Genomic DNA, 144179 nt, shown 5'->3' on the forward strand with positions numbered 1-144179 from the left:
AGACAAATCCGATCCAGAATGACGAAAAAGAAAACAGAGAAAATTGAATGGATTTTCTCGAGAAAGTGAAGAGAGAAAAAAAATTCTAGAATAGGAAAGAAAAAGAAAATAGAGAAAATTTGATTTTCTCAAGAAAATGCAGCGGAAAATATCCTTCAAGGCGGATACCAAATATGCTCTGATACCATGTTATGAAACATGGCATCCATTGATGAAGGAGAGAAAAGCTTGTGAATTCTTTCTAATGATGGAAAATGAAATGTTACAATATGAGAGAGTTAACCCACTTATGGGGAGGTTACACCTATATATACTAATAGGACTAGTACTCCTTGTAACTAAACTATGTATCTCTAATAACTAGAATTGATTATAAGTTATAGCTTGAAGATATGATTTATAACTCTTGATTCCAAATGTGTGACTTTTGCATTCAAAGTTGTTTTTTAACTCTCTTCTACATATATGTATCAAACATAAAAAAAAAAAAAATTGTTGGTGAATTGTATCCAAGCATAAATTATTTTACATTTTAATTGACTTTTAACTAAAATCAATTTTGTTACTGCATAATCAACCATACAACTAAACTAAATCAAATCATATTTCCTATTCTCTCTCTATTGAAGTATAATTCAAATTTAGACTTAGTAGTATTTTAGCTGGTTAGTTTCTAAAGTAGTTACTTGCAATGCAAGTAACTAAGAGAAGTTACTTGCTATAAAAGTAACTAACCATATGAGTTTGTTAGATAGTATTGGACCTATTTGTGATATAGAAAACCATCACCATGTTGTATAAATCTATTGAGTTCCAGGAATAAACCAAACACATTAGCAGTTGGCAAGCTTTACTAATCCTTTGCATTGCTGAGAAATATATAGGCCATTTCATATTGAAGCCTATAAGAAACAGTTTTGAGTCAGTTTACAGCCAAAGATTCATATCAAGCATGACACCTATAAGCTCTGCAAAGCACTGCTAATACCAATATTTTCTTGCCAAATTAGAAATTATTTTTGTAACTTCTTTAAATCTTTAAAATTTTCTTTTTCCTTTGTTTTCTAATTGCTTTCGATAAAATAATCACTACTACTTGCTTGAAATAATTTTTGTTTTAACATCTACTCCCTCCGTTTCAGATTAACCGAGTCATTTGCTCATTTCACACATATTAAGAAAAATGTATAAGTGAAGAAGAGAGAAAAATGGTTTTAAGTGCTTTTATTAACTATTGGTGCATTCTCCACTATCATAAATGCAAAGTGGAATATATTGAATTGGGAGTGATGAAAGTAGTATTAATTAGAGTTATATTTGGAAAAAAGTAATTAATGTTGTATTGAAAAGTGAAATTGGTCAATTTTTTGGGACAATATTTTTTTGCAAATGACTCACTTATTATGGGATAGAGGGAGTAGAAAATTAAATTTTTATTCTTGTTTATGTGTGGATAAAGAGAAATTAGATAATCATGTGGCGGATCAAATTTAAGTTTGATAAATTAACATGTTCCTAGTTACATATTCTCAACTATAAAACCCTTTAAATGTGATATTTTGGGACAATATAAGGAATTGCACACACACACACAAAAAAAAAAATATCAAAGATTTTGGCCCTTTTTCCTTTTATTTTGAGTGATATTTCTCATAGAATCATGATTTCCCTACAACTTGACTTGCAACCTTAATGAAATTATTCTCTTCTTTGTGAAGTTTGTATGATGAAAATATACTTTAAATTTTTCTTTGTCCTTGATGAAAATCAAGTTTAATATATTTGGAGTATAGTTCTAGGCAACCTAAATATAAAAACTCTTCTTGAGCCTAAACATCAAATTGAAGCGAAGTAAAAGGAAACTGCACCTGCTAAAAATGTGACCACATATAGGTCATTTTTTGTAAAGGTGGTTGATCCCCATATGTTAAAACAGTGAAAGACAATTGCACCTGCTAAGAAAGGTGGCCTGACCCGTAGGCTTTTTTTTCCTTTCTAAAGGTGGTTGATCATAATATACCGCAAAAATTGAAAATGGAAATGCTCAATTTGGTATTTTAATTTGTTGAAAAAGAAATATAATTTTTTTACTATGGTATTGTTTTTAGCTTTGAAGAGTATTCTGGATTTATGTTCGCTCTCATGCTTAAATATCTACGAATTGTTCTTTGAGAAACAATTAGTGGAACTAAATAGTGATTTTGTGAGGTGAGTTCTCATTTTCTTGAGGATTTGTGATTTAGAGAGCCTAAGATTCTAACTTAGAACTTAGGTCGAAATTTTCTTCTCATTGTTCTTAATGTTTGCTTGTTCAATAATTTCTACCTAAGCAAATTGCTTGAGGACAAAGGAAGTTTGATAATATGTTATTTTACCTATTTTAATGTAAAATTTTATTAAATAAATTAGTATTTTTATTTATGTTTTTAGAAGTATTTTAGAATTTTTGCTTTATTTCCAATAGATAGGATAAATCAAGAGAATGCAAGGAAATGGTGGAATCTTGATGGAAAAGTTGCATTTGTTGAAGTCTCCTTGACCAGGAATGAAGTTATTGTAGACTTCTTCAATGCAATAATAGTGGTCAAACACTTCTGATGCATGGCTTGAAGTCTCGTGTCTTTCTTTTTCTCTTTTTATTGCGTTAATGCGTATAAATTACGATCAATAGTTTTTATAAAATTTTCATTAAAATTTATTTTGATTTTTATTGAAATTATAGGTATAGATATTATGCAGTTTAATATTGTAAAATCTTTTTCAATGACACCATTAGTATAGTAAATATGATATATATTTTTTTGAATTACACCAATAATATAGGATTCTTATCGGCAAATTTGTTTAAGGCTATAATTGAAAGTGAAAAAGTCATCCAAAAACCACGTGGTCTCTTTATATATATTATATAGAACTAGCATTTAGATAGGCATTTTGTGTCTGTTTGTCCACTTGTTTTATTGCACTAACATGTAAATATGAGGAATACTTTTTATGAAATTTTAATTTTGATTAAAATTCTAGTAATAAAATAGATGTTTGTGACTACCAAATCGTAGCAAATTATATTTATCTTTTAGCAATATAATATAAATTCATATCTTTTTCAATAACATCAATAACGTGGCATTGTTATAGACACATTTGATTAGGGTATGATTGAAATTGTGAAAAATTCAGCCCAAAATCTTCTATCCTTTATGTATTGTTGCATATATTGATGCAATCTCATTAACTTTTTATGTTTTGTTTATTTCTCTTTTTAAAGAGAACCGGTTACACTTTTATCCATTATCTTTTTGTATTATGTTTTTTTAAGAGAACCATAATAGTAAGTGGAGGGTAAAATCGACCGATAAACCTCCAGTCTAGGAAAAAAAAAAAGGTGTATCCTCTTTATATATTGGTATAGATTTTTTTCCGGTCAAGTATATTGGTATAGATTAAAATTATAGGTATAAAATAGATGTTAGCGACAATCAAATTGTAACCAGTTATGTTTATCTTTTAGCAATAATATGACAAATACGATAAAATCTTATCGTTTTCAATAACATCAAACAATGTAACATTGTTATATAATTGGAATAATAAAAAATCTAGCCAAAGTCATTTATCCCTTTATGCATTTTTCCATATATTGATGCAATCTCATATGTTTTGTTTCTTCTGTTTTTTAAGAGAACCGGTTACACTTTTATCCATTATTTTTTTTACTTTGTTTTTTTTTCTTCCTTTTTTAAGAGAATCCAATTAATTTTTATTATGTAAATCTGTTATTTTAACACTAAGTGCACTGAAGGATAAAATTGATCAATAAACGTATTTTCCAAAAAAAAAATGTGTATCCCCTTTATATATTTGTATAAATGTGTACTGAAGGATAAAGCAATATTTTTTAATAAAATTTTAATTTTGATTAAAATTATATGTATAGATGTTTGTGACTTAATAAATATAATAAAAATTTTATCTTTTTCAATAACATATATGTTTTTTAAAGCAAATTTGATTAAGGATATAACTAGAGTAATAAGAAATTCAACCCTCTTTCAAAAAAAAAAAAAAAATCAGCCCAAAAATTTTCAAAAAAAAAAAAAAGATACAGCCAGAAAATATTATTTAGTGTTGGAACTTGTGTTGGGGGTCTGCTGCAATAACTTGAGCAAGAAGATGATGAAGATGAATATGATGAAGTGTGCACATAAATTTCAAAGATTGTTGTATATCTTGATTGTTGGGAAGATGCTGCTGCACTTGAAATCTGAAAAGTTTAATGATTATGCATGTAAAACTCAAAGCGCATGGGGTTGTCATACTAACCTTTAGGTTCGATTCGCCCCCACCAATAACTGTATATTGGATGCAATAAGGAATGACCGGCGAATCCCCTTCAGGATACTATGAGTTCATTGATGTGTATTGCACAACCACACCAACCGTATCTCCTAACAGTATTTTACAGATTTATGGTTCCAGCAATTCACTCATGCATTAAAGTATTGATGGATGATTTAGAGTAAGAGAATGATGGAGAATTATGTTGTTAATCTAACAAAATTCTGTCTAAAATTGTGTTGTTTCTGCTGTGTCAAACTAACGCCCAAATGCTAAGCATTTATAGTGCATTATATGACCCTTCACATGAGAGAAAGCACCCCTTTGACTTGAATCAATGTTATGGTTCATTAAGCACCCCTTTGTCAAAGGTTATGATCATATACACTTGAATCAATGATATGGTTCATTAAGCACCCTTTTGCCAAAGGTTATAACCATATACACTTGAATCAATGCAAATGTTCATTAAACACCTCTTTGCGAAAATTTCCAATGTATATGAATGATTCCCATGAAGAGTTACAACTTTTGATCTAAAGTGATTCCATTATTTTGGAAATCACCAACATTTAGTTAACTTAGATATTTCTCAATTAATTTTTTCTATTTTATATTTTTTAAACTAAATAATTTAAATTAAAAAAAAGTATCTAAGAATTTAAACTTTACCAAACACGTTTATTCCTATACGAAGAAAAGAAAGAAAAAAAAAATGTTTGAACTAAACCAGATATCCTTTAAGTTTTAAAGGTTTGTAACAGATCGGTCATTTAAGTTATTTTGGTCACACATAAGTCCTTTAAGTTTGTAAAAGTTTTCAATTTAGTGTTTCTGCCACATCATCGTTTTGGTTAACCGAAGGATTAAGGCCGCGTTTGGATAAACTTATATAGATGCTTATAGCATTAGGGCTTATAACATTAGAGCTTACATCATAAGCTCTTATACTTGATAAGTTATTTATGTTTGGATATGTACACTAAAAAGTACTTACATAAATTGAAGTGTTTGGATGTGACATTACATAAGCAATTATCGAAATTTTAAATATTTTTAATTTAACAAAAAAATCAAAGAATCGAGCCACAATTATCAAGATTTTTTTTTATAAAATTAATCAAGATGTAAAAAACAATATTATAATATATTAATTATAATTATATAATCAATATTCATATAAGACAAAATTAACATTAGAGGTGTAAATAAACTTACCATATATATAGATATTAGTGTACAGTTTGTTACAAAAAAAAAAAAGACAAGTTAAGTTTGTTTTTTTATTCAGTTTCATTTTGTTATGTAACAAAAAAATAATAAAAATCTTCCTTAAAAAAAATAATAATAAAAATCTTAGTTACGTGTGTTACTTAAGATAAGTATATAGCAATTTTGTTACTCATGCACCGCCAAAGATAACTAACATTATAATTAAAATATATGTTTCGAAAAAGTGGATCCAGAGAGAATCGAAGGAGGTTACATAAATTCATAAGCTCCTTGTTAAGCTGGAGGGTAATCTTAAAATTTAAGCTTATTAAAATATGGTATAAGCAGCTTATGAAACTATGATAAGCTATTTTTATTTATTTACCCAAACACCTTTAAAAAGGCTTATGGGAGTAGATAAGCCCACATAAGCTCAAAACAAGTCAATCCAAACGGGGCCTAAATTGAAAACTTTTACAAACTTAAAGGGCTTATGTGTGACCGAAATAACTCAAATGATCAATCTGTTACAAACCTCAAAAACTTAAAGGACTCTTGTGTAATTTAGCCAAAAAAACTAAACTCGGAGGTAGGTCCCATAGAGTCAGAAGTTAATCGCAGAAATAAAATTTGGAAGCATGAAACAAAGTCACCTGAAAAAGAGGCGCTTAGTTATCAAAAACAATTTCTTCGAACATAAAAGAACGGTTTTGCTTTGGAAGAAACCCTAAGCAGACCTTTTCTTCTTACTCACGCTTCAGTTTGTAATTAAGGTAAAGTTAACTTTGTTTTGTTTTTTTACTTTACTGTACTTTTGACTTGATCGTGGTTTTTAACCTTATTCGTTTTTATTGTAAGATTATGGCAAACAATAATGAAGAGTGTGCCGTTGGAATAGACCTTGGGACGACATACTCTTGTGTTGCTGTATGGCATGAAGAACATGGTAGAGTTGAGATTATTCACAATGATCAAGGCAACAAAATTACTCCTTCTTTTGTTGCTTTTGCTAAAGATGAAAGGTTGATCGGTGATGCCGCTAAGAATCAAGCTGCCATGAACCCAGAAAACACCGTCTTTGGTAATGTTTTATTCTCTACTCATCATTTATATATGAGTAATTGTTATGATACAAATTATTCCTTGAGAACAAAATAAGAAAAATCAACTTGGTCTATCTAAGCATACAATCTATTATATACTACCGAGGCCTCCTTGTCTTTTTATAAATGTTAAATCTTTAGCGATGTCGGTAGGTTAAATTTTCAAGATAAATTTTAGACAGTGCCGATCCTGGGTACGACTACTAAAACCCTAGCTTTAGGCCATCCAACCAAAAAATAATTTATATTAGATTTTATAGGCTAAAAAGCCTTCATGATGTGCTGGCAAAAAATACCACATATATTTAAAACTTGTTTTAGGCTTCCCTTACTATTGAAAATTATTGGTTGGCCGGTATGTTTTGGTCTCTGGTTTTTTGGGATATTTTGTCATGATTAATTTTTTATTGATATTTGAGATTTTTAAAGACTATAAGTTCTTATTTTTCATTATTAAAAAAATATTCTTATTTTTATTTATCAAAAACAAAACAAAACTTTGTATTTACTCATATATTTGCAGTTATATATGCTTGCATCCCAATGTTATCTTGACAAATGAGTGATAGTATATATTTATTAATGTTATATTTTGACAGATGCTAAGAGACTAATTGGTAGGAAGTTTAGTGATCCTGTGGTCCAAAAAGATATAATTTCGTGGCCATTCAAGGTCAATGCGGGTGTGAATGACAAACCAATGATTTCCCTCAAATACAAGGGACGGGAGAAACACTTTTGTGCTGAGGAAATCTCTTCTATGGTACTCACAAAGATGCGGGAGATTGCTGAGGAATATCTAGAATCATCGGTAATGAATGCTGTCATTACTGTGCCGGCTTACTTCAATGATTCTCAGCGAAAAGCCACCATAGATGCCGGTGCCATTGCTGGCCTTAATGTTTTGAAGATAATGAATGAACCGATTGCTGCAGCTATAGCATACGGCCTTCACAAGAGAACTAAATGTGTGGAAGCACGGAATATTTTTGTCTTTGACCTTGGTGGTGGAACTTTTGATGTGTCTCTCCTTACAATTAAGGATCAGGTCTTTGAAGTTAAGGCCACTGGTGGAAACACTCACCTTGGGGGAGAGGACTTTGATAATAGAATGGTGAACTATTTTGTAGAGGAGATTAAAAGGAAGACAAAATTGGACATTATTGGGAACCCAAAAGCATTGACGAGGTTGAGAACTGCATGTGAGAAAGCAAAGAGGACGCTTTCATTTGCTTCAGTAACCAATGTTGAGGTAGACGCTTTATTTAAGGGTGTTGATTTTTCTTCATCAATCACCCGTGCCAAGTTTGAAGAAATTAATACGGACCTTTTTGATGAGTGCATGGAGACAGTTGAGAGGTGTCTTACTGACGCTAAGATTGACAAGAATAGTATTGATGATGTTGTCCTTGTTGGTGGGTCATCTAGGATTCCTAAAGTGCAGCAACTATTGCAGGATTTCTTCAAGGGGAAGAAGTTATGCAAGAGTATCAACCCTGATGAGGCTGTTGCTTATGGTGCTGCTGTCCAGGCTGCTTTGTTGAGTGGAAGCGTCAAGAATGTTCCAAACTTGGTGTTGATCGATGTCGCACCACTATCTCTTGGTACGAATTCAATACATGATTCCTAGGAACACTTCAATTCCTGTCAAGATGACAGAACAATATACTACAGTTAAAGATAACCAAAAAAGGGTCATAATTGACGTGTATGAGGGTGAGAGACCAAGAGCAAGTGACAATCATCTTCTTGGTTCTTTCACTCTTTCTGGCTTACCCCCTGCAGCTGCTCGTGGCCATCCTTTTGATGTATGCTTTGATGTCGATCAAAATGGTATTTTGACAGTTTCTGCTATGGACAAATCCACTGGCAGTAAGAATGAGATTACAATAACCAAAGACAAAGGAAGGTTGTCGACTGAAGAAAATAAAAGATTGATTAAAGAAGCTGAGGTTTACCGTATCGATGATGAGAAATTCTTAAGAAAGGCAAAAGTAAAGAATGCACTGGACGATTGTGTTTACAAAATGCGAAATGTGTTAAAGAAGAAGGAAATTAGTTTGATGCTCTCTTCAAAAGAAAATATTAAGATCTATGCTGCAATTACAAAGGCCACAAAATTGCTTAATGAGAAATACCGTCAAAATGAAATTGATGTTCTTCAGGATCACTTGAATGAGCTTGAGAGTATGTATGAGCACGTTATAGGAAAGTCCTGGTACTGCTAGGTATTTTAAGTGTATTTTGGTCTTAGCTATATTTTACTAAGCAAATGCAAACATCTATGAATGATTAGTTAAAATTTGTGGTTTGATATAGTTTGCAATGCACATGTTATTTGACTTGTTTACAGTATTTTGTTTCATAAGGTTTGATATGGTTGATACTTGAGGCTTGGTCTATGACTGCATTGCAAATCTTCAAATATGTTTAAGCATTTTAAAGGAATGGGCAAATTTATCCATTTGTTCATACATTGAATTAAAATGTTAATCTGAAGCATTTGCTTCTTCAGTGATTTTGATTACAAAAATTGGTTGAAAAGTGCAAGGCAGTTAAGGTATGTTAAGATATTGTTGGAAATTTTTCTCTTTTCCTAACTTGCATGGCATTTCCTAAAATGGAGATTTATGATGTCAACTTGTTGTTTGTCTAGTTCTGTGTTTTGATGTTGGCTCAAGCTACATGTACCATGTGATTTCTGTGTTATATTTGTAGTCAATGGCGGTTCTAATGCCCGGCAAGCCCGGGCTCCGGTCCATATTTTTTGCAATTTCTTATGTAAATCCCCCTGAATTTCTTATATAAACCCCTATAAAATGAGCAATTTCTTTAGATTTTTGATTATTTGCTTGCAATTTCTTATGTAAACCCCTATAAACATGTTGTAAATTTTTTTTGCCCAACCTTTATAATAATCCTGGCTCTGCCACTGTTTGTAGTTGCCTTGAGATGTCAACCCTGAGTTTGTAATTCTTCAATACTGAATTCTTTTTTGGGTTTATTTGAGCTTTCTTGTACACCTTAGTTCACACCAATGTACATAATTAACAGGTATAACTGAGGATTAAGGTTTGAAGTCTTTCAATGACCTGATCTATGTTATTAATTACATTACCTCCATCCTTAAATATAGACAGACCATGTTGAATAAATTGCAGGAATTAAGAAAGTTGTTAGCAATACTAAATTTGTTGAAAATTACTCATGTTTTTAAGTTTACTTTTTAAGAAAGAAAATTAGTTTTTTCATTCATGGGTTAATTACAGGCTATGAAGCACCGACTTAGACACGGACACCAAACACGATACAGACACGTCGGCGTCGATAATAATTTAAAACAACGACATAATTCAATGTAAACATAAGTGTCGGTGTCACGTTGGACACGATACGTATCCGACACAGTATAGTTTTTACAAAATTGCGGTGTGATTTTGTCAAACTCACCAAAACATCAAACAAACAATAATTGCAAACCATATTACAAATGCAAAGTTCATAGTTATCTCTATTCTCTCTCAATTGAATCTCCATTATCACTACTCATCACATAGCTTGAGTTTGTATTTGGTATTTCGGTAGGTTTGTCAAAATCATAGTGACATCATTATTTTTCTTGAAACTACAAAGTGTAATTTTTGCAAAAATATAGTGTGATTTTGTCAAACTCACCTTGATATCAAACACACACTCATTTCAACTCATAGTACAGACACAAAGCTCATAGTTATATCTTTTGCCTTTGAACTCTTTCACTACTCATCCTAGCCACAAAAGGCAAAGTGGGTTCAAACTTGGTGCCTCAAATTTCAACTCAAGTGACTAACAGTGACCTAACACCACAAACCTTATCAGGTTTGTTCCTTGCATTCTGTAGCAAAGTGCAGCTCATTACTTATTGAGCTAACAAAAGCACTCTTGCACTAAAAAAAAAATCAACACCAACTTTGTGGAGATTCTTCAACTCAAAATGAACACGAAACCAAAATGATTCAATGATAATCAAATGATAAAAAAAAGAAGGGACCAAAAAGGAAAGGGGAGAAGAGGTGGGGCAATATTGTGAGAATGTGCAGATGTTTTTATTTTTATTTTTAATAAAGTTGAACTGTTAATTAAATCCAACATCGTTTTGTTTGGGTTCTAGGGATGAGACCTGAAAAACAATAAGTTTTATTAGTTTCGATCTTTTTTATAAGAAACATAAGTCAACAAAAGTTGATGTTTTGATATAATGTAGATCAAATATATATATCCACTTTTGTTGTTTCATATATCTTCTAAAAATGATTAGAGAAACTAATACACTGAATTAGTTACATTGAACTTATTCTTAATAGAAAAATGGTTGGTGTATTTAAGGTAAGTTTGGCCCGATTTTTCAACATATAAGTTGCTCTAAGGGTGAAGTTGAAAATAAAAACTTTAAACGTAAAGTAAAAGTTGTTTGGTAAACTCAAAAAAATATAGCTTAAAAAATATTTTTTGTAAAGATCATTTTATATTCAAATAAATGCAATTGAGTAAATGTATCAAATTATACAAAAGTAAATAAAAAAATGTTATTGAATACAATTTTTTTACTATAAAATGATGTAAGAATTGAACCATACTTCTGCATCACTCGCCAATCCAGTCTTGTAACTTCAATTAGTTACTTGAATTTGAACTCACTTTGGAAAAACATTTCCTCTATGATCGAAGTAATTAAAAATATGTAGAGGAAGACTATTAAGAGTACAATAAATATACCTGAAATTAGCTGCCTAAATTTTTCAATCACTTAAAGAAACAGTTTATTTGAAATCAAAATCAAAACTTTCTTTCAAGGCGGTCTTCTCATCATTTCTATTTTTGAATGGGTGTCCTTGTTATTCCATCCATTTTCAAATACATATCGCAGTATTACACCATTAACTATTCACATAACTAACTTCAATAATATTTTTTAACTAAAATATTAATACAAGTTAGCACGTAAAATGATTGATTTGTCTCGATGAATATTTTAAAATTATTAAATTTTAAGAATTTTTATCATACATGATTCTGTAACATGTATTTTGGAAGGGAAGGTGTAATGTGCAGAAAATGCCACTGATTGATTTCACAAACTAACTAACACGGGGAATTATCTTAAGTTCATATTACAGGAAACTAAGTAAATACAAACACAATCAGCAGCTAACATAATTTAAAATCATTACCATATACTTGCCTAAATGCCCATTCATCACACATATTTTGACTAAACTACAGAAACTTTTTGTATACACGTTGATCTTGTTGCAGATCAATACAACATTATATTTTCATAGGCAGATGATTGAATGATACAATACTAATTTAAAAAAATTAAACTCCTCATGACAAACGTTATATATCTGAGCCTAAAATGTCTTGATGTAACTGTACCTTTCATAATTGTAGTAAAGATATTATTTAGACAGAAATCCGAGAATAAAATCATCTCCACCATCAAACATTTTTGCAAATTGGAGTATTCTAAAAAGCACCGAGACATAAATAATCTTTCACCATTTTTATCCCCTAAATGAATTTCTCTAGCTTTCGGGATTTAATAGGTTCAGGCGGCCGGAATCTCTGCAACTGTAGGCTCGAGTTTGTCTGGATCTCATGCAAGAAGGCATCACCCTTCACTGTTTGTATCACTTCCAAGGTGCTTCCAAGAATTTCAGCTGCAAGTCCAATCTGTATGAGGCTTCCTGGTTTCTCTCCTCCGTCGTGTATTAACCGCCCAATATCCTTCAAAGAGACTACATGCTCTGTTATAGATTTGGCGAAAATGCGGCCCAGAAACTCTGGTGCTTTTGGGGCATCCGTAACCACATCTTCCAAAGTACTTAGAACAGATTCAAACCTAGCAAAGATGCACAGGGATATAAGCAACAATTTTAATTTTTTTTAAACCATAACGACAGATTCATACAACTAATCAGTCATGTTATCAAATAAATTGTACCCTTTGATGAGCTGGGCTTGACTTAAGGTACCACCATGAGATTTCACAAGGTCGATCAGCAGTTTGGCCAAAAGATCTCTCTCTGTATCCTTTCTCTCAAATGAGTCTGTGACCCAGACAGAAACCATGGAAGGATGAAAGCTTGTAGAGTTCAGATCTTTGATGCACAAAACAACTTCGTTCACATCTCTAGCACTGAATTGCATAACTTACAGTCAGATTGTTATGTGAAAAGACAAGACAACTGGAAAATAAACCAGCACAGTAACAGTGCACAAATTAGAAAACAAGTTTGTGTGAAATGCATAGCAAGTTTAATAGTAACAGTGCACATATTAGAAAACAAGTTTGAGATGATACTCTCTCCAGCCAACCTATAAAGGTCCTGAATTCTTGATAGAAAATATATTGAATGAAGTTCTCTTACTTTTTCCCTTTGTTATAATAGGAGCCCTATTATGATATTGCCTGTGATGTGCCCAGTCCACTAATTGCCATATTAGCAATTATTTTCCAGCCATACTAATACAAATTTCCTTCAGAGAACAGAGATGAGATTTTGTGGTTTCTGATGAGATTTTTTTGTTGACCCGCTTTTTGGCCGCGTTGACCCGCTTTTTGGCCGCCTTGCTCCATGAAAAGCGGCCGCGAAACCCGGTTTTGTTCTGCTTTTGCCTAACGCGCGACTCGGTCGCGTTCTGACGCGCTAGGCTGTTTTCAGCCGCGATCGCGCCGCGTTTGACCGCTATTGACAACCCCCCTATCTTTTGCTAATTGTAAGATTTTGCACCCCCTCTTTTTTTTGAGCGATTTTGCACCCCATCTTTTGTCAATTGTGTTTTGTTCAAAATCATCATTAAAAGAGGGGAAATGGGGCAAAAGATGGGGTACAAAATCGCTCATAAAAAAAACAAGAAGAGGGGATGCAAAATCGCACAATTGGCAAAAAGATAGGGGGCAAAAGTGCAATTAAATACAAGAAGGTCCATCTAACCAGAAAGGGGGAAAAAAGATAGGGTGCAAAATCGCTCAAAAAAACGGGGGTGCAAAATCGCACAATTAGCAAAAGATAGGGGGAAAGTGCAATTAAGCCTAAAATATTTCAACACTAGCCAGTAAATTATGTTTAAGCACATCATTTTCATTATTTATAAATAATTTAAATATTACAACTACAACCCTTCCAAGACAAGTATTATGTTATGCTTTAAAGCAATATATTCATGGAAAAAAAAAAAAACAAGACACAAAATACAGTATGAACTTGAACTAAAAAATCCTGTCTCATGGGAATAATATGCATTACTAACAAAAGCATAAACAAAAGATTTTCCATGAAAAATAAGGCCATGTTCAGCATACTGAGACGGAGTATTATACTCCCAAGAAAAATGATGAATACCCAACTAATAATCATGCTTCTCAGAAAGAATATAATTGGCACAAGCTTAAACAAAGGGAATAGAAAACACATGAAGAGTATGCAGTACCTATAGTATTCTCTAATTGCTGCCATGGACATGTTCTGCAGTTGCTCTTCTGACCTACCCTTTTCTGAAGAGGTATTCTGGGAGACTGCCGTCTCTTGTGCTCGAGCAGGAGGTGAAATTACAACAGGTCTATCAAGTAACCTATCTGCATTTCTCGAATCCCTGTTACCATAATTCATATTATGCTCATGAGCAATTGTTTGATCGTAAGCAGATGGACTAGAAAATCTATTCGGAACATATCTTGGTGTGATGTCCTCTCTAGAGTTGAATGAAGTGCGATCTGATGAAGTACTATAACCGTTAGGACCAGCAAAGCTTGAAACTGCAGGTGGACCTCTAATGGACATTCCTCTGGCAAGACCACCTTGGGGTACCAAGGTTATTGACTCATCACCTAAAGGCCTATGAGGCAAGGGAATTGACGGTGTCCTAGCCTCATAAGATTGCCTTTCATACCCACGGGCATCCTGAGAGCCATATCCACGAACTTGAGTAGGCAATCCACCCATCTGAGCATTAGGAGAGGATAACATAGATGAACCTCTTGAACCAAAATCCATAGGGACCCTTCTTGCCGCATTAATGCCCATACCACGACCTGTCCTACCTGCTTGGGATTGCCTCTCTTGGGAAGCATCCCGGTGCACCTCTTCAATCTTCTTTGGACCTTCAACTTTTCTCCTCTGTTGCCATCTATTCTTTCTCAAATCAATGGTATCCTTCAACATGAACCTCAACCTAGAAGATAAATTCATGTTGTTTGATAATAATTTAATTCTTTCAAAATATACATCCATATGTTCCTTGGCTTTAGGGTGGTCAATCATCTCCCCAATAGTACTCATCAGTTTGCACAAAGCTTCAATATCTTCTTCATCAGGATTCTGGCACTGACCCAGTAACTTTTTGATGCACTCGTGCATTATCCTCTCTGTCAGCATTTTCTTCTTATATAGTTCTCCAATTAATCTGATATTACCCAACATTCGTCTTCTAGCCTTGGATCGTTTCTCTTCTCTTTCCTCATCAGACTGTTTCACCTCACCCTCATCAGCTTTATTAGCTTCTTCTTGCTCTCTTTCACCCCTCTCAAATTCTTCCTGGCACTTGTTTAACAATAATCTCTTGAATGTTATCTTTTCATTGTCTTGACTGAGATCAGGCAACGCAGCTGCCAGATGAAAACAGAAATTTGCATACATTTCACAGAAGGTAGGTTCCATCAAGGCCTTCTCAAAGATTTGTGAGATGACACCAGTGAGAGTGACTGCATTGTCAATATTAACTGCTTTTACCTGCTCAAAAAGCTTCTCAAAATTCTGGGGAGTTAACTTGTTCAATATGCCTTTTAACCGCCTCTGCTTCGCCTGTTCCTCATCTGTCACATTGCCCACCTCATACTTCTTTTCAGCTTTGTGCATCGTCACCAAAGGAGACTGAGAAGGAGATGGAATTAAACCCCTCTGCTGGAAGTTAGCAGCACGCTGCCACCTTTCACTATCAGGGCTATTTCTTTGCACTCCACCCTGATTTACCATGGATTGCATAGGCCCAGAAAGAATCGCTCCACCATACGGCAAAGCTGTCGGTGTGTGTGGATTCCCTAAAACACCAGAATTACCTCCTTGGCCAGGTCGGAATCCTGAATTACCTCCAAGTCCATCCAAACGCAAATCAGAACGAAAAGCACCAGAAACTTTATTCCATTTGTCGTCCTTAATAACACCACTTCCACGACGATCCATCCGAGACACCCCACCTGACCTATCTGTATTTCTTCCAGTAGAAGAATTTGTGCGTTCAATAACATGAGAACCAATATTGGAACTCATCAATGCTTCAGCTATGTCTGCCGTGATTTCAAACCCTACAGGAAGATCAGAGCATTGCTCTGCAAATTTCAAAAGGAAATCTCGAGAGTACTTTTTGTCAGTAACTGCACTTCCATTGCTATCCAGTTGAGGTTTATCTGATACTTCTAGCTTTGGTGTGGATATGTCAGCGGCATCCTCCCAGTCCTCAAGCTCAGCCTTACTCTGTCTAGACTGTTCATTTGCAACTGTAGCTGGCTCAGCAGTGTCCATCGGCAGCTGCTTCAAATTTTCAGAAGTAGATACATTTGCAGTACTCTCTGAAGTTGGAACAGCTTCTTTATTTTCCTCAGGTCCCTTGTAAGCGTTATAAAGGTCAGATGTTGACCCAGAAGCGTCTGCCTTCTGAAGAATTTCCTTTCGTTTATTTTTCTTCTTTGATGTACCTTTCACCTTACTTGGCTCCAAAATTGGTCTGTCTACAGTAACAGATGCTGCGGGAAGAGACTCTGTGCCAGTACCAGAATCCTCTGAACTATCCTTGCACTGTTTTGATGTTGTTTCGAGATAGCCAGAAGATTGATGATCTGATGTGCCAGAATTTGTAGATGTAGCTTCATTACTAACTACACTGTCGATTCTGCTTAAGGAGACATTTTTAGAATCCAATACAGAAGTCGACATGCCTAAATTATCAGCCATCTGGTCACAATCTGTGTTGCAACTTGCAGATTCAATTTCGTCCTGTCCTTGCAGTCCAGTCCTCAAAGGTATAACCCCAGTGCTTAACTCTGAAGCACCTTTTTTGAGGTGGTTGAAGTCTGCTCTATCGTCACTGACATTTTTACCTGTCTGCAGAGTTGAAATTTCAGTTTTATCGCCCACTAATTCGTTCTGCCTCAATAGTTTATTCTCCCGGGATGATTCATCTAGCTCATCACTTTTATGATTGTTCAAACTATCCACAGCTTGAGTAACAGGTCCTTCAGCTGAAGCACAGGCAGAAATCTGTGTAGAACCATTGGTCTTTTCTTCAACAGAAGACATGCTCTCACCGCTAGCAACTGTTAATAGATCTTCATTAGCAATTGCTGCAGAATAGGTTGTTTTATTTCCTACAACTTCAGGAACTACACAATCAGAGATACCACCATCAACAGGTAGGGAAGGTTCATTAACCACGGCAGAAGATTGTACAGCCACCTGTTATGAAAAAAATAAATAGAAGGATATTCACAAGACTTGAAACATACTGAGATAATATTAGGAAAAGGGTTTTTGAATCACTACCACTTTTGTACCTGATGTTGCAATTGGCCTTTTTTCTGTGGTTTCTTCTGATTACCCTTCAAAGAATTTGACCTACTAAGAGCTTCCTTGTTTTGGCCTTCATTATTGGATACTACTGAAACAGAATGTTCACTAAAAGCAGTTGAAGAAGGCAGCAAGGAAGCTGATGTGATCTTTTCAGTAGGAGCAGATGCAGCGCTAGATTGTTGCGAAGAGATTTCAGAACAAGCTCCAGGCCCTTTTGGTGGCACCAAAGGGTGAGCACCACTAGATGTTACTGAGGAACTAGGAGATCCACCCTTTTGAGCACCAGAAATAATGGAATTGGAAAATGACGAGTCCACTTTATCAGACCCACCACTTGGCTTTATAGATACAGAAGATGCTCCTATAAGAGTTGGCGAGATTGCTTTGGGCGCATCACGGGAAAATTCTAGATTACGTGGTACAACATTGCCAGGAATAGAAGTAACAGTTTTATTGTCAGGCTGGGAAGTATGAGATGATGAATTAGTAAAACCAACATTTTGTGGACCGTGGCTCGCGGAATAATTAATTCTTGGTGGCTGAATGTTAGGTGTTATATGAGCATGCGAAGCAGCAAATGGCTGGACAGATGGAGATTGAGAGGGCATGCCAGAATGAGACCTAGCACCTGATGACCCACCATCATTGGCCCTTTTATCAAGTCTAAGCTCTTCATGGGTATCAGGGTGAGTTATTTTCACAGGAGTAGTTTTACGAGGTACAGCAAATTTTCCTCCTTGCTGTGGCGAATATTGTTGGTTGATGCCCATACCCATGTTTCCAAACTGATGGGGCAATTGATGACCAATTTGAGGACCGTAACCTATATTTTGGCCTTGATGCATCATTCCTTGTGGATGCATGGGATGAACAAATACCTGTTGTTGCACTTGTGCAGCGTTTCCAATTGGAAAAGGCATTGGTAAAGGCATCTGATTAGGTGCTGTTGAAATACCATGAGATTGAATTTGTGGATTAGCAGCACCAAAATGTACAGGTGCCTGTGACTGGTGATATGGCATTGACATTGACATTCCAGGAAGAGGAATAACAGAAGGCTTCTGCATCAGGCTTCCTGGGGGTAAAGATGACACTTGAGTATCCTGTTTTGCCCTTGTACCAGTATGAGTCTCCCCACCCTTAGACTGGCCAGTCACACCTGCACCCTTATTCACTGGCAGCTGCTTTGGAACAGGAGGTATTGGCACAGAAAGAACTGGCCTTGAAGAATCATGACGAGCCTGAAAGTTATGAAATTAAACACTATAAATACTCGCCTTGCCATGAAAACAAGCAGACTACATCAACTTCAACAACACTAAGTAAAAATATTTAGATGTTACTCCTTTGTCAGCTTCTATTACAGAAAAGGGATATCGTAAGCGGTGTCAGAATCAGTGACCGCCAACTACATCCTCTTTCCTTCTAAAGGATTTGGCAGTGATGGGAGATCTATATTTTAGACTGTTGTATAAATAAATAACAAGGAGATAAAAGGGGAAAAGAGATAAAAAGCAAACCTGATCACGCTTCTGCTCATCTATATTAGGAGGAGCGGAGCTTGTGCGAGCAGGAATCTGCATACATTATAATAGAACATGATCAACTCCCCCCTAAATACAGAGGCAGGATTATGTAATACAAAACTTCAGTTGTATGCTAAGTAACTTGCAGGTGAGAAACTTACTGTCATCACATTCATAGTGCCAGGACTAATAGATCCAAATTGGAAAGGGAATGCTTTAGATGCATCTCCTGGTGAAGATAGCAATAATCAGATCATTCTCACAGATAATAAGTACGATAAAAGTTATATTTCAAGTACAATAAAAGTTATATTTCAACAATGACCCCCTATACAAGAATTAAGGAACCAAAAAACTTATTCCATATCTTATGTGCTACATAAAAACCTACATGAGTAGTAATAACATACCCTTAACAGGAGTTGTAGGTGCTACCGAATCAGAACTCACGGAGGGAGATTGAGAAATAGGAGCTTTAGGAACAACGGTGCCTCTCTGTGCAGCTGCTGATTCAGATGGCTTGGCAGTTGCATTTGTAACTGATGCACCAGACCCTCCTATGATATAACATATATGAGTATGTCAACAAAGACAATCACATCTTACCAAACACTACATTTCCATATATAAAATGGAATGCAAGTAATTCTTACACAACCAATCACTGAAAAAATAAACTATTCAGAATTCCATGCTTACCGTGAAACTGCGGCTGTACATGGGAACCATTTGGTGTTGCTCGGACTGCAGAAGCATAATTAGACTCGGCTGAATTCGCCTGGGTAGGGTTTACCCTAGATGGTCCACCTTGTGCATGATTATTAGGTTTCTTGTTAAAGCTAACAAAAGCAACAATCAATATCAATAAAAATGGAGGAAAAATGTAGAATTTTCTTCAACAGAAAAAAAAAATGGACGAAAAATGAAAATGCATAAACTATACATATATATAGAGATACCGAGTTTTGGTGTAGCTTTTTTAATCCAAATTCACCCTTTATTTACAATTTTATCCCTCATCACTCAATCAAATAACTTAACTTTTTTAAACATACGCACACACACACACACCACAGAGTTTAAATTTAATGCATTGTCAGTGTAAAAGTTTTTCACTTAAGAAACGAGACAACTAATCATGTGTGTGACTTCAAAAGTGGTTATTGATAAAAGTCAAAACACTTCTAATGATCTAACAATTATGATTGACTGACAGTGTAAAATCTTTTTATATTGACCATGCATATTCATTAAATCCTACCTATATATATCAAAGGGATGCCCAAATTTGGTGTAACATTTTTTTCTTCCAATTTTACTCTTCATTTAAACAATTTTAAGCCAGTTTGGATTGGCTTATTTGAGCTTACCTACCAGCATTAGCTTTGTGGGGTTTAACTTGGGTGACTTTGCAGTGTGGTGACTTTGGTGCCTTTGTTCTTGTCTCTCTCTTAACCAATCATTTTCTCCAATCTAAATAATTTAATTTAATCATTCATCCATTCCCAAAATACACTAAAGTCACCAAACTCCAAAGTCACCAAGTGAAATCCAAGCTTTGTAAAACTGTTTGGGAGAACTTATAAAAACAGCTTATTACATTGTTCATAAGCTGATTTACCTTATTTTCATAAGTTCTCTAAGATCTTATGAAAAAAGCTTATAGCTTATACGAAAACAATTGAACTTTATTATATCTTTTGATATAGAAATAGCTTACGCACAAGCGTTTGTGCTTATCATGATAAGCACTTGTGCTATAAGTTGTAAATAAGGTGTTTATCTATAATTTGATCTTTTTGTACCCACCAAAAGAATTAAAAAAAATTCTTTGACAAATAAGTAACTTTTTAATTTATATACACTGTCCGTGCAAACAAGTTTTACACATGCAGTTAATAATGTGTGCTGCATCATTAAATGAGTTAAGAACACATGATTGTCACCTGGCAGCACATCATTGGATGCATGCGTAAACCCAGATTAACTAAAGAGTTTAATTTATATACACCGTCAGTGTAAACAAGTTTTACACATGCATTTAATGAGTTAAAAACACATGACTTGTCATACTCTTTAATTGCTGTGGCAGCAAAACGTTGGATGCAAGTGTAAAACTTGTTTACACTGACGGTGTATATTACATCGGAAAAACTGTCAAGACATACGGAAGCTTGTAAGAATCATCATATAATGTTTTCACATAAACAAACAACACTATAAAATCATATATCAAAATCTACAACAACAAAAAAAAAAAAAAAAACATGAATTTATCAAAAATCCTAATTAACTAACTAACTAACCTCCGAGAAGAGGAGAGTGAAGGCGCGGCGGCGCCGGTGCCGGCCTTAACGTAAGAAGCACCGCCGGTGTTACCTCGGTGTTGATTGAAGCTGGCGGATCGGACGGTGGTCCGTCGATACGTGGCGTCGCTCTTATCGGACTTTGATTGATTATAGGACATAAATTCAAACCCTTAATTCTTCAATAAATTCAAAATTGGAGTAACCAAAAAAAGAAAAAAGAAAAGGAAAAAAAAAAGGGGTTTTTCCCCCTCAAATTTTCCTGCAATAAAACAAGTAGATCGAAATCATGATCATCGTTAAGAGAGTAAAGCGAAATAGTGAAGAAGAGTGTGTGAAATTAGGGTTTAGAGAAAGAGTATAGTTACCTTAGACGACAATAGAGAGAGAATCTTCGAAGGATAGAATGGGAAAGAGAGAGAAAAGTGAGAAATGGTGTTTGGTGAGAGAAGAAGAGGCTGTTTTAACTAAAAAATTAAAGTGTAATTAAAATAATTAAAACCATTTTTTTTTACTGAAAAATTAATATGAATTTAATTAGCTGTGTAATTATGGTGTTTTATGAGTGTCAAATGTTTAATGTTTGTTTTTTTTTCCTTGTTGACGTTATATTGGGGAGTGTACAATTGACTTTTATTTTTGGTGATTTTTTTTTTTAGAGAAAAATGGTTTATAATATTTCATTAGCAATCAATCGGGTCACATATGACGGTACATCACTAAAAATGCGAAGTGAATTAAAGATGGATTACATTCATTAAAGCATGAATTGCCTTATTTTTATTTTTACTTTACAAAAATAAATGATATACACTTATTCAAATTGATAGAGTACATGGATGTAATATAAATCCAAAGACGCTAAAAATAAAAAGGATGAATCTGCAATCAAACTTGTAGCATCCATGTTAATAGCATAAAACGGCAAAATATGTATGCATATAAATATGACTATATTCAAGTCTCTGAAATACTCACGTATCCGAATCTGCAACGTTGATGACGTGAAAGTCATTGATCGGATCTACATTTAGTCAAAGCTAGTCTTTCTACCTGAATCAAATAACCATCGCAGTATGACGTAAAATCAAAAGCACATCGCACAAAGACGGGAAATCAAAACAAACAGAGTCGTACAAAGGCAACAAAATCACAAAAACAAACGAAAGAAACCTGAAAATATGTGAAAATCGCATATTCAATTAGAATATAATGAAAACAATTCATAAGGGTATTTTGGGTCAAAATTGACTTTAAATCACCCATATTCGATAGACAAGAAGAAGAAAAGAGTAATGGTTAGGGTTTGAGAAGAAGAGAAAGAGAGAGGTAAAACAAATGTTTTTTACTCTATAAATTATTATTCTAATTATAAGTACCTTATTTGTTTGTCTCCTAATAAACTCTATACGAGATGTTGTTAAATATAAATTACAAAATTGAATACAATTGGCCATAATGGGTCTAAACTTTGTGTTATCACCCTCTTCGAATCAATTTTGAAGTTCACATTTGCTAATTGTAAATCGTGAATCCATATGATTGCATGTATAACCGAAAAGCTTCCCCTACACCCACTAAGCACAATGAGATAAAGCACATAGTTTTGGCGAGCACATAACAACCTTTTCATCTCGAATACACATGCCTATACTGTTGAAGCAACGATATTATTGATGAATATTTTAATGATAACAAACATCATGGAATAAATGATAAGTTTTATAAATGGTGATCTACTAATGTTTGCACTTGAGTTTTTGTTAAAAGAACAAAAATCACATTATTGGATAAGCTAGAAGCCACTCACATCAACAAGTACATTATATTTACTCAGCAATGAAAGAATGATGGATATCATCAGTTGCACCAACAGTATCTAATCTCAATATAGATTCATTTTCTGACTGTCTTTTCTGTCCTTAAAGTTGGATGTCTTGGAGTCACTGCTTCTGTAACAACCCGTTTTTTGCTAGAATTATTTTATTTGTTTATTATATGTGTTTATATATGTTTACTTGCTTGTCTGTGTATTTGAGGCGAGAAGGGCATTTTAGTCATTTGTTAGGTTAATGGTATTTTGGTCATTTAAGAAGTAAGGGTAAATTAGTAATTTTAGAATGTATAATATTTTAGTGTTTTAGTGTGAATAGTTATTTTTACCAAGTTAGAAATAACTAGTGATAATTATTTTGATATGGTAAATAATGAGATGTTTTAGTGAGTTATGAGTGTAGTAACTTTCTAGAATTAAGTGGTAAGAGTTTTAAGGTCCATTATGAATTGTAGTAACCAAGTCTATTATTGTGGTGTATATACATAACCGATGAGAGGAAATTAGGGTTGACTCATTTCACACTTTTACAATAGTAAGGCTAGAGAGATTTGAGAGAGAAGAGAAGAATAGAAGAGAAAGAGGAAGAACCCATTTGAAGGAAAGTGAAGAGAAATCTAGGATTCATTGGAGAGAGTGAAGATTCTTGGAGATTAGCTTAACTTTTGAGGAAACAAGGTAAGGGGGGTATGTTTGGTCTACTTAATATATAAGCTGTAATCTTCTTTTTCACTTATGGGTCATAATTGTTATGAATGAATTATGATTTTGATGATTTTTTATGTTAATTTTCGTGCTCATAATTATGTGGTAAATTTAGGTATATGAAAATTGTTGAAAACTTGTTGATGTTTAATCTTCACTATTGATATGTGTTGAAGTAATTACTTTGAAGTTTTGACTTAAATTGATGAAAATGATGGGTATATGCTCGTGATGATAATTCATGAATTGGGTGATGATAAATGTGTTGTTGTGGTTAAGTTGTTGTGTTTTTATGACTTTTGTGAAAATGGGTTAAAAATGGATAAGTTTGATTTTGATGAATTGGAATGGATTGATGATGTTGTTGTGTTGAGTTAGGACGATTATAATTTCTATTTGAATTATAAGTTTTGGGTGTGGGATCGTTTGTGTAACGCCCACTTTGATATTTAATTATTTTTATTAAGTTAGAGTCTATTTATGTGATTTATTTTAAATATGTGAGGTGTTGGTATTTTATTAAGTGGTTTTATTCTATTATTTATTAGAATATGAGAATTATTAGAGTAAGTAGATTTAGGGGTTAGAATAGAAAGAAGAAAGAGTTATTGGGCCTAAACAGAGTTAGGAAGAGTATTTAGTATTATAAATAAGGAAGCTTAGGTTAGAAAGAGTTTTTACGTTAAACCGCTATTTGGAAAAGAGGAGAACAAGGAGAGAAGAGAAGAGAAGACAAAGAGAAGAGAGAAGAGGATGCATCGATTGTTAAGGTAAGGGTGGGACTAGCATTCAATACTATTATGTGTATGATTATAATGATTAGATTTAACGAGTTGTAGGAAGAGTTTGTGAGGATTGAGGAATTAGGGTTTTAAGTGAAGAATTGAGGATTAACCGATGAAAAGTTGTTAGATTGATGTAGAAACTGTGTACAGACCTTAGATAATCCATAGAATGATTATTGGATGTAGTTTTGAGGTTAGAACCATGGAATTGGATGAGATGTCAGTGAGTTTAAGAATTAGGGTTTAAGAATTGTAATAGGTTGTTAATAGATTTGAGAACCCTTTGAATTTGCATACAGTAGGTTGATGAATAATTAGTGTTCTAATGATAGGGTAATCACAGGATAAATTATTATTTATTCCATTTATGATTTTTAAGAAGTGTAGCATTCCGTTTAAATTGTTAAACTCTGATTTTTATCAAGAAATTTTTATGTTGGAAAAACGGGGTGTTACAGTTTGGAAGAAAAATTTGTATTTTAGTAAAAAAGTCGTTTTAAGTCTTTTTGAGAAATAAGTGATTTTGGAAGAATTGAATTAAGTTGTTTTGAGATAGGAAAACATGGTTTTATAGTAGAACGTGAATGGTTTAAGTGATTGGGATGCGTAGGCGAAAACGAAATGGTGAAAAACGAAAAATCAGAAAATCTAAGTTGTCAGGGCTGCACGACTGTGCATGTCCTTGGACGGACGATGCGTCTGGTTCACACTTGGTCTGCACAACCGTGCGGCCAGTAGGCACGACCGTGCCACCTGTGCAGGTGCCCGAAAACTTTAATTTTTGCATTTTTATGGATCCAAATGTATCCCTACTAGTGTTCAACCCTTTGCGCGGACACATGGATAAATATAGATTCACACAAGACATGTCAACACAACAAAAATTTAACCCTCAACGCTCAAATATGTGTGTATCAACAACAATGCGTGTATTTATAAAACACATGTCCCGTACACAACAAACATTACATACGACCACTCATCAACGTTGATTTTTTATGTCAAATGACATATTAAGCAAAGCATGCCACAAAGACGAACACATACATAATACGCAGAACAAAATCAACAACAAATCTTCAAACAAAAATCATTGAGACAACCACCCTTTTCCAAGCATGCAAATCCATCAGAGAGATAACAATTACTGCCTGCATATGTTCCCTAGGTGGCCAACAACTATGAGAATTAAAGGGAAAAAAAGCTGCTGGAATATTACAGCCAAAGACGACAAAAGATGTTGACCATTTGACCAACGACCATAAGCATCCTAAGACAATAACATTACCAAACATAGCAGGAGCAACATAAGCAGACCTTGCCCAATACCTCCTATAAATACATCACCTTCTTCAACAATTCTCACACCAACCAAACTTAATTTACGAAAACTACCAGATGGTCAGGTGTTTTCTAATCTGCATCACCATACTTGCAATCATTTTACTCCTCATCAACAACACCGATGAGGAAGAAATGGGGGAAAATGACTTAGAATTTATTATAGTTATCGTCCTACTACTTTTAGTATTTGCATGGATCATTACCATTTGTCTTGACAGAGACATGTAATAGAGTTATTAGTAATCTCCACCTCGAGACATCTTCATGCCTATAATTCACTACAAATTGTTCCGTCAAAGAGCAATACAAATACTATTTTCCTCATCGATATTGCAACACAGAATGTTTCAAAAGAACCTTTACATTTCAGCCATCTATTGAAAGGAAAGGCGGAAGTTATGCTTAGTAATATTTATATTTAACCATTTTATTTAGACTCAAACAATGTCTTCCATTGAATGGCAATCAATGCCGCATTCGACTGTACGTTGATCGTAGTTCGTAATATTTATGTGATGTAATCCAATATGTACGACAACATATATATATATATATATAGAGAGAGAGAGAGAACATATCTAGTGAGAATGACTTATTTATGTGAGAATATGAGAATACAATATCAGCCATTTAGATTAAAATGAAAGGCTTAGATTTAAAGTTCCAAAATAAACATCAGGTGAACCATCGCCTTCTTCTTTTCTTCTCCACGTTTGAGAAAAACATCCCTCTCTTCTATCTGTTCATCTTCAGGATTGAGAAGAAAAAAAACAATGGATTTCCCCATCGATACATTAAGAACAAAGTCCTCTTTTCCTCCAGAACAAAGTCATCTTCATCAAATAAAGTACAGGAGAAATAAAAAACAATTAAATACACATATAATTTTTGGGTAAGAAATTAAAAGCGAAAAAAAAAACAATGCTTGCACTGGATCTAGCGCCCCACTGTCCTGTCGATTTATCTCTAATTATGGTTTATCTATGTATGAGACACTACTTCCATTTCTATCTATGTGATGTAGTTCCTTCATTTCCCCCATTTTCAATTTCTTTCTCTCTCTAATTGAAAGCGTGAATATAGAAAGTTGAATTGCAGATATCCCTTTTCTTCAATTGGATATTTGTGGAGAAGCTTCTTGGCACCATTGTTACAATTTCTTCGGTTGCATATTTGACCCCTTTTCTCAAACGTGAGAAGAAGAAGAGGAAACGTAGTGGCAGTTGTGTTGGAACGTGGAGAAGAAAACAAGAAGGCGATGGTCCACCGGATGTTTATTTTGGAACTTTAAATCTAAACCTTTCATTTTAATCTAAAGGGCTGATATTGTATTCTCATATTCTCACATAATGAAGTCATTCTCACTAGATATGTTCTCATATATATATATATATATATATATATATATATATATCTTTATATAAGTTAAATCAAGTTTCGCAATTTAATTAACCATATTATTTTCATTTTTAAGAGATCAACCCAACAACACATTTAATTTATTAATATTTCATCCAACACAAAAACTAACAAAGCATTAAAAAATAAAAAAATTATAACAAATGACAATTTCACCCATAAATCATGCAATGTGTCAAGCAAAGAATAAGGGGTAACAAAGAAATTTCTCGTGCATATGAATTTATTATACATATATTAATTCATTAAGAAATGAGAATTAGTCTATCCACATTTTGAATTCTTAAATAACAAATACGGACTCAAATGATCATCAACAACACAAATACGAAAATGACTAATGAAACAAATACAAAATAAAGTTAAACTACTACAAATAATATAGACCAATAAATACAAAGAACAATGCAAAATAACTAACAACTACAACAAAATTATTAAACCGAAACGATAATAATAAAACACACTTGCAGTCGGGGCTAATACCAATTAACTTAACTTGAACACTTGACAGCTTTTATAAGGATTGGTTACAGAAAACTTGAAGCGAATGTAGTCCCAAGCATTAAATTCATTGGATAAACAAAATTCCTTCCATTGAAATCCCAGTTTAACCTTAGATGGATTATCTTTCAAAAACACCTCAAAAAAACAATGGACTCCACTATCGGTGCATAGAATAAGATAGATATACTCATTCTTCCTAAGGTAATCAGCGAAAGTTTCAGGCAGCAACTGTAGAGGACATAAAAAATAAATAAAAATTAGCATTTTCAAGAAATAACACAGCTTTATATAAACACATAAATATACTTAAGACACAAAATTCACTTAACCAATTTTGACTTTGCAACATCATTATCAGTAAGACGAATATCGAAGCCGAAAGTTTCTTGTGGATCTCCACTCCTACTATGGAAAGAAGGGGTTGCACTTGGAAAATCAGCAAGACTGAAGGATTGAATGCTCAAGACATTATCCCGATAGTAACGAAACTCAACTAAAACATCCTCGGGAAATCCATGTAAGTTCTCAAGATCATCCGACCCTTTCACTATATGTGGATGAATAACAGATTTGTTAAATTTAATCTAATGACCACCTCTTTCTCTGTTTACAACAAAGAATCGGGAACCCAAATGATCGTTAAACGTATCGACGAACGCTAGATCAATTTCTACATGTGCCTTAACAATGGGTAATAAAAAAAGGCGAGTCATCCAAACCAATATCCAGACACATGCAAAAAATATACACGGACAAAATCTTTAACAACAAAATAAATGAATCTAAAACCTGAAATGACAAATGAACGGCAATAAAACTCGCGAGAGGCCAATTTTGCTTGAATCTCTTAATACCCTCCATCGGTCAAACAAACTTGTGGCAAATTATATGATAAAAAGTAACAGCTTAGAAACAGATGAGTGACCTGCACAAAACCCCTATGAAATATTTATAGATATATTAATCATTGAGCACTCGTGGCCAAGAAAAAAATTACTATTGAGCACAGGACTGTGAGTATCACATTATATTCTCCAACAACTGCAAGCAGACAAATAAATCTTGTTTACAGATGGAGGCCAGCACATCCACATCCTCTCAATTCCTGTACTGCAAAATTTGAATGGACACTATACTCTATGAGGCAATACAACACTATTTACTCACATGTTTGATTCAAAATCAGTGATATTAAATATTTATAAACAAAAGTGAATAAATAGGCTAAATATTTGTTACAAAAAACCGAATAAAAACGTGCATAGAACTTCATAGAATTTCATAATACTTACTTAAACCAAAGTAAAAATCACATAGAAACATAAAACCATACGTGTTGTGCAAATTCACAACAACATTAGCAACAACTAAAACATCCATTGTAATAACAATTACACCACCAAACCACACAACTATATAATAAAACATACAACAATCACATAAGATGGCGACACTGAACATGAACACAAACTTTCACAACCGAATCCAGCACGGTAAGATAGATGTTATCAGAAGGCTTCAAATCCAAACTCCTGACAAAATCATTCCATCCATCGGTTAAGAACTTCTCATCCAACCCATCAAGCTTTGTAACAGTCCTCACACTACATTTCACCAAATCACCAGAATAAACCTCAAAGACATAAACATGATAAGGGTTCAAAAATGAAAATCTCTGAACAACAGCCTGCAGAAAATGCTACAGAAAAAATCAAACAAATAAAAATAAATACCACTCTTCAGCATTACACAAAAAATAAGAATAAGTGCAAACTTTACTAACCATTACACTCTCCCCCTTTGCAATAGAATCAGTGACTTTCACTGACCAATTATAGAAATACCCATCATAATACTCATCAGATTCATCATCAGAATCACTATGGAATGAAGAATCACCATCATTATCACCATCGAGACAAAGTCTCTAGAAAACTCGATAGGAAGACATGTGATATCCTCCTTCAACTCTTCATGAGCAATTTCCATGTGAAAGTGATTGTCAACAGGTTGATATGACAACATCAACATTCGAGGATTCTGGAATCCACATTTCTGAGAAATCATGATTCCTCCCAAGATGATATAGGTAATGCAAGAGGTGTCAACACAAATGGAATTTCCAACCAAGTCCTTAATCCAACCACAAATCTGCTTGATCAAATTATGCTTCCAATCATTTACAAAATGAATTGGCACCTCAATACGATCTACCAAATTTCATTAAAAATGATAAACCATACTTGAATACTCAAATATGAACAAACAAATTACAGATAAAAAACAGACGTTAAATACCTCATCAGGATATACGATAGTTTGAAAACAATTCAAAGGTTTAGAACCGCCACCAGCATGGTTACTAATGAATCACACAAAATAAGATAAAAAACACTAAGTTAAGTCCTGAGCCGACAACAACAATATGACAATAAAATACTTCAGAGAATAAAAAATGGATATCATTACTACAAATTTTGGCCGATATATTACTTGATACGAAAAACATGAACATTCCTTCCTTTTTTTTAAACAAACAAAATCAAACCCTCAAAACAGTTAAAAATCCCACGATATATAATATCCTACAAACATCTCTCACCTGATTCAAGCCATACTCAATGACTAAGTATTATGACCTTAAAAGACCCTTTGTTATGTTTTTTCTATAAAAATTATATAACAGCCAACAAAATGCCGTAAATTTGATAAATATATTAAACTTTCTACTATATCGAGACAAAAAAAATCACAAACTACAGATCAAAGATGATAATATGCATGTTAAGTAATAAACCATGGCAAATCCACAACAACGGTACAAACTTCTTCCAACCAAAAGACAAAATAAAAATGATCAACCCACTACAGACAAAAAAAAAAAAACAAAAAATCACGAACGCTGCTTCAAAACAAATAAATCGTGATAAACTACTAATAAAAAAAAAATCATGTCTGTTTTGTCTTTAACCACTTACGGATTGCTGAGAAATGCCATTGTTGGAGATGAAAGCGAATGCGGTGGGTGTTATTTCAAAGGCGACAAGAAGAAAGAGAAGCCAGAAACCCTAATCATGTATCATGCTCCAACCCATCTAGATCAAGCGACCCGACCAATAGATATGGCTGACTTACGGGCCTAATTGAACTATGCCCAGCTGCAGATTTTTATTCAATGTATTTGACTCACTTATGCTAATTGAACATGAGCCACAAAATCCTACACCCTCTAAGCACATAAACAAATGAAATATAAAAATACAAATAAAATACACATACAAGAACTCGTAATTTGACAAATACATGTATAATTTTCGTATTAGGAAATATAAAAATCAAATATTATCATTGATAAAAAATTTGGCACATACCTGACCAATTAATACTCCATGGTAGACCAACACCAGTAAACTTAACAACAACAAATGAAAAAAACATATAATTTACATATAATTAAACGAGTTCATAAAACTTGATCTACGGATCAGGATCGATCAAACCCTTTTTCTGAAAAATTTATGGGTAAACAATATTAATGGTGGAGTTCGAAGATTCCCCATGCTCATCAACAATCAATATTTTCAAGCCTGATCTAGATTTCACCCGAGACATAGCAACATAAAACTGACCATGTGAAAGACAGGCCTTGGCAAATATAAACCAACGTGAGACAATGTTTGACCCTGACTCTTATTAATAGTCATGGCAAAACAAAGACACGACGAAAATTGACGTCTCTGAAAAACAATCGGAGCATTTGAGTCTGAAGGTATCAAGTTCATGCGTGGGATATAAGCCATCTTCGAGGAATGAGATCCATTCACAACTCATACAGTAATCACATTTTGTCCTAAACTAACCACAGTCAATCAGGTTCCATTGCAAAGCCCAGATGCAACATCAATATTCTTTAATAGCATGACAGGAACACCTACCTTAAAATGAAATCTATGATTTGGCATCCCAGAACATTTGATATCATTCAAAAATTCAGGAGTAATCCATCGACGATCTATTCCAACTTCTTCATCACACTTCAAAACAGTATCACAATTCAAATATTCTTTCTCTTCACCAGGAACCAACGAAAGGACGTAATCATTAACCTTCTCAACCAATTCCAACGTAGGAGCAAGAAAAGCACGATCTTGGAGAAATCAGGACTCCTTCATATTTGATAGTAAATTAGGATAAGGTGATTCAACAATATCCCCAACATGATTCCATGAATTTTTTAGACAAATATCATCTGGAATCTCAATCACTGACTCCTTATCATTGTCAATGCCCAACTTTCCATCACCAACATCCAAAATCCATCTAGCAAATAATCTCAAAGACCCATCCTTATGACCATTTGCGGGCAATTGCAACCTCATATTCTTGGCCAACTTCAACACCCTACAACGCCGCCACAACAAAGAAGAATTTATGCATGCATGAACACTATCAGCACGACCTCCTTTTGGAACGATAGGTAGAATCTATCTAAAGTCTCCACCTAAAACAATTGTCTTACCACCAAACGGTAAATCTGAAGCACGATCAACAACATTACTTATTATGTCACGCATTGTTCTATCAAAAGCCTCAAAAGCCAATCGACTTATCATTGGTGCTTCATCCAAAATTATCAAACTTGCCATTGTCAACAACTGAGCCTTATTGCCTTCCTTTTCAATGGTGCAACCAGATTCCTCTCTCAACATCAAAGGTATACCAAATTGAGAATGAGCAGTACGACCCCCATGAAGAAGCAATGATGCAATACCGCTTGACGTAACATTAAGTACAATCTTTTCTTCTGAGCGAAAGAGATAAGAAAGCGCATTCTAAAGAAATGTTTTCCCAGTTCCACCATAACCATCGACAAAAAACATTTGGCCTAGCTCATTATCAACAACATTTACAATTTCTTTCATATGCAGACAACTGATCACCGTTTAGCAGCTTGAAATGTTCCTCATGTTTTGCAAACATCTCATCATGATCATACGATAATTCATTGGCCAACAAAACATTATTAAAAATGACAGGAGACGGGTTCAAAATCTTTGGCATGCAATCATACTCACCCAACTCCTTACCATTCAATCTCAAAAACTTGTCAATGTCAATCAAACAAAACTGCTTAAGGTCATCATCTGAAATAACTAAATCTGTGAACACATGATGAAAAACGATAGCAATTGATGTTAAATAAATCAACAAAACGATATATATATATATATATATGCATATAATAAAACAAAACTGAAAAACCGCTAACCTGGTGAATTTAAAGACCTCCGCTGTTCATTAAGAATACCTTCGGAAAGAATATGCCATGTTTGATTCCAAACATTTAACGGGTCGCTCATACATGACGTAAGCAGTAAGCTAGCGAACACCTTCAGAATGCTAGATCCAGAACCAAGCACAACAATCTCACCAATAAGATCAATAAATTATCGATCATCAGCAAGCAATCCTCATGCAGCACAGGCCTCACGATAAGAATCATAAACATGACTGTCAATCGTTCGAATATCTTCAAAGGAGGTACATCCAACCTGAAGATTCAATAATAAACGCATGTAATACAATTCTCTGGTACTTGGCGGAACAAAAGTCAATCTTCCAACCGACTGTCCACTCTTCCGCAAATGCCAAGATCGATTTTCCATGTCATAAGTAAACTTACTGGGAAACTGAATATAAGTGAGATGCCGGCCCTGAGAATAAATTTGATTAGCATCCATCCAAGCAAGAAACATGGTTCTTTTGTGGCTATTTCGAGTTAAAACATTATCAGGTCTTGAAGAATCTCTAAACATAATCCTCTGTTCACCACGTAAATGAAAAGTCAACCTCTTAACTGCAGGATATCGATAATGAACATCAAACCCAAAAATCCTCTATATGGATTCAGAGGGAGACAAATTTCGACAATCGTAGTACTGTTGTATCTCATCAACAGATGCTTCCTTAGAGGTCTCTAACGTGGAAGTAACTCTGTCAACACCCTTAGTGATATACTTAAATAAATACTTGATAGAGTTTGATTTGTTACAAAACTCAATGTTGATGTGGGCCTGATACTTCATGATCAACTTTGGATTATAAGGAACAACACTACGATTATCAAGTTTAATACCATTCTTTAACATTGTAACACTAGTATCCTTGCGTTGATATACCAGATATCCACTCTCATCGAAGGTGGTCCTAGGAACAAATTTCTTTGGATAAAACGTCGAACAACGCCGATCCTTCATGCAAGGAGAGCTTGGTCTAGAAAAACCACATGGGCCATGGATCATGAACTTTGCCACAGTCGAAAATAACCCCGGATACAATTGTTGATTTGGAAGCTCAGCACATATGACTGAATTTATTGCCTCAGGGGAATCAAGCTTATCACGTGAATCGAGCCATAGTAAAATATGAGCATATGGCAAGCCATGTTTCTGAAACTCAATGGTGTACACATCTACAAAGAGTACATAAACTAATAGTCAAAAAACACACCGAGAAAAAAAGCACAAAAAAAAACTTTGAGTAAAAAATCCACAATATTCACTTACGTGCTATAACTCTTCCAAAAAAACATCCTTTCTTAAAATCATTCATGGAGCTTAATTTGGCAAACTCTACAACATATATCTGGCCTATACGGAGAGTAATTACCACTTCACATCAAATGGCGACGAATTTCCCCCCAATTGGGATTGCAAGTGAACGTCAGAAACAAATCAGGGTATCCATGTCTTTTGCATATAGCCATCGCGTCCTGACAATTGTTAAACGTGTATCTTCTACCGCCTGTGAAAGAAGTAATACAACCCTAGAACCAACATTAGATGCATCAATATCACCACGTCCAACAGCCTCCTTTATACCACTCAGAAAACCTCACCGAATTTGACTTTGATTCTCACATAAGACAATCTCTGGTTCTCAACCATAGAGTACAAATCAACGATAAATTGTTGAAAAAGTCTCCTTCCCTGAAAGATAACTGAGTTTTCATTATCACGTTCTTGTAAGCGATAAGCCACAAATTCACGAAGTGAGACACGCGCACGTTTCTTATAGAGCCAGTGGCAGTACGATGATTGAGTTTGATCTTCTCTTCATACTGATCCTCCCCCAAGGGAAAAAGAATAGGGTACTGGAGTGGAATATACTTTGAATGGGTTTCATGTATGCGACGCAATCCTCCATCCTTCTCCCTCACAATAATATCTCTACCATCTTCATAACTTTCGAAATCTCCAACAGTTAAAGCAGCAACCTCACTAATCTCTGGAACATTGTACACTCGCGAGTCAAAATTTCTATTTCGAAACAAACGCAATTTCACTGGAACGTCGACATTAGCCTCACGGAAATCACGAACCATCCTAAAACTTTTAACTAATAAGTTACATTCATCCATAAGTTTCATCAAATCTTGGACCAAAGAACAATCAAGACCATTTCCATCCGAAAGTTCACTGTGGTAATGCAGGCACCAAAATTTATAAATTTGCTATGGATCAGATAAAATATATACACGGATACATCTATAGCTAACAATATTACTTTAATAGTTATCTATGGAAATAAACAGTAAAAAATTAAAAGTAATTCTACCACAAAATAAACAAATTCAAATATGAAAAACGCACTTGAAATGCGACATACGATTAGAAACTTCATTTTCAGTGTCATAGATGTACGAATGTGCGAACTTAGGGGCTTGCCCTTGTTCTGAAGAAAGAAAGAGAGCAATGGCGTTAATGAGGTTTTGGTATTAGTAAAAGTAGTCTTAGGTTTATGAAATGGCTTTCAATCCCTTATATTCTAACCTATTTCATTATATGGCCTGACGTGATTTCATGGGCATGGCATCCATAAGCAATAATATGTGGAAATTATCATGGTAGAAACAATCAATTATGATTAAAATAAGGCCTAGCTACCCGTCAGCAAGTAAAGAACATTTAGAATGAGAGAAGAAAAGTAGGTAGACTAGGAACTTGATTTTGATAAGCATTAGAATTAAATTATTGTTATTATGAGAGAAACCATCAAATGAATTAATTCTAAGGTAACTCTCGAGGATGTATGTTTGAGGTGAGGGAGAAGAGTTCGAGTATGAGTGTCAAATAATTGTGATGAATGGGAAGCTGTATTTCCCACAATTCAATCGAGGCTTATTGCGACAATTGTAGCTTCTGAGAGGATAATTAAATTAACGTGCAAATCTAGAAGTCCGAGGTAAAAAAAAGAATTTATAAACTTTATTAAGGTGTTAGTTGATGAGATAATTATTATTACACGATGTGTTGTTGATTGGTGAGGTAATTAATATTATACAGTATGATGCAATTGGTGAGTTGAATATTATTTGTGATGATGCTATTAGTGAAGTTTAATAATATCCGGTGATGTAAACGGTGATGGTATTTATGGCGATGTCCTTGTTTTGTTGTGATATTGTACATGATAACACGTAAAATGCACTACTATTTTGACTCGACTTACACATGTTTTGATCTTGATTTTATAGATTTTTACAATGTTATCCTGATATTGTGTGTCTATGTCAGGTATCTATCGATTAAAAGTCCTTGCGCGTCAAAATGATGAAAAAACGGTGAAAAAAGCTAAAAAAGTCAACAAGCCATATGAAAAGTCAACGAATGGAGTCAAGTTGAAGAATTCCTCCCCACTTTCAGAAGTCGTTACCTCCACTTCCTGCATTTTCTCCACTATTGGGGCATGATCTGAGAGCACTTCAGAGCAGATTTTTGCCTATAAATAGGGGTTAAAATCCTCTCCATTATCATCCTATCCATTTCTATCATTTGGACACAAAAAAGTAAAAAGTAATTAATGGTGGAACCCATTTAATGGTAGATCCACTACCTATTTTATGTCTCGATCTCTCTCCAAATTGCATCTTCCATTTATTTTTATAAATTAATGGAGAAGATCTTTCGTGACTGTTTCGTTTCAATTATATTGGGATGGCTTTCAATTGTAGCACTGGAATTGTACTCAATTAAAGTTTCCATAAAATTGCAGGTTTCATTCTATTTGTTTATATTTATTCACTTTGTTTTTTTTTCTCTGTTCCAAATACAATGAATAACATGAACAATTGTTTATTTATTATTTATACCATGTATGAGTAGATTTTTATAGAGTCCGGAATATGATAATCGTCACACCAATTGTATTCTGTTAATTTTTATGATTAGCTATTATAACAGGAATTATTTTTAAGCCTGAAAATTCTGATTTTTAACGATGAATATTTACGGTGAAAGCTGGAATAATGTGATACCGATTTTATATCGAAAGAGTGAAACCTGTATCTGTTTGTAGAATATCCAGAACTAATTTTAAAATTCAGCGACAACATTTTTATAATTAATTTAGAAATTACTAATTTTCAAAAACACTATTTTAAACTAGGCTTAATTACACTTTTGGCCCCCTAAGTTTCCCAAAGTTGTGATTTTGACCCCCCTAAAAAAATAACTCTTTTTAGGCCCCTTAAGTTTAGTTTCTAATGCAATTTTGGCCCCCACGTCAATTTTGACCCAGTCAACGGACACGTGGGCGCCACGTGTGATTTTTTTATTTTTTTTTAAATTTAAAAAATAAAAAAATATATTTTTGTAATTAAAAAAATTGTTTTTATTTTAATTACAAAAATAAAACTAATTTTTTCTTGTTTTTTAATCACAAAAAATATTTTTTTATTACAAAATAAAAAAATTATTAAAAAAAGTTATTTTAACTAAAAATAAAAATTTTTATTTATTTTTTATTTTTAATTACAAAATAAAAAATATTAAAAAATACAAAAATGCTTCCACGTCGGCATTGACTGGGTCAAAATTGGGCTAGGGGGCCAAAACTGCAACAAAAAGTAAACTTAGGGGGTCTGGAAAGAGTTGTTTTTTTTAAGGGGCCAAAATCACAACTTTAGAAAACTTAGGGGGCCAAAAGTGTAATTAAGCCTTTAAACTACTAGCTAGTACTACGTTGAAGTTAAACTTAGTCTAAACAAAATTCACATTGCAAACATGACATAGAAATAAGGACCGGGGAGGTAATTTACATTTTGAAAACACATGTTAGCTAATTGGGCACCGTCCAAATTTCTTTTTAGGCACAAATATTTCAAGTTCATACTACTCCAACATATACATTCCCGGAAGAAGTTACATTTCCTACGCACAAAATTTGAATGAATGCAATTTACTAGATAGAATACATTCCCTCCTGCATCAAGTTACAAACTCATGTATCCCTTATAAATAGTCCTAGCCGGTCAATATTTTTTCAAGCACCACATCATGCATCACACTCACACCAAAATTTGGTTGTTTGAGCTGAATGGAGTTGAAATCCAAACCACCGTGACGGATGATGAGAAAGTGATTGACGATCATATATCGTCTTTCTTACGCCCTACCAACAATCACGGAACAAAGGTTATTGGGTTTGATACCGAGTGGCGTCCAATTACCCATAACGATCACGATGAAACCAATTCCCAAACCAAACCCGCAATTTTTCAACTTTGTGACGGATATTCATGTCTTATTATCGACCTACATACTCAGTTTGAGGTTCCCCTCTCACTTCTTAATTTTCTTCGTCAACCAAATTATACCTTCGTTGGTTGTGGCATTAAGGATAATTTTGTTAACTTGGAGAAGCATCATAGGATTGGATGTAGAAATGCAGTTGAACTTGGAACCCTAGCTGCCACTCTCATGAATGCGCCTCATTTAAGTTTTTGTGGCATTGATGAACTTGCATTTGTGGTCGATAAACTTGATCTTCGTAAGTATAGGCCTTTAAGCATGAATTTTAATTGGGATGATTATCCCCTAAAGGAAAAACTTGCAAAACTTGCTACTGTTAATGTTTACTCTTATCACAAGATTGGGAGTAAATTGCTTGGAAGGTATATACCTTAACTGCATGCACCTGTGACCTGTGGCTCAAATTGGTTTGATTTAGGAGTTTTGTTGAATATTGAAAGTTTTATGGAATGGTCGTCTCTAATACGTACTCATTCCGTTTCAAATTATATGTCGTATAATTTGAATTATTATCTTTTTTTTTAAGGTTAGAATGCTTTTTTATGTTTCTTTTTCTAGCTTTACCTAACAGTTGTTAATTTTTTTCGTTTTATTGTCTTAAAATTCTACCTATTAATGGCTGGCAAGATTCATTTGCCAATCGTTGTGCATGGTGTTAAAGTATACTTCTATCTGGTGAAATATTTAGATAGTCGCGATTTAAATAAAAATCATTTAGACACACATTCATAAATATATATAATGTAGGGGTTGTCAACTTACTCCCACCTAAAAACATGAAGGATTAAGTTAGCAAGCCTACCCCCACTTGTTTTTTCTAAATTACATTTGAAGAATGATGGGTAATTTACCCACCAACCAATGAAAATGAGCAATTTACCAGTGGCGTCAAGATAGTTTATGGAAATGTGCTTATGTGGCTAATGTGTATTGGTTGGGATAAATTATCCATCATTCTTCCATGGGTACCTTAGTTGTCACCTCCTTAATATATGTTGTGTAAGCACTCAATGTCTTAATTTTTATTTTTATTTTACAAAAAAGCACTTAATGTTGTTACCGTAACAAAATCATTCTAATTTCTAATATCCCATTATCTATTTTTTCTTTTATTTTTTTGAACAAACAAAAATGAGATATATTACCACAAAGGGAAATATCTACTCTCTAGCACAAGGTGTGCATAGAAGAGCAGAACAAAAAACAACAAAGTATCTTGAATAAATACAAAAAAGACAATCAATCAATGCACAAACACACAAGAGGTTATTGCCACCACATATGGTAACCAAAAGGAAAACAATTTTTTTTAGCTTTCAGCCACTGTAAAGAAGTAATTTTGATTTTTTCCAGAAGCTGCATAATTGCTTTAGCATTATTAGAGAACAATTTGTGATTCCTTTCATTCCATACCACCCAAACACTACAACGCCAAATAAGTTGCAAGAACTATTGACGGGGTTTAAAGCCTCCCGAATAGTAAGCAAACTGAATAAAATGATCCATTATATGTTGGGGATCCACTGAATGCACACCAATCCAAGTTCTGATATGTTGCCATACCTCACCGAAAGTAGGACAATGAATTACGAGATGATCTGCTGATTCATTAGAGCCACATCCGAACACACACAATTGAGAATCAAACGGAATGATACCGCGACGCACCAAATTATTCTGTGTAGGCCACCTGTTTCAAAGAAGACGCCATGCATAAATTAAAACCTTTAGAGGAACATTTTTATGCCAAATTACGTCAGCTACTGCATCGGGTTTGGTGAATTAATTGTTGTTAGAACTTTGGTAGCACGGGTTGAATGATTTATATTGACATACATAATTCGAAATGACTAGAAGATCCATCATGATTTTTAGATTTTTTTCATTCTCTCCAAATTTTGTAATTGATCATTTTTTTCTCTCTCTTTTTTTTTATTGCTTCTTTCTATGCATATAAAATTGTTCACAATAATTGTGATCATATTAAATATGTTACTGAGTTTCACATGAGTATAAATTGCAATTAATTACAACAAAAAATCAGTGCATCACACGTGTTAGAGTCTAATTTAAACTAAAATTTGATATGCAATGGAGAATTTTAATTCATAATTTTTTTAAAGTTAAAAAATCTATCACAAGATTCAAGATACCGCTTTGACAATTGACTCATAACACAATATGGAATAGTTTTCCACCAGAAATAATATAACAAGACTCTTACATATTTCTAATCAAAACTATACAATTTACTGATAACAGAATGAACTCTTACATGAAAGCTCTCAAACGTTTTTTAATGTTTGGTTAACAAAAAGATTAAATTGAAAACGTTTACAAATTTAAAAAGTTTAAGTTTGACCAAAATATTGTAAAGAATCAATATGTTACAAACTCAAACTTAAACTTATATGTGACCAAAATAATTTAAAGACCAATCTATTATAAACCTCAAACTTAAAAGATTTCTCGTGTAATTTAACCTTTATTTTTCTATTTTCTATCTAACCAATTAATTGTATTTTACTATTTCCCACCTAACCAAACATGACTCTAAGCGTGTGTTTCATTCATTTATGATACTATGAGAGCCAAGAAGCAAAAAGAAAACAACTTTTTAATCAAAAACCCTTCAATGATTGCAAACTTTTATTATTTGACTGATTCCCTCTTTTGTTTTTTTTGTTTTGTTTTTTTTTTTTGATGTGAAGGAACTTTCGTGATGATTTAAACTAACGTTCACACGCACCACCAAAAAAAAAAACTAACGCTCACACGGTTACTAAAATGAGATATGCTTCCAAAATATACTTTTTATGAAAAAACAATATTTTTTCAATTGACTAGTTGACTTGACGGTCTTCCAAGTCTTCATATCTACCTTGTATAAATAGTTATCAATTCTCATCCTTGCTGCATATCACCACTTCATTGCTTAAACACACTTCACTCAAAACTTCAACATCAACTTGCTCCTTATCAATTCTTAATCAGCTAGCACAAACTTCAACAACAATGAAGGTCAGAATTAGATTCGTGACATTTTTCTTCTACACTTTTCTCATTTAATTTACTTTGTTTTCATGCATGAATAATGTTGTTGTTGTCCCTTTTTTGTTGTTATATCCTTTCATATTTTAGAATGGAAGTAATTGCTGGATTTTAATTCTTTGATTTATTCTTTAACAGAAAGTAGTGTTGAAGGTGGACTTTTATAATGATAGAATCAAGCAAAAAGTTATGAAGACAGCATCTAGCCTTTCAGGTACATATTGAATGTCATGGCATAAGTACTACTACTATGCAATGTGTCTAAATGACATGACTTTATAAGTTGTGTTCAAAAGTTTAGGGGGGTTTGATCACGCAGCTAATTAGTGTAAACATATCAAATGTTCCTGTAATCTTTTATCATCTTCACTTACTATACCATCATGATCGATTTTATTTTTTTAAGACATAAGATGACTCTAACTTACACTTGCTCAAAACAGAAAGGCTCTAACTTACATTAATTTGATTAGATCTATTTCTAACGTAACCTAACTTTATAAAAAAATATATGGAAAAATTATTATTAATAACGATGACACTTGTTATTTTACAATTATTTCAAATAGTATTTAAACTCCGTCATTTGAGAATAAAACCTAATTTAATTTGACTTTTGTGTAAATAAAAAGACAAACCATATAACACGAAAGATTCATTTTTTATTTTTATTTTGCAGGGGTTGAATCAATATCAATAGACTTGAACGAGAAGAAATTGACATTAAAGGGGGATATTGATCCAGTAAAGGCAGTGTTCAAGCTAAGAAAATGGTGTCAAACTGAAATAGTTTCTGTTGAATCTCTAAAAGAGGATACGAAAGAGTCAATAAATACAAATGAAATTATTCCAATTCAATACTTTGAAACCTATCCGTATTACTATCAGATGACCCCGCCACAATATTTTCGAGATTACTACTATGTTTGATGTGCATAATAAGAAAAGCATCCTGATGGCTAGGCTAGTATCTTTGATAAACCTGCTTTTTACTGTATTATCTGCTAAATCAAAGAGCAACATAGAGATTGATAAAATACATCTTGTGTTTTCCTTGAAATTTATTTTTACTTTTTTTATGATGTAGAATTGGATTTCTTTTTTCTTGCTGAATCAAAGCATGCAAAGATATCACAAGAAATTGATCGTCCGAGTTATATTAACACCACCAACCATTTCTTCTCACATGAAAAACAGAAACTAATAAGATAAAAAGATATGTTGTGCTTGAAAGTTGAAACTTCTAAGTCCAAGTAGTGCTTGAACTTGTTACTAATGACTGACTTGGTCAATATATCAATTGCATTCTTTGAAGTATGAACTTTTTCAAGTAATATCTATCTAGACGCGGTAACTCTCTCATCTTGTAAAACCTCACATCAATATGTTTGGTTCTGACATGATAAACTTCATTGTTTGTCAAATAAATGGCACATTGGCTAAGTGCAATCGAACTCTGCCGTGCTCAACGGTACATCCAATTATCTCACCATTTGCCTCTCTTTTGTGTCTATATATAAGCCATACTCAACATAAATGATAAACAAATTTCAATATCATTAATTAATTTTAACAAAGGCATTTTAAAATATTTTCATTTGAAAAATATAAAGCATGTATCTAACTCTGTCATAAGAAAGTGAATGAATTGAATATAGTAGCTAGTAGCTACTATCTTGAAGGTGCTCCTAAGGTTCCATGGCTTGCAGAGCTTAAGCTCGGTAAAGAACACACCAATTGGTGAGTCAGATTCCTATTAGCAATAGGTTTGTGCATAACTAACACCTGAAGTCAATAAATGGTGAAGTTGAATTAAAAACCAACACCCAAGAGGTGGTACAAGAATTTTGTTTATTACCAGCGGAATTAAACCCTCAATAATATTTGCATAAAATCCCTTAATAATAGACATTATCGACGGATTGGTGACAAAACAAATCCATCAATAATAATCTCTCAGTAATACAAGCGCCAATAATATTATTAGCGGAGTTTTCCCTCAGTAATAGAGGTAGTTATGACAAAGCATTACTGAAGGAATATTCGCTCAGTACATCTGTAGTTAATGGCGGAATAATCCGTCGCTAATGCACCATCAGATTTCCACTTTTAACATTACTAACAAATTTATATGTCACTAATGTTTCTATTAGATTCGTCCCAATGTTACCAATGTATCTATCCAATCTGCCAATAATGTTTATGCATACCTCTATTACTGACGAAGATTTCTGTCAGTAATGTTTAATTACTAAAAGTTGTTTTAATCATTAAAATGTTTTAATTTATAAAAATAATAATATCAAGAAATATGTAGAAATATTGAACTGCATTGTTTAAGGAGCTGCATATAACAATGCATTGTCTCTGTCAATTGAGCTATGCTTACAGGGACTGGTGACAAATTCTTACACAAGGGCGAAGATAGGTTTTCATGCAATAACTAGTTACAAACCCGTGCTTCGCACGGGTTGAATAACGTATCTTGTAAAAAATTTGTTCCAAAGGAAAAATGAGCAAATTAATGAATATTGCACAAACTCGGATATTCTAAATAAATCACTTTTACTGTATTGTTAAAAAAACTTTGTTATAAAGGAGAAATGAGTAAATTAAGGGAAATAGCTGCATTTTTCTAAGAAATTGATGCCGTTCATAAATGCGAAAATCAAGAAAGCATATTACACAAATCTCAGCTATATGTACATTTCTAAAATATTTACCAAAGCATTATAAAGATTTGTTGTAGGAAAAGAGCATGTTCTATTTTGTTCAAGAGATTAGGAAAACAACATTATAATTTACATGATACTAATAGGAACCAATGAAGGAACCAACAATGTGCAGATTAACGTTACATAATAGTTAGGTTTATGAAAGAGGCTGCAAGTGTCATAGACTAACCAAAAAGGGATTTTTGCCAATATTTACATCAGACAAAATGAAAAGAACAAATGACATCCCAAAGTCAAGATAGTTTACGATTACAGTCCAAAGCGATACGCCAAAATAGTATAAGTTGAAATAGTTCAGCATCAAAGATCTATTTTGGAACAACTCGAACGTGCAAGTTCTTCGGTGACTTTTCGAGATCAAAGATGAACTTACCACCTTTTTCCATCACACGTTCTCTGCAAAAATTGAACCACTACCCACCCAAGTATTTTTCATAGCTTGCTCTTTCGGCGGTAATGAGGCGACACTTATACTTTCTCTGTGTCTGGTCATCAATGAGAGTGATTGTTTTGCGCTTTTCTTTCAGAATTGTTCTTGACACCTCTTTTGGGAAATGCTACACAGGGAAATAACTGCAACATTAGTCTAATGTATATTAACATGGATAAGATGTATGCAAATATAGTTACATATAATTTATAAAATGAAGGTAGCGTAACTGATTTTAATCTAAAGAAAATGTACCATGACTTCTAATTTATCTTCCTATAATGTCTAGATAAATGCATGCATGTGGATTATATGTACCGCGTTGGCCAATTAGCATTGTTGAAACAAATGGAAATTAAGCATCACTCCCGCATGTGCATTTATAGCTAGCACCATTTGACATTGATGTCTTCGAACATTTGGTGCAACTCTGATAATACCATCCAAACTGGTTAGGATTGAATTTAGTTGTTTTTCAAATAGTGATGCAGTATGTATCCTAACACAAATTATGCACATGAAATAAAGAATAATGCAATATGTATTTTTAATTTGTGCATAAAAAAACTCAAAGCATGTTTGTGCATAAAAAAAGCAGACCTTGACTAAGTTTATAAATTCAGCAATTGGCCTAACTTGAGACAGATTGGAAAAATCGTTGTACGAAGTACGTTGAGAAGAAGCCGAACTCTGACTTAAGTTCTGGCTGAAGCTTTGACTCTGAGCTTGAAAAGTGTTAAGGTCACGACAACAATTCAAGAAACATGGTCAAAAAACAATCAAATCAGATTGTGAAATAATAAGTTACTCTAACCCTATATTGTGCAATCATAATGCAAACTTACCAAGTCTTAAAATTTTCAATAACCAGATGATGTAGGTTGATAAGCAGCCTCGAACTTGACCAATTGTTACATATATTTGGGTTGTCATTGACTACAAAATGGAAATGTAAATATATGGTAAATGATAAAGCTACGAAGTATTTTTCCCATAGTGTTACATCAACCATATTCCCACTGCATAAGGAAATACATCTTTCAGGTCATTATCAAACTTATACAAAATCCTATCATCTGATGCTGACAAATTAGAAAATAATACCTTTTATCTTTCAACACAATGTTCGTACATGGTTTCTTTCCAGTCCCAATGGGCGTTGTCTTGACAATCTCACGAAGAAACCTGATGATTTCTTAAAAAAAAAATTACATCTATAAGAACATTATAATCGGAGAAAACACAAAAATAAATTAAAGCACATAACTATACCATATAAAACGTCAGTTTTGAATTTTCCATCTTGAAGTTCCTTAAACGACTTAAAGCAAAATTCATGAGTAAGAACGTTAGTTAACTTGTCATACTTCTGTACCTTTGTACCAGAACCAAAAACAACCTTAAAGGAATTAAATGCAATGTCATTATCAAACACATGACAATTATACAAAGTATAAGTCTTGTTTTCCTCGATCAAAGCCTTCCAATGCTCCAATTCTCTATATCGAGTTATTACATGAACTCGATCACCCTAAATCCTTGAAAGAAACCAAAAGATATAAATAAGTCAAAATGTACACTAATACGTAACATTGATAAATCATAAAGGAAATTACAACAAATCTCAACTAACTCATCTAACCTTTGCATCACAAATAATGAGCTTCATATGTTGATTCTCATTACTACCAGTCACAATCCAAGAATCTAACATTCCAAATCCTATTTTCCAAATTTCCAAATCATTTTTGAGATCCTTAATGTAGTCATAATCCCTTGACATTGAAAGTCCTATATGGAAATACAATAATACATCATTTAATTTTATTCACTTTGTTCATTCTGATATCAAAAGAAGCTAACATATTTCTATGTGATCAATTTTTGCATCATCAAATCAACCTGATCTTAAATGCACAAATTTCTGTATCATCAACTTTCTGGACCTCATTGTTGTGACCAAAACAAATTTACACCATTCAACTTTCATACGGCTCAATGATATAGGAAAGAATAAACAAAATATGAAAACTGTTACAGCTTTAGGATTACTCACAAAACTAAAATAACCCACATGCTTCAATTTTTTTCAACTACAGTACCAAAAGCTAAAATAACAATTGTGTCAAAACCTTACCATGAGCTAAAATGCAATCATCATGACCTCTACTTTACTCCACATAACAAAGGAAGATTGTTCTACAGCGATGCATCATAACAATTTATGGTACATAATCCACTAACATTTGAAAAAAAAACAAAAAATAAAACCCTTAAAATGCAGAATCGTGAAAAAAGGAAGAAAACCACCTATGATGAAGCAAAAACTAAAACAGTGTCGAAAAATGAACCCCTCAAGCCATAAAAATCAGTCAACTCAAGTCATGCATGGTCTCAGAACCATGAAAAAAAGGAAGAAAACGACCTCTTATGAAGAAGAAAGTGTAACAGTGTTCCCTGCTGAACTTAGATACCGTTTGACCAAGGTTTTTTACGGTCTAAAAGTTACTTCAAAACAAAGTTAAAATAAAGGCCTTTAAGAAAGAAGCTAAAGTTGTTTGGTTTCTTTGTTTTTTTAGTTTTAAAGCTATTTTTAAGTTAAATGTTGTTTGGCAAAATATTGTACAAACTTTGAATTTTTTTTTTTTATGGTGTCCGGGGTTCGAACCCCGGACTTGACATATATATATGCATTGTTCCTATCAACTATCAACTGAGCTAAGCTCATGAGGACAAAACTTTGAATTTATTATGAATTAACATAATAAATAAAAAAATGTTTAAAATATTTTCTGAAGGCTAAAAATGTTAAAAAATAAAAGATTTTTTTTTTTTTTTTACAAATGCTATATTTACTCAATAACGTTTATTTTGTGTAAAATGAATACAAATTTGTATCATCATATAAATGACTTGTTAAATATTTGAATAGGAGAAACAATTTAAGAAGCCTGAAATAATAACATAAATAATATCAAAATAGTTTGTTTTTTCTATTTCAATTATACTTTATAACAAATTTCGTCATAAGAATACCATATTTTTGGTGTCTTTCAAAAATATAAGAATTTATATTATATGATATTATATTTGTTACATTGTTGGTGTCATGGAAACAGATATGTTTATTTTTTTTGAATAAGAAAAAGATATGCATAGTTTGTTACAATATAAAGGTGCAATATATATATATATATATATATATATATATATATATATATATATATATATAAGTATAATGTTTTTAGGCATCTATACATTTTTTTATCTACAATTTTACTTTTAATTAAAATCAAAATTTTATAAAAATAATCATACGCATTGTGCAACGCCAAAAAAGATTATATGCATTAGCGTAACAGAAAAACATACACACATAAAGTATTACTCTAAACGCTAGTGTGTGTGTGTGTGTGTGTGTGTGTGTGTGTGTGTTAGCGAGGTTGAAGAAAGAAAATAAAAATATTTGGTATGATAAAATATTACTCTAAACGTTAATGTGTGTGTATATATATTTGCAAGGTTGAAGAAAGGAAATAAAAATATTTGGTATCATTAAATGACAGCGTTAATAAAAATATTTGTGAGGTTGTGATGATTAAACGATATTGAAATTAAATATATAAGTGATAAAAAGATAATAAAATTCATTTGAAAAAAATATAATAAAATTAAATGGAACCTCCTTAAAAAATTAAATAGAACAGTTCAAAAAATTAAATAAAATAAAGTTAAATGGAAGAAAAAAACATATTGAAATATAATATTAAAAATAAAAGAAAAGGTTCCCAACGTGAGTTGAAAAGAAGTGCTTGTGAAATATATTATCGAGAAGTAGTTTTTTAAAGTAACATTCAACAACTTTTTGCCAAAGCTCATTCCATTTAATTTTAGGCATTCAAAAAAAGTATTTTTTTTAGTAACTACTTAATTGATATTGTATTTGACCTAACTTCTCCTTAGAAATGTAGAGAAGTTGGAAAAAAGTCGGGTCAAACGATACCTTAATCTCCCACAACGACAATTTAGAAGCAAGTGAATTTAGGATTATTTTTATTCTTATAAAATAATTATAAAATAAAAAATAAAAAAATAAAAAATAAATAAAAAAGAATAAAAAATAAAATAATTAGAAAATAATAAAAAAGAAAATAATTTGGATGAGGTGGCACTTTTCAAGGTTAAGGAATTATGTAATTACCAGATTGCCCCTTCTAGGGGCAAAATTGGAAATTCATATGACATCAATTTTATTAAATAGTTAATAGATGCTATATCATAAGAATCATCGAACAATAATCAATAGACACAAAAATTAAGAAAAAAATTGCATTATCAAATCAAAATAATTCAAAATTCAAAATTAGTAAAATAAAAATAAAATAAGTAAAGTGAACTGTCTCATTGAAAGTAACAACAATTCCCGACAACAACGTCAACATTTTGATGAATAAATTGTCAAATGCACCAAATCGTTTTCAAGTAACAACAAACATAAAATAAAAAGCAAATAAAATAAATAAAAGTGACTACATTGGGGTGAGTTTGCAAGTTTGTTTTGACTGTACAAAGCAATTGAGTTTAATTGCAGAAAAGTAAATGTGTTTTATTGAAGTGGTGGTTGAGATTCTTCTAATCCCCTCTCTTTACGGTATGAAATAAAGGTTTTATTTAAGTGATGAGTTCGTGATTGTTACTTCTTTCCAATTGTCAAGTTGCACTTGTTGATCGCAATAAGGTTATGTGCACTTTATAGGTATAGGGTCATCAATCCTATAGGGTTGGTATGTCTATGTAAGGTTGCTAGAGTGGGGTCTTACTCTCTCAGAGGTAATTGAAACATAAAAGAATTGGTATTCATAAATTGTCATCTAAAAACTCCAACTTCGTATGTGAATCTTAGAAGTAGATCACATACCCTACCTTAGTAGTTCTACAAACAGATAGCTATATGTCATCTTCCTTACCAAGGGGAAAGAATAAAGTTTATAACGCAGCGTTCAAAAAAAGTGACCAGGGGAGTCCTTGGATCACCATCCGCTCCCCCTGTTTCTATGTTCAATTAAAATTCACTATTTATGTCACGCTACCTAGGATTCCCAAAGGCATTAAGACTTTTGCATTTACAAATTATATAAATCGCAAAACATAACCGCATAAAAGACTTGAATTGAATTGACCCAACAAACAAATAGAGATTCATCTTAAAGCCTACCCAATTAGGGTTTAGTAACTCACATTTACCAAAGAAAAATTACAAAAGAAATAAAATAATGTTGGAGACAAAGGTTGAGGAGAGACTCCTCCCTTCCTCTTGAACCACTTTGTTTTGACAAATTCTCATTCAGAACGAAGTGGTTTAAGAGGAAGGTATGCATTATGATTCTTATGATGAGGAGAGACTGCTCTCCCTTAATTTTCATAGCGTCTGCCTTCCTCTTGAACCACATCGTTCTTAATGAGAATGTGTGAATGAGAGGAGTTGTATTTATAGGCTGAGTTCCAAGTGGGTTTAGGCTAAAAAACTGGGCTTTTACCTCAAACCCGCAGTGAAAAATAGAAAAAAACTATATTTTCTCCGAGGTGCATTTGCCTAGCGTGTGGGCTCTAAAAAATTGTTTTTTTAACACTATTTTGCACATCCAAGACGAGCAGTGCTTTGCTCCGGTGAGTTCTTACTTTTTTCTTTGTCTTTTTTAGTGATTACTTCCTCTAACTTGTCTTGAAACTTGAGATAAAATTTTCTTGACTTGTAATGTCTTTAGAAGCCTCTTGAATTTTCATTCATTGTCTTCCTAATTCTTCATGAAGTGTTTTGCTTTGTCGAATTACATGATTTTTTTTAGTGAAATACATTAAAAACACATAAGAATTGCTTGGTGTAGGAAAAACTAGAAATACCTGACTCAATATGAAAATATTACAAAATATCCCTTAAACCATAAGCAATTGTTCTAAAACTCCTCTAATTTGGGTCAAATCATAACCAAAATGACCAAAAAGTATTCTTAAAGTTAACGTTAGATGACCTCTCATCAGACGTCGATGGCCTTGGAGCAGGATACTCCACCGTTGAAGGGAATGCGTTGTTCACGATCATTGGAGAATCTACGATGACATTTCTTTCTGGAACCATCGGGGTGAGAATTGGTTGAGAGCGATCCTTGAGAGTTTAGATTGTCGAAAAAACCTCCGTTGTGGAGGAAGATTTGCTACCGGTGTTCTTGCGTTGAGTTTTAGTCATAATTTCTTGTTTAGAATCGTGACTGCGAAGACCATTGCAGTGGAAGAATGTGTAACCGAAAATGGTTACAGTGGCGGAATGCCTAACTGAAAAGTGTTACGGTTGCGTGATCATTCGAATCAACGAACTCAGTAAATGTTCCCCTCCTTCTGGACACAAATGGTTTGTCCTGTGAAGATCAAAGAAATGTCGAGGAGATTCTTCAGGAACTGTAGTTGTTGTCGCGGTGGTTCACAGTGTTGGCATGTTGGCACTCAAACGTTCAAGTCAATATGTGAAAAAGGTGGATTGTGTGTGAAAATTGGGTGAATGAAAGTGTAACTTGGGTGTGATGTTGTGTAACGCTTATATAGCCAAGGAGGTCGTTGACTGCCTCCGTATTTCGCGACGTGAATCCTGAAAGCTGTTCGAGATGATTATGATGGCCATGATTTGATCCTGACATGCTACTCTGCGGAAGGGCGCACAAGGCTTCACAAACACCTTCGTGGTTCTTCTTTCTGAATAACATTGGCCTTTGCTTTATTGGGCTGTTTGCAGTAGGCTTTCTGCAGGTCCAAAACGATAACCAGTACAATGCGTTGACAAAGAACGAACGGGAAAGACACAAATTGTGATTTGGAGGATTGTTACTTCTACAGACTATTTATCGCCATGGATGAAGTTAAACTCTTTAAGTGTCTTTGTTATGTGACAATAATATATTCTAAGATCTTTGAAATTATGATTGTTTTCTTGAATGCAAACATGAATCTGAAAACTATAATTTACAATGTGGTTTTCAGAAATTAAGTTACCCACCACTAAAAGAGAGATGGAGAAAGACGTCATATCTTTACACAAAACTTTAAGACATAAGATATGTGAGTCACACCCTTATACATTCAAATGTTCCCAGATGAAGATTGATATGATTCAAAGTCTTATGAATTTATTCAATCAAAGTCAAAAAGTTTTATGATACGATTCACTGAAATTTGAATCGATTAATTAAGGCAGGGAAGAAGGAAAAATTAATGCTGTCAACATTTGAATCGATTCACAGTTTTTCTGAATCGATTCACATGAATCGATTCAAGAAAACCGTGAATCGATTCACTGTGATACTATTCAGGAAAACTGTGAATTGATTCACTATGATACTATTCATGAAAATTTGACTCGATTCAAAAGGAGTGGCACAAGGAAAATGGACAGAAGGAAAGCTTAATATGAATCAATGAATCATGAATCGAATCAAGACACAAGATATGACAACACACAAGAAATCAAGGAATCACATGACACAATGAGACATGAGACTTGGTTTGCTAGGTGCTTTAACAAGTTTCTACGCTAAAGCCTTTACCTAATCAACATAAAAAAAAAAACATCATCAAATAAACCTAGCTATTTAAACATCAACAAAACTAAAGCAACATCATTTTCTGAGTTCTCCAATCTAGCTTGGATAAAATCTGGTAGAGGTCCGAAATTGCCCCTTCCCACCGGAGGCTTCTTTTTCTTAGTTATAGGGAATGCAAGAACAGACCATAGAGAAGGAACATTGTGAACCACTCACACTTAAACTCAATAACGTATGGAATAGTTCTCACTAATAACATATGGAATAGTTTTCCACAAAAAATAATTAGAAATAATAAGACCTATTGAGGGAATTTTATATGCACAATGAATGTCTTCACAATACATGTGAGAAACAATAAAAGACATATTTATAACCAAATCTATACAATTTGAGTGGCTCAAATCTATATAATTTGATCGTCTACATATCTTCGTAAGCTGCCAAATGCCAATGCACACTAAACTCTCAACTAGTCTTTAGTCTTGTTTTTTATTTTTTCTATTTTCTATCTAACCAATTAACTTTATTTTACCATTTCCCACCTAACAAAGTACAAGCCCTAACTCTAAGCGCGTGTTACATTTATGTATGATACCATGAGATGCAGCCACGAAGCAAAAAGTAAACAACTTTTAATCAAAAACGCTTCAATGATTGCAAACTTTTACAATTATTTGACTGATTTCCTCTTTTGTTGTAAAGGAACTTTCGTGATGATTCAAACTAACATTCACACGGTTATTAAAATGATGATAGGCTTTTGAAGAAAAAAACAACATTTTTTTCAATTGACTAGTTGACTTGACGGTCTTGCAAGTCTTCCTATCTACCTTATATAAATAGTTACCAATTCTCATCCTTACTTCATCAACATTTCTTTGCTAAAACACAGTTCACTCAAAACTTCATCATCAACTTTTGCTCCTCTTCTCATTCCTTTGCATTTTTCATCTATAATTCTTAATTAACTCCCACAAACTTCAACAACTATGAAGGTTAGAATTAGAATCGTGAAATCCATTTTTCTTCTTCACTTTTCTAGCTCATTTAATTTATTATGTTTTCATGCTTGAATAATGTTGGTGTTGTCCCTTTTTTGCTGTTATATCCTTTCATATTTAAGAGAAATTAAGTAGTTGCTGGGTTTTAATTCTTTGATTTACTTTTTAACAGAAAGTAGTGTTGAAGGTGGACTTTTATAATGATAGAATCAAGCAAAAAGTTATGAAGACAGCTTCCAGTGGCTAAATTACATGAATTATAAGTTGTATGCATGAATAAGGCACTTATTTTAATATCCTGAAATAAACTTTACATACTATTTATTGTATTAATTCAAGAGTTTGGTAGAGAAATTCACACATTAAGCGTGGATAAGAGAGATATAGCGGGATCGATCGTGCAACTAAACATATCAAATGTTCTCGTAATCTTTTACCATCTGCTCTTACGATACTATTGTGATTGATTTTAATTTTTGAAGACATAACATGACTCTAAAATTAATTTGATAAGGTCTATTAATATCACAATCTAACTTTATATAAAAAAAAAACATAAAAATTATAGTTATTTTATAACTATTTCAAATAGTATTTGAACTTTGTCGTTTGAGAATAAAATCTAATTTAATTTCACTTTTGTCTAAACAAAAAGACAAACCATATAACATGAAAGATTCATTTTTTATTTTTATTTTGCAGGGGTTGAATCAGTATCAATAGACTTGAAAGAGAAGAAATTAACATTATCTGGGGATATCGATCCAATAAAGGCAGTATGCAAGCTAAGAAAGTTGTGTCAAACTGAAGTAGTTTCGATTGGACCTCTAAAAGAGGAGAAGAAAGAGTCAAGAAATACAAATGAAGTTATTCCATTTCAATACTTTGAAACCTATCCATTTTATTATCAGATGACCCCACCACAATATTTTTGTGATTGCTACTATGTTTGATGTGGGTGCATAATAAGAAAAGCATCCGGTTATTGCTCTTTTCCCATCTGTTTTTGCTCGTTTCTGCCAAAATAGCCGAGCGTAAGTCAACTCACGCAAGTGCATTTTCAACGTGAGTTAACTTACGTAGGTGTATTTTTCAGCGTGAGTTAACTCACGTTGGACGAAAATGAGCAATAACAGATGGGCCGGAGAAGAACAATTCTCAAAGCATCCCGATGGCCAGGCTAGTATGTTTGATAAACCTTTGTTTTTTTGCTGTAATATCTGCTAAATTAAAGAGCAACATAGAGTTTTATAAAATATGTCTTGTGTTTTCCTTGAATTTTATATTTGCTTTTTTGTGATTTAGAATTGTATTTCTTTTTTCTTGCTAAACCAAAGCATGCAAAGACATCACACGAAATTGATCGTCTGAATTATATTAACACCACCAAACATTTCTTCTCAAAAGCAAAACAAAAATAAATAAGATAAAAGATATGTTGTGTTTGAAACATGTAAATTCAACTAGTGCTTGAACTTGTTACTACTTACTAATGACTAACTTGGTCAATATATCAACTGCATTCTTTGAAGTTTGAATTTTTTTAAATAATATCTATCTAGATGTAAGTAAGTGTAATTCTCTGATCTTGTAAAACCTCACATCAACATGTTTGGTTCTAACATGATACACTTCATTGTTTGTCAAATAAATGGCACCTTGACTATCACACTGCAATGAAACTCCGCCTTGCTCAACATCCAATTATCTCTCCCTTTGCCTCTTTTTGTGTTTATATATATAAGCCATACTCAACATAAATGATAAACAAATTCCAATATCATTAATTAATTTTAATAAAAGCATTTTAAAAAATTATCATTTGAAAAATATAAAGCATGTATCTAATTGTGTCATAAGAAAGTGAATGAATTGAATATAGTAGCTAGTAGCTACTATCTTGAAGGTGTGCCTCAGGTTCCATGACTTGCAGGTAGAGCTTAAGCTCGGTAAAGAACACGACAATCAGGGAGTCAAATTCCTATCAGCAAACTAACAACTGAAGTCAAAAAATGGTGAAGTTGAATTAAAAACCAACGCCGACAAGAATTTTTTCTATTACTAGCGGAATTAAACCCTCAATAATCTTTATATAATACAAAAGCTTACTTCTATGGGCAAAAGTACATGTGGCATCTTCACATTCTTCATCACATTTAATGTTTTCTTATCATCCAATCAAATTGAATTATGACTCATTTGTTTTTTTATTAGCCAATCAAGATGGACAATGACTCATTTAGTTTTCATCAACCAATCAAAATTGATCATGCCATGATTTTTTCCCCTATATATAGACAATTTGTTTTTCATTATTTTCATGTGTCTCTTCCCCCATCAACAAATCATTATTTTTTTCATTATTTTTTATGTGTTTTGAAATCATAGAAGTTTAATCACTTGGTCGTAGATTATGGGGTGGATTTTCTTTTTTATTTGTATCTAATTGTTAGTTGATAATGTTACTTTCCCAGGATCTCATTGGAGAGCATGTGTCTACATTCTACGACTTCAAGATGTTCAACATCAACAATATAATTTTTAGTCAAGACAATGTCTTGCATTTGATATAGAATCAAGATGTTAGAGGCATCAACCGATATAATTTTTAGTCAAGACAATGTTTTGTATTTGATATAGAATCAAGATGTTAGAGTTTAGATGCCTTAGGTTTATTGAATATTATTTAATGAATTTATATGTCGATAAACTAATCTCAATAAATTGATTTAGCCTTTATCTATATCTATTTTATGAATTTTTGTCTTGCACAAAAACATATATTACACATGAACTCTTATTTGATGAATCCTACACATGAACTCTTATTTGATGAATCCTAATTGATGATTTTAAACACATCTCCGAACATGTTAAACATCATCATAAATGTTGCATACAATTGGTTCACATCATCTAATTTGGACAAACCTTTTCTAATAAGAAGACATCTTAAATCATCATGTTTTACTATGACGGCTTTTCACTTATCATAGTTTCTTCAATAGAATGTATCAAAAGCTTCAATCAACCATTGAGCAATATACATGGTTTCTTTTTTATTTCTTTTGACCATATATGAGATAATACACAATCCTTTAAGTGCCATTTCATCTTATTTATTTGACAATCAATATATGACTTTTTTCTCCTTTAATTTGTCAATTAGATAGTTACTATTAAATAATTTTTTTTTGTGGGGACTACTAAATAATATTGTTAATTTTGTTATCTACCCTTTATTATAAATATCATCCATTTGCAAGCAATTCCACCCACCATTTCAATCAAAAATCGTATTATTTTCAATCTTTTGTCTCAATGTCATGCCTTTTTTCTTTTTGTTTTTTTTTTCCTTTCTAAGTTTCACGTATTTCGTATTTTTAACAAGCCAAAATGATTTTTTTTTTGAGAAAAAAAATCAATTTAATATAGTTCTCAAATATAACAAAAAATGAATTATATTAACACAAAATTTTCATGTATTTTTGTATACTTAATAATTTAACATAGTTCTCAAATATAATTATTTTCGCATCTATTAAGGATAATATAATGATAAAGCAATTTAAGAGTAATTAATATGTCATTTAAATTAGAATGATTATATAAAGGTTAAAATGTGTCATTTAATTATTTAGAATGAAAATGCATCATTTGATGGATCAGACAGGAAACAGAAAAAAATAAAATTAAATGATAGCGTTAATTATAACCCTTAATTAAAGGAAACAACTAAACACTACCAAAAAAAAGGAAACAACTAAACCAAAAAAAAAAATATGGAAACAAACAAATATTGAAGTAGTATATTATAAAAAATAAATGAAAGACATTTAAAATTCAAATAGTTCGATTTTCCTATCTGTATAAAAAAACGAATTATTTGAATCTTTTAACCTTTTAATTAATGTTTTATATTCATTTGTTTTAAGGGAATATTTAATTTACATAAAAAAGTTTTTGACAAATTCACAAAAAAAATTTCATTAAATTTTGATTTTTTTTGAATGGATTAAATTTTGAAATTTATATTTTTATAATTTAAAATAATTATATTTTATGTGTCATTTTAATTGGGTTGATCCAATAAATATTAAACTGTGTCATTTAATAGGTCAGACAAATAATAGACTAAAAAATAAAATGTTCTTTAAATAACAGTCATTAATGTGGTAATTTAAATTAAAATGATTCTGTTAAATGTCTAATTTATTTAGTCAGATGAAAAAATGTTATTTAAATGATACCATTATATGATATCATGTTTTGATTCACTATTTTTGCTACTAATAATACTAATAATAGCATTCCTAATCAAGATTGGTTTTGCTAATAATGAGTTGACTCAATTTCAAGGTGTGGATTCAATCTCCGCAATTAGCGTGAAGATCTCTTTGACAAGGGATCTCTAAAAAATTTGTAAGTGCTTATTGAGTCATGAGACATGTCCAGACCTTGATGTGTCCTCAATTTTTTTTTATGTAAAATTAAAGTCTATTTGCCAGATTCTAAAGGAATTTTTTTTGTGAAATAATAATAACAAAGATAATTAAAAAGGAGAATTGAATGATATCTAAAATTAAATTTTACCAATAACTCGGTAATTTTTCAAATTTCAATTTTACGAATTTCCTATAATGTTTATCTTGATTTTTTTTAAAATTATGTCATATGTTTTAATAACAAATGCACGTAATTTTAAAAAAAAATAACAAATGCACGTAAATGTGTTTTAATATATAAAAAAAACTTTCTCTATTATAAAGATTTGGCTTCAGAAAATGCAAAAGTACACGTGTACATATATGGTGCTTAAGCTCATTAAATGTTATCAAACTAATCCACATCAGCATGTACATTTTCAGTTTTTAGTGAGAAAGGAATGCATTAATATGATATTCAAGATTAGACATTTATCATATCATTAATCAACTATACATTTATCCTATAAGATATCCATACATTGATTATATCACAAAATTAAAGGAGTAATTGATGTTTTTCTTTTTTGAGGGGAAGAGGGTATTGAGGTTATTTAATTGATTTTTATTTTATAAAATATTGTTTCTAACTTTCAACATTTTCACACTGTTTCAAAATTCAACGTTCATTCTAAAATTTGAAATTCTTCTCGAATTCTCAAATCCCTTTTTCGTTGAGTGGAGAGTTTGGTTTTCGATTGTGTCCTCCTTCAATATACGTTGACATCTAAATGTAAATTTTACATATCATATTTGTAATTTTTTTTCTAAATTAAAAGCACAATTTAAAGAGAATATATGACGTCTCAACTAGACTTTATTCATTTGTGCTTATATATATATATTATATTATTAAAAAAAGGGGGAGATACAAATACAAATTAGGGGGACATAAACCTAACCCAGTAAATCCGCGCAAAAGTGTAGGTCAACCCTAAACGGATAATACAAAAAATTAAAACAACACAAGTGGGTCAGCTTCTAATTAATCCTAAAACTAATCAAAGGTTTTGCGTATATATGTAACTCATCAAATTATTTCCTTAATTTATCTATCATATATTTTTTTAATAAGCATGTATTTTGTCAACTCAACATCTCACATTAGCGTTTTTCCATTTTTAGATTCCTCCAAAGACCAAAAATAAAGGAATTTAAAATAACGCAAAAAAATAAAATGATTTTTTTATATTTAATATAAAAAATTAAGCTAATGATATTAAAAAACTAACAAAATATTTCATCATAATGTTTGAAGTTATGAGGGAGTCTTCAATGGGATGGATCTTCATATTTGGCTAAGAGAAACCCCACAAATGAGATTGACACACCCCTAAAAAAATGAGATTGACACCACATTTCACTTATATATTGCTCATTATGTACTTTTGCATCTAATGTGTAGAAGTTTAACTCACACACGACACATTAACATCTCTCCCTTAAGCGTGAGACTCTTTGTATCTATGATATGGTGAAATAACCAAATAGAATTCAACAAATGACAGCCAAAAACTGAAACAAAAAAATCATCATAATATTATGTCTTCTGTGGAAGCCTACAATGGGTTGTATCATCACATTAGACTAAGACCAATCATATAAATGAAATTGATATTGCACCAATCGTAAGATATTAGATATATGAGTCACCATACTTATATGTTGCTCAACATCTATTCTTGCATATAATGTGAAATTGTTACTCACAGTTGACAAATTAACATCTCTCCACTAAGTATCATAGTCTCTGTATACGTGATCCAACACCAAGAACCGCTCCCCCACAATGTTGAACCGGGATATGATACCGTCGTTGGACCTTGAAGGGGAGACATCACTGGTGTGGATCGGCACATTGGAGAAAGAACAACCACACATGCGAGAATTATACCATATCTTTATTCAAAACTTTAAGGTTTAGGTATGAGTTTTTTTTTTCCATTTGTTTGTTGTTCAACCTCCACTATTTTATCAAATTTTTAGCTTTAATCGATACATGATACATAATTATATTCTCTACGTCAAGTATAACCAAATTCTAGCCCGTGCTTGGCACGGGTGTCCAAACTAGTATTGCATAAAATCCCTTAGTAATATATATCACTGACAGATTGGTGACAAAACAAATCCACTAGTAATAATCACTCTGTAATACAAGCCTCAGTAATATTATTGGCTGAATTTTTCCTTTGTAATGGAGAGGTAGTTATGACAAAGCATTATTGAAGGATTATTCGCTCAGTAATTACTGATGGAACTGTCCGTGTATAATTACTGGCGGATTTATCCGTCAGTAATGCACCATCTGATTTCCACTTTTAACATTACTAATAGATTTATCCGTCAGTAATGTTTATGTCCGATTTGTCTCGATGTTACTGACGGATTTATTCTCCAATAATGTTTATACATACCTCTATTACTGACGGAAATTTCCATCAGTAATGTTTAATTACTAAAAGTTGTTTTAATCATTAAAATGTTTTAATTTATAAAGAAAAATAATATCAGTACTTTGGCCAACAATAATTTATTTCATTTTTATAGAACTAAAATCCGATTTGCTAAAATCATGTGCCAAACTCAATTAATGTTATTTAACAGAGCAATGCTATATCTCTAGAAAAATAACATCAAAAATTCTTCAAGAATAAAGAATAGCCAATCACAATGCACAATTTGCCACAATTCAAGGAGGTGTGGCTGAAAAATAGGAAGTGGACAAATTAATCATCCAATTAAAATTTGCCAACTGTGTCTTGAAAAATTCTTGAAGCTATTTTTCTTGAGAAGTAGCATTTTCCTATTTAACATGATCAAGAAATACGTAAAAATATTTAAGTGCATTGTTTAAGGAGTTGGTGACAATTTTTTTTTTCTTCTGTTTTTTGTCAAATAGCATAGTGGTTTGAATTTACCTTTTAAGACGAATGAGTGGGGTGTCCGAAGTTCGAACCCCACCAGCTGCATATAACAATGATTTGTCTCTGTCAATTAAGTTATGTTCACGCGTACTGGTGACAAATTCTTGCACAAGGCCGAAGATAGGTTTTCATACAATACTGCTATATCATAAGAATCATGGTGGATTCTAGGGTGAGGGTTCAATTAAGTCCCTCACCGATGGAGCACTTAAAAGCCACCATTAGATTTAATTAATGGTTTTGATTTATTGAAAATAAAAATGATAAATGTCTACCTTTCCTCACACAATTCTACCCTATCTATCTTTCCCATTTCTGTTCTTTCCAATCAACCATAAGATGTAACGTCAAAATAAAATAAAAAATAACCATAAGATGTTTGTTGAAAATAAAATGGAACCCGTAATGGATAATTAGAGTCAATAGAAATTGGCCACACCATGGTAAAATTGAATGAAAACGATACCTGCTCTTGTTTTTATTGGGTTTAGTAGCAAAGGTAGAGAAGAGGATTCAATTCAATTATAATTATGCTATTGTTTGTTATTGTTAATCCTGCCAAGGCCGGTCCCAAGCCCGGGTAAAATGGAGAGGGTTGTGTTAGGCCTCGACAGCCAACGTAAAACTTTGTCGAATCTCTATGACATGGACCAAATACGAAATAGTGTGAATGCTAGGTCGTTGCCCGGAAGCAACGCGCTGTATGGTCTTTGATAGAACATTATGGCGGCATTTGATCCATGTAGCCGACCCCACTTAGTGGGATAAGGCGTTGTGGTTGTTGTATTGTTTGTTATTGTTAATGGCTACTTTTTCTTTGTTGGCGGTTGTTAACGGCCAATTAATTGTTAGATTTGATGAAAATTCATGGTTATTTATTTGGTCTTGCCCAGAAAACAAAACCACACACTAAAGCATTTTCTCAAGTTGGAGAAGACCAAGACATGGACATAATTGTGTATGGAAGGTGTATATGTTCTTATGTTTTACTTTCAATTATGGACCGTCATCATATTCCTAGATGAATCAAATGATCCCAGAAAGACTGTTCGCACGACATCATCACTTCGCCTTGTCCCAAGACTCGTGCTTGGGGGGCTGTGGACCGTCATCACATTCCTAAGGGCATGGGAGCCCTCCAAAGAAGGCTCTAAGCCCTCCAGAAAGGCCTGGGCGCCCTCTGGAAGGGCCTGGGCGCCCTCCAGAAGGGTTCCTGAGCCCTGGCGCGCCCCCCTGAAGGGCGCCGCCTCATTAAACTTCTAGAAGCCTCTAGAAACCGCCTAAAAGCCCCAAAATACACAAATACCCCTGTTGCTTGGGAACCAAGTAACCAAAGCCCAAGCCCATAGCAGGCTATAAATACCACTCTTGAGAGCATTCTCAAGGCATCCAATCATCAGTCTAAACCCTAGAATCCTAGTATTCCTTACCGTACTTTTTGCAAGTACAGTTGGCGCCATCTGTGGGAAAAGGTAAAACTAACCTTAACCACGTCCCTGGATCGCAAATCGTGATCCAGAAACCCTCAAAACTAGACCTCTAAATCGTAAGGCTTCCTCGCGATTTAGAAACCCCAACCCCTTTCGACCAACCTAAATCGCACCTCACGTACGATTTAGAGAAAAGCCTTTCATCATGGCAACAGCCGAAGAATTAGAATCCATGCGAACCCAACTCGCCCAGCTGAAGGATCACAACGATGCCCTTCAAGCCTCAATGGAGACCATGCAACAAAAGCAACTGGAGGAAAAAGAAGAATCACACCATGGCGAGCTAGATGACCCTGAACCGCAACCATTATCCTCTGAAATTTGGGACGCACCAGTTCCAGATGGCTTCAAGCCGCCCCACCTATCCACCTTCGACGGAAAGAACGACCCCATGGAGCATGTTACGGCCTTCAACACACGCATGGCGGTTGTTGGGGCTCCCGATTCTCTGAAGTGCAAATTGCTAGCAGGTACTTTCACTGACGCTGCCTTACGCTGGTACATGAACCTCCCACGGTTCTCCATCCTCAGCTACCAGGACATGACCAGAAAACTCATACAACAGTTCTCCGCCAGTCGACATCGCAAGGTCCCAGCAACTAGCCTTTTTAATGTGCGTCAAGGACATAATGAATCCCTCAGAGACTATCTAGCTAGGTTCAACGACACAACCATCAAGGTAATCAACCCCAACCAGGAAGTATTCGTAGGAGCTTTCCAAGGAGCGCGCCAACAATCCAGAACGGGTACCTTATCAACCAGCAGCTGGCAGAGATCGCGCCCCCTACAGAAGGCCGGAGAGGCGACCGTTCAATCCGTATTCTCAAAGGGACTTCACGCCCTTAAATACCAGACCTGAGCGTATCATGAAGGAAGTCTTGGAAGCAAGGCTGATCCCTGAACCCTTGCCAGCCCGAAGCTCCGTCATGGGAAGGGATGAAGACAAATGGTGCAAATATCATAAGGTAAGGGGACACGACACAGACTCATGCATCCATCTTCGCCAGGAAATTGAGCGACTAATACAAAGGGGGAAGCTAAGAGGGTATGTCAGGGACAGAAGGGGCGAGAGTAAACAAAAAACAGATCATAAAAAGGAGGAAGTGAATGACGAAAAAAGACACGCCATAAACACTATTTCAGGCGGTTTCGCCGGAGGGGGGGAGTCAAGTTCGTCGCGAAAGAAATATGTGAGACAGGTGATGCTATGCCAGGAATATGAGGAAGCAGATCAGAAGCACGAACCAGAGGTATCTTTCACGCCCAAAGATTTTCGAGACGTAGTACCCCACGACGACGACCCCATGGTCGTCACTTTACAAATCTTCAAGTGGGACGTAAAACGGGTGTTGATAGACCCAGGGAGCTCTGCGGATATTCTTTACTATGACACGTTTGATCGAATGGGGCTGGACCCGGAGCAGCTGCAACCTTTCAGAGGAACTCTGGCGGGCTTCACGGGCGAGCAGGTTCATGTGAGAGGATACATCACCCTAAAGACAACTTTCGGAAGCGGATCACACGCCAAAACCATTCGAGTCAGGTACCTCGTCGTAAACTCGCCTAGCTCTTACAACATTATCATAGGTCGCCCTGCCTTCAACCTGTTGGGCGGATTCTTATCCACGAAGTATCTAGTAATGAAGTACCCTCTTGATTCTGGAAAAATTGGAACCATTCGAGGTGATCAAAAACTCGCCAGGGAGTGCTATCATAACAGTTTGCGTTTGCAAAAAACCAAAAAAAGTCAAGTGACGAAGTAACGCACGAAGTCAACATGATCGATCTAGACCCCAGAGAAGGTTTCCAGCAAGAACGCCTGGAACCCACCGAAGAGTTAAAAGAAGTCTCCATCGGACCCGAAGCCCACCATACAACAAAGATTGGCACGTCGCTACCCCCTGAAGAGGAGGTCGCCTTGGTCAAACTGCTAAAGAGGAATCTGGATCTCTTCGCCTGGCATCCATCAGAAATGCCAGGAATGGACCCCGACATTGCTTGCCACCACCTATCCATCAAGGCTGGCGTGAAACCGGTAGTACAGCGGAAAAGAAAGATGGGCGAGGAAAGAAGAAAGGCAGTAGATGAGGAAGTAAAGAAGTTAGTTGAAGCCCGCTTCATCAGCGAAATAAAATATCCCACGTGGTTAGCCAACACAGTACTTGTTAAGAAAGCAAATGGGAAGTGGCGAATGTGCGTGGACTACACTGATTTGAACATGGCGTGCCCCAAAGATCCTTATCCTCTCCCTAACATTGACCACCTGATCGACAACGCCTCTGGTTACCAAACTCTAAGCTTTATGGATGCCTATTCAGGTTACAATCAAATACGGATGGACCCTCTGGACGCCCCAAAAACGGCCTTTATGACCAGCACAAAGAATTATCACTATGAAGTCATGTCTTTTGGTCTAAAGAACGCAGGCGCCACCTTCCAGCGATCCATGGACACCGCGTTCTCCGCGCAGATAGGACGCAATCTGGAGGTATATATTGATGACCTAGTAGCGAAGACGAAAGAGGGATACAGTCATTCTAAAGATCTGGAGGAGATATTAAGCCAGGTTCGAAGATATAGGATTCGTCTGAATCCATCAAAATGTTCTTTCGGGGTGCAGGCGGGAAAATTCTTAGGTTTCCTCTTAACAAAACGAGGCATCGAGGCAAACCCTGACAAATGCCAGGCGATCATCAACATGAGGAGCCCCACCAACATCAAGGAAGTGCAACAACTTACAGGCAGGCTCGCCGCTCTTTCTCGTTTCTTGTCCTGCGCCGGCGACAAAGCCTTCTCTTTCTTCGCCTCCATTAAGAAAAAGGAGAGATTCGAGTGGACTCCAGAATGCGAGGATGCTTTCCAGCAGATTAAGAAGTTCTTGGCCAGTCCGCCCGTCCTTCAACGGCCAAGTCCGAACGCCATTCTTTTCCTATATCTGGCGATATCTGACAACGCCATGAGCACAGTATTAGTAGAAGACTCAGCAACAGGAGAGAAGCCGATTTATTTCGTCAGCAGGGTACTCAAGGGGGCAGAACTGCGATATCAGAAGATAGAACGTCTCGCCCTTGCTGTTGTCGTAACGGCAAGGAAGCTTCGCCCCTACTTCCAAAGTCACAAGATCGTCGTAAAATCAGATTACCCGATCAGGCAAGTACTGGGGAAACCTGATTTGGCTGGAAGAATGGTAGCCTGGTCCGTAGAACTGTCAGAGTATGACGTCCAGTTCGTACCAAGGGGGAGCGTCAAATCCCAAGTATTAGCAGATTTCGTGGTAGAGCTCGCCTCCCCAGTACAGGAGCAACCTCCTTTCGTATGGCTCCTATCTGTAGATGGCTCGTCCAACCTGAAAGGCAGTGGTGCAGGTATTATCTTGGAAGGGCCGGACGACGTTCTCATCGAACAATCCCTCAGATTCGAATTCAAGGCGAGCAACAACCAGGCCGAGTATGAAGCTCTAATAGCAGGCATGACCTTAGCCCTAGAGATGGGCGCTGGAAATTTACGAGCCAAGAGTGATTCCCAGCTCGTCACAAGTCAGATCGCGGGCGACTATCAGACGAAAGACACACAGCTAGCTAAATACCTAACTAAAGTGCAGAGCCTCGCCAAGAAATTTAGCTTCTTCGAAGCCACTTATGTACCACGGGAGCAGAATTCCAGGGCGGATTTGTTGGCAAAGCTCGCCAGCACCAAACGGCCAGGCAACAACAGAACAGTTATCCAGGAAGTAGTTGCAACTCCCAGTACAAAGGTGGACGAAGTACTTCAGGTCGTAGAAAACACAGGAGGATGGATGGAACCACTGCTTAGATATTTGACAGGATCATTCACACCAAGCGACGGCGAGGAAGAACAGACAATCAGGAGGCGAGCGTCCAAATTCACTTTGGTCTCGGGGAAACTCTACAAAAGAGGCCGCACAACTCCCCTACTACGATGCCTAGGAGAAGACGAAACGCAATTGGTCCTTCTGGAAGTACACGAGGGCGTTTGCGGTAGCCATATAGGCGGGCGAGCCTTAGCCGCCAAACTCCTCCGCGCCGGCTATTATTGGCCCACCATGCTTCAGGATAGCTCGACTTTCGTGAAGAAATGTGACAAATGCCAAAGGTTCTCTGACAGAAAGCACGTCCCAGCTCAGGAGTTGACCTCTGTATACTCGCCATGGCCCTTCCACAAATGGGCAGTCGACATCGTTGGACCCTTTCCTCTCGCCCCAGGGCAGCTGAAGTTTCTCATAGTAGGAGTGGATTACTTCACCAAATGGATCGAGGCGGAAGCAGTCGCCAAGATAACTGCAGAAAGAGTGAAGAAATTCTATTGGAAGAAGATCATCTGCCGTTTCGGCCTACCTAAATGCATAGTGTCAGATAATGGAACTCAGTTCGCAAGCTCAACAGTTTTGGACTTCTGCAAGAACCTGGGGATACAGACAAAATTCGTCTCGGTAATTCACCCGCAAGCCAATGGACAAGCCGAGTCGGCCAACAAAGTTATTCTTAGCGGAATCAAAAAGAAATTAGAAGCCGCCAAGAGTTTGTGGGCAGAACAACTCCATGAGGTACTATGGTCTTACCACACTACTCCCCATTCTACAACCAAGGAGACACCGTTCACTATGGTTTATGGCACAGACGCCATGATACCTGTCGAAATCGACACCCCCACTTGGAGGCGAGATACATTTTCCGAAGAAGCTAATGAAGTAGGTATGGCCGTAAGCATGGACGACATTGATGAGGTTCGGGAGCAGGCACACATCAGGGAATTCGCGGCCAAGCAGAGAGCAGCTAGACGATATAACTCCAGAGTAACGCCCAGGGAGATGAAAGAAGGCGACCTAGTCCTCAAGCAGGTCGTCGCTCCAACCAGAATAGGCAAACTATTTCCAAACTGGGAAGGACCTTACAGAATCAGGGAAAAGTACGCTCACGGGGCGTATAAGTTGGAAGAATTGAATGGAGACGCCGTACCTCGCACTTGGAATGTGGCCAATCTGCGTCACTATTATAGCTAGATTCCTTTCCTTTTGCATTTTAATTTTATTATGTATTAAATAAGGATGATGTAAAGATCACCACTGCAACTCTTATCTTTTGACTTTATCAATAATACAGGGTTAGGGTGGCACTCTTTTCCCCTGCAAGGGCAGGGGTTTTTAACGAGGCGCCCTTTCCTTTTTTCAAATCTATAACTCTATCCGCATTTTTTTTTTCTATCATGCAAACAGAATACGCACACTGAAAGTACTAAGATCCGCAACGCCAACCACGATAAGGGCTCTGGCGGCATCGACGCAATTACTCGCCTAACCTTCCGTCAGAGTTGGAAGTGAAAAATACAAAGTCTTCCCCCAGAGCGGGAAGCCCAAAGACCTCCTTCAGAGTAGGAGGCGCCTTCCATCAGAGTTGGAAGTGAAAAGTCTTCCCCCAGAGCGGGAAGCCCAAAGACCTCCTTCAGAGTAGGAGGCGCCTTCCATCAGAGTTGGAAGTGAAAAGTCTTCCCCCAGAGCGGGAAGCCCAGAGACCTCCTTCAGAGTAGGAGGCGCCTTCCATCAGAGTTGGAAGTGAAAAGTCTTCCCCCAGAGCGGGAAGCCCAGAGTTGGAAGTGAAAAGTCTTCCCCCAGAGCGGGAAGCCCAGAGACCTCCTTCAGAGTAGGAGGCGCCTTCCATCAGAGTTGGAAGCGCAAAATAAAATCTTCCCTCAGAATGGGAAGCCAAAGTCCCCCTTCAGAATAGGAGGCGCCTTCCATCAGAGTTGGAAGTGTAAATATCTTCCCTCAAAGTGAGAAGCAAAATATCCCTTCAGAATAAGAGATGAAAGAGTAAACGCCAGGCATCTCGACGGGCCCGCCAAAATGCTTATAACGACATTTTGGGGCAACGAAATTTAAAAAGAGACGCAAATCGCCGAAAGCTCTCGCTTTTTCGAAGAAATAACTCATAAAGACATAATCAACATATAGAATGAAACCAAACGCAACGTAGAGAATCATAAAAATACTTAAACATTTGCGGAAAGAGCTACCACATCTGGCATAAACACATATAAAGCATTCAAAGTCACAAATCGTCGAGCAACCAAAAGTGTTTAAAAGGGCGTTCTAAGAAACCGCCAATATCAAGTTACAGACCAAGAGACAATTTAAATAAAGAACAAATAAAAACAAAGCGCAAGAACTATTCATCATCCACCAACTCGCCGTTCGCAATAATCTTGAAGGGATCAAGCTCGTCAACTTTGGCCTCTGGGTTAAACAAAAGCACCTGATCTTTGGCACGCATAAAGCCGTCCTCAAAGTACATCGCTAGAGCCCGCCTCCCTTCGTCTACCGCCAACTGTGATTTTTCTAAAGCCGCTTTCGTCGCGTCCCTCTCCGCCTCCGCATCCTCCTTAGCCTGCTTCATTTCCTCCAGGGCGGATTCAGCAGCTGCTTTGTCCTTCAACGCCTCCTTAAGGCGGCATTCAAGTCCAGAAGACTTATGTTTCCATTTCTCCACGTCTTCACTAGCATCATTGTGCTTCTTCTCCACCAAGTCATACTTCGTCTCCAGGCAGTGGCTCAACAGCACAGTCCTCAACGCCGCAGTCTAGATGTCCGCCACCAGGTCGCTGCACTTAGCTTTCACTCCGGCCTCCACGTCCACCTTAGTGAAGGGCACCTGTTCCTTCACGTACCTGCAAGATCATCAAACAGTAAAGTCACTAAAGTTCAAAGACCTAACGGCCCAAAGGAATCAACGCCTAAGAAAACAAGGAAAGTATTATACCGGCGGATGTCAAACCCGGAATGCCAGAAAGAGTCCATCACATCTTCATTCAGAGAAGTCCCTCCAATCTCTTTTCCTGAAGGAGGGCGACTGCTGCTGGGCTTGGTCCCCCGACCCGTCCTCGCCTTCTTAGACGAAGGAGAAGCCGCCTGAGCAGATGCATTCCCTCCACCAGCATTTTCTAAGTCCTCCACCTCGACCACAACAGAATCTCCCTTGACGGACTCCTTCCTCTTCAACCTCCTCAAAGAAACGCCCCCTGGACTGCTAGACACGTAGCCATCGGGGTTCTTGCTCCTCTCCAACTCAACCAAGTACTTCCTCATCTCCGCACCAGTAAGAGGCAACATTTCGCCTGCGCAAAGTAAAACAAACTCAGGTGAATAAATCAAATAAAGTGACAAAGCCAAAACAAAGGCGAAACTTTTGAAAGACACTCACGCAAATAGGCTGCCATGCGGACGGCGTCGCCCTCCCTGTTTAACAGGTCATGAATATTCGTCAATGGAACCTTCTCCAAGAACTGCGTTAGCTCATGCTCATAGGGCGACATCGCATCCAAGTCATACCCCTTTACCGCCAGAGGGGCACTAGTCCACCGAAGGGGAAACTTTGGTCTGCCATTCACCAGAACTGAGGACGTCGAGCACCCAGGCGACCCCTGCACTCTAACAAAAGTATCCCGCCACTCCTTCTTAAAGTTACAAGCGTAAGAGGGAAAGAGCCTTTTTCCAGAGTGAGCAGAGATAGCTATCCAAGTTCCTTTGTTAACGTCCTTGGTACCATAAAAGTGGAAAAAGGCGGCGACAGAAGGCTCTAGACCAAGCGACTTACATAGGATTTCAAAGCCACGAATAAACGCCCAGCTGTTAGGAAAAATCTGTGTGGGCGCCACGTTAAGAAACTTCAATACGTCCATCTCAAAAGGCGTAAAAGGAATTTTTACGCCGAATTCCTCTAAGACGGCGGTATAGACAAAGTAAGATTCGTCTCCCTCGCCCGCCATCTCTTGATCACATACGCGCTCGTCCGGATCACAAGACAACAGCACCACATCCTCTTCCCGTCCGGTGGCCGAAATGTCGAACTTACTTCGAAAAGAGTCCATAGCAGAAACGTCAACATAGAGGGACTCTTCTAACAACACCTCCTCCGCGAATAACGACATCCCTATTGACCTAGAAGGTATCCTTTTCTCCTCCACTGCGCGCGAAGATCCCTGAAACGGACGAATTTCCCAGCACTCGTCCTCCTTAGCTGCCCCTGAAGTGGCAGACAGAAACACACAATCACTATCATGGCTCGAATTAGCGCTTGACTCGCTCGAAAGGTCACTAAATAATTCTTCCCCGAATAACCCATCGTAATAAGCATCCCAATTAATAATCCCATCAGCACCAGTAGCGTGCCTCAGACACGCTTTCCTCAAGTTTTCCTTTTCAATCGGATCAATGGGTTGGACCAATTTCCCCTCACCATCGCACTCCCTAATTAGAACCATCTCCTAAAGCTAACGTTTTCGCTCTAAACATAAAAATGCAAAAAGAGGAGGAAAAAAGAAAGGATGAGGAGTCAATAAGTACCTGCGAGGGAGTTGAAGACGAATCTGTAGATGTTTTAAACCGGCAAACAAGAACGTAGAGAGAGCCGACGAGGAGAGCAGCAAGGAAAGTTGGACAAGTGAAAAATGAAATGAAAACCTAGAAATCCGTTTTTAAGGGAGACCGAAAGCCGCCTCGGGAAGCGTGTCAGGCAGAGTAGAGATCAAGACACGTGGCGGAGATCGAGGGTTGAAGGCATATCAAAGGTCCGTACACACCCCAGGAGCGCCTTGGAGTGCTCGCCGTACAAAGGAACATACGAGATCGCCTAATGGCGACCGCCTTCAAAGCAAAACATACAGAGCAAACCCGGATCATCAATCATCTCGCCTTGTCCCAAGACTCGTGCTTGGGGGGCATATAGAATACGGGCACGTAGAACATACACCCTCAGATTCCGTCAAAGCATTCCACGACAGACTCAGTACAGCGCTCCAAGTTCAAGACCTATATCTACCCTTGGGATATCCGTGACATCCGTAAACCGCCAAGAAATCCTTTGAAATAGTCCGACGGCATAGCGAGATTCCATGAAACCATCATCACTTCGCCTTGTCCCAAAACTCGTGCTTGGGGGGCTGTGGACCGTCATCATATTCCTAGATGAATCAAATGATCCCAGAAAGACTGTTCGCACGACATCATCACTTCGCCTTGTCCCAAGACTCGTGCTTGGGGGGCTGTGGACCGTCATCACATTCCTAAGGGCATGGGAGCCCTCCAAAGAAGGCTCTAAGCCCTCCAGAAAGGCCTGGGCGCCCTCTGGAAGGGCCTGGGCGCCCTCCAGAAGGGTTCCTGAGCCCTGGCGCGCCCCCCTGAAGGGCGCCGCCTCATTAAACTTCTAGAAGCCTCTAGAAACCGCCTAAAAGCCCCAAAATACACAAATACCCCTGTTGCTTGGGAACCAAGTAACCAAAGCCCAAGCCCATAGCAGGCTATAAATACCACTCTTGAGAGCATTCTCAAGGCATCCAATCATCAGTCTAAACCCTAGAATCCTAGTATTCCTTACCGTACTTTTTGCAAGTACAAATTAATTGATCCCTCACCTTAGAATCCACCAAGAATCATCGGGCAATAATCAAAAGACACAAAGAAAAAAATAACATTTTCAAATCAAATAATTCAAAATTAATAAAATTAAAATAAAATAAGTAAGGTGAATTATCTTGTTGAAAATATCAACAATTTCCGACAACATCGTCAAAATTTTGATGACTAAATTTGTCAAGTGCACCAAATCGTTTTCAAGTAATAAAGTAGTTAGTAAACTAGTCTCCACAAGGATTGCCATTTCAACCAGGCAACTAGTTGTACTTATTAAAACAAAAAATAAAAAGCAAATAAACTAAATAAAAGCGAGTACATTGGGGGAGTTTCAAGTTTGATTTGATTGTACAAAAAAATTGAGTTTAATTGCAAAAAAGTAAATGTTTTTATTGTAGAACTTAGTGGTGGTCGGGATTCCTAGAATCCCCTCTATTTCCTTCTTGGATTATGGATAAGTAATTATCATTTATGAAATACTAGTTTTATTTAAGTGATGAGTTTGTGAGATTGTTACGTCTCTCCAGCTGTCAAGTTGCGCCTGCTGATCACAAAAAGGTTATACACACTTTCCAAGTATAGGGTCGTCAATCCAACATAGACTGTATGACTATGTAAGTTTGTTAGAGTTAGGTCGTATTCTCTCAGAGGTAATTGAAACATAAGATAATTGATATTCATAAATTTTCATCTAAAGACTCCAACTTCGTATATGAATCTTAGAAGTAAATCACATACCCTTTCTTACCTTAGTAGTTCTACAAACGGGCAGCTATATATCCTCTACCTTACCAAGAGGAAAGAATGAAGTTTATAATAAAACGTTCAAAAAGAGTGACTAGGATTTTCCTTAGGATCACCGTCTGCTCCCCCTATTTCTATGTTCAATAAAAATTCACTAAGTATGTCACACTCCCTAGGATTCTCAAAGGCATTAAAACTTTTGCCTATACAAATTAAATAAATCTCTAAACAAAACTGAATAAAAGACATGAATTAAATCAATCCAACAAACAAATAGATATTCATCTTAGAGTGCTATCCAATTAGGGTTTGGTAACTCACGGTAACCAAAGACAAATTACAAAGAAAAAAAATATATATTCTGGAGACAAAGGTTAAGGAGAGACTTATCCCCTAATACTCATAGCACATGCCTTCCTCTTGAACCACTTTCTTCACAATGAGAATTTGTGAATGAGAGGAGATGTATTTATAGGTTGAGTTTCCAATGGATTTGAACCGAAAATTAGACTTTTTCCTCAAACCTGCAATGAAAAATAACAAGGTGCACGCGCCTCACACGTGGGCTCAAAAACAATACTTTTTTCAGCCCTATTTTGCACACCCAGGGTCGCAGTGCTTTGCTCCACTGTATTTTTGTATTTTTCTTCATCTTTTTGAGTGCTTTCTTCCTCCAATCTTGTCTTGAGACTTGAGATAGAATTTTCTTAACATGTAATGTCTTCAAAAGCCTCTTGAATTTTCATTCGTTGTCTTCCCAATTCTTCACGAGGTGTTTTGCTTTGTCGAACTACATGATATTTGAGTGAAAAACCTCAAAAACACATAAGAATTGCTTGGTATAGGAAAAACTATAATTACATGACTCAATATGAAAACATTAAAAAATGTCTCTTAAACCATAGGCAATTGTTCTAACTGAAAAATATGTTGAAAAATAGAGTTAGATGGCATGTCATTAGTCATCGATGACGCTAGAGCATAATGCTCCACCATAGAAGGGAACGTGTTGTCCACGATCGTTGGAGAATTTACGGAGTCGTTTCTTTCAGGAACCGTCAGGTGATAATTGGTTGTGAACGATCCTAGAGAGTTTAGATCGTTAAATGAACCTCCGTTGCAGTGGAGGATTTGCTACAGGCGTTCTTGCGTTGAGTTTCGATCATGATTTCTTGTTTGGAATGATGACTGCAAAGACCATTCCGGTGGAAAAACGTGTAACAAAAAAAGATTACAGTGGCGGAATGCCTAAGTGAAAAGGATTGCGGTTGCGAGATCGTTTGAAGTGACGAAATCATTAAACATTCCCCTCCTTTTAGAGGCAAATGATTTGTTTGTTGAAGATCAAAGAAATGTCGTGGAGGTTTTTTGAGAACTGCAGTTGCTGTCATGGTGAGTCACCTTGCAGGCACGTTAGCACTCAAAAGCTTATATAGCGAAGGAGGTCGATAACTACCTTTGTATTACGCGACGTAAATCCTGAAAGCCGTTAGAGATGATTATGACAGCTACAATTTGATCCTGGCGCGCTACTGTGCGGCAAGGTGCACAAGGCTTCATGTGCACCTTCACGGTGCTTCTTTTTCAAAAGTATGGGCCTTGACATTATTGGGTCGTTTGCAGTGGGATTTCTGCTAGTCCGGAAAAATAACCATAAAAATGGGTTGAGAAAGAACAAATGGGAAAGAGACAAATTAAGATTTGGAGAATTGTTATTTCTACTTACTATCGATCACCCTGGATGAAAGTGAGCTTTTAAGTGTCTTTATTATGTGAAAATAATACTCCATCCGTTTCAAAATACATGTCCAAGTCAACCACTTCACATATGCCAATGCACAATTTTGACCGTTAATATCTTTAATTATCTAAAGTAAAAATTATGAGCTTTAAAGTTAAAGTTGTTTGGTAAATGTTGTTTTTTTATTTCAAATACTTTTTTATGTTAAAGCGTTTGATAATATTTTTTTTGATAAAATGAATTTATTTTAAGAAAGCTCATATTTCATGATAAATTATGATAAATAAATATTTGAGGGGGAAATAAAACAAAAAATTTAAAATATTATATATATATATATATATATATAATATTTATAATTATTATTATATATACATTTTTTTACAAGATATATATATATATATATATATATATATATATATATATATATATATATATATATACACACACACACACACACACACTAGTTAAAAATAATAAATATTTAGGACCTAAACAAGAGTTTTTTTTTTTAAGAAATTAAATTAGCCCACCCAAATTGACACCAGAGGAAATCGAACCTTGAGGAGGAACACACTTCCAAGTCTCAAACCAATACCATTAGGCCAACCCAAGTGGGTTAAAACAAGAGTTTTTTTTTGAAGGGTTAAAACAAGAGTTTTATTTGCCTAATGATTGAGATGGTCCTAGTGCTGGAAATATCATCAACAAAATATTGTATAAGTACTAATATACCATTGTCGATAAAAAGTACTACGATGTCAAATTGTGAACAATATTTTTATAACTAATTTATTATTACGGTTAATAAAAGAGATAACCAATTTATAACATTTCCCTCAAAAAAACCAATTTATAACATAAAAAATTTAAAGCAATCAACAAAGAAAAATATCGTCAAAATCAAAAAATAATACATAGCCATTGAAGAGCACATGCCATAAAGAGAATCAATTGAACGACATGAAACAACACACATAAAAATTAAAATGAAACATAAAATGTGCTTCACAGGATTCGAAGGGAAAACAATAGAAAAAGTTGCCGAGATTTTTTAAAAGTAAGTTTCAATAGCTTTTACCAAAAGTACTTTATCTATGTATTTTACACCAGAAAAATAAGCAACTTTTATATTAAGTACTTCTAAAAAAATATGTTTGGTCGTGCTTCTCCTTTTATGGAGTAGAAAAGTTCAAAATAAGTTGGGCCAAACGCTACCTGCGTATTGCATACTTAATTTGTAATGTATGTGATTTTTTTTCCTTCATAATTTGCTCTTCTTTCTTATTTTTTTTTCTTACCTAACATTTTTTTGGTTACTACAGTCAAATTGAGGGAGATATCCGGTAAAAAAATTCGATTCACAATCTTTTTAAAATACTAATACATTATTAGTGCGAGTAGCAGCTCTTGATGAAAAATAAATCAGTTAAATACAAAGTTTATTAAAAAATAAATGTAGGAATATTCTATTTTCAATTTTAAAATACAAGGGTAGTAATGTCATTTTCTTAAATACACATCATTCTTTCCTCTTTCTTTCTTTTCACTTTCACTTCTGCCAAACAACCATTAAAATCATCTCACTTTTCACTAACTTTCTACTCACTTTCATTCATTTAACAAACTTTCTTATTACTTTCTTTCCTTATCCTTTCTTTTGTCATCCAAACGAACCCTAAGCGCGTGTTTCATTTATTTAATCAAAAACCCTTCAATGATTGCAAAAAGTAAAAAATGATTGCAAAAAGTAACTCTAAGCGCGTCTATGAAATGCAGCCACGAAGCAAAAAGTAAACAACTTTTAACCAAAAACGCTTCAATGATTGCAAAACTTTTACTCAAAACTTTACCTATTATTTGACTGATTCCCTCTTTTGTACTCCCTCCGGTTCTATTTACAAGAGACAAGTTACTTTTTAAATACATTAAATAATTTATGTATTTGGTTTAGGTTCTTGACTAGATACATACATTATTCAATGTATCTAAAGAGTCAACTTTCTCTTGTAAATAGGACCGGGAGAGTACGTTGTGAAGGAACTTTCGTGATGATTCAAACTAACATTCACACGGTTATTAAAATGATGATAGGCTTTTGAAGAAAAAAACAACATTTTTTCAATTGACTAGTTGACTTGACGGTCTTTTAAGTCTTCGCATCTACCTTATATATATGTAGTTACCAACACTTCACCACTTCATTGCTAAAAAACACTTCACTCAAAACTTGCTCCTCTATAATTCCTTTGCACTTGTCATCTATAATTCCTAATCAGCTCGAACAAACTCCAACAACTATGAAGGTCGGTATTTGAATCGTGAAATCCATTTTTCTTCTTCACTTTTCTCATTTAATTTACTATGTTTTCATGCATGAATTATCTTGTTGTTGTTCTTTTTTTGTTGTTATATCCTTTCATATTTTAGAATTGAAGTAATTGCCGGGTTTTAATTCGTTGATTTACTTTTTTTAACAGAAAGTAGTGTTGAAGGTGGCCTTTTATAATGATAGAATCAAGCAAAAAGTTATGAAGACAGCATCTAGCCTTCCAGGTATATATATTGAATTTCATATATCATATAAGTACCACTGCTATGTAATGTGGCTAAATTACATGACTAATAAGTTATAGATGGAAATGACCAAAAAATTTCAGCATTAGTTAATTACCGTTGGCTTACAATTAGAAAATCGGTTGTATTTAACTACCATTAGGGTTTTTGGTCATTTCCATGTGGTTTTAGGAATCAATGAATGTGAAAACAACAAATGTCCGCAACTAAACATATCAAATGTTGCGGTAATCTTTTATCATCTTCACTTACGATACCATCATGATTGATTTTAATTTTTGAAGACATAATATGACTCTAAATTACATTAATTTGATAAGGTCCATTTCTAACACAATCTAACTTTATTAAAAAAAAAAAACTTAAATAAGGCAAAATTATTATTAATATCGATGATAGTCTAAGTTATTCTAAAACTATTTCAAATAGTATTTGAACTTTTTCATTCAAGAATGAAAACTAATTTAATTTGACCTTTGTGTAAATAAAAAGACAAACCATCTAACACAAATGATTCATTTTTTTTCTTTCTATTTTGCAGGGGTTGAATCAGTATCAATAGACTCGAAAGATAAGAAATTGACATTATCGGGGGATATTGATCCAGTAAAGGCAGTGCGCAAGCTAAGAAAGTTGTGTCAAACTGAAATAGTATCGATTGGACCTCTAAAAGATGAGAAGAAGGATTCAACAAATACAAATGAAGTTATTCCAATTCAATACTTTGAAACCTATCCATTTTATTATCAGATGACCCCACAACAATATTTTCAAAATTACTACTATGTTTGATGTGCATAATAAGAAAATAATCTTTTATTGAGTTTGATAAAATACATCTTGTATTTTCCTTGAATTTTATTTTTACTTTATATGACCTAGAATTGGATTCTGCTTGGCTTCCTTCCAAATCATGCAAAGACATCACTAAGAAATTGAGCGTCACCACCAACCATTTCTTATTACAAGAAACATCATAAATATATTAATAAGATAAAATATATGTAGTGTTTGAAACATGTAAGTCCAAGCGGTGCTTCAATTTCTTAGAGTGACTCGGTCAATACATCAACTATATTTTCTAAAGTATGAAATTTTTCATGTAATATCTATCAAGGTGTAAGTAAATCTCTAATGTGTGATACCTCACATCAATATGTTTGGTTTGGGCATCATACACCTCAATGTTTGCCAAATAAATGGCACATTGACTATCACATTGCAATCGAACTCCACATTGTTTAACACCCAATTTTCTCGCCCTTTGCTTCGCTTGTGTCTATATACAAGTTATACTCAACATAAATGATAAACCATTTACAATATCATTACTTAATTTTAACAAATGAATTTTAAAAATGTATCATTTCAAAAATATAAAGCATGTATCTAATTGTGTCATACATGTCACACATATGCTCAATTTACCTAATGCTCCATTTAGTCCATTTCGGTTATGGATGTGTGACATGTGGCAAAAAAAGATCTTAGGATTGAGATTTATAATAAAAATCAAATATTTATTTAATAAAAAAAAGTAACAAAACAAAATGTGTCCTTTCGCTCCCCTTCCTCTCATTGTCGTAAACCTCCACCCTCTACCGTTCATCACCGCTGATCGCCTTAATAACAACATCTCACCTCTTCCTTTCATCGTCGTCATGTTGCCGTCGTTTCAAACCATTGCTGCTGATGTTATTGATTTTCAACTTGGTTTTGCAGCCTTCTCAAAACTGCAATTCTTTCTTTGATGGTTTTTGTGTAGACAGTTGGATTATTTAAGAAGATAATCATCCAACGAAATATGTTTCAGCCAAAAAGGACAGATTGAAGGAAACGGGGAAACAAATGTTGAAACGGCGATATACGCCGGTGGCGCGGAGACCATAGCGACAGGAGAGCGACGATGAAAGGATAAGGAAACGGCAGCGATTGACTGCGGTAGGTGGGGGTTGACGGTCATGAAAGGAGAGGGCAGAAAGGAACACGTAAAAGAGGAGAGCGTAGATTTGTTTTTTATTATAAATCTTAACCTTAAGATCTCTTTTTGCCACATGTCACACATTTATAGCCTAAATTGACTCATATGTAACTAGTAGCTAATTGGGTGAATGAAAGTGTAACTTGAGTGTGAAGATGAGTAACGCTTATATATTCAAGGAGCTCGATAACTACCTATGTATTACGCGACGTAAATCCTGAAAGCCGTTAGAGATGATTATGACTGCTAGGATTTGATCCTGGAGCTCTACTGTGCGGCAAGGGCCACAAGGCTTCATGTGCACCTTCACAGTGCTTCTTTTTTAATAGCATGGGCCTTGGCTTTATTGGTTCGTTTGCAATGGGCTTTCTGCTAGTCCGGAATAATAACCATAAAAATGGGTTGAGAAAGAACGAATAGGAAAGACACAAATTGAGATTTGGAGGATTATTATTTGAGTGTTACTTTTCCCACCCTGCTGCCTTCTCACGCGCCCTGCAAAAATGCCAAAATTACTCTTGGTCCGGATTTTATTTTTCGAACTAGATTGTTAGTGATTTCCGGATTGTCAAATCTGGACAACGTCGATATGAAAATTTAGTGTCTTTTTTTGATGTCAATGGTCTCTGTTGACCATTATATAACCCCCACATAAGCCACAATGCAATTGCACGGGTCGTATGAACGGTCAACAATGACCATGACACCACAAACACCTACAAAACTTAAAAAATTTGAAGAAAATTTGAACAAAATGAAAGAAAAGAGATGAAGTGGAGAATGAAGGAATTTGTTGAACATGCAGGCCTATTTATAGCCTAAAACAAGTCTTAGGTCATTTGGAAGTCAAGGAAAATGTGTTTGTCATTCAAAACCGTCCAAAAAACGCATTAAAACTCCACTAACCGGCCAAACCATTGGTGAAATGCACCGTCCAAATGAAACTGAGAGATTCCGGATTATATGCTCCGAAAAGGACAAAAACATTCTGGATTATATAATCCGAACAGCACCCGAAAGCCTATTTTGAAGGATTTTTTAGAGAGATTTCATGGAAAATAAGTAATAAATGCATAAAAGAGAAGGTGTTTCAAGAGGTTTTCTCTGAGTTAGATCCTGCTGCCTTGCCAACTGACATATTCATCTGGAAGGCAGCAAGATCTAACTTATAGAAACCTCTTGATATTCAAATATAGAGCAACATCTTTGTATCTATATATTTTTGTCAACATGCGGAGGATCTTCATCACGCGGACAAAAATTTGCATGGTTTTCTTTGGTGTGTTTGTGTGTTTTGCTGGTATTGAAGCTGAAAACCGGAGAGCACTTATTTATAGAGGTCCTTGGATGTTGTGGACCACATAAACTCTTTGTGCAATGTGGTCCATACAAAAGAATTCTATGATGAAGTATTCCGGATTTAGTAATCCGGAATACACTTACTCCCTATGTGAATCCAGATTTCATAATCCGAAATGCATATTTTTGGTTATTTTATCGATTAAATGAACATCTTTGACGTAAATTAAAATATAATGAAAGTTTAAATAATATATATATATATATATATATATATATATATATATATATATTATTCAAAACATAATGCAACAACTTAATTCAACAACACATAACTAACACACAATTAAAACAACATAAAACACGTGATTAATTAAACATGGCACATTATCATGGATCACCTAAACTAATTTCTTCATCTGGTCCCTCCAGCAGAGATCTGATCTCTTTGTAGTTCCTGGGCCGGTTCAAACTTTTCAGAATTTGTTCAGTAGATCTAACCAACAAAGCATCCAACTCGATCGGTCCTCTAGTGCTATGCTGACCAAAGACAGAGAACATGGTTCTCATGTCATCGTCGTTTGTGAGTTTCATTTGGCTAAACCGAAGAGATGAAACAGAGTCGGACAATGGACATCGATATTCAACACCGACCACCCTCCTCGTGTCTCTGTGGTTGAGTTGACAGTTGATTTGATCCAGCAAATCCTTCAGCCCGGAGAGGGTGGCATCGTTCCAAATCCTAAACAGATGGGGTTGTTTTCCTCCGGTGTAGTAGACTGCCGCTAGCTTGGTGTTCGGATCAAAGCTAGGGAATTCCATGATTCTTTATTCAGGAGTAGTTTGTAACGCCCTATTTTATTATTTAATTATTTTCTTGAGATAGATTCAAATTATATGATTTATTTAAATTATGTGATATGTAGGTATTTTATTGAGTGACTTTATTTTATTATTTATTAGAATATATGTAGTGCAAGAATATATTTAGAGGAGAAATATAATTATTAGAATAAGTAGATTCGGGGGCTGAAATAGAAAGAAGAGAGTTATTGGGCCTAATCAGATTTAAGAAGAGTAATTAGTAATATAAATAGAGGAGAGATTAGGTTGAAAGATTAATATATGCAAAAACAAGGATTTGAAGAAAACAAGGTTTAGAGAGAAGAGAAGAGAGGAGAAGAGAAGAGAAGAGAAGAGAAGAGTCATAGAAGGAGTAGTCTGTAGACCTTGCTGCTAATCAATTTAAGGTAAGGGTGGGACTAACCTTCTTTAATCTTAAGTATATGGTTCTGAAATAGGGTTTAACATGTTTGTTGTTGTTTTATTTTGATGATTAGAGAAGTTAGGGTTTGAAAAGAAGATAGGATTTTGAATTGTAATTTAATTGATGAATTATGCTCAGTTGATGATTTATGTTATGTTGTTGTTGATTTGTGGTTGGATTCATGATTATGAGTTGTGGTTGTTGATGATTGTTGTTGTTAATGTCATATTATGAATTGTGTATGAATTATGTTGAGTTGTTGTTGTTGATTGTGATGATTTTGAATGAATGTGAAGTTTGAATAATATAAGTTGATTTTTCTGATTATTTTCATCTCTGCCCCGAATTTTGATATGAAAACTGGTATTGATCGGTGCGGAATTGGCCTTAGGTGTAAACACGAAAGTTGTAGGTATGGATGTTAGCTTTCTAACGCCATTGGTCTGACATCAAAACAATTTATAGAACTTGAGTTATGGTCAAATTACTGCACATAGGTCACAATGAATTTTTATGAATTTTAGCACATCTTTTCCCGAATTTTGATATGAAAACTGGTATTGATCGGTGCGGAATTGGTCTTAGGTGTAAACACGAAAGTTGTAGGTATGGATGTTAGCTTTCTAATGTCGTTGGTCTGACATCAAAACGATTTATAGAACTTGAGTTATGTTCAAATTACTGCACGTAGATCACAGCGAAATTGCACAGTGACAACATTCTCTGTTTCATGTTTTTGCGTTATGTTCATATGTTTCTGTTTTGAATTGGTCTTTGGTATAAACATGAAAGTTGTTGATAATTGCGATATCTTTCCAGTAGTCTTGGTTTGACATGAAAATATGTTATGTATAATTTATTATGTTTTTACAAAGATGCATGATGAATTTATTGTGGATGTCGTAGTTGATCTATTGTCGTTGTTGTCAAGTTATCTATAAATTAAGGAGTTGAATTAAGAAGTATTATGATGCAGTAACATAGTTAAATAAGTGTTATTTATGTTGTTAAATTCTGCTGATGAATTATATGCTTATTATTATTGAATGTGAAATATCACCCCTTCTGCTTGGAAATTGTTGCCTTACATGGGTAACTTGCAAGTGACCAAGAATAGTTGCAGTCTTGAGTAGTGTCCGCCGTGTCGTCTTAGGTTGCTCTGATACGTAACGGGATGGGGATATTGCTTGTCTACATGTGTTACGTATTTGTCATGAACGATGTTATTTTATCATGAACTATGTTATTGGTCAAGAACTATGTTTGATTATGAATTATGTTGAAGAACCTTTGATTTGAATTTTAATAAGTTGAATTATGTTGAGGCCATAGTGCCATTATGATGAATTAATTAAGATGTTTTATTTTCCGCTGCAAAGTAATTGAAATATTGACAGGTGCTGTTTGAATAAATAGTGACCTTTATCCTATTTTAAATCTGTGTAAGAAGTGTGACATCCTGTTTTAAAGTTGAAAACTCTGATTATTCATATTATTTATGTGTTGGGAAAACGGGGTGTTACATAGTTTACTTGTAATCAAAACAAGGACTCCTATTTATAGAGTTATCTGGGCGTTGCGGACCTGTTTACCCTGGATTTTGGTAAACTACTGAACTGATTTAAGACAAGGGCGAGTGAGATCAACTAGCAAATCTTAAGACCTTTTGTACTTGTAATCAAAACAAGGACCCCTATTTATAGAGTTATCTGGGCATTGTGGACCTGTTTACCTTGGATTTTGGTAAACTACTGAATTGATTTAAGACAAGGGCGAGTGAGATCAACCGGCGAATCTTAAGACCTTTTGTGCTTGATTATTTTCTTAAAAATGGTGACCGTTGTAGCGAACTATGAATATAACCATCGAAATCCAGACACATGGTAAGACCTGTCGAGGTTATCTTCAAGGGAACGATGCTAAGGCTTAAAAGTAAAGATTAAAAAGAAAAAAGGAGTCTAAAAGACTAAAAAGACGAACTAGAGTTGCACTAAAATGAAAGTAAAGTGGTGCATAGATTCATACATTTTCAACTTGTTTACTCGTTTCTCCTGAAACGCGGATAGTTTGAGTGTGTAAGTTTTGTGTGTATGCGAATTGTGACCTGTTTTCCATAGAGGAAAATGCTACTTATACTAAGTAACTGCCTACAGACACGTTCGAGATGTAACTGTTAAAAACTTCTATAGACACATTTGAATTTCAAATAACTCCCCTTCGACGAGAAACCACTTTTAGCTCATCTTTCGACGAAAATCTTCCTTCAACATCTTCTTCGCTCCGTCGAAACATCCTCTCGATCAACACATCTTCTGGACTTTATTTCAACTGTCGAACTTGAGAATCGAACTTGACTCATTCTCTTTAAAATCTGGGTCAAACTTCATTGACTGCATTTATTATAGCCTATTGAAAATACAGGCTAACAAATTGCCCCCCAAAAAAGTCTTTTTCATTGATATCTTCAGATAGAAGAAAGAGTACATTTTTTGAACTTCACTAAGTGTATCCCTTCGGTTGAAAGGCAGTGAAAACCACCCTTTTAGTGATGTCATCACTCTCCACTTAATGGACCACGTTCCATATCTTGAAACTACAATTTTCTTTATTTTAATAACTGTCAACGTCGTTGACACCTGTTAAATATCAAGGCCTATAAAATATGAATCCATTCCTTTTTACCTGCTCTTCATTCCCCCACTCATACTCGCAATTCAGGCTTCTTTCTCCATTGTCGTGAAAGAACACACTGCATTGCATTTCAAACCCAGATCACTTTCCATTTCAACAAACGAGACTTCCTGACAATCTTTTGACATCATGGAGAACAATACTGATGATTTATCTCCTCAAACAACATCAGAACGAAGATTGCTAAATTTCTCGTGCCAACGCAATCTGGAAATGCATGGATTTCAGAAGAACCAGACCTAACTGAAGAAAAAACTCAAAACATGCGTATCTAGGCCCAATTGACAAAACGAAGAATGAGGAAGTTCAACAAATCTTTCCCTGCTATAAAAAACATCCCCCTTTGATTGTCATTCAAAACCCTGACGCTCCATATGACCTTAAGTTCTTAGGCACTAAGGTTTTCAAAGCGGTTCCCAGATTTGAGAATAATGAACCCTATCTTGCCTAGCTTAACAAGCTTGAGAAAAAGAAAGGGAGTTTCTGGAAAGAACTTGGAATTTTCAATCTTATCCAGCTGTCGAGACAGGGTCCCAGATGCTACCAAGATACGTTGTTAGCTGCTTTGAACTTTTGGGACATCTCGACCAATAGTCTTCACCTAAAATGTGGAATGTTGACTCCAACATTATTAGATGTTGCAACTATAACTGTTCTTAAGCCAACAGGTGACATCTTCGACCCAGATATTTGTGAGTCAAACTTAACCTTCGACTTCAAAAGGGCTACCTTTGATAACTATATCATAAACCATCACAACGCCAAAACTGAGGACGTTTCTTATGAAGAACATATAACCATTTTAACTTTATGGCTTTTTATGTATGTTTTCTGCACAAGATCTATTCAAGTAGCGAAACATTATAGGACCTTAGCTTACCAACTACACGAGGGAAAGAAAATTTGTCTTTGAAAGCTTCTCCTAAGCTGTTTGTATAAAAGTCTCAACCAAGGAGTAACTGACATATGAGAGAAAGTTGATAGACCGATGATCCCAGGTCCGATTTGGCTGTTTCAAATGTGGCTTTTCGCCACTTTTGGACCTAAACTAGGCGCCTTCCTTCCAAAATATTATGAGGAGGCATGTAAAGAAGAACCTTTTGAAGGAGCTGGGCTTGCTATGCTTCAATATAAAGAGAATAAACCCAGCCAAGATTTGTTTTCTGAGGCCTTCAATGTCTTTCTAAACTGCGATGTCTTCATGCCTTCCTTTGCTCCTTTCACGACAAGAACATGTGCGCCATCTTGGTACATTAAAGAATTCCCTGCAAAAGATGCTAGATTCGAAGACGAGACAAACGCCATCTAGAAAGCTTACTTGACTCTACTACAAAAATGGACTTATATAGCGCTTTTTTTTTTGCTTTAGCTAGCGCTGCTGTAAATGGCGCTGGTAAAGGAAATATAGCGCTTTTTTTCTGTATAAAGCGCTATCTAAAGCAGGGTTTATATAGCGCTTTTTGTCAAAAAGCGCTAGCAAAGATTCTCCTTAGATAGCACTTTCAATAATAAATGCCATCTAAAAGGGGTTTAAAATAACACATGCACTTGTAAAAAATAGCGTTTTTGTTTTAAAACGCTATGTAACACTAGGTTTAGATAGCGCTTTATACAGGGAAAAAGCGCTAGGAAAAGCATTAATTTTTTTTTTGGTCGGATTTTTTATTTTATTTTTACAGATAGCGTTTTTTATTAATTTAAAGTAATATATATATATATATATATAATTTTTCTGAGGGAAATATATATATTTTTGGCACATTAAAATTGAGACTATTATTTATTAAATAAAACTTAAACATATCATAACTAATTAGTTAACATAAATATCAAAATCTTCTATGGTAGCATGCAGTAGTCTTCATCTATCTTCTTGGTCGTGTCAACATTTTTATCCAAAACAAGCAGGCAAATCGTTATTCATTTCCAAATTTCGTTCACTCTCCACCACCTGCATATATAGCAGAAAACACCGTTAAGCAAGAAGCAACTATATTATATTAGAGACAAATTCAAAGTACTATTGATCATAGTACAAATTAAAGCAAGATTATAAATTAAAAACACTACCACTTCTAGCAAATATATTTAGAAACATGAAACTCACCTACCGATCAAAGTACTACTGGTCAGATTTTATATATATACTTACGTGTCAAACATAGTCTTCATTTTTGGGTAATTATAGTCATTGAGTAATGGATCCAAATAATATATGATTTCCGATATGTGATCAATGACAAATAACACCAATATCCAATACACAAATGTCCAAGTTAATTAGAAAATCTTCTATAAACGGTGGTGAGAAGTTTCAAGAAAAATCTTACACAGACTTATGTATATAAAATGGTAGAATAAATAACTTGCGCTCATCTTTATATTTCATGAATTCCTTAACAATGCATGTAAGCTTTGACCAATTCTTGTTCTGCTTCAATTAACACCAAGGATATTTGATGGGGGGATAAGAAGGAGAATTTCCTTTATAAGGTGGAATAGAGTGGAACAGTATGAAATAACAACAATTTTTCAAGTATAAATAGCTTATTTCATTTTAATTCACTACATTTATTTCATTCTATACCACCAATACAAAAATACACTACAATTCAGTTAGCTTGAATCATTCAATATAAAAAAGTAATGAAAAACCACAACATGATGAAAAATGATTCTAAACAATCACTCAATCCCAGTGAGTATCTAACATTGAAAAATTAACGACACACAGAAGTGTAGGAGCTGGATAAACAACTTACTTCCATTGTAATGGTGGACTCCAACCTTAGCCAACATAACATAGTACACTCGATTTCAGACTTCCTCAAAGGAGGACAGTGGTTAGAAATGATAAATCAATTTACCTACAAATAATCAAATCAAAATCACTTAATTCCATTGACAAATCAACATTCAAAACTCAAAAATCACTTAATTCCATCAATAATGCGTATCACTTAATTTCAACCACTTTCACTAATCACTTAATTCCACTACAAAATCAATCTACAACTGTTGAAATTACAAAACATCTAAACAATTTCAAACAAGTCCTTGCAAACTAATATATTCATAGCTTATCAGAAAATTAAAAACGACCAAATACATATTTCAACAACAAAAAGGATAAAAATTTACCTTTAGAACTCCTAAGGGATTTGAGAATGGTTTTATACCCAAGTGTATATTTTCCACTCTTCATGACAAGAGCGAGCCTGTTGTTGATGCTCTCATGAGTCTTCTTCTCTAAAAATCAATCAAAAATTTGATTCAGAATAAAAATCGAAAAAAATGGGAAAAAAATTGAAAGGGAAGAAGAAGTAGGTTTATAATCAAACAAAAATGGAAAAATTGATGTTGAAATGGAAAAAAAATCGAAAGGGAAAAAAATTAAAAACCTGAAGAAAAAACTCAAACAATCTGAAGGGTTAAGAACCTCTACCTCGAATGGGTTGGTCGGATTCAAAGAGATAGAGAGAATTGAAATTGATGCTGGAGAGGTTGGGGTTCTGCGATTGGATGATGGAACGTGGAATCGATGTTGGTGATTGGAAATAGAACGTATTGATATATATGATAAAAATATTAAAAAAATGTTTTCTTTTATACTGCAATCGATTTTTCATAAAAATTGAAAAAAAATTCGAAATATCTGTTATGCAGGGATCGAACTGGGGACATTTTAGTTCATAGCGTTTTTTATAAAAAAAAGAAAAAAAATCACAAAATCAAAATACACAGCTACATACAGGAATCGAACTGGGGTCAAAATACACAGCTACATACAGGAATCGAACTGGGGGGGATCGAACTGGGGACATTTTAGTTCATAGCGTTTTTTATAAAAAAAAGAAAAAAATCACAAAATCAAAATACACAGCTACATATAGTTTGATTCCTGTATGTAAAATCACAAAATCAAAATACACAGCTACATACAGGAATCGAACTGGGGTTAAAATACACAACTACATACAGGAATCGAACTGGGGACTTGAAGGACATAGTGGTAATAGTCTACCACTCGGCTATATCAAATTATTTGATAAATAGCGCTTTTTTTAATATATAACCGCTATTTTTATCAAGCCTACAGTAGCGCTTAGCTTTCCATCAAAAGCGCCATATATGATTTTTTTTTAAAAATATTTATTATTTTTGTTGAACCTATGCTGGCGCTTTATGAACAAAACGCTATATAAACTTAGAAGCATAGCTAGCGCTTTTTCAAAAAAGTGCTAGCTTAAACCTCCGTGTTTTGATTTATAGCGCTTTCATGTCAAAAGCGCTATTTAAGGGGCGCTATATTTTATCATTTTTGTAGTAGATATCCCAAGCTGCTTTCTAGCAGGTCCACTCCCAATGCTTCGACAGATTCCTTCAGGGTGTATGGTTATCAGCCTAATCTTGTAGCTAGGCAGTTTGGTTTGGTTCTGGTTCGTACTTCTCCATTCTATCATTCTGAACAAGATATGAGGAAACCAAGAACTGAAGCTCAATGGCGAACCATCCTGTCAAAGTTCAACAAAGATTTTCTAAACTTTAAACCTTTCTACTTTGAACTTTCGTACAAATGTACTCAGTAATTGTTTGTGTGGTGGCAAAAGTATTTTTTTGATTGTAGCAAAGAAGTGAATCTAGACAACCTGCTCTTTGAATTGGTTTCTGCTTTTACTTCCTTGCCAGAAGAAGGTAGAAAAAAACAAAGGTACGTTATTCCTCTTTCGATTATTCAATATGAATTTTGTTTTTTCCTTGTACATGTCTTTCTAACTCTCTTCATTTCCAGGACGAAAAAGCAAATCCGATTAGTCATCAAGAACCAGATCTTCTACAAGGATCAGAGAGGATCGAAAAAGGAAAGATGTTGCCAATTTGGAACTCTCTTCTAAGAAGACGAAGGAGACTGCTGATCATGTAAGACTTTTCTATCTTTGCACACATTGGTTTCCTTTTTCCTTTGAATAGAAAACATGATTAGTCCAAATTCTTTCCTTTTTTTGATAGTTCGAAACCTAACTTGAGTCAACCGAAGCCACTAAGACTACAATTGATACTAGAGTCCAGATCGAAAGGAAAAGGAAAGGAAAGCATGCTTGTAAAAAGGTTTCGATTGGAGATGAGTACAAATCTTCTAGCCATTCTCAAGATAATCTGAATATCGAGCAAAATACCCATGATGTCCTTGCCATAAAAGAACACGGCTACGACCATAACCAGAACTGCAAGAACACCAAATCTCTTAGTGCTCATTCTCGTGTTGGAGACTCTGTATCAAATGTATTTTATTTCTTTCGACCTTAAATTCTTTTCTAGTACTTTCATACTAACTTCGCCCATCATGTTTCAGGATGTCGAAATTAGCAAAGCTGAAAGAAGCAAACAATCAACACCTTGCTCTGCTCTCAAACGGCCTATCCAGTCAATTTTGAAAGATCAAACACTCGTCAGCCCTACTCTCCTAGAACAGAATAATGACCCTGAGAAAAAAATCGAATCCTTCTAATGATTTCGGGACTTTTGAAGCTGTCGAAACAACTGAGAATGAATCACAACATGATTCTCCTGATCCAGCAACTCCTGCCCCATTGAAGATATTAGCTAGCGCTGCGATGAGCCACGAGGAACTCCTAAAATTGAAGGACCATGATCCATACGGGGCCCTAGATGTCATTAAGAGCATGGATAGCATTTCATCAAAGGCTGTGCAAAATTTTCGACTGAGAAGTCTGATCAACTTTCATAAAGTTCTAAAGCCAGCTTACTCAATGAACTTCGTACTGAGATTCTGGAACCAGACTTGTGTCAAATAATTGAACAAAATGAAAATAGTGTTCCTAAACTCAAAGATCTGTTACACAAATTTCATCAAATTTGCTTCTGAACTAGAACCTCTTCTCGATCAAGTTGTTATCAGTCTCCAACGATATAGAGATGGTCTAAACACTCTTGCAGACCATATAAACCAAAAGTATGACCTTTTAGCTGAGATCATAGTGATCATGAAAAAGGTTGACAACTTTAAAAAGAAGACCCCAAATGTTCAAGACAGTATTGAGAAGTATGATCAAGCCATCGCCAATCATAAGAGAGCCATCCAGGATTTAGAGGTGGAGAAACAAATGTTGTTGAATTATGATGACGAACTTAGAAAATAATCAAACCTTGCCATCGAGAAAGCTAATGAACTCCATAAAAAGAATGCCGAAATTGCTAGATTAACTATTGAATCCGACTGTTTCGGCAGCAAATTTGCTTGCTCGAAAGCATATCTCATCATCTTAAAGGATGAATTTGAGATTTAATACTTTTGTAATTCCCAAGTATTCTTACTCTGTCCCTTTGGTTTGTAATCTTTCGGTTTTTTTAAAGGTCTATACCGTTTGAACTTCTAAATTGTTTATTTTATTCCTTTTCCAATTTTTATTCCCTTTCCAATTTAATGTGAATCGAAATCCCTGAGAATTTCTTAGGAAAATAAAATGTTATTAATTATTTCGAATCCATCATGAATACTTTGGGACTGAACAGTCTTTTCTTCTTCACAATAAAAGACTTAAATCTTTCAACCTTCTCCAAGAAGTTTGATTAAAAGTAGTGGCCACGTGGCCTTCATTGATTTGCACAATTTGGACAGTTATTTACCATTATTCTCATTTTCTAGGGTTATATAAACTAGTTCCTCTTCTTCGCCAAACTATTCCTGAACTTCTTAACTGTTTGCCCAGAAATTACCTTCTTCTGAAACCCATTTTTCGTGTTTCCGAAATCATGGATCATCTCATTGAAGATACCATTATCTTTATTTAAAAGAAAGTCGCGGAACATGGCACTCAACCTCTCTTCAGTTTCATGCGGACTTCAAAAACCCACTTAGGAATTTGCAGGCTTCCCACTGTTCTCAGGTCTCTGCCTCTAGAACATGTAGATACGATTCACGATGATGAAATACCTATCCCCCAATTCAATTTTCTCCATAGGATGATTGAAAGTGGGCACGAGGATTTATGCATCGTTTGGGCACTTAATATCATGTATGATGTCGAACCTGATGTAGCAGAAGCCAAACACGTTTTGAAACTTACGTCTACTGCTGGGTCTAAGGCTGCACCCTATTTCTTGATGTTGTTGGACGCTTCTTCTATAGGAGGTGAAGAAATCAATCAAGTGGTCTTCACATTCACCAAATTCTTTGAAGCCTAGATACTTGAATTGCTTCGGGATCACATAACTGGTTGGGGGAACCCCATATTGGGCTGCCGCTCGTGCCCGTCACTATTGGGAAACCTTACCAATGCCCGATGGCTAGGTTGGTAGATCTCTTTGCCAATCGAAAGACACATGCAAAGGATATGGGAGGATGCTTGGCTACTATTGGCCTGACCTCGGGAAGGATCATGAATATTCTCAAACTGAAGTCTGCAACCTGTGTCGTTTCGACGTTGAACTCCATTCCTTTCGAAGAATGTTTAACTTCGGGCCAGTCTTTTATGACCATTAGATTAATCTTAGGGCTTGTTGTACTTTTTATAGAACATGTGTCGAATGAATGTTTGAAGACTTCATACTAAAAATGTAAACATTCGACACTTTTGTAAATTTCCCATTAGCTGGCTTTAATTTTTAATGCCATGTTTTATTTTCCTTTCGAATTAATTCAAAATTATTCTAGTTTATTGGGGTAATGGTCTATATTTCTTTGAATATTTCCTATTTAAATTGTCAATGGCAAAAAATTTAACAGAATTTTCAAAAATTTCACCATTTTTTGATTCTCTTGCCCCCGCAAGTTTTAGCGTTGACAATTTATCTGAATCAAGCACTTTTGAGGCAAGTTTTTCCCTTATTTTGATAAGTTCTTCGAACTTTATCTCAGTGATTCTGTATCCTGAAGCAATTTGTGCTAAGTCATTTGCTTCTTGATTTTCAATCCTAGGCACATGTTGAATGTTTGCCCGATCGAAACGTCTCAATAAAGCAGTAGCAATGGCAAAGTAAATAATTAAATTTTCTTTAACACACTTGTATTCTTTTGTTAATTGCTTTATGACTAATTCAGAATCACCTCTAATTTCGACATCCTTTGCCCCCAGTTCGAGTAACATCTCGAGTCCTTCTATTAAGGCTTCGTATTCAGCCTCATTATTAGAGAAAAGCTTATCAAGTCAAAACTTAAGCTTGGTTGGAATATTCTCAGGTGAGATGATTAGAATTACAACTCCAGTGCTATTCTTATGGCTGAAACCATCGAAATAGAGCCTCCAAGGTTGAACATACATAAAATTTAATGATTCCTCAACTACGAAATGATCAACATTGAAATCAGCAATAATCTGACCTTTCACAGACTTTAAAGACTGATAGGTCAATGAATATTCTTTAAGTGCCAAATCCCATTTGCCAACTCTGCTTTGTAGTATTGGCTTCGGCAACATATGCTTGATTATGTCAAAGTGGGAATAAACATAGACATCAATAGGCTTTATATATTGCTTAAGTTTAATAGATGAAAATTAAAAAACAAAGACACAATTTTTCACTTGGATGATACCTAGTTTCAGCATCAGTTAGAACCCTACTAAAATAATAAACAGCTCTTTCTACACCATTTTCATCCTCTTGTGCTAGCATACTTCCTATAGTATTATCTGAAGCAGCTATATACAATTTCATTACTTTATCCCTAAAAGGAGGTAACAAAATAGGAGGGCTCATTAAGTAAGCCTTGATGTCATCGAATGCTTTTTGATGTTTTGGATCCCATCTGAACACATCTTCTTTCTTCAGTCGAAGTAGTGGTGAGAAAACTTCAATTCTGCCACTTAGATTTGAAATAAATCTTCTGAGAAAGTTGATTTTTCCCAACAAAGATTGAAGCTTTTTCTTTGTCGAAGGCGGTTTTGTCTCCAAAATTGCCTTTTTTTTTTTTGATTAATTTCAATGCCTTTTTTGTGCACAACAAAACCTAAGAAGTCACCAGCACGTACATCGAAGGCACATTTCAATGGATTCATTTTCAATCCATATTTTCTCATTCTTTCGAACGATCTTTGAAGGTGATCTAAATGACCCTACTCAACTTGTCATCTATGTAAATTTCTATAAATTTTCCCACAAAATCATGAAACATAGAATTCATTGCTCTTTGATAACAAGCACCAACATTTTTTTAGACCAAAAGGCATTATTATCCAATCATAACAACCAAAAGCACCAGAACATCTAAAAGCAGTCTTAGATGTGTCTTCTTCAGCAATGTATATTTGATTATAATAACCATCTAGCATGCTTAAATATTCATAACCTGCTGCTGAATTAACAAGCATTTCTGCCACTGGCATAAGGTATTCATCTTTTGGAGTAGCTAAATTTAAATCCCTAAAATCTATGCAGACTTAGAGTCTCATTTTTCTTAACAACAGGAACAATATTAGCTAACCAATCGACATACCTTGTAGTGCTGATGAAGTCGCATCAGCAATCTCCCGATTTCTTCTTTAATCTTCGACTGGATTTGTGGCGCAAATCTTCTTGGAGTCTGTTTCACTAGCTTTTTGTCAGGTCAAATTGGTAACTTAAGTTCTACCACATCTCGACTTAAACATTGTATCTCGTTGTAATCCTAGACGAAACAGTCTTTGTATTTCTTCAACAATTCAATGATTTGAACTTTGAAGTCTTTGTCGATCTTGGAGCTAATGTAAGTTGGTCTTTTTACTTAATCATCACCTAGATCAACTTCTTCCAAAGGATTCTGAGCCTTCATTTTCTCGGCTGATCCCATTGTATCTTTCTCGAAACCCAAAGGCTCATCATCATAATTACAATCCAACCTTTGGCTTTCAATCGAACTGAATTGAAAATCATCATTAGCATCTTTGATTGATTTTTCTTGTTCAATTTCGAATTCTAAAGCCGATTTTTCACTATTTTCGGCTACATTGGCCGTATTCTTATCCCAAACTTTGGGTTCAGTCATCATCAAAGTTGACATCTTCCCACGCAGATGGTGAGACTCCAATTTCAGGATGCCCCCAAGCTGGGTCCTTGGATACATAGAGGCTCTAGTCCTTATTACATTATCTTCAATGCATTCCTTCTTCCAAATGAAACCATCTTTTGGATGCAATTTCATTGACCAAAGGAAATTGCCACGGTTCTCATAACCAATCGCAGAAATGGGACATGGCCCAATCCTTTCCAATTGTTTGTCGGAGGTTTTCTTTGTGATGGTTGCAACTTTAGCCACAAAGTAACTTTGGTCTGCTTCAATATTTTCTAGCATACCATTTTCCTTCTAGAGAGAAAGTCTTTGATGCATTATTGAAGGAACAGCTCCAACGCCATGTATCCATTCTCTGCCAAGTAGTAGATTGTAGTTAGCCTTTGACTCGACTACCAAGAACAAAGTTGCCCTTTTTACAGTTCGTACCACTAGGTCAACTTCAATAGCACCAAAAGAACTTCCGGATTTCCCTTCGTAGTTACAAAGAACTACATTATGTGGCTTCAAATCAGATTCTGATAAGCCAATCTTTTTCAAAAGAAAGTGTGGCAACAAATTTACTGCTGCACCTCCGTCTACCATCACTTTGTTTATTCCAACATCATTAATCTTCGCCTGAATGAACAAAGGTTTGAAATGATGTTGCATGTGACGATCAGGTCTTTTGAACATAGCCTGCTGGCCTTCGACACAACTGTTATCCATCACATAATATCACTTTGGCTGGTAAGCGGCCATTTCTTCAGTGAAATCTTCCTCATCTTCCGTAACCTCTGATATAACATCATATTCAATCGGAAGCATTGATACGACAAGAATTATATTAAGGCTAGCTTCAGAATCGGTGAAGTTAGAAGTTAATTCTTCATCTTCGACAGAAATACCTTTCTTCACAACTGAAAGGGGAGGAAAGATCCTCTCAGTGGCAAGATTTCTAAACGTGCCAAAGATAGCTTGTTCTTGGTTCCTTCCTTTGTCAGAATTCTTGTTTACATTTGTAACATCTTGCAAGGCATCAGCCTTTTTCTGACGCTAGAATCTACGCCATTGAGTTTTCGTCATAGGATTTCTCCCTTTGTAGTTGACGTTATGCACGAACCTCTTCGAACCATATGTTTCATCTCTCTTCTGATCAGGCATTTCATTTCGATTACCACCAGAAAATACCCACTGCTCAATTGGAGATTTTCCAGTGCCCTTCTTGACCCACTTTATAGGTGGAGACTTGTCATTAGGCTTTTTACCACCGAAAAATACCCATTGGTTATTTGGGGATTTGGTGGGAGGAGAGAAAGTTTTCATTGGTTCCTTCTTCTGGTTTGCAGTTGGGGATGTGTCCTTGATAGGAATGTTTGCTTTATCGAAACTGAACTTAGGCCTTTTGTCAGCCCATTTCCCGTTCCGCTTCGACTAAGGTCGAAAGCCCTCAACATTCTTTGTAGCTTTCTTATCATAAACCGCACTACATCTGGGACACAGCATAACTGGGGAACCAGAAATTTTGCATCTCTTAAGAAAATCAATAAGATCTTATTCAGCTTTTGGAAATACCACTTGTATTTTTTCTTCGTACTGATCTTTAGTAATTACTGTATCAACACATTTATGGCCTTCAGTAACCATTTCGACATCAACCTTTGGGCCATCAGTAGTCTCTGTAGGAACGATCTCAGATATTTCCACCATGTTCATATCCTGTATTTCCAGATACATAGAATCTGTTTTCTTCAAAGGATCAGCATCAACCTGCATTGGCTGCTTTTGTTTATCTCCAAAATTCAGCCTGCCTTCATCTAGTGCTTTTTGCACTAAATCCCTAAAAACCACACAACGAGATGTGTTATGTCCAAAATTACCATGGAATTTACAACAATCTCTTTTTTGCCTTTGCTCAAGAGGAGGTAATTTCAAACCATTAGACACTATCATTATGTCTTCCTTGACCAAAAGATCAAAAATATAATAACATTTGGTAACATCAAATGTGTAAGTTTTGGACACAAATCGGTCATTTTTAGGTTCTTCAAGATTTTTTCCATTCGAAGGTCTCAACATTTTACATACAATGGAGGTCCTAGTTAAAGTTCAGCGATATTAACTTCGATTTCTTCGACAGGACTCCAATAAATGTCAAAATCTTGATTGTTGTCATTAGTATTGACATAAACAACCGTATCTTTTTTACCACCATACTTGCTAGCCCTTGCTTTTTCAGCTTTAAGTCTTTCGACTTGTCAGACTCTATCTGCTAGCTGTGCCATATCTCATAGATATTGTGTATCTAATTTCTTTCGCATAGAATAATCTAGACCACCAGCAGCCATCTCTACTAATTCATGTCCAGGCACTTGGGTAAAACACCTAGCTTTGAGAAGTCTGAACTTATTCAAGTAATCATCAATATATTCTGTTGTTTTACGTTGAACACTTACCAATTCTTTGAGACTAATCTTAGATTGTCCCATGTAGAATTCTTCATGGAAAGCCTTTTCTAATTGACTCCAAAAAGATAGACCCTGGAGGCAATGTTGTATACCAAGTAAAGGCATTCTTTGTCAATGAACTTGGGAAATATTTCATCCTTAAGTTCTCATCATTTGATATGTCACCTGCCTCTGTCAAATAACGAGCAATATGTTCGACAGTGGATTCATTAGTCTCTCCACCAAATTTGGTGAACTTAGGGATTTTCCATCCCTTGGGTAATTCCTCCATTGTCACATATTCAGAAAAAGGTGACACAAAATTAGGTCTATGCAAACCCAAATTGAAAAAACCGTTTTGAGTCAAAAGGGTTTCGACTACATTGGCAATATTATTTTTGACCCTCCAAATGAATTTGTTGGGCTTGCCTAACTATTTGATCAGGATCCTGGTTCCTTCGAACCAAGATTGGAACTCTTTCCTCCGCCCCTAGCACTAGTGGTTCGACCACAGGTTGGGGTACTGTATTGACCAGATTTCCATCATTAGGCCTATTCACAGGTATTTCAACAAGCCTAGGATTCTGAAATTGAGGTATTTGCACATTTCGCAATTCGCCTCATTTGGTCTGAAAGTGCCAAATAACTGTTATGGGTGTCCCTAATTAAAGGGTTAAACACTGTCCCAATTTGTTGGGTCAACATGTTGACCATTTCATGGTTACAATCTTCCATTTGTTGTCTTAAAGCAGCCAAGGAAGCATTGGCCAGTGTTTGTTGAGAATTTGAACTAGGAACACTTGGTCCAGGATAATAGAACTGAGGGTGAACCGTATTCAAATTCCCTGAAACATTAGATGGATTATTATAGAGGCCCATCATAAAGGATGGATATGCATTCCATATGGTTGGTTCCTAAGATTTGACGGATCAAAGGACCATGGATTTTGAACTAACGGATTACCAAAATTCGCGTTAGATTGTGTAACCGCTGCAACCGTCGAAGTTGTAACGGGAACGGTTGATGATATATGAGCAGGAATTGTTTCCCCCACCGTTTCATCAACGTTTGCGCCATGAGATGGCGTTGTTAGTGAACTTTGGTTGAGTGCCACCTCACCAATTTTTTTTGGTAATTCATGGCTTTGGTTGAGTGCCACCTCACCAATTTTTTTTTTTTACTATTTTCCAATTTTTATATTTTTAACTTTTAACAATTTTCCAACTTTTATTTTTTAACTATTTTCCAATTTTTCCTCCCAAATTCAGTTCCTTCTAGACTGTCGTTGTGGGAGATTATGGTACCGTTTGGCCCAACTTTTTTTTTTCAACTTCTCTACATTTTTAAGGAGAAGTTAGGCCAAACACAATAACAATTAAGTACTTACTAGAAAAAAAAATACTTTTTTTGAATGCATAAAATTGAATGGAATAAGCTTTGACCAAAACTTGTTGAATGCTACTTCAAAAAACTAATTCTCGACAATTTATTTCACAAGCACCCCTCTTCAACTCACGTTGGGAACCTTTTTTTTATTTTTATTATTATATTTCAATATGTTTTTCTTGCATTTAATTTTGTTTTAATTTTTTGAACCGTTCCATTTAATTTTTTTAAGAATGTTCCATTTAATTTTAATATCTTTTTTCAAAGGAATTTTATTATCTTTGTATCACTTATATATTTAATTTCAATAGGTTTAATCATCACAACCTCACAAATATTTTTATTCACGCTGTCATTTAATGATACCAAATATTTTTATTTGCTTTTTTCAACCTCGCAAATATACACACACACACATTGGCGTTTAGAGTAATACTTTATATTTTTAACTTTTAACTATTTTTAAATTTTTATATTTTTAACTATTTTCCAATTTTTTCTCCTAAATTCAGTTGCTTCTACACTGCCGTTGTAGGAGATTAAGGTACCGTTTGACCCAACTTTTTTTCAACTTTCCTACATTCTTAAGGAAAAGTTAGGCCAAACACAATATCAATTAAGTTCTTACTAAAAAAAGTACTTTTTTTGAATGCATAAAATTGAATGGAATGAGCTTTGGCCAAAATTTGTTAAATGTTACTTCAAAAAACTACTTCTCGACAAATTATTTCACAAGCATCTCTCTTCAACTCACGCTGGGAACCTTTTCTTTTATTTTTTAATATTATATTTCAATATGTTTTTTTCTTCCATTTAATTTTATCTCATTTTTTTGAACTGTTCCATTTAATTTTTTAAGAAGGTTCCATTTAATTTTATTATCTTTTTTTAAAGGAATTTTATTATATTTTTATCACTTATATATTTAATTTCAATATCTTTTAATCATCACAACCTCACAAATATTTTTATTCACGTTGTCATTTAATGATACCAAATATTTTTATTTCCTTTCTTCAACCTCACAAATACACACACACACACACACACACACACACATTAGCGTTTAGAGTAATACTTTATGTCTGTCTGTCTGTGTTTTTGTTACGCTATTGTGTATTATTTTTTTTACCGTTGCATAATGCTTATTATTATTTTTATAAGTTTTTTATTTTACTTAAAAGTACAAGTATAAATGCCTAATAAAATTATACTTATATATATTTTGCACCTTTATATTGTAACAAACTATGCATATCTTTTTCTTATTAAAAAAACTAAACATATATGTTTCAATGACACCAACAATGTAACAAATATAATATCATATGATATAAATTCATATCTTTTTGAAAGACACCAAAAATATGATATTCTTATAACCAAATATGTTATAGAGTATAATTGAATTAAAAAAAACCAACTATTTTGATATTATTTATTTTATTATTTCAGTCTCCTTAAATTATTTCTCCTATTCAAATATTTAACAAGTCATTTATATGATAATATAAATTTGTATTCATGTTGCACACAAAAAAAAACGTCATTGAGTAAATATAGTATTTGTAAAAATTAATATCTTTTATATTTTAAACATTTTTACCCTTCAAAAAATATTTTAAACAATTTTTTATTTATTATGTTAATTCATAATAAATTCAAAGTTTTGTACTCGTTAGCTTAGCTCAGTTGATATGGAGAATGCATATATATATGGAAAGTCTGGGGTTCGAACACCGGACACCATAAAAAAAAATAATAAATTCAAAGTTTGTACAATATTTTGCCAAACAACTTTTAACTAAAAAATAGCTTTAAAATTAAAAATAAAATAAAAAATAAAGAAATCAAACAACTTTAGCTTCTTTCTTAAAAGCCTTTATTTTAAATTTGTTTTGAAGTATCTTTTAGACTATAAAAAAGCTTGGTCAAATGGTACCTAAGTTCAGCTGGGAACATTGTTTCACTTTCTTCTTCATAAGAGGTAATTTTCTTTCTTTTTTTCATGGTTTTGAGGCCATGCATGGCTTGAGTTGACTGATTTTTATGGCTTGAGGGGTTTATTTTTTGACATTGTTTTAGTTTTTGCTACATCATAGGTGTTTTTCTTCCTTTTTTCATGATTCTGCATTTTAAGGGTTTTATTTTTTGCTTTCTTCTTCTTCTTCTTCTTCTTCTTCTTCTGATTGTTAGTGGATTATGTACCAGAGATTGTTATGTTGCATGGCTGTAGAAAAATTCTCCTTTGATCTCAGGTGTTTTGTTCTTCATTTTGGGTTTGTTTTCAAGAAACATTGTTTTTTTTAGTTCAGGTTGTCATGTTTGCATGTTTGTTGCTGCGATCCTGTTTTTGCATTTGATGCATTTTTTTTTCATAGTCTAGATAAATGCATGCATGTGAATTATAATAGATGTCATGATGATTGAATTTTAGGTGATGGTAAAGTTGTGACACAATTGTTATTTTAGCTTCTGACGATCATGTTTTTGCATTTGATGCATTTTTTCGATGGTCTAAATAAATGCATGCATGTGGATTATAGTAGAGGTCATGATGATTGAATTTTAGCTCATGGTAAGGTTTTTACACTATTGTTACTTTAGCTTCTGGTACTATAGTTGAAAAAAATTGATGCATGTGGGTTATGATATTGGTATATCATGATTGATGTCATTATTTTGGTGATTCAATTTTGGATGGTGATAAAGATCTAATACAACTAATATTTTAACATGTGACATTAAATTTTCAAGTTGATGATAAAGAATCTTGATTAGCTGTTTGATTTATTGAGTATTCTTAAAGTTGTAACAATTTTCATATTTAGTTTATTCTTTCTTATATCATTGAGCCGTACGAAAGTTGATTGGTGTAACTTGTTTTGGTCATATCATTGAGGTCCAGAAAGTTGATGATAGAGAAATTCGTGCATTTAAGATCAGGTTAATTTGATGATACAAAAATTAATCACACAAAAATATGTTAGCTTCTTTCGATATCAGAATGAACAAAGGGAATAAAATTAACTGATGTATTGTTATATTTCTATATAAGGATTTCAATGTCAAGGAATTATGACAACATTAAGGATCTCAAAAAGGATTTGGACATTTGGAAAATAGGATTTAGAGTGCTTGATCCTTGGATTGTGATTGGTAGTAATGAGAATCAACATATGGAGCTGATTATTTGAGATGCAAAGATTAGAGGAGTTAGTTAAGATTTGTTGTAATTTCCTTTATGATTTATCAATGTTACTTATTAGTGTACATTTTAATTTATTTCAGTTTTTTGGTTTCTTTCTCGGATTTAGGGTGATCGAGTTCATGTAATAACTCGATGTAGAGAATTGGAGCATTGGAAGGCTTTGGTCGAGGAAAACAAGACTTATACTTTGTATAATTATCATGTGTTTCATAATGACATTGCATTTAAGCTCGTGACCATCCCTTTAATGTTGTTTTTGGTTCTGGTACAAAGGTGCATAAGTCATTTAAGGAAATTCAAGATGGAAAATTCAAAACTGACGTTTTATATGGTATAGTTATGTGCTTTAATTTATTTCTGTGTTTTCTCCGATTATAAGGTTCTTATAGATATGATTTTTTTTAAGAAATCGTCGGGTTTCTTCATACTTTGTGTTAGGATACATACTGCATTACTATTGGAAAAACAACTAAATTCAATCCTAATCAGTTTGGATGGTATTATGATAGTTCCATCAAATGTCCGAAGGCATCAAAGTCAAATGGTGCTAGCTATAGATGTATATGTAGGAGTGATGCTTAATTTCCATTTGTTTCAACAATGTTAATTGGTCAACGAGGTACATATAATCCACATGCATGCATTTATCTAGACTTTATAGGAAGATAATAGGAGGATAAATTGCAAGTCATAGTACATTTTCTTTAGCTTAAAATCAGTTATGCTACCTTCATTTTATAAATTATATGTAACTATATTCGCATACATCTTATCCATGTTAATATGCATTAGACTAATATTGCAGTTATTTTCCTTTTTAGCATTTTGAAAATGAGGTGTGAAGAACAATTCTGAAAGGAAAGTGCAAAACAATCACCATAATTGATGACCAAACATAGAGAAAATATAAGTGTCGCATCATTACCGCCGAAAGAGCAAGCTATGAAAAATACTTGGGTGGGCAGTGGTTCACTCAAAAAATCACTGAAGAACTTGCACGTTCGAGTTGTTCCAAAGTAGACCTTTGCTGCTGAACTATTTGACCTTCTACTATTTTGGTGTATCACTTGGACTGCAATCCTAAACTATCTTGACCTTGAGATGCCATTTGTTTTGTTCATTTTGTCTTATGTAATTATTGGCAAAAATCCCTTTTTGGTTAGTCTATGACACTGACAGCCTCTTTTATAAACTTAACTTTATGTAACATTAATCTGCACATTGTTGGTTCCTTCATTGGTTCCAATTAGTATAATGTTAATTATAATGTTGTTTTCCTAATCTCTTGAACAAAATAGAACATGCTCTTTTCCTACAGCAAATCTTTATAATGATTTGGTAAATGTTTCAGAAATGTACATATAGCTGAGATTTGTGCAATATGCTTGCTTGATTTTCAGATTTATGAACGACATCAATTTCTTAGAAAAATGCAGTTATTTCCCTCGATTTACTCATTTCTCCTTTATAACAAAGTTTTTTAACAATACAGTAAAAGTGATTTATTTAGAATATCCGAGTTTGTGCAATATTCATTAATTTGCTCATTTTTTCCTTTGGAATATTTTTTTTACAAGATACGTTATTCAACCCGTGCGAAGCACGACTTTGTAACTAGTTATTGCATGAAAACCTATCTTCGCTCTTGTGTAAGAATTTGTCACCGATCCTTGTAAGCATAGCTCAATTGGCAGAGACAATGCATTGTTATATGCAGCTCCTTAAACAATGCAGTTCAATATTTCCACGTATTTCTTGATATTATTATTTTTATAAATTAAAACATTTTAATGATTAAAACAACTTTTAGTAATTAAACATTACTGACAGAAATCTTGGTCAGTAATAGAGGTATGCATAAACATTATTGGCAGATTGGATAGATCCACCGATAACACTGGGACGAATCTGATAGAAACATTACTGACATATAAATTTGTTAGTAATGTTAAAAGTGGAAATCTGATGGTACATTAGAAACGGATTATTCCGCAAGTAACTACAGACGTACTGAGCGAATATTCCTTCAGTAATGTCATAACTACCTCTCTATTACTGAGGGAAAACTCCGCTAATAATATTATTGGCACTTGTATTACTGAGAGATTATTATTGATAGATTTGTTTTGTCACCAATCCGTCGATAATATCTATTACTAAGGGATTTTATGCAAATGTTATTGAGGGTTTAATTCCGCTGGTAATAAACAAAATTCTTGTACCGCCTCTTGGGTGTTGGTTTTTAATTCAACTTCACCATTTATTGACTTCAGGTGTTAGTTATGCAAAAACCTAATGCTAATAGGAATCTGACTCACCAATTGTTGTGTTCTTTACCGAGCTAAAGCTCTGCAAGCCATGGAACCTTAGGCGCACCTTCAAGATAGTAGCTACTAGCTACTATATTCAATTCATTTACTTTCTTATGACACAATTAGATACATGCTTTATATATTTCAAATGATAATTTTTTAAAATGCTGTTGTTAAAATTAATTAATGATATTGGAATTTGTTTATCATTTATGTTGAGTATGGCTTATATATATAAACACAAAAGAGAGGCAAAGGGAGTTGAGCAAGGCGGAGTTTCATTGCAGTGTGATAGTCAAGGTGCCATTTATTTGACAAACAATGAAGTGTATCATGTTAGAACCAAACATATTGATGTGAGGTTTTACAAGATCAAAGAGTTACACTTACTTACATCTAGATAGATATTATTTAAACAAAATTCAAACTTCAAAGAATGCGGTTGATATATTGACCAAGTTAGTCATTAGTAAGTAGTAACAAGTTCAAGCACTAGTTGAATTTACATGTTTCAAACACAACATATCTTTTATCTTATTTATTTTTGTTTTGCTTTTGAGAAGAAATGGTTGGTGGTGTTAATATAATTCAGACGATCAATTTCGTGTGATGTCTTTGCATGCTTTGGTTTAGCAAGAAAAAAGAAATACAATTCTAAATCACAAAAAAGCAAATATAAAATTCAAGGAAAACACAAGACATATTTTATAAAACTCTATGTTGCTCTTTAATTTAGCAGATATTACAGCAAAAAAAAAAAAGGTTTATCAAACATACTAGCCTAGCCATCGGGATGCTTTGAGAATTGTTCTTCTCCGGCACATCTGTTATTGCACATTTTCATCCAACGTGAGTTAACTCACGCTGAAAAATACACCTACGTAAGTTAACTCACGTTGAAAATGCACTTGCGTGAGTTAACTTACGCTCGGCTATTTTGGCAGAAACGAGCAAAAACAGATGGGAAAAGAGCAATAACCGGATGCTTTCTTATTATGCACCCACATCAAACATAGTAGTAATCACAAAAATATTGTGGTGGGGTCATGTGATAATAAAATGGATAGGTTTCAAAGTATTGAAATGGAATAACTTCATTTGTATTTGTTGACTCTTTCTTCTCCTCTTTTAGAGGTCCAATGGTAACTACTTCAGTTTGACACAACTTTCTTAGCTTGCATACTGCCTTTATTGGATCGATATCCCCCGATAATGTTAATCTCTTCTCTTTCAAGTCTATTGATACTGATTCAACCCCTGCAAAATAAAAATAAAAAATGAATCTTTCATGTTATATGGTTTGTCTTTTTATTTAGACAAAACTGAAATTAAATTAGATTTTATTCTCAAACGACGGAGTTCAAATTCTATTTGAAATAGTTATAAAATAACTATAATTTTTTATATATATATAAAGTTAGATTGTGATATTAATAGACCTTATCAAATTAATTTAAGTTAGAATCATGTTATGTCTTCAAAAATTAAAATCAATCACAATGGTATCGTAAGAGCAGATGGTAAAAGATTACGAGAACATTTGATATGTTTAGTTGCACGATCGATCCCGCTATATCTCTCTTGTCCTCGCTTAATGTGTGAATTTCTCTACCAAACTCTTGAATACAATAAATAGTATGTAAAGTTTATTTCGGGATATTAAAATAAGTGTCTTATTCATGCATACAACTTATAAGTCATGTAATTTAGCCACATTACATAGTAGTAGTACTTATGACATGAAATTCAATATGTACCTGAAAGGCTGGATGCTGTCTTCATAACTTTTTGCTTGATTCTATCATTATAAAAGTCCACCTTCAACACTACTTTCTGTTAAAAAGTAAATCAAAGAATTAAAACCCAGCAATTAATTACTTCCATTCTTAAATATTAAAGGGACAACAAAAACATTATTCATGCATGAAAACATAATAAATTAAATGAGAAAAGTGAAGAAGAAAAATAGATTTCACGAATCTAATTCTGACCTTCATTGTTGTTGAAGTTTGTGCTAGCTGATTAAGAATTGGTAAGGAGCAAGTTGATGTTGAAGTTTTGAGTAAAGTGTGTTTTAGCAATGAAGTGGTGATGAAGTAAGGATGATAATTGGTAACTATTTATATAAGGTAGATAGGAAGACTTGCAAGACCGTAAAGTCAACTAGTCAATTGAAAAAATGTTGTTTTTTTCTTCAAAAGTATTATTTTAGAAGCCTATCATCATTTTAATAACCGTGTGAATGTTAGTTTGAATCATCACGAAAGTTCCTTTACAACAAAAGAGGAAATCAGTCAAATAATTGTAAAAATTGTTTACTTTTTGCTTCGTGGCTGCATCTCATGGTATCATACATAAATGTAACACGCGCTTAAAGTTAGAGCTTGTACTTTTTTAGGTGGGAAATGGTAAAATACAGTTAATTGGTTAGGTAGAAAATAGAAAAAATAAAAAACAAGACTAAAGACTAGTTGAGAGCTTTCAGGCAAGAGTTTAGGGTCCAGAGTTTAGTGAGAACTATTCCATACGTTATTCCATATGTTATTAGTGAGAACTATTCCATACGTTATTGAGTTTAAGTGTGAGTGGTTCACAATGTTCCTTCTCTATGGTCTGTTCTTGCATTCCCTAACTAAGAAAAAGAAGCCTCCGGTGGGAGGGGGCAATTTCGGACCTCTACCAGATTTTATCCAAGCTAGATTGGAGAACTCAGAAAATGATGTTGCTTTAGTTTTGTTGATGTCTAAATAGCTAGGTTTATTTGATGATTTTTTTTTTTTTTTTTTATGTTGATTAGCTTTAGCTTAGAAACTTGTTAAAGCACCTAGCAAACCAAGTCTCATTGTTGTGAAAGTGACTCAAAATTGGAGTTTGGAGGCCAAAATTGATGTTTGCTGAAAGTACAAATCGGTGGCCAATTTGGAAAATCGGTGGCCGATTTTGGCTGCCTTTTGGGAGGTTTTCTGTTCGGGAAAAATCGGTGGCCGATTTGGAAAATCGGTGGCCGATTTCGCGTGCTGTTATATTTCAGAAACGTATTTTTGGGCCAGATTTGTTACAATTTTATGGGAGTTTCTTTTACTATAAATATAGGCCTTGTATCAGACTATTTAGAGAGAGAGAGAGAGATAGAGGGGGCTGAAACAAGGGTTTAGAAATCAAACTAGGGTTTGTATAGAGTTTGTCTCTTGGCAACAAACTAGGGTTTGAAGGTTGATTCACCTTGGGAAACACTATTAGGATTGAGTCTCTTGGTTACGGGAAGAGGCTGGGATTTGGGTAGAATTAGGCGGGAGACTTATTCTTGTAACCCATTGAATTTCCCTTTGTAACGTTACTCATCATATAGTGGAACGGAGGGCTGCTCTCTCCCCCAGACTAGGTCAATTTGGACCGAACTGGGTAAACAGATTCTTTTGTGTTCTCTCTGCTTTTCTCTCGCTGTTTTTCTACTTTTGCTTGTTTAATTGCAATTCACTTTGATATTGGTTGCTTAATTATCCCTTGCTCCACACATCAAGTTGTTATTGGTGTGAGTTTTTCATCGAATTCGCAACAATTGGCGCCCACCGTGGGGCAAAGGTCAAAGGATAATCAAGTACCATGGGTTCGAAGTGGGATATTGAGAAGTTTACCGGAGATAACGATTTTGGGTTATGGAAGGTAAAGATGGAAGCGGTGTTGATACAGCAAAAGTGTGAGAAAGCTTTGAAGGGTGAAGGTTCGTTACCGGTCACCATGACACGAGCGGAGAAGACCGAGATGGTGGACAAGGCCAGGAGTGCCATTGTCTTGTGCCTCGGAGATAAAGTTTTGAGAGAAGTAGCAAAGGAACCAACCGCGGCATCGATGTGGGCAAAGTTGGAATCTTTGTATATGACAAAGTCTTTGGCTCATCGGCAATTCCTAAAGCAACAACTCTACTCATTCAAGATGGTGGAGTCAAAGGCCATCATGGAGCAACTTACGGAGTTCAACAAAATCCTTGATGACTTGGAGAATATTGAGGTGAATCTTGAGGATGAAGATAAAGCTATACTCTTGTTGTGTGCTCTACCTAGATCTTTTGAATCATTTAAAGATACCATGCTCTATGGAAAAGAAGGCACTGTTACCTTGGAAGAAGTTCAAGCAGCTTTGAGAACCAAGGAGTTGACTAAGTCGAAGGACTTGAGAGTTGATGAAAACGGGGAAGGCCTAAGTGTTTCAAGAGGGAATGGTGGAGGTAGAGGTAACCGGGGAAAGAGTAGTAACAAGACAAAGTTTAAATGCTTTAAGTGTAACAAGATGGGTCACTTCAAGAAGGATTGTCCGGAGATTGGTAATTCCGTACAAATTGTCTCTGAGGGTTATGAGGATGCAGGTGCTTTGATGGTGTGCTGTTTAGAGGATGAAGGTGATGTTTCTCACCTTGGGGGTGATGCCTGGTAGAGCGATGATCGTCTGGAGAGACGTTAAACACTCAACATCAGCCTGGAGAGGCGGTGGTAAGAATACTCATGATCTACCGGTTGAGGTGGAGGTTCAAGGAAGACATAGTGGGATGTACTCATTTGCTAGTTGAGAGGTTGGAAGCTCAGCTTTAGGTGGAGTTGAACACACCGGGAGTGGTACGACTATGGAGGACCTTGGGTGCTATGCTCTAGTGGTTAGCAAGGGTTTTCTTCATGAAGACGGAAGGCATTCCGGAGGTTGAAGAATGTATAGCACGGCTTGTGGAATTACCCTAAAAGTCCAAGGGTGATTGGATGCAAGGTGATCTTCAAGGAAGCGGGAGATGTCTCGTATTGAAGAGGTATGGTGTAGTCTTGTAGAACTACCTGAAATTCCTAGTGTAGTTTGGATACAAGGATCTTCGAGAAGGCGGAAGACATTCCGATGGCTGAAGAGGTTAAGGTGTGTACTTGTGGAACTACCTAAAATTCCTTGAGTAGTTTGGACACAAGGATCTTCAAAGGGGCGGAAGGCATTCCGATGATTGAAGAGATTAAGGTGTAAACTTGTGGAGCTACTTGGCGTAGTGGGAAGCAAGGGAAAGAGCAGCAAGGTGTTGATGTTAAATGGGCATCATCACTAATTTGGAGTCAAGGTGGAGATTGTTGTGAAAGTGACTCAAAATTGGAGTTTGGAGGCCAAAATTGATGTTTGCTGAAAGTACAAATCGGTGGCCGATTTGGAAAATTGGTGGCCGATTTTGGCTGCCTTTTGGGAGGTTTTCTGTTCGGGAAAAATCGGTGGCCGATTTGGAAAATCGGTGGCCGATTTCGCGTGCTGTTATATTTCAGAAACGTATTTTTGGGCCAGATTTGTTACAATTTTATGGGAGTTTCTTTTACTATAAATATAGGCCTTGTATCAGACTATTTAGAGAGAGAGAGAGAGATAGAGGGGGCTGAAACAAGGGTTTAGAAATCAAACTAGGGTTTGTATAGAGTTTGTCTCTTGGCAACAAACTAGGGTTTGAAGGTTGATTCACCTTGGGAAACACTATTAGGATTGAGTCTCTTGGTTACGGGAAGAGGCTGGGATTTGGGTAGAATTAGGCGGGAGACTTATTCTTGTAACCCATTGAATTTCCCTTTGTAACGTTACTCATCATATAGTGGAACGGAGGGCTGCTCTCTCCCCCAGACTAGGTCAATTTGGACCGAACTGGGTAAACAGATTCTTTTGTGTTCTCTCTGCTTTTCTCTCGCTGTTTTTCTACTTTTGCTTGTTTAATTGCAATTCACTTTGATATTGGTTGCTTAATTATCCCTTGCTCCACACATCAAGTTGTTATTGGTGTGAGTTTTTCATCGAATTCGCAACACTCATGGCTCATTGTGTCATGTGATTCCTTGATTTCTTGTGTGTTGTCATATCTTGTGTCTTGATTCGATTCATGATTCATTGATTCATTTCAAGCTTTCTTTCTGTCCATTTTCCTTGTGTCACTCCTTTTGAATCGAGTCAAATTTTCATGAATAGTATCTTAGTGAATCAATTCACAGTTTTCCTGAATAGTATCACAGTGAATCAATTCACTGTTTTCTTGAATCGATTCATGTGAATCGATTCAGAAAAACTGTGAAACGATTCAAATGTTGACATCATTAATTTTTCCTTCTTCCCTGCCTGAATCGATTCAAATTTCAGTGAATAGTATCATGAAACTTTTTGACTTTGATTGAATAAATTCATAAGATTTTGAATCATATCAATCTTCATCTGGGAACATTTGAATGTATAAGGGTGTGACTCACATATCTTATGTCTTAAAGTTTTGTGTAAAGATATGACGTCTTTCTCCATCTCTCTTTTAGTGGTGGGTAACTTGATTTCTGAAAACCACATTGTAAATTATAGTTTTCAGATTCATGTTTGCATTCAGGAAAACAATCATAATTTCAAAGATCTTAGAATATATTATTGTCACATAACAAAGACACTTAAAGAGTTTAACTTCATCCATGGCGATAAATAGTAAGTAGAAGTAACAATCCTCCAAATCACAATTTGTGTCTTTCCCATTCGTTCTATGTCAACGCATTGTACTGGTTATCGTTTTGGACCTGAAAAAATCCTACTGCAAATGGCCCAATAAAGCAAAGGCCCATGCTATTTAGATTGAAGAACCGCGAAGGTGTTTGTGAAGCCTTGCGCGCTCTTCCGCAAAGTAGCATTGTCAGGATCAAATCCTGGCCATCATAATCATCTCGAACAGTCATCGACCTCCTTGGCTATAAGCGTTACTCAACATCACACCCAAGTTACACTTTGATTCACCCAATTTTCACACACAATCCACCTTTTTCACATATTGACTTGAACGTTTGAGCGCCAACGTGCCAACACTGTGAACCACCGCGACAGCAACTACAGTTCCTGAAGAATCTCCTCGACATTTCTTTGATCTTCAATGGACAAACCATTTGTGTCCAGAAGGAGGGAAACATTTACTGAGTTCGTTGATTCGAATGATCTCGCAACCGTAACACTTTTCAGTTAGGCATTCCACCACTGTAACCATTTCTGGTTACACATTCTTCCACTGCAACGGTCTTCGCAGTCATGATTCTAGACAAGAAATTATGACTAAAACTCAACGCAAGAACACCGGTAGCAAATCTTCCTCCACAATGGAGGTTTTTTCGACAATCTAAACTCTCAAGGATTTCTCTCAACCAATTCTCACCCCGATGGTTCCAGATAGAAATGTCATCGTAGATTCTCCAATGATCGTTAACTTTAAGAATACTATTTGGTCATTTTGGTTATGATTTGAACCAAATTAGAGGAGTTTTAGAACAATTGCTTATGGTTTAAGGGATATTTTGTAATATTTTCATATTGAGTCAGGTATTTCTAGTTTTTCCTACACCAAGCAATTCTTATATGTTTTTAATGTATTTCACTAAATAAATAATGTAATTCGACAAAGCAAAACACTTCATGAAGAATTAGGAAGACAATGAATGAAAATTCAAGAGGCTTCTGAAGACATTACAAGTCAAGAAAATTTTATCTCAAGTTTCAAGACAAGTTAGAGGAAGAAATCACTAAAAAAGACAAAGAAAAAAGTAAGAACGCACTGGAGCAAAGCACTGCTCGTCTTGGATGTGCAAAATAGTGTTAAAAAACACTTTTTTAGAGCCCACGCGCGAGGCAAATGCACCTCGGAGAAAATATAGCTTTTTACTATTTTTCACTGCGGGTTTGAGGTAAAAGTCCAGTTTTTTAGCCTAAACACACTTGGAACTCAGCCTATAAATACAACTCCTCTCATTCACATATTCTCATTCAGAATGATGTGGTTCAAGAGGAAGGCAGGCGCTATGAAAATCAAGGGAGCAATCTTTCCTCATCATGAGAATCATAATGCATACCTTCATCTTGAACCAATTCGTTCTGAATGAGAATTTGTCAAAACAAAGTGGTTCAAGAGGAAGGCAGACGCTACAAGAATCAAGGGAGGAGTCTCTCCTCAACCTTTGTCTCCAACATTATTTTATTTCTTTTGTAATTTTCTTTGGTAAACGTGAGTTACTAAACCCTAATTGGGTAGGCTTTAAGATGAATCTCTATTTGTTTGTTGGGTCAATTCAATTCAAGTCTTTTAGGCGGTTATGTTTTGATATTTATATAATTTGTAATTGCAAAAGTCTTAATGCCTTTGGGAATCCTAGGGAGCGTGACATAAATAGTGAATTTTAATTGAACATAGAAACAGGGGGAGTAGATGGTGATCCAAGGACTCCCCTGGTCACTTTTTTTGAATGTTACGTTATAAACTTTATTCTTTCCCCTTGGTAAGGTAGATGACATATAGCTATCTGTTTGTAGAACTACTAAGGTAGGGTATGTGATCTACTTCTAAGATTCACATACGAAGTTGGAGTCTTTAGATGACAATTTATGAATACCAATTCTTTTATGTTTCAATTACCTCTGAGAGAGTAAGACCCCACTCTAGCAACCTTACATAGACATACCAACCCTATAGGATTGATGACCCTATACCTGTAAAGTGCACATAAGCTTATTGCGATCAACAAGTGCAACTTGACAATTGGAGAGAAGTAACAATCACGAACTCATCACTTAAATAAAACATTTATTTCATAACGTAAATAGAGGGGATTCGAAGAATCTCAACCACCACTGCAATAAAACACATTTACTTTTCTGCAATTAAACTCAATTGCTTTATACAGTCAAATCAAATTTGCAAACTCACCCCAATGTAGTCACTTTTATTTATTTTGTTTGCTTTTTATTTTATGTTTGTTGTTACTTGAAAACGATTTGGTGCATTTGACAATTTAGTTATCAAAATATTGACGTTGTTGTCGGGAATTGTTGTTACTTTCAATGAGACAATTCACTTTACTTATTTTATTTTTATTTTACTAATTTTGAATTTTGAATTATTTTGATTTGATACTGCAATTTTTTTTTATTTTTGTGTCTATTGATTATTGTCCGATGATTCTTATGATATAGCATCTATTAACTATTTAATAAAATTGATGTCATATGAATTTCCAAATTTACCCCTAGGAGGGGCAATCTGGTAATTCCATAATTCCTTAACCTTGGAGAGTGCCACCTCTTCCAAATTATTTTCTTTTTTATTATTTTCTAATTATTTTCTTTTTTATTCTTTTTTATTTATTTATTTTTATTTTATTTTATATTTATTTTATAAGAATAAAAATAATCCTAAATTCACTTGTTTCTAAATTGCCGTTGTGGGAGATTAGGTATCGTTTGACCCGACTTTTTTCCAACTTCTCTACATTTTTAAGGAGAAGTTAGGTCAAACACAATATCAAGTAAGTACTTACTAAAAAAAGTACTTTCTTTGAATGCCTAACATTAAACGGAATGAGCTTTGGCAAAAAGTTGTTGAATGTTACTTTAAAAAACTATTTCTCGATAATTTATTTCACAAGCACCTCTTTTCAAATCACGTTGGCAACCTTTTCTTTTATTTTTTAGTATTATATTTCAATATGTTTTTTTCTTCCATTTAACTTTATTTTATTTAATTTTTTGAACCGTTCCATTTAATTTTTTTAGGAGGTTCCATTTAATTTTATTATATTTTTTTCAAAGGAAATTTATTATCTTTTTATCACTTATATATTTAATTTCAATATTGTTTAACCATCACAACCTCACAAATATTTTTATTCACGCTGTCATTTAATGATACCAAATATTTTTATTTCCTTTCTTCAACCTAGCGAATATATACACACACACATTAACGTTTAGAGTAATATTTTATCATACCAAATATTTTTATTTTCTTTCTTCAACCTCGCTAATACACACGCGCACACACACATTAGCGTTTAGAGTAATACTTTTTGTGTGTCTGTTTTTTTGTTAAGCTAATGCGTATAATTTTTTTTTGGCGTTGCACAATGCGTATGATTATTTTTATAAAATTTTGATTTTAATTAAAAGTAAAATTGTAGATGTCATTTCTTCAAAAAAAAATGTATAGATGCCTAAAAAAAATTATACTTATATATATATATATATATATATATATATATATATATATATTTGTAACAAACTATGCATATCTTTTTTTTTTTTTGATGAAGAGGAAATTAAAAGACAAGAAAAACAAACTAGCCAATCCGCTGCCTAAATACCCCAGAGGTATCCGCAAGCATGATGATGTCCAATTGAGGAGGAGGAGAAGTCCACATCTTCAAGGAGTCGGTATTAGTTGCACCAAATTTAGCCAACCAGTCAGCACATTCGTTCCCTTCTCTCAAAGTATGACTAAATGAGACCACTCATGGAAGAGAAGAAAGCTTCCTAATGAGAGAAAACAAAGTTGCATTAGGATGAAAATCCTTTTGTTTAGTATCAACAATAAGATCCAAAGTTTCCTGAGAGTCAGATTCCATGATGATAGACATGTAACCAACAATAATATCTTTTTCTTATTAAAAAAACTAAACATATCTGTTTCCATGACACCAACAATGTAACAAATATAATATCATATAATATAAATTCTTATATTTTTGGAAGACACCAAAAATATGGTATTCTTATAACGAAATTTGTTATAGAGTATAATTGAAATAGAAAAAACCAACTATTTTGATATTATTTATGTTATTATTTCAAACTTCTTAAATTGTTTCTCTTATTCAAATATTTAACAAGTCATTTATATGATGATACAAATTTGTATTCATGTTACACAAAATAAACGTTATTGAGTAAATATAGCATTTGTAAAAAAAAATATATCTTTTATTTTTTAACATTTTTAACCTTCAGAAAATATTTTAAACATTTTTTATTTATTATGTTAATTGGTAATAAATTCAAAGTTTTGTCCTCGTGAGCTTATCTCAGTTGAAAGGAACAATGCATAAATATATGTCAAGTCCGACGTTCGAACCCCGGACACCATAAAAAAAAAATCAAAGTTTGTACAATATTTTGCCAAACAACATTTAACTTAAAAATAGCTTTAAAACTAAAAAAAAAACAAAGAAACCAAACAACTTTAGCTTCTTTCTTAAAAGCCTTTATTTTAACTTTGTTTTGAAGTAACTTTTAGACCGTAAAAAACCTTGGCCAAACGGTATCTAAGTTCAGCTGGGAACACTGTTACACTTTCTTCTTCATAAGAGCTCATTTTCTTCCTCTTTTCATGGTTCTGAGACCATGCATGACTTGAGTTGACTAATTTTTATGGCTTGAGGGGTTCATTTTTCGACACTGTTTTAGTTTTTGCTTCATCATAGGTAGTTTTCTTCCTTTTTTCACGATTCTGAATTTTAAGGGTTTTATTTTTTGTTTTATTTTTCTCAAATGTTAGTGGATTATGTACCATAAATTGTTATGATGCATGGCTGTAGAACAATCTTCCTTTGTTATGTGGAGTAAAGTAGAGGTCATAATGATTGCATTTTAGCTCATGGTAAGGTTTTGACACAATTGTTATTTTAGCTTTTGGTACTGTAGTTATAAAAAAATTGATGCATGTGGGTTATTTTAGTTTTGTGAGTAATCCTAAAGTTGTAACAGTTTTCATATTTAGTTTATTCTTTCCTATATCATTGAGCCGTATGAAAGTTGATTGGTGTAAATTTGTTTTGGTCACAACATTGAGGTCCAGAAAGTTGATGATACAGAAATTGGTGCATTTGAGATCAGGTTGATTTGATGATACAAAAATTGATCACATAGAAATCTGTTAGCTTCTTTTGATATCGGAATGAACAAAGTGAATAAAATTAAATGATGTATTATTGTATTTCCATATAGGACTTTCAATGTCAAGGGATTATGACTACATTAAGGATGTCAAAAATGATTTGGAAATTTGGAAAATAGGATTTGGAGTGTTGGATTCTTGGATTGTGACTGGTAGTAATGAGAATCAACATATGAAGCTCATTATTTGTGATGCAAAGGTTAGATGAGTTAGTTAAGATTTGTTGTAATTTTCTTTATGATTTATCAATGTTACTTATTAGTGTACATTTTGATTTATTTATATCTTTTGGTTTCTTTCTCGGATTTAGGGTGATCGAGTTCATGTAATAACTCGATATAGAGAATTGGAGCACTGGAAGGCTTTGATCTAGAAAAACAAGACTTATACTTTGTATAATTGTCATGTGTTTGATAATGACATTGCATTTAATTCCTTTAAGGTTGTTTTTGGTTCTGGTACAAAGGTACAAAAGTATGACAAGTTAACTAACGTTCTTACTCATGAATTTTGCTTTAAGTCGTTTAAGGAACTTCAAGATGGAAAATTCAAAACTGACATTTTATATGGTATAGTTATGTGCTTTAATTTATTTTTGTGTTTTCTCCAATTATAATGTTCTTATAGATGTAATTTTTTTTTTAAGAAATCATCGGGTTTCTTTGTGAGATTGTCAAGACAACGCCAATTGGGACTGGAAAGAAACCGTGTACGAACATTGTATTGAAAGATAAAAGGTATTATTTTCTAATTTGTCAACATCAGATGATAGGATTTTGTATCAGTTGGATAATGACCTGAAATATGTATTTCCTTATGCAGTGGGAATATGGTTGATGTAACAATATGGAAAAAAATACTTCGTAGCTTTATCATTTACCATATATTTACCTTGAGTTCTTTGCTTTCATTTTGTAGTTAATGACAACCCAAATATATGTAACAATTGGTCAAGTTCGAGGCTGCTCATCAACCTACATCATCTAATTGTTGAAAAGTTTAAGACTTAGTAAGTTTGCATTATGATTTCACAATATAGTGCTAGAGTAACTTATTATTTCACAATCTGATTTGATTGTTTATTGACCGTGTTTCTTGAATTGTTGTCGTGAGCTTAACACTTCTCAAGCTCAGAGTCAAAGCTTCAGTCAGAATTTAAGTCAGAGTTCGGCTTCTTCTCAACGTACTTCATACACCAATTTTTTTCAATCTGTCTCAAGTTAGGCCAATTGCTGAATTTATAAACTTAGTCAAGGTCTGCTTTTTTTTATGCACAAACATGCTTTGAGTTTTTTCACGCACAAATTAAAAATACATATTGCATTATTCTTTATTTCATGTGCATAATTTGGGTTAGGATACATACTGCATCACTATTTGAAAAACAACTAAATTCAATCCTAACCAGTTTGGATGGTATTATGAGAGTTCCACCAAATGTTCGAAGACATCAATGTCAAATGGTGCTAGCTATAAATGCACATGCGGGAGTGATGCTTATTTTCCATTTGTTTCAACAATGTTAATTGGCCAACGCGGTACATATAATCCACATGCATGCATTTATCTAGACTTTATAGGAAGATAAATTAGAAGTCATGGTACATTTTCTTTAGATTAAAATCAGTTATGCTACCTTCATTTTATAAATTATATGTAACTATATTCGCATACATCTTATCCATGTTAATATGCATTAGACTAATATTGCAGTTATTTCCCTGTGTAGGATTTCCCAAACGAGGTGTCAAGAACAATTCTGAAAGAAAAGCGCAAAACAATCACTCTCATTGATGACCAGACACAGAGAAAGTATAAGTGTCACCTCATTACCGCCGAAAGAGTAAACTATGAAAAATACTTGGGTGGGCAGTGGTTCAATTTCTGCAGAGAACGTGTGATGGAAGAAGGTGGTAAGCTCATCTTTGATCTCGAAAAGTCACGGAAGAACTTGCACGTTCGAGTTGTTCCAAAATAGATCTTTGCTGCTGAACTATTTCAACTTCTACTATTTTTGCGTATCGCTTTGGACTGAAATCGTAAACTATCTTGACTTTGGGATGTCATTTGTTCATTTCATTTTTTCTGATGTAAATATTGGTAAAAATTCCTTTTTGGTTAGTCTATGACACTTGCAGTCTCTTTTATAAACCTAACTATTATGTAACGTTGATATGCACAATGTTGGTTCCTTCATTGGTTGCAATTAGTATCATGTTAATTATAATGTTGTTTTCCTAATCTCTTGAACAAAATAGAACATGCAATTTTCCTACAGCAAATTTTTATAATGCTTTGGTAAATGTTTTAGAAATGTACATATAGCTGAGATTTGTGCAATATGCTTGCTTGATTTTCACATTTATGAACGGCATCAATTTCTTACAAAAATGCAGCTATTTCCCTTAATTTACTTATTTCTCCTTTATAACAAAGTTTTTTAACAATACAGTAAAAGTGATTTATTTAGAATATCCGAGTTTGTGCAATATTCATTAATTTGCTCATTTTTCCTTTGGAACAATTTTTTTACAAGATATGTTATTCAACCCGTGCGAAGCACAAGTTTGTAACTAGTTATTGCATGAAAACCTATATTCGCCCTTGTGTAAGAATTTGTCACCAGTCCCTGTAAGCATAGAGACAATGCATTGTTATATGCAGCTCCTTAAACAATGTAGTTCAATATTTCTACGTATTTCTTCATATTATTATTTTTATAAATTAAAACATTTTAATAATTAAAACAACTTTTAGTAATTAAACATTACTGACAGAAATCTTCGTCAGAAATAGAGGTATGCATAAACATTATTGGCAGATTGGATAGATACACCGGTAACACTGGGACGAATCTGATAGAAACATTACTGACATATAAATTTGTTAGTAATGTTAAAAGTGGAAATCTGATGGTGCATTAGCAACGGATTATTCCACCAGTAATGTGTTTGTCATTCAAAACCGTCCAAAAAACGCATTAAAACTCCACTAACCGGCCAAACCATTGGTGAAATGCACCGTCCAAATGAAACTGAGAGATTCCGGATTATATGCTCCGAAAAGGACAAAAACATTCTGGATTATATAATCCGAACAGCACCCGAAAGCCTATTTTGGAGGATTTTTTAGAGAGATTTCATGGAAAATAAGTAATAAATGCATAAAAGAGAAGGTGTTTCAAGAGGTTTTCTCTGAGTTAGATCCTGCTGCCTTGCCAACTGACATATTCATCTGGAAGGCAGCAAGATCTAACTTATAGAAACCTCTTGATATTCAAATATAGAGCAACATCTTTGTATCTATATATTTTTGTCAACATGCGGGGGATCTTCATCACGCGGACAAAAATTTGCATGGTTTTCTTTGGTGTGTTTGTGTGTTTTGCTGGTATTGAAGCTGAAAACCGGAGAGCACTTATTTATAGAGGTCCTTGGATGTTGTGGACCACATAAACTCTTTGTGCAATGTGGTCCATACAAAAGAATTCTATGATGAAGTATTCCGGATTTAGTAATCCGGAATACACTTACTCCCTATGTGAATCCAGATTTCATAATCCGAAATGCATATTTTTGGTTATTTTATCGATTAAATGAACATCTTTGACGTAAATTAAAATATAATGAAAGTTTAAATAATATATATATATATATATATATATATATATATATATATATATATTATTCAAAACATAATGCAACAACTTAATTCAACAACACATAACTAACACACAATTAAAACAACATAAAACACGTGATTAATTAAACATGGCACATTATCATGGATCGCCTAAACTAATTTCTTCATCTGGTCCCTCCAGCAGAGATCTGATCTCTTTGTAGTTCCTGGGCCGGTTCAAACTTTTCAGAATTTGTTCAGTAGATCTAACCAACAAAGCATCCAACTCGATCGGTCCTCTAGTGCTATGCTGACCAAAGACAGAGAACATGGTTCTCATGTCATCGTCGTTTGTGAGTTTCATTTGGCTAAACCGAAGAGATGAAACAGAGTCGGACAATGGACATCGATATTCAACACCGACCACCCTCCTCGTGTCTCTGTGGTTGAGTTGACAGTTGATTTGATCCAGCAAATCCTTCAGCCCGGAGAGGGTGGCATCGTTCCAAATCCTAAACAGATGGGGTTGTTTTCCTCCGGTGTAGTAGACTGCCGCTAGCTTGGTGTTCGGATCAAAGCCAGGGAATTCCATGATTCTTTATTCAGGAGTAGTTTGTAACGCCCTATTTTATTATTTAATTATTTTCTTGAGATAGATTCAAATTATATGATTTATTTAAATTATGTGATATGTAGGTATTTTATTGAGTGGCTTTATTTTATTATTTATTAGAATATATTTAGTGCAAGAATATATTTAGAGGAGAAATATAATTATTAGAATAAGTAGATTCGGGGGCTGAAATAGAAAGAAGAGAGTTATTGGGCCTAATCAGATTTAAGAAGAGTAATTAGTAATATAAATAGAGGAGAGATTAGGTTGAAAGATTAATATATGCAAAAACAAGGATTTGAAGAAAACAAGGTTTAGAGAGAAGAGAAGAGAGGAGAAGAGAAGAGAAGAGAAGAGAAGAGTCATAGAAGGAGTAGTCTGTAGACCTTGCTGCTAATCAATTTAAGGTAAGGGTGGGACTAACCTTCTTTAATCTTAAGTATATGGTTCTGAAATAGGGTTTAACATGTTTGTTGTTGTTTTATTTTGATGATTAGAGAAGTTAGGGTTTGAAAAGAAGATAGGATTTTGAATTGTAATTTAATTGATGAATTATGCTCAGTTGATGATTTATGTTATGTTGTTGTTGATTTGTGGTTGGATTCATGATTATGAGTTGTGGTTGTTGATGATTGTTGTTGTTAATGTCATATTATGAATTGTGTATGAATTATGTTGAGTTGTTGTTGTTGATTGTGATGATTTTGAATGAATGTGAAGTTTGAATAATATAAGTTGATTTTTCTGATTATTTTCATCTCTGCCCCGAATTTTGATATGAAAAATGGTATTGATCGGTGCGGAATTGGCCTTAGGTGTAAACACGAAAGTTGTAGGTATGGATGTTAGCTTTCTAACGACATTGGTCTGACATCAAAACAATTTATAGAACTTGAGTTATGGTCAAATTACTGCACATAGGTCACAATGAATTTTTATGAATTTTAGCACATCTTTTCCCGAATTTTGATATGAAAACTGGTATTGATCGGTGCGGAATTGGTCTTAGGTGTAAACACGAAAGTTGTAGGTATGGATGTTAGCTTTCTAATGTCGTTGGTCTGACATCAAAAAGATTTATAGAACTTGAGTTATGTTCAAATTACTGCACGTAGATCACAGCGAAATTGCACAGTGACAACATTCTCTGTTTCATGTTTTTGCGTTATGTTCATATGTTTCTGTTTTGAATTGGTCTTTGGTATAAACATGAAAGTTGTTGATAATTGCGATATCTTTCCAGTAGTCTTGGTTTGACATGAAAATATGTTATGTATAATTTATTATGTTTTTACAAAGATGCATGATGAATTTATTGTGGATGTCGTAGTTGATCTATTGTCGTTGTTGTCAAGTTATCAATAAATTAAGGAGTTGAATTAAGAAGTATTATGATGCAGTAACATAGTTAAATAAGTGTTATTTATGTTGTTAAATTCTGCTGATGAATTATATGCTTATTATTATTGAATGTGAAATATCACCCCTTCTGCTTGGAAATTGTTGCCTTACATGGGTAACTTGCAAGTGACCAAGAATAGTTGCAGTCTTGAGTAGTGTCCGCCGTGTCGTCTTAGGTTGCTCTGATACGTAACGGGATGGGGATATTGCTTGTCTACATGTGTTACGTATTTGTCATGAACGATGTTATTTTATCATGAACTATGTTATTGGTCAAGAACTATGTTTGATTATGAATTATGTTGAAGAACCTTTGATTTGAATTTTAATAAGTTGAATGATGTTGAGGCCATAGTGCCATTATGATGAATTAATTAAGATGTTTTATTTTCCGCTGCAAAGTAATTGAAATATTGACAGGTGCTGTTTGAATAAATAGTGACCTTTATCCTATTTTAAATCTGTGTAAGAAGTGTGACATCCTGTTTTAAAGTTGAAAACTCTGATTATTCATATTGTTTATGTGTTGGGAAAACGGGGTGTTACATAGTTTACTTGTAATCAAAACAAGGACTCCTATTTATAGAGTTATCTGGGCGTTGCGGACCTGTTTACCCTGGATTTTGGTAAACTACTGAACTGATTTAAGACAAGGGCGAGTGAGATCAACTAGCAAATCTTAAGACCTTTTGTACTTGTAATCAAAACAAGGACCCCTATTTATAGAGTTATCTGGGCGTTGTGGACCTGTTTACCTTGGATTTTGGTAAACTACTGAATTGATTTAAGACAAGGGCGAGTGAGATCAACCGGCGAATCTTAAGACCTTTTGTGCTTGATTATTTTCTTAAAAATGGTGACCGTTGTAGCGAACTATGAATATAACCATCGAAATCCAGACACATGGTAAGACCTGTCGAGATTATCTTCAAGGGAACGATGCTAAGGCTTAAAAGTAAAGATTAAAAAGAAAAAAGGAGTCTAAAAGACTAAAACGACGAACTAGAGTTGCATTAAAATGAAAGTAAAGTGGTGCATAGATTCATACATTTTCAACTTGTTTACTCGTTTCTCCTGAAACGCGGATAGTTTGAGTGTGTAAGTTTTGTGTGTATGCGAATTGTGACCTGTTTTCCATAGAGGAAAATGCTACTTATACTAAGTAACTGCCTATAGACACGTTCGAGATGTAACTGTTAAAAACTTCTATAGACACATTTGAATTTCAAATAACTCCCCTTCGACGAGAAACCACTTTTAGCTCATCTTTCGACGAAAATCTTCCTTCAACATCTTCTTCGCTCCGTCGAAACATCCTCTCGATCAACACATCTTCTGGACTTTATTTCAACTGTCGAACTTGAGAATCGAACTTGACTCATTCTCTTTAAAATCTGGGTCAAACTTCATTGACTGCATTTATTATAGCCTATTGAAAATACAGGCTAACAAATTGCCCCCCAAAAAATGTCTTTTTCATTGATATCTTCAGATAGAAGAAAGAGTACATTTTTTGAACTTCACTAAGTGTATCCCTTCGGTTGAAAGGCAGTGAAAACCACCCTTTTAGTGATGTCATCACTCTCCACTTAATGGACCACGTTCCATATCTTGAAACTACAATTTTCTTTATTTTAATAACTGTCAACGTCGTTGACACCTGTTAAATATCAAGGCCTATAAAATATGAATCCATTCCTTTTTACCTGCTCTTCATTCCCCCACTCATACTCGCAATTCAGGCTTCTTTCTCCATTGTCGTGAAAGAACACATTGCATTGCATTTCAAACCCAGATCACTTTCCATTTCAACAAACGAGACTTCCTGACAATCTTTTGACATCATGGAGAACAATACTGATGATTTATCTCCTCAAACAACATCAGAACGAAGATTGCTGAATTTCTCGTGCCAACGCAATCTGGAAATGCATGGATTTCACAAGAACCAGACCTAACAGAAGAAAAAACTCAAAACATGCGTATCTAGGCCCAATTGACAAAACGAAGAATGAGGAAGTTCAACAAATCTTTCCCTGCTATAAAAAACATCCCCCTTTGATTGTCATTCAAAACCCTGACGCTCCATATGACCTTAAGTTCTTAGGCACTAAGGTTTTCAAAGCGGTTCCCAGATTTGAGAATAATGAACCCTATCTTGCCTAGCTTAACAAGCTTGAGAAAAAGAAAGGGAGTTTCTGGAAAGAACTTGGAATTTTCAATCTTATCCAGCTGTCGAGACAGGGTCCCAGATGCTACCAAGATACGTTGTTAGCTGCTTTGAACTTTTGGGACATCTCGACCAATAGTCTTCACCTAAAATGTGGAATGTTGACTCCAACATTATTAGATGTTGCAACTATAACTGTTCTTAAGCCAACAGGTGACATCTTCGACCCAGATATTTGTGAGTCAAACTTAACCTTCGACTTCAAAAGGGCTACCTTTGATAACTATATCATAAACCATCACAACGCCAAAACTGAGGACGTTTCTTATGAAGAACATATAACCATTTTAACTTTATGGCTTTTTATGTATGTTTTCTGCACAAGATCTATTCAAGTAGCGAAACATTATAGGACCTTAGCTTACCAACTACACGAGGGAAAGAAAATTTGTCTTTGAAAGCTTCTCCTAAGCTGTTTGTATAAAAGTCTCAACCAAGGAGTAACTGACATATGAGAGAAAGTTGATAGACCGATGATCCCAGGTCCGATTTGGCTGTTTCAAATGTGGCTTTTCGCCACTTTTGGACCTAAACTAGGCGCCTTCCTTCCAAAATATTATGAGGAGGCATGTAAAGAAGAACCTTTTGAAGGAGCTGGGCTTGCTATGCTTCAATATAAAGAGAATAAACCCAGCCAAGATTTGTTTTCTGAGGCCTTCAATGTCTTTCTAAACTGCGATGTCTTCATGCCTTCCTTTGCTCCTTTCACGACAAGAACATGTGCGCCATCTTGGTACATTAAAGAATTCCCTGCAAAAGATGCTAGATTCGAAGACGAGACAAACGCCATCTAGAAAGCTTACTTGACTCTACTACAAAAATGGACTTATATAGCGCTTTTTTTTTTTGCTTTAGCTAGCGCTGCTGTAAATGGCGCTGGTAAAGGAAATATAGCGCTTTTTTTCTGTATAAAGCGCTATCTAAAGCAGGGTTTATATAGCGCTTTTTGTCAAAAAGCGCTAGCAAAGATTCTCCTTAGATAGCACTTTCAATAATAAATGCCATCTAAAAGGGGTTTAAAATAACACATGCACTTGTAAAAAATAGCGTTTTTGTTTTAAAACGCTATGTAACACTAGGTTTAGATAGCGCTTTATACAGGGAAAAAGCGCTAGGAAAAGCATTAATTTTTTTTTTGGTCGGATTTTTTATTTTATTTTTACAGATAGCGTTTTTTATTAATTTAAAGTAATATATATATATATATATATAATTTTTCTGAGGGAAATATATATATTTTTGGCACATTAAAATTGAGACTATTATTTATTAAATAAAACTTAAACATATCATAACTAATTAGTTAACATAAATATCAAAATCTTCTATGGTAGCATGCAGTAGTCTTCATCTATCTTCTTGGTCGTGTCAACATTTTTATCCAAAACAAGCAGGCAAATCGTTATTCATTTCCAAATTTCGTTCACTCTCCACCACCTGCATATATAGCAGAAAACACCGTTAAGCAAGAAGCAACTATATTATATTAGAGACAAATTCAAAGTACTATTGATCATAGTACAAATTAAAGCAAGATTATAAATTAAAAACACTACCACTTCTAGCAAATATATTTAGAAACATGAAACTCACCTACCGATCAAAGTACTACTGGTCAGATTTTATATATATACTTACGTGTCAAACATAGTCTTCATTTTTGGGTAATTATAGTCATTGAGTAATGGATCCAAATAATATATGATTTCCGATATGTGATCAATGACAAATAACACCCAATATCCAATACACAAATGTCCAAGTTAATTAGAAAATCTTCTATAAACGGTGGTGAGAAGTTTCAAGAAAAATCTTACACAGACTTATGTATATAAAATGGTAGAATAAATAACTTGCGCTCATCTTTATATTTCATGAATTCCTTAACAATGCATGTAAGCTTTGACCAATTCTTGTTCTGCTTCAATTAACACCAAGGATATTTGATGGGGGGATAAGAAGGAGAATTTCCTTTATAAGGTGGAATAGAGTGGAACAGTATGAAATAACAACAATTTTTCAAGTATAAATAGCTTATTTCATTTTAATTCACTACATTTATTTCATTCTATACCACCAATACAAAAATACACTACAATTCAGTTAGCTTGAATCATTCAATATAAAAAAGTAATGAAAAACCACAACATGATGAAAAATGATTCTAAACAATCACTCAATCCCAGTGAGTATCTAACATTGAAAAATTAACGACACACAGAAGTGTAGGAGCTGGATAAACAACTTACTTCCATTGTAATGGTGGACTCCAACCTTAGCCAACATAACATAGTACACTCGATTTCAGACTTCCTCAAAGGAGGACAGTGGTTAGAAATGATAAATCAATTTACCTACAAATAATCAAATCAAAATCACTTAATTCCATTGACAAATCAACATTCAAAACTCCAAAATCACTTAATTCCATCAATAATGCGTATCACTTAATTTCAACCACTTTCACTAATCACTTAATTCCACTACAAAATCAATCTACAACTGTTCAAATTACAAAACATCTAAACAATTTCAAACAAGTCCTTGCAAACTAATATATTCATAGCTTATCAGAAAATTAAAAACGACCAAATACATATTTCAACAACAAAAAGGATAAAAAATTTACCTTTAGAACTCCTAAGGGATTTGAGAATGGTTTTATACCCAAGTGTATATTTTCCACTCTTCATGACAAGAGCGAGCCTGTTGTTGATGCTCTCATGAGTCTTCTTCTCTAAAAATCAATCAAAAATTTGATTCAGAATAAAAATCGAAAAAAATGGGAAAAAAATTGAAAGGGAAGAAGAAGTAGGTTTATAATCAAACAAAAATGGAAAAATTGATGTTGAAATGGAAAAAAAATCGAAAGGGAAAAAAATTAAAAACCTGAAGAAAAAACTCAAACAATCTGAAGGGTTAAGAACCTCTACCTCGAATGGGTTGGTCGGATTCAAAGAGATAGAGAGAATTGAAATTGATGCTGGAGAGGTTGGGGTTCTGCGATTGGATGATGGAACGTGGAATCGATGTTGGTGATTGGAAATAGAACGTATTGATATATATGATAAAAATATTAAAAAAAATGTTTTCTTTTATACTGCAATCGATTTTTCATAAAAATTGAAAAAAAATTCGAAATATCTGTTATGCAGGGATCGAACTGGGGACATTTTAGTTCATAGCGTTTTTTATAAAAAAAAGAAAAAAAATCACAAAATCAAAATACACAGCTACATACAGGAATCGAACTGGGGTCAAAATACACAGCTACATACAGGAATCGAACTGGGGGGGATCGAACTGGGGACATTTTAGTTCATAGCGTTTTTTATAAAAAAAAGAAAAAAATCACAAAATCAAAATACACAGCTACATACAGTTTGATTCCTGTATGTAAAATCACAAAATCAAAATACACAGCTACATACAGGAATCGAACTGGGGTTAAAATACACAACTACATACAGGAATCGAACTGGGGACTTGAAGGACATAGTGGTAATAGTCTACCACTCGGCTATATCAAATTATTTGATAAATAGCGCTTTTTTTAATATATAACCGCTATTTTTATCAAGCCTACAGTAGCGCTTAGCTTTCCATCAAAAGCGCCATATATGATTTTTTTTTAAAAATATTTATTATTTTTGTTGAACCTATGCTGGCGCTTTATGAACAAAACGCTATATAAACTTAGAAGCATAGCTAGCGCTTTTTCAAAAAAGTGCTAGCTTAAGCCTCCGTGTTTTGATTTATAGCGCTTTCATGTCAAAAGCGCTATTTAAGGGGCGCTATATTTTATCATTTTTGTAGAAGATATCCCAAGCTGCTTTCTAGCAGGTCCACTCCCAATGCTTCGACAGATTCCTTCAGGGTGTATGGTTATCAGCCTAATCTTGTAGCTAGGCAGTTTGGTTTGGTTCTGGTTCGTACTTCTCCATTCTATCATTCTGAACAAGATATGAGGAAACCAAGAACTGAAGCTCAATGGCGAACCATCCTGTCAAAGTTCAACAAAGATTTTCTAAACTTTAAACCTTTCTACTTTGAACTTTCGTACAAATGTACTCGGTAATTGTTTGTGTGGTGGCAAAAGTATTTTTTTGATTATAGCAAAGAAGTGAATCTAGACAACCTGCTCTTTGAATTGGTTTCTGCTTTTACTTCCTTGCCAGAAGAAGGTAGAAAAAAACAAAGGTACGTTATTCCTCTTTCGATTATTCAATATGAATTTTGTTTTTTCCTTGTACATGTCTTTCTAACTCTCTTCATTTCCAGGACGAAAAAGCAAATTCGATTAGTCATCAAGAACCAGATCTTCTACAAGGATCAGAGAGGATCGAAAAAGGAAAGATGTTGCCAATTTGGAACTCTCTTCTAAGAAGACGAAGGAGACTGCTGATCATGTAAGACTTTTCTATCTTTGCACACATTGGTTTCCTTTTTCCTTTGAATAGAAAACATGATTAGTCCAAATTCTTTCCTTTTTTTGATAGTTCGAAACCTAACTTGAGTCAACCGAAGCCACTAAGACTACAATTGATACTAGAGTCCAGATCGAAAGGAAAAGGAAAGGAAAGCATGCTTGTAAAAAGGTTTCGATTGGAGATGAGTACAAATCTTCTAGCCATTCTCAAGATAATCTGAATATCGAGCAAAATACCCATGATGTCCTTGCCATAAAAGAACACGGCTACGACCATAACCAGAACTGCAAGAACACCAAATCTCTTAGTGCTCATTCTCGTGTTGGAGACTCTGTATCAAATGTATTTTATTTCTTTCGACCTTAAATTCTTTTCTAGTACTTTCATACTAACTTCGCCCATCATGTTTCAGGATGTCGAAATCAACAAAGCTGAAAGAAGCAAACAATCAACACCTTGCTCTGCTCTCAAACGGCCTATCCAGTCAATTTTGAAAGATCAAACACTCGTCAGCCCTACTCTCCTAGAACAGAATAATGACCCTGAGAAAAAAATCGAATCCTTCTAATGATTTTGGGACTTTTGAAGCTGTCGAAACAACTGAGAATGAATCACAACATGATTCTCCTGATCCAGCAACTCCTGCCCCATTGAAGATATTAGCTAGCGCTGCGATGAGCCACGAGGAACTCCTAAAATTGAAGGACCATGATCCATACGGGGCCCTAGATGTCATTAAGAGCATGGATAGCATTTCATCAAAGGCTGTGCAAAATTTTCGACTGAGAAGTCTGATCAACTTTCATAAAGTTCTAAAGCCAGCTTACTCAATGAACTTCGTACTGAGATTCTGGAACCAGACTTGTGTCAAATAATTGAACAAAATGAAAATAGTGTTCTTAAAATCAAAGATCTGTTACACAAATTTCATCAAATTTGCTTCTGAACTAGAGCCTCTTCTCGATCAAGTTGTTATCAGTCTCCAACGATATAGAGATGGTCTAAACACTCTTGCAGACCATATAAACCAAAAGTATGACCTTTTAGCTGAGATCATAGTGATCATGAAAAAGGTTGACAACTTTAAAAAGAAGACCCCAAATGTTCAAGACAGTATTGAGAAGTATGATCAAGCCATCTCCAATCATAAGAGAGCCATCCAGGATTTAGAGGTGGAGAAACAAATGTTGTTGAATTATGATGACGAACTTAGAAAATAATCAAACCTTGCCATCGAGAAAGCTAATGAACTCCATAAAAAGAATGCCGAAATTGCTAGATTAACTATTGAATCCGACTGTTTCGGCAGCAAATTTGCTTCCTCGAAAGCATATCTCATCATCTTAAAGGATGAATTTGAGATTTAATACTTTTGTAATTCCCAAGTATTCTTACTCTGTCCCTTTGGTTTGTAATCTTTCGGTTTTTTTAAAGGTCTATACCGTTTGAACTTCTAAATTGTTTATTTTATTCCTTTTCCAATTTTTATTCCCTTTCCAATTTAATGTGAATCGAAATCCCTGAGAATTTCTTAGGAAAATAAAATGTTATTAATTATTTCGAATCCATCATGAATACTTTGGGACTGAACAGTCTTTTCTTCTTCACAATAAAAGACTTAAATCTTTCAACCTTCTCCAAGAAGTTTGATTAAAAGTAGTGGCCACGTGGCCTTCATTGATTTGCACAATTTGGACAGTTATTTACCATTATTCTCATTTTCTAGGGTTATATAAACTAGTTCCTCTTCTTCGCCAAACTATTCCTGAACTTCTTAACTGTTTGCCCAGAAATTACCTTCTTCTGAAACCCATTTTTCGTGTTTCCGAAATCATGGATCATCTCATTGAAGATACCATTATCTTTATTTAAAAGAAAGTCGCGGAACATGGCACTCAACCTCTCTTCAGTTTCATGCGGACTTCAAAAACCCACTTAGGAATTTGCAGGCTTCCCACTGTTCTCAGGTCTCTGCCTCTAGAACATGTAGATACGATTCACGATGATGAAATACCTATCCCCCAATTCAATTTTCTCCATAGGATGATTGAAAGTGGGCACGAGGATTTATGCATCGTTTGGGCACTTAATATCATGTATGATGTCGAACCTGATGTAGCAGAAGCCAAACACGTTTTGAAACTTACGTCTACTGCTGGGTCTAAGGCTGCACCCTATTTCTTGATGTTGTTGGACGCTTCTTCTATAGGAGGTGAAGAAATCAATCAAGTGGTCTTCACATTCACCAAATTCTTTGAAGCCTAGATACTTGAATTGCTTCGGGATCACATAACTGGTTGGGGGAACCCCATATTGGGCTGCCGCTCGTGCCCGTCACTATTGGGAAACCTTACCAATGCCCGATGGCTAGGTTGGTAGATCTCTTTGCCAATCGAAAGACACATGCAAAGGATATGGGAGGATGCTTGGCTACTATTGGCCTGACCTCGGGAAGGATCATGAATATTCTCAAACTGAAGTCTGCAACCTGTGTCGTTTCGACATTGAACTCCATTCCTTTCGAAGAATGTTTAACTTCGGGCCAGTCTTTTATGACCATTAGATTAATCTTAGGGCTTGTTTTACTTTTTATAGAACATGTGTCGAATGAATGTTTGAAGACTTCATACTAAAAATGTAAACATTCGACACTTTTGTAAATTTCCCATTAGCTGGCTTTAATTTTTAATGCCATGTTTTATTTTCCTTTCGAATTAATTCAAAATTATTCTAGTTTATTGGGGTAATGGTCTATATTTCTTTGAATATTTCCTATTTAAATTGTCAATGGCAAAAAATTTAACAGAATTTTCAAAAATTTCACCATTTTTTGATTCTCTTGCCCCCGCAAGTTTTAGCGTTGACAATTTATCTGAATCAAGCACTTTTGAGGCAAGTTTTTCCCTTATTTTGATAAGTTCTTCGAACTTTATCTCAGTGATTCTGTATCCTGAAGCAATTTGTGCTAAGTCATTTGCTTCTTGATTTTCAATCCTAGGCACATGTTGAATGTTTGCCCGATCGAAACGTCTCAATAAAGCAGTAGCAATGGCAAAGTAAATAATTAAATTTTCTTTAACACACTTGTATTCTTTTGTTAATTGCTTTATGACTAATTCAAAATCACCTCTAATTTCGACATCCTTTGCCCCCAGTTCGAGTAACATCTCGAGTCCTTCTATTAAGGCTTCGTATTCAGCCTCATTATTAGAGAAAAGCTTATCAAGTCAAAACTTAAGCTTGGTTGGAATATTCTCAGGTGAGATGATTAGAATTACAACTCCAGTGCTATTCTTATGGCTGAAACCATCGAAATAGAGCCTCCAAGGTTGAACATACATAAAATTTAATGATTCCTCAACTACGAAATGATCAACATTGAAATCAGCAATAATCTGACCTTTCACAGACTTTAAAGACTGATAGGTCAATGAATATTCTTTAAGTGCCAAATCCCATTTGCCAACTCTGCTTTGTAGTATTGGCTTCGGCAACATATGCTTGATTATGTCAAAGTGGGAATAAACATAGACATCAATAGGCTTTATATATTGCTTAAGTTTAATAGATGAAAATTAAAAAACAAAGACACAATTTTTCACTTGGATGATACCTAGTTTCAGCATCAGTTAGAACCCTACTAAGATAATAAACAGCTCTTTCTACACCATTTTCATCCTCTTGTGCTAGCATACTTCCTATAGTATTATCTGAAGCAGCTATATACAATTTCATTACTTTATCCCTAAAAGGAGGTAACAAAATAGGAGGGCTCATTAAGTAAGCCTTGATGTCATCGAATGCTTTTTGATGTTTTGGATCCCATCTGAACACATCTTCTTTCTTCAGTCGAAGTAGTGGTGAGAAAACTTCAATTCTGCCACTTAGATTTGAAATAAATCTTCTGAGAAAGTTGATTTTTCCCAACAAAGATTGAAGCTTTTTCTTTGTCGAAGGCGGTTTTGTCTCCAAAATTGCCTTTTTTTTTTGATTAATTTCAATGCCTTTTTTGTGCACAACAAAACCTAAGAAGTCACCAGCACGTACATCGAAGGCACATTTCAATGGATTCATTTTCAATCCATATTTTCTCATTCTTTCGAACGATCTTTGAAGGTGATCTAAATGACCCTACTCAACTTGTCATCTATGTAAATTTCTATAAATTTTCCCACAAAATCATGAAACATAGAATTCATTGCTCTTTGATAACAAGCACCAACATTTTTTTAGACCAAAAGGCATTATTATCCAATCATAACAACCAAAAGCACCAGAACATCTAAAAGCAGTCTTAGATGTGTCTTCTTCAGCAATGTATATTTGATTATAATAACCATCTAGCATGCTTAAATATTCATAACCTGCTGCTGAATTAACAAGCATTTCTGCCACTGGCATAAGGTATTCATCTTTTGGAGTAGCTAAATTTAAATCCCTAAAATCTATGCAGACTTAGAGTCTCATTTTTCTTAACAACAGGAACAATATTAGCTAACCAATCGACATACCTTGTAGTGCTGATGAAGTCGCATCAGCAATCTCCCGATTTCTTCTTTAATCTTCGACTGGATTTGTGGCGCAAATCTTCTTGGAGTCTGTTTCACTAGCTTTTTGTCAGGTCAAATTGGTAACTTAAGTTCTACCACATCTCGACTTAAACATTGTATCTCGTTGTAATCCTAGACGAAACAGTCTTTGTATTTCTTCAACAATTCAATGATTTGAACTTTGAAGTCTTTGTCGATCTTGGAGCTAATGTAAGTTGGTCTTTTTACTTAATCATCACCTAGATCAACTTCTTCCAAAGGATTCTGAGCCTTCATTTTCTCGGCTGATCCCATTGTATCTTTCTCGAAACCCAAAGGTTCATCATCATAATTACAATCCAACCTTTGGCTTTCAATCGAACTTAATTGAAAATCATCATTAGCATCTTTGATTGATTTTTCTTGTTCAATTTCGAATTCTAAAGCCGATTTTTCACTATTTTCGGCTACATTGGCCGTATTCTTATCCCAAACTTTGGGTTCAGTCATCATCAAAGTTGACATCTTCCCACGCAGATGGTGAGACTCCAATTTCAGGATGCCCCCAAGCTGGGTCCTTGGATACATAGAGGCTCTAGTCCTTATTACGTTATCTTCAATGCATTCCTTCTTCCAAATGAAACCATCTTTTGGATGCAATTTCATTGACCAAAGGAAATTGCCACGGTTCTCATAACCAATCGCAGAAATGGGACATGGCCCAATCCTTTCCAATTGTTTGTCGGAGGTTTTCTTTGTGATGGTTGCAACTTTAGCCACAAAGTAACTTTGGTCTGCTTCAATATTTTCTAGCATACCATTTTCCTTCTAGAGAGAAAGTCTTTGATGCATTATTGAAGGAACAGCTCCAACGCCATGTATCCATTCTCTGCCAAGTAGTAGATTGTAGTTAGCCTTTGACTCGACTACCAAGAACAAAGTTCCCCTTTTTACAGTTCGTACCACTAGGTCAACTTCAATAGCACCAAAAGAACTTCCGGATTTCCCTTCATAGTTACAAAGAACTACATTATGTGGCTTCAAATCAGATTCTGATAAGCCAATCTTTTTCAAAAGAAAGTGTGGCAACAAATTTACTGCTGCACCTCCGTCTACCATCACTTTGTTTATTCCAACATCATTAATCTTCGCCTGAATGAACAAAGGTTTGAAATGATGTTGCATGTGACGATCAGGTCTTTTGAACATAGCCTGCTGGCCTTCGACACAACTGTTATCCATCACATAATATCACTTTGGCTGGTAAGCGGCCATTTCTTCAGTGAAATCTTCCTCATCTTCCGTAACCTCTGATATAACATCATATTCAATCGGAAGCATTGATACGACAAGAATTATATTAAGGCTAGCTTCAGAATCGGTGAAGTTAGAAGTTAATTCTTCATCTTCGACAGAAATACCTTTCTTCACAACTGAAAGGGGAGGAAAGATCCTCTCAGTGGCAAGATTTCTAAACGTGCCAAAGATAGCTTGTTCTTGGTTCCTTCCTTTGTCAGAATTCTTGTTTACATTTGTAACATCTTACAAGGCATCAGCCTTTTTCTGACGCTAGAATCTACGCCATTGAGTTTTCGTCATAGGATTTCTCCCTTTGTAGTTGACGTTATGCACGAACCTCTTCGAACCATATGTTTCATCTCTCTTCTGATCAGGCATTTCATTTCGATTGCCACCAGAAAATACCCACTGCTCAATTGGAGATTTTCCAGTGCCCTTCTTGACCCACTTTATAGGTGGAGACTTGTCATTAGGCTTTTTACCACCGAAAAATACCCATTGGTTATTTGGGGATTTGGTGGGAGGAGAGAAAGTTTTCATTGGTTCCTTCTTCTGGTTTGCAGTTGGGGATGTGTCCTTGATAGGAATGTTTGCTTTATTGAAACTGAACTTAGGCCGTTTGTCAGCCCATTTCCCTTTCTGCTTCGACTAAGGTCTAAAGCCCTCAACATTCTTTGTAGCTTTCTTATCATAAACCGCACTACATCTGGGACACAGCATAACTGGGGAACCAGAAATTTTGCATCTGTTAAGAAAATCAATAAGATCTTCTTCAGCTTTTGGAAATACCACTTGTATTTTTTCTTCGTACTGATCTTTAGTAATTACTGTATCAACACATTTATGGCCTTCAGTAACCATTTCGACATCAACCTTTGGGCCATCAGTAGTCTCTATAGGATCGATCTCAGATATTTCCACCATGTTCATGTCCTGTATTTCCAGATACATAGAATCTGTTTTCTTCAAAGGATCAGCATCAACCTGCATTGGCTGCTTTTGTTTATCTCCAAAATTCAGCCTGCCTTCATCTAGTGCTTTTTGCACTAAATCCCTAAAAACCACACAACGAGATGTGTTATGTCCAAAATTACCATGGAATTTACAACAATCTCTTTTTTGCCTTTGCTCAAGAGGAGGTAATTTCAAACCCTTAGACACTATCATTATGTCTTCCTTGACCAAAAGATCAAAAATATAATAACATTTGGTAACATCAAATGTGTAAGTTTTGGACACAAATCGGTCATTTTTAGGTTCTTCAAGATTTTTTCCATTCGAAGGTCTCAACATTTTACATACAATGGAGGTCCTAGTTAAAGTTCAGCGATATTAACTTCGATTTCTTCGACAGGACTCCAATAAATGTCAAAATCTTGATTGTTGTCATTAGTATTGACATAAACAACCGTATCTTTTTTACCACCATACTTGCTAGCCCTTGCTTTTTCAGCTTTAAGTCTTTCGACTTGTCAGACTCTATCTGCTAGCTGTGCCATATCTCATAGATATTGTGTATCTAATTTCTTTCGCATAGAATAATCTAGACCACCAGCAGCCATCTCTACTAATTCATGTCCAGGCACTTGGGTAAAACACCTAGCTTTGAGAAGTCTGAACTTATTCAAGTAATCATCAATATATTCTGTTGTTTTACGTTGAACACTTACCAATTCTTTGAGACTAATCTTAAATTGTCCCATGTAGAATTCTTCATGGAAAGCCTTTTCTAATTGACTCCAAAAAGATAGACCCTGGAGGCAATGTTGTATACCAAGTAAAGGCATTCTTTGTCAATGAACTTGGGAAATATTTCATCCTTAAGTTCTCATCATTTGATATGTCACCTGCCTCTGTCAAATAACGAGCAATATGTTCGACAGTGGATTCATTAGTCTCTCCACCAAATTTGGTGAACTTAGGGATTTTCCATCCCTTGGGTAATTCCTCCATTGTCACATATTCAGAAAAAGGTGACACAAAATTAGGTCTATGCAAACCCAAATTGAAAAAACCGTTTTGAGTCAAAAGGATTTCGACTACATTGGCAATATTATTTTTGACCCTCCAAATGAATTTGTTGGGCTTGCCTAACTATTTGATCAGGATCCTGGTTCCTTCGAACCAAGATTGGAACTCTTTCCTCCGCCCCTAGCACTAGTGGTTCGACCACAGGTTGGGGTACTGTATTGACCAGATTTCCATCATTAGGCCTATTCACAGGTATTTCAACAAGCCTAGGATTCTGAAATTGAGGTATTTGCACATTTCGCAATTCGCCTCATTTGGTCTGAAAGTGCCAAATAACTGTTATGGGTGTCCCTAATTAAAGGGTTAAACACTGTCCCAATTTGTTGGGTCAACATGTTGACCATTTCATGGTTACAATCTTCCATTTGTTGTCTTAAAGCAGCCAAGGAAGCATTGGCCAGTGTTTGTTGAGAATTTGAACTAGGAACACTTGGTCCAGGATAATAGAACTGAGGGTGAACCGTATTCAAATTCCCTGAAACATTAGATGGATTATTATAGAGGCCCATCATAAAGGATGGATATGCATTCCATATGGTTGGTTCCTAAGATTTGACGGATCAAAGGACCATGGATTTTGAACTAACGGATTACCAAAATTCGCGTTAGATTGTGTAACCGCTGCAACCGTCGAAGTTTTAACGGGAACGGTTGATGATATATGAGCGGGAATTGTTTCCCCCACCGTTTCATCAACGTTTGCGCCATGAGATGGCGTTGTTAGTGAACTTTGGTTGAGTGCCACCTCACCAATTTTTTTTGGTAATTCATGGCTTTGGTTGAGTGCCACCTCACCAATTTTTTTTTTACTATTTTCCAATTTTTATATTTTTAACTTTTAACAATTTTCCAACTTTTATTTTTTAACTATTTTCCAATTTTTCCTCCCAAATTCAGTTCCTTCTAGACTGTCGTTGTGGGAGATTATGGTACCATTTGGCCCAACTTTTTTTTTTCAACTTCTCTACATTTTTAAGGAGAAGTTAGGCCAAACACAATAACAATTAAGTACTTACTAGAAAAAAAAATACTTTTTTTGAATGCATAAAATTGAATGGAATAAGCTTTGACCAAAACTTGTTGAATGCTACTTCAAAAAACTAATTCTCGACAATTTATTTCACAAGCACCTCTCTTCAACTCACGTTGGGAACCTTTTTTTTATTTTTATTATTATATTTCAATATGTTTTTCTTGCATTTAATTTTGTTTTAATTTTTTGAACCGTTCCATTTAATTTTTTTAAGAATGTTCCATTTAATTTTAATATCTTTTTTCAAAGGAATTTTATTATCTTTGTATCACTTATATATTTAATTTCAATAGGTTTAATCATCACAACCTCACAAATATTTTTATTCACGCTGTCATTTAATGATACCAAATATTTTTATTTCCTTTTTTCAACCTCGCAAATATACACACACACACATTGGCGTTTAGAGTAATACTTTATATTTTTAACTTTTAACTATTTTCAAATTTTTATATTTTTAACTATTTTCCAATTTTTTCTCCTAAATTCAGTTGCTTCTACACTGCCGTTGTAGGAGATTAAGGTACCGTTTGACCCAACTTTTTTTCAACTTTCCTACATTCTTAAGGAAAAGTTAGGCCAAACACAATATCAATTAAGTTCTTACTAAAAAAAGTACTTTTTTTGAATGCATAAAATTGAATGGAATGAGCTTTGGCCAAAATTTGTTAAATGTTACTTCAAAAAACTACTTCTCGACAAATTATTTCACAAGCATCTCTCTTCAACTCACGCTGGGAACCTTTTCTTTTATTTTTTAATATTATATTTCAATATGTTTTTTTCTTCCATTTAATTTTATCTCATTTTTTTGAACTGTTCCATTTAATTTTTTAAGAAGGTTCCATTTAATTTTATTATCTTTTTTTAAAGGAATTTTATTATATTTTTATCACTTATATATTTAATTTCAATATCTTTTAATCATCACAACCTCACAAATATTTTTATTCACGTTGTCATTTCATGATACCAAATATTTTTATTTCCTTTCTTCAACCTCACAAATATACACACACACACACACATTAGCGTTTAGAGTAATACTTTATGTCTGTCTGTCTGTGTTTTTGTTACGCTATTGTGTATTATTTTTTTTACCGTTGCATAATGCTTGTTATTATTTTTATAAGTTTTTTATTTTACTTAAAAGTACAAGTATAAATGCCTAAAAAAATTATACTTATATATATTTTGCACCTTTATATTGTAACAAACTATGCATATCTTTTTCTTATTAAAAAAACTAAACATATATGTTTCAATGACACCAACAATGTAACAAATATAATATCATATGATATAAATTCATATCTTTTTGAAAGACACCAAAAATATGATATTCTTATAACCAAATATGTTATAGAGTATAATTGAATTAAAAAAACCAACTATTTTGATATTATTTATTTTATTATTTCAGTCTCCTTAAATTATTTCTCCTATTCAAATATTTAACAAGTCATTTATATGATAATATAAATTTGTATTCATGTTGCACACAAAAAAAACGTCATTGAGTAAATATAGTATTTGTAAAAATTAATATCTTTTATATTTTAAACATTTTTACCCTTCAAAAAATATTTTAAACAATTTTTTATTTATTATGTTAATTCATAATAAATTCAAAGTTTTGTACTCGTTAGCTTAGCTCAGTTGATATGGAGAATGCATATATATATGGAAAGTCTGGGGTTCGAACACCGGACACCATAAAAAAAATAATAAATTCAAAGTTTGTACAATATTTTGCCAAACAACTTTTAACTAAAAAATAGCTTTAAAATTAAAAATAAAATAAAAAATAAAGAAATCAAACAACTTTAGCTTCTTTCTTAAAAGCCTTTATTTTAAATTTGTTTTGAAGTATCTTTTAGACTATAAAAAAGCTTGGTCAAATGGTACCTAAGTTCAGCTGGGAACATTGTTTCACTTTCTTCTTCATAAGAGGTAATTTTCTTTCTTTTCTTCATGGTTTTGAGGCCATGCATGGCTTGAGTTGGCTGATTTTTATGGCTTGAGGGGTTTATTTTTTGACATTGTTTTAGTTTTTGCTACATCATAGGTGTTTTTCTTCCTTTTTTCATGATTCTGCATTTTAAGGGTTTTATTTTTTGCTTTCTTCTTCTTCTTCTTCTTCTGATTGTTAGTGGATTATGTACCAGAGATTGTTATGTTGCATGGCTGTAGAAAAATTCTCCTTTGATCTCAGGTGTTTTGTTCTTCATTTTGGGTTTGTTTTCAAGAAACATTGTTTTTTTTAGTTCAGGTTGTCATGTTTGCATGTTTGTTGCTGCGATCCTGTTTTTGCATTTGATGCATTTTTTTTTCATAGTCTAGATAAATGCATGCATGTGAATTATAATAGATGTCATGATGATTGAATTTTAGGTGATGGTAAAGTTGTGACACAATTGTTATTTTAGCTTCTGACGATCATGTTTTTGCATTTGATGCATTTTTTCGATGGTCTAAATAAATGCATGCCTGTGGATTATAGTAGAGGTCATGATGATTGAATTTTAGCTCATGGTAAGGTTTTTACACTATTGTTACTTTAGCTTCTGGTACTATAGTTGAAAAAAATTGATGCATGTGGGTTATGATATTGGTATATCATGATTGATGTCATTATTTTGGTGATTCAATTTTGGATGGTGATAAAGATCCAATACAACTAATATTTTAACATGTGACATTAAATTTTCAAGTTGATGATAAAGAATCTTGATTAGCTGTTTGATTTATTGAGTATTCTTAAAGTTGTAACAATTTTCATATTTGGTTTATTCTTTCTTATATCATTGAGCCGTACGAAAGTTGATTGGTGTAACTTGTTTTGGTCATATCATTGAGGTCCAGAAAGTTGATGATAGAGAAATTCGTGCATTTAAGATCAGGTTAATTTGATGATACAAAAATTAATCACACAAAAATATGTTAGCTTCTTTCGATATCAGAATGAACAAAGGGAATAAAATTAACTGATGTATTGTTATATTTCTATATAAGGATTTCAATGTCAAGGAATTATGACAACATTAAGGATCTCAAAAAGGATTTGGACATTTGGAAAATAGGATTTAGAGTGCTTGATCCTTGGATTGTGACTGGTAGTAATGAGAATCAACATATGGAGCTGATTATTTGAGATGCAAAGATTAGAGGAGTTAGTTAAGATTTGTTGTAATTTCCTTTATGATTTATCAATGTTACTTATTAGTGTACATTTTAATTTATTTCAGTTTTTTGGTTTCTTTCTCGGATTTAGGGTGATCGAGTTCATGTAATAACTCGATGTAGAGAATTGGAGCATTGGAAGGCTTTGGTCGAGGAAAACAAGACTTATACTTTGTATAATTATCATGTGTTTCATAATGACATTGCATTTAAGCTCGTGACCATCCCTTTAATGTTGTTTTTGGTTCTGGTACAAAGGTGCATAAGTCATTTAAGGAAATTCAAGATGGAAAATTCAAAACTGACGTTTTATATGGTATAGTTATGTGCTTTAATTTATTTCTGTGTTTTCTCCGATTATAAGGTTCTTATAGATATGATTTTTTTTTAAGAAATCGTCGGGTTTCTTCATACTTTGTGTTAGGATACATACTGCATTACTATTGGAAAAACAACTAAATTCAATCTTAATCAGTTTGGATGGTATTATGATAGTTCCATCAAATGTCCGAAGGCATCAAAGTCAAATGGTGCTAGCTATAGATGTACATGTAGGAGTGATGCTTAATTTCCATTTGTTTCAACAATGTTAATTGGTCAACGGGGTACATATAATCCACATGCATGCATTTATCTAGACTTTATAGGAAGATAATAGGAGGATAAATTGCAAGTCATAGTACATTTTCTTTAGCTTAAAATCAGTTATGCTACCTTCATTTTATAAATTATATGTAACTATATTCGCATACATCTTATCCATGTTAATATGCATTAGACTAATATTGCAGTTATTTTCCTTTTTAGCATTTTGAAAATGAGGTGTGAAGAACAATTCTGAAAGGAAAGTGCAAAACAATCACCATAATTGATGACCAAACATAGAGAAAATATAAGTGTCACATCATTACCGCCGAAAGAGCAAGCTATGAAAAATACTTGGGTGGGCAGTGGTTCACTCAAAAAATCACTGAAGAACTTGCACGTTCGAGTTGTTCCAAAGTAGACCTTTGCTGCTGAACTATTTGACCTTCTACTATTTTGGTGTATCACTTGGACTGCAATCCTAAACTATCTTGACCTTGAGATGCCATTTGTTTTGTTCATTTTGTCTTATGTAATTATTGGCAAAAATCCCTTTTTGGTTAGTCTATGACACTGACAGCCTCTTTTATAAACTTAACTTTATGTAACATTAATCTGCACATTGTTGGTTCCTTCATTGGTTCCAATTAGTATAATGTTAATTATAATGTTGTTTTCCTAATCTCTTGAACAAAATAGAACATGCTCTTTTCCTACAGCAAATCTTTATAATGATTTGGTAAATGTTTCAGAAATGTACATATAGCTGAGATTTGTGCAATATGCTTGCTTGATTTTCAGATTTATGAACGACATCAATTTCTTAGAAAAATGCAGTTATTTCCCTCGATTTACTCATTTCTCCTTTATAACAAAGTTTTTTAACAATACAGTAAAAGTGATTTATTTAGAATATCCGAGTTTGTGCAATATTCATTAATTTGCTCATTTTTTCCTTTGGAATATTTTTTTTACAAGATACGTTATTCAACCCGTGCGAAGCGCGACTTTGTAACTAGTTATTGCATGAAAACCTATCTTCGCTCTTGTGTAAGAATTTGTCACCGATCCTTGTAAGCATAGCTCAATTGGCAGAGACAATGCATTGTTATATGCAGCTCCTTAAACAATGAAGTTCAATATTTCCACGTATTTCTTGATATTATTATTTTTATAAATTAAAACATTTTAATGATTAAAACAACTTTTAGTAATTAAACATTACTGACAGAAATCTTGGTCAGTAATAGAGGTATGCATAAACATTATTGGCAGATTGGATAGATCCACCGATAACACTGGGACGAATCTGATAGAAACATTACTGACATATAAATTTGTTAGTAATGTTAAAAGTGGAAATCTGATGGTACATTAGAAACGGATTATTCCGCAAGTAACTACAGACGTACTGAGCGAATATTCCTTCAGTAATGTCATAACTACCTCTCTATTACTGAGGGAAAACTCCGCTAATAATATTATTGGCACTTGTATTACTGAGAGATTATTATTGATGGATTTGTTTTGTCACCAATCCGTCGATAATATCTATTACTAAGGGATTTTATGCAAATGTTATTGAGGGTTTAATTCCGCTGGTAATAAACAAAATTCTTGTACCGCCTCTTGGGTGTTGGTTTTTAATTCAACTTCACCATTTATTGACTTCAGGTGTTAGTTATGCAAAAACCTAATGCTAATAGGAATCTGACTCACCAATTGTTGTGTTCTTTACCGAGCTAAAGCTCTGCAAGCCATGGAACCTTAGGCGCACCTTCAAGATAGTAGCTACTAGCTACTATATTCAATTCATTTACTTTCTTATGACACAATTAGATACATGCTTTATATATTTCAAATGATAATTTTTTAAAATGCTGTTGTTAAAATTAATTAATGATATTGGAATTTGTTTATCATTTATGTTGAGTATGGCTTATATATATAAACACAAAAGAGAGGCAAAGGGAGTTGAGCAAGGCGGAGTTTCATTGCAGTGTGATAGTCAAGGTGCCATTTATTTGACAAACAATGAAGTGTATCATGTTAGAACCAAACATATTGATGTGAGGTTTTACAAGATCAAAGAGTTACACTTACTTACATCTAGATAGATATTATTTAAACAAAATTCAAACTTCAAAGAATGCAGTTGATATATTGACCAAGTTAGTCATTAGTAAGTAGTAACAAGTTCAAGCACTAGTTGAATTTACATGTTTCAAACACAACATATCTTTTATCTTATTTATTTTTGTTTTGCTTTTGAGAAGAAATGGTTGGTGGTGTTAATATAACTCAGACGATCAATTTCGTGTGATGTCTTTGCATGCTTTGGTTTAGCAAGAAAAAAGAAATACAATTCTAAATCATAAAAAAGCAAATATAAAATTCAAGGAAAACACAAGACATATTTTATAAAACTCTATGTTGCTCTTTAATTTAGCAGATATTACAGCAAAAAAAAAAAAGGTTTATCAAACATACTTGCCTAGCCATCGGGATGCTTTGAGAATTGTTCTTCTCCGGCCCATCTGTTATTGCACATTTTCATCCAACGCGAGTTAACTCACGCTGAAAAATACATCTACGTAAGTTAACTCACGTTGAAAATGCACTTGCGTGAGTTAACTTATGCTCGGCTATTTTGGCAGAAACGAGCAAAAACAGATGGGAAAAGAGCAATAACCGGATGCTTTCTTATTATGCACCCACATCAAACATAGTAGTAATCACAAAAATATTGTGGTTGGGTCATCTGATAATAAAATGGATAGGTTTCAAAGTATTGAAATGGAATAACTTCATTTGTATTTGTTGACTCTTTCTTCTCCTCTTTTAGAGGTCCAATCGTAACTACTTCAGTTTGACACAACTTTCTTAGCTTGCATACTGCCTTTATTGGATCGATATCCCCCGATAATGTTAATCTCTTCTCTTTCAAGTCTATTGATACTGATTCAACCCCTGCAAAATAAAAATAAAAAATGAATCTTTCATGTTATATGGTTTGTCTTTTTATTTAGACAAAAGTGAAATTAAATTAGATTTTATTCTCAAACGACGGAGTTCAAATACTATTTGAAATAGTTATAAAATAACTATAATTTTTTTTTTTTTATATATAAAGTTAGATTGTGATATTAATAGACCTTATCAAATTAATTTAAGTTAGAATCATGTTATGTCTTCAAAAATTAAAATCAATCACAATGGTATCGTAAGAGCAAATGGTAAAAGATTACGAGAACATTTGATATGTTTAGTTGCACGATCGATCCCGCTATATCTCTCTTGTCCTCGCTTAATGTGTGAATTTCTCTACCAAACTCTTGAATACAATAAATAGTATGTAAAGTTTATTTCGGGATATGAAAATAAGTGTCTTATTCATGCATACAACTTATAAGTCATGTAATTTAGCCACATTACATAGTAGTAGTACTTATGACATGAAATTCAATATGTACCTGAAAGGCTGGATGCTGTCTTCATAACTTTTTGCTTGATTCTATCATTATAAAAGTCCACCTTCAACACTACTTTCTGTTAAAAAGTAAATCAAAGAATTAAAACCCAGCAATTAATTACTTCCATTCTTAAATATTAAAGGGACAACAAAAACATTATTCATGCATGAAAACATAATAAATTAAATGAGAAAAGTGAAGAAGAAAAATAGATTTCACGAATCTAATTCTGACCTTCATTGTTGTTGAAGTTTGTGCTAGCTGATTAAGAATTGGTAAGGAGCAAGTTGATGTTGGGAGGGGGCAATTTCGGACCTCTACCAGATTTTATCCAAGCTAGATTGGAGAACTCAGAAAATGATGTTGCTTTAGTTTTGTTGATGTCTAAATAGCTAGGTTTATTTGATGATTTTTTTTTTTTTTTTTTTTATGTTGATTAGCTTTAGCTTAGAAACTTGTTAAAGCACCTAGCAAACCAAGTCTCATGGCTCATTGTGTCATGTGATTCCTTGATTTCTTGTGTGTTGTCATATCTTGTGTCTTGATTCGATTCATGATTCATTGATTCATTTCAAGCTTTCTTTCTGTCCATTTTCCTTGTGTCACTCCTTTTGAATCGAGTCAAATTTTCATGAATAGTATCTTAGTGAATCAATTCACAGTTTTCCTGAATAGTATCACAGTGAACTGGGTACTGAAGAAAACAAGCGAGAGATCAAGATTGGTGCTGCACTTGAGCCAGAAGTGAAAAGGAAGATCATTCAACTTCTCCATGATTATCCAGATGTCTTTGCATGGTCCTATGAAGATATGCCGGGTCTAGATCCCAAGATCGTGGAACATCGGATACCGACAAGACCTGAATGTCCTCCTGTCAAACAGAAATTGAGAAGGTCTCGTCCAGACATGGCTCTTAAGATCAAGGCTGAAGTACAGAAGCAAATTGATGCGGGTTTC

The 144179-nt window shown here is 34.4% G+C and overlaps 11 protein-coding genes, 2 long non-coding RNA genes and 2 pseudogenes across 16 annotated transcripts; 5 read left to right on the forward strand and 10 right to left on the reverse strand.

The window, feature by feature from the left end:
* The first annotated feature begins 6389 nt into the window (after nucleotides 1-6389).
* LOC146906607 (heat shock cognate 70 kDa protein-like) lies at nucleotides 6390-9003 on the forward strand (annotated as a pseudogene). Its single transcript, XR_015019987.1, has 2 exons — nucleotides 6390-6631; nucleotides 7253-9003. The product of XR_015019987.1 is annotated as a heat shock cognate 70 kDa protein-like (transcript).
* Nucleotides 9004-11841: 2838 nt separating this feature from the next.
* Nucleotides 11842-21529, reverse strand: LOC146906608 (eukaryotic translation initiation factor 4G-like). Its single transcript, XM_085723194.1, has 10 exons — nucleotides 21461-21529; nucleotides 21093-21354; nucleotides 19486-19625; nucleotides 19197-19343; nucleotides 18948-19015; nucleotides 18781-18837; nucleotides 17245-18501; nucleotides 14130-17146; nucleotides 12640-12834; nucleotides 11842-12537 (listed from the first exon to the last, which is right to left on the reverse strand). Exons 2-10 carry the CDS (start codon nucleotides 21251-21253, stop codon nucleotides 12207-12209), a joined length of 5373 nt encoding a protein of 1790 aa, XP_085579320.1. The 5' UTR covers nucleotides 21254-21354; nucleotides 21461-21529; the 3' UTR covers nucleotides 11842-12206.
* A 9634-nt stretch (nucleotides 21530-31163) lies between these two features.
* LOC146906609 (uncharacterized) lies at nucleotides 31164-35352 on the reverse strand (annotated as a pseudogene).
* A 2671-nt stretch (nucleotides 35353-38023) lies between these two features.
* On the forward strand, nucleotides 38024-38858 carry LOC146906610 (protein RISC-INTERACTING CLEARING 3'-5' EXORIBONUCLEASE 2-like). The gene has a single exon (XM_085728897.1). The coding sequence runs from the start codon at nucleotides 38024-38026 to the stop codon at nucleotides 38651-38653; it is 630 nt and encodes a 209-aa protein (XP_085585023.1). The 3' UTR covers nucleotides 38654-38858.
* A 2287-nt stretch (nucleotides 38859-41145) lies between these two features.
* Nucleotides 41146-42389, forward strand: LOC146906611 (heavy metal-associated isoprenylated plant protein 39-like). The gene is made up of 3 exons (XM_085724200.1): nucleotides 41146-41299; nucleotides 41468-41543; nucleotides 42009-42389. The coding sequence occupies exons 1-3, from the start codon at nucleotides 41294-41296 to the stop codon at nucleotides 42257-42259; spliced, it is 333 nt and encodes a 110-aa protein (XP_085580326.1). The 5' UTR covers nucleotides 41146-41293; the 3' UTR covers nucleotides 42260-42389.
* A 10232-nt stretch (nucleotides 42390-52621) lies between these two features.
* LOC146906612 (heavy metal-associated isoprenylated plant protein 39-like) lies at nucleotides 52622-77352 on the forward strand. Of its 3 annotated transcripts, none has more exons than XM_085724199.1 (3): nucleotides 52953-53081; nucleotides 76375-76450; nucleotides 77013-77352. In XM_085724199.1, the coding sequence occupies exons 1-3, from the start codon at nucleotides 53076-53078 to the stop codon at nucleotides 77261-77263; spliced, it is 333 nt and encodes a 110-aa protein (XP_085580325.1). In that variant the 5' UTR covers nucleotides 52953-53075; the 3' UTR covers nucleotides 77264-77352. The 3 variants fall into 3 exon arrangements, 2 of the variants coding, with proteins under 2 accessions (XP_085580325.1, XP_085580323.1); XM_085724197.1 differs by lacking the exon at nucleotides 52953-53081 and adding an exon at nucleotides 76048-76200; XR_015017986.1 differs by lacking the exons at nucleotides 76375-76450; nucleotides 77013-77352 and adding an exon at nucleotides 53260-53649 and having other exon boundaries at nucleotides 52622-53081.
* Nucleotides 77353-80141: 2789 nt separating this feature from the next.
* Nucleotides 80142-80573, reverse strand: LOC146906613 (uncharacterized). The gene has a single exon (XM_085728899.1). The coding sequence runs from the start codon at nucleotides 80571-80573 to the stop codon at nucleotides 80142-80144; it is 432 nt and encodes a 143-aa protein (XP_085585025.1).
* A 4886-nt stretch (nucleotides 80574-85459) lies between these two features.
* Nucleotides 85460-87272, reverse strand: LOC146906614 (uncharacterized). The gene is made up of 4 exons (XR_015018126.1): nucleotides 87155-87272; nucleotides 86851-86956; nucleotides 86472-86576; nucleotides 85460-85660 (listed from the first exon to the last, which is right to left on the reverse strand). It is a non-coding gene; the product is annotated as an uncharacterized LOC146906614 (long non-coding RNA).
* Nucleotides 87273-94009: 6737 nt separating this feature from the next.
* On the reverse strand, nucleotides 94010-94423 carry LOC146906615 (uncharacterized). Its single transcript, XM_085728900.1, has one exon. It carries the CDS (start codon nucleotides 94421-94423, stop codon nucleotides 94010-94012), a length of 414 nt encoding a protein of 137 aa, XP_085585026.1.
* A 9525-nt stretch (nucleotides 94424-103948) lies between these two features.
* Nucleotides 103949-105140, reverse strand: LOC146906616 (heavy metal-associated isoprenylated plant protein 39-like). Its single transcript, XM_085727261.1, has 3 exons — nucleotides 105043-105140; nucleotides 104809-104884; nucleotides 103949-104308 (listed from the first exon to the last, which is right to left on the reverse strand). The coding sequence occupies exons 1-3, from the start codon at nucleotides 105046-105048 to the stop codon at nucleotides 104058-104060; spliced, it is 333 nt and encodes a 110-aa protein (XP_085583387.1). The 5' UTR covers nucleotides 105049-105140; the 3' UTR covers nucleotides 103949-104057.
* A 9709-nt stretch (nucleotides 105141-114849) lies between these two features.
* Nucleotides 114850-116769, forward strand: LOC146906617 (uncharacterized). The gene is made up of 3 exons (XM_085728901.1): nucleotides 114850-114936; nucleotides 115234-115257; nucleotides 116521-116769. Exons 1-3 carry the CDS (start codon nucleotides 114850-114852, stop codon nucleotides 116767-116769), a joined length of 360 nt encoding a protein of 119 aa, XP_085585027.1.
* Nucleotides 116770-118572: 1803 nt separating this feature from the next.
* LOC146906618 (uncharacterized) lies at nucleotides 118573-119004 on the reverse strand. Its single transcript, XM_085728902.1, has one exon. It carries the CDS (start codon nucleotides 119002-119004, stop codon nucleotides 118573-118575), a length of 432 nt encoding a protein of 143 aa, XP_085585028.1.
* Nucleotides 119005-123888: 4884 nt separating this feature from the next.
* Nucleotides 123889-125707, reverse strand: LOC146906619 (uncharacterized). Its single transcript, XR_015018042.1, has 4 exons — nucleotides 125590-125707; nucleotides 125286-125391; nucleotides 124906-125010; nucleotides 123889-124093 (listed from the first exon to the last, which is right to left on the reverse strand). It is a non-coding gene; the product is annotated as an uncharacterized LOC146906619 (long non-coding RNA).
* Nucleotides 125708-132443: 6736 nt separating this feature from the next.
* On the reverse strand, nucleotides 132444-132857 carry LOC146906620 (uncharacterized). Its single transcript, XM_085728903.1, has one exon. It carries the CDS (start codon nucleotides 132855-132857, stop codon nucleotides 132444-132446), a length of 414 nt encoding a protein of 137 aa, XP_085585029.1.
* Nucleotides 132858-142143: 9286 nt separating this feature from the next.
* On the reverse strand, nucleotides 142144-143512 carry LOC146906621 (heavy metal-associated isoprenylated plant protein 39-like). Its single transcript, XM_085727271.1, has 3 exons — nucleotides 143457-143512; nucleotides 143223-143298; nucleotides 142144-142719 (listed from the first exon to the last, which is right to left on the reverse strand). The coding sequence occupies exons 1-3, from the start codon at nucleotides 143460-143462 to the stop codon at nucleotides 142469-142471; spliced, it is 333 nt and encodes a 110-aa protein (XP_085583397.1). The 5' UTR covers nucleotides 143463-143512; the 3' UTR covers nucleotides 142144-142468.
* Between the last annotated feature and the right edge of the window lie 667 nt (nucleotides 143513-144179).

Source organism: Medicago sativa, chromosome 7 (assembly GCF_051527215.1).
Source record: "Medicago sativa cultivar Bolivia chromosome 7, Bolivia_mono, whole genome shotgun sequence".
NCBI classification, from domain to species: Eukaryota; Viridiplantae; Streptophyta; class Magnoliopsida; order Fabales; family Fabaceae; genus Medicago; species Medicago sativa.

What these genes read in the sequence shown, in the direction of transcription:
- LOC146906608 (XM_085723194.1), bottom strand. Translation starts at nt 21,253, where the DNA reads ATGTCCTATAATCAATCAAAGTCCGATAAGAGCGACGCCACGTATCGA. An exon ending in GCACTATGAATGTGATGACA is followed by an intron (nt 18,838 to 18,947) that starts GTAAGTTTCTCA and finishes TAATGTATGCAG; the next exon opens with ATTCCTGCTCGCACAAGCTC. An exon ending in GCAATTAGAGAATACTATAG is followed by an intron (nt 12,835 to 14,129) that starts GTACTGCATACT and finishes TATGCAATTCAG; the next exon opens with TGCTAGAGATGTGAACGAAG.
- LOC146906610 (XM_085728897.1), top strand. Translation starts at nt 38,024, where the DNA reads ATGCATCACACTCACACCAAAATTTGGTTGTTTGAGCTGAATGGAGTT.
- LOC146906611 (XM_085724200.1), top strand. An exon ending in GACAGCATCTAGCCTTTCAG is followed by an intron (nt 41,544 to 42,008) that starts GTACATATTGAA and finishes TTTATTTTGCAG; the next exon opens with GGGTTGAATCAATATCAATA.
- LOC146906612 (XM_085724199.1), top strand. An exon ending in GACAGCATCTAGCCTTCCAG is followed by an intron (nt 76,451 to 77,012) that starts GTATATATATTG and finishes TCTATTTTGCAG; the next exon opens with GGGTTGAATCAGTATCAATA.
- LOC146906613 (XM_085728899.1), bottom strand. Translation starts at nt 80,573, where the DNA reads ATGGAATTCCCTAGCTTTGATCCGAACACCAAGCTAGCGGCAGTCTAC.
- LOC146906615 (XM_085728900.1), bottom strand. Translation starts at nt 94,423, where the DNA reads ATGGATAACAGTTGTGTCGAAGGCCAGCAGGCTATGTTCAAAAGACCT.
- LOC146906616 (XM_085727261.1), bottom strand. An exon ending in GACAGCATCCAGCCTTTCAG is followed by an intron (nt 104,309 to 104,808) that starts GTACATATTGAA and finishes TTTATTTTGCAG; the next exon opens with GGGTTGAATCAGTATCAATA.
- LOC146906617 (XM_085728901.1), top strand. Translation starts at nt 114,850, where the DNA reads ATGTCAAGGGATTATGACTACATTAAGGATGTCAAAAATGATTTGGAA. An exon ending in GAGTGTTGGATTCTTGGATT is followed by an intron (nt 114,937 to 115,233) that starts GTGACTGGTAGT and finishes AATTCCTTTAAG; the next exon opens with GTTGTTTTTGGTTCTGGTAC. An exon ending in TTTTTGGTTCTGGTACAAAG is followed by an intron (nt 115,258 to 116,520) that starts GTACAAAAGTAT and finishes TTCCCTGTGTAG; the next exon opens with GATTTCCCAAACGAGGTGTC.
- LOC146906618 (XM_085728902.1), bottom strand. Translation starts at nt 119,004, where the DNA reads ATGGAATTCCCTGGCTTTGATCCGAACACCAAGCTAGCGGCAGTCTAC.
- LOC146906620 (XM_085728903.1), bottom strand. Translation starts at nt 132,857, where the DNA reads ATGGATAACAGTTGTGTCGAAGGCCAGCAGGCTATGTTCAAAAGACCT.
- LOC146906621 (XM_085727271.1), bottom strand. An exon ending in GACAGCATCCAGCCTTTCAG is followed by an intron (nt 142,720 to 143,222) that starts GTACATATTGAA and finishes TTTATTTTGCAG; the next exon opens with GGGTTGAATCAGTATCAATA.